Source organism: Chenopodium album, chromosome 8, assembly GCF_948465745.1.
Source record: "Chenopodium album chromosome 8, dcCheAlbu1.1, whole genome shotgun sequence".
Taxonomy (NCBI): Eukaryota; Viridiplantae; Streptophyta; class Magnoliopsida; order Caryophyllales; family Amaranthaceae; genus Chenopodium; species Chenopodium album.
Genome location: NC_137841.1, coordinates 5,053,489 through 5,197,667, shown reverse-complemented (window position 1 = coordinate 5,197,667; position 144,179 = coordinate 5,053,489). Strand labels below are relative to the sequence as shown.

Sequence of the window (144,179 nt, the reverse complement as noted above, 5' to 3'; positions counted from 1 at the left end):
AGAGAAGAGAAAAGAAATAAAACTATCCACAACACTAAACTTTCCACACTTTCGCTTCATTCGATTATGATTCGACGTGAAAGGTATCATCACCGGGTTTGGTTTTGGGGAGACACATGTGAGTGTCTACAATAATTGTTAATTTTTTAATACTATTTTTATTTTGTTTTGTAGGTAAAAAATTTTTGGATGATATCTAATTATCTATGAGGTTTGTTCTTTGCTAGAGTATATATATTGGAGTTTCATTCATAAGGATGGTAATAAGGTTGCACATGAGTTAACTCATTGCCTTCCATGCGACACCGGTAACCGTTTTTGGTTTAGTATTTTACTTGATTGTATTTAATTTTGGATTTTGATTCCCTATGAATAAAATTTGGGGCATTTAATTTCTTCCCAAAAAAAAAAAAAAAAAAAAAAATTAGAACCGTCATATATAGTACACAGTCTTATCCCTAATATCTCAACATGTGGCACTAAAAAAAACCAAGGTATTGTTTCACATTAAAACCAATTGGAGTATCACCCAAAACAGAAAAATACACTCTTCATTATTCGTACATCGTATGAAGTTGTATCAATAAAATAATGTAACAAATCGGATATAGAAACACACAAGTTTTATAACTTAAAAAAAAAACAAAAAATAACTAAAACCCATAGGCGGGTTGAATCACGTAATTAATAAAAAAATTATCTTTTCTAATAGTAATCAATAATTTTATTAAAATATTATGTGATTTAACTGATAAAATCATTCTTTAAATAACATAATAATTCGATCGATAAAGGCACATTATCACATAAATATTATGATAAAAATTATCTTTTTCATAGATAATAGTATATTAATTAAAATATCATAAAAGTGTTATTTTTTCATGAGATTTATTTATAGAAAAAACCGTGCATAGCACGGGCTTATATCTAGTACTAGTTTTGTGCCCGTGCGATGCCCGGGTTATTTATTGAATTTTAAGATAAATTTTTAATCTATATGTCAAATTTTAAATATATATCGTTTATACAAAATTAGTTAGGAATTGATGTGTTTTTGTGACAACTTAAACTATGTAGTAGACATGTAATGATTAATAATAATAATATTGGTGAAAAATATTTCTTGACCCGTAACCTGAAATTAAATAATGACCCTGTTTGAAATGACTTGTGACCAGATCCGATTGACAATGATGGGTCTACACACAGTAATAAAATTATATTAGATTGTGAAGTATATATTATTTAAATTGATTAGAATATATTATAAATAATGGATGTGGTGCATTTTGAACCAATTCCTTCTCTTTGAAAAATATTATGATACAAAAAAAAAAAAAAATTTATATGATAATTTATGCGAGTTATAATCTAATTATTTTTTGAATAAAATAATAATTCAATTTGTACATATGAAATATTGGTACTTTATTGAAAATAAAACTCTAAATTAATAATTTTATCCTAAAATTCTATCGAAATTTGATTGAAAATAGAATTATAAACTAATTTTTTTATCCAACAAATTGAATTCTATATAACTCTATCCTACGTGGCGCGACACTTGGCGAAAAGTTGAAACGCCAAGTGTCGCTGTCTCGTCGCCTGGCTAAAAGTTTAGCTTTATATATTAGTTATTATTATTATATGATGATTTTTTTATCCTACAAATTGAATTCTATATAACTCTATCCTACGTAGCACGACACTTGGCGAAAAGTTGAAATGCCAAGTGTCGATATCTCGTCGCCTGACTAAAAGTTTAGCTTTGTATATTAGTTATTATATGATACTTAAAGACACACCAACAATGACACGTGTAATTGTCTTTTTTTTTTTTTTTTTAAAAAAAAAAAAATTTGTATAAGAAACAAATCTTATACAAAATTATTTCCCTAACCTTATACAATCAATATAATTACTTAAAAAAATGGCATATCTTTAACACGAATTTTTTTATAACTATAAAAAAAAATTTCTAAACATAATTTTGTTCATTTTTTACATCATTTTATATCTAACTTATCTTTCGTAATTCTTTATTTAATAAAGAAATCGTCAGCTATATTTTTAGATTGTTTATATAAAAAAAATTCAGAGGTTTTTTAGTGCGGCACGGTTACTTGTATTTTAGGGTTACTTGTATTCTAGGGTTACTTGTATGGGTTACTTGTATCATGGGTTACTTGTATGTGTTACTTATATTCTGAGTAACTCCAGACCAAAATCCCATACCAAACCAGTAACACCCTACAAGTGACCCCTGATCAAAACCAATAACAGCCATACAAATAACCATAGAATACAAGTAACACCTGACAAAACTAGTAACACCCATACAAGTAACCCCGGCCAAAACCAGTAACACCCATACAAGTAACTCCAGAATACAAGTAACACCTGACAATACCAGTAACACCCTATAAGTAACCCCGACCAAAACCAGTAACACCCATACAAGTAACCCCTGAATACAAGTAACCCCTGAATACAAGTAACACCTATAAGTAACCCCTGACAAAACCAGTAACACCCTACAAGTAACCCTTGCCGCACCATGTGGCCAGCCACTTACAAAAATTTATAAAAAAAATTAATTATAATGGCACGAGAACTAATCTAGTTTGGTCCTAATCTAGTTTGGTCAAGTCGATCAAGTAGAGTGTTAATGACTACGGCCTAACAGCTGTTCTAACTACTAAGCATGTTTTAGGCAAATTCCATGTGCTACTACCTACTCCATATTCAATTACGAATAAAAAAAATAATATTCAATTACGAATCAAAAACTTTTGCTAATTCTTTTGCGGTCGAGCATTTCTGGCTGGGCCTAGCCGCGTAATTTTTCACCTAATTTAGCTCATTCACGCCAATTAAAATATTTAATCACTCAATTATCAATATTAATAGGGGCCAATCAAAATGAATTAAAACCGATTTTAAATCTCCAATTATGCAACATTCCTATCTCAATAATTATTCATTGTTTGTTTTTGTAAAAAATAATTATTCATTGTTTTTTTAAAAGTAACTACTCCCTCATTTTTTAAAAAATAACTACTCCCTCATTTTTTTGCATGAAACTCTTTGACTCATGCACAGTTTTATGTGATTGAGTTATATTTATTGTGGAGTAAAATATTATGTAATTAGGGTTTGTTGGAGAGTAAAAATGCATTTATAGAGTTCACCAATACTTTTTTTTCCACTGGGAACCAATACTTTTCATCATTCGGGGACTTACCTTTCTTTTTCCATCATTAAGGGACTTCCGATCATTTAATAATTAAAAATTTCGCCCACTTAATTACAAAACTACTTCAATTTCTAAATGTGTTTTAATACAACTGTCACCACAAGGAAGTGCTTACTAGCTTCCAAAAATTCTTAATATATAATTAATCAAAGAGTTATTGGCTCTAGTGCTCTACTACGTAGTTACTTTGCTTTCCAGAGACATATTTAATTCTTTTTCACAAACAAAATAATCAATCTTCTCCATTTCTCCAACTCGAACAGATTATTTCAATCATTTCAAATTAGAAAAAATTTAAAAATTCTTCTTAAGCCATATATATATATATATATATATATATATATATATATATATATATATATATATATATATATATATATATATATATATATATATATATATATATATATATATATATATATATATATATATATATATATATATATATTTGGTGAGTGAGTAACATGAAATTTTAAACACAATAGAGTAAGGCCCTGTTCTGTTCATCTTAAAAAAATAATATTAAGTAAAAATAATTTCACTTCAGTAAAAATAAGTTCAGTTCAGTAAAATTAATTTCAGTTCAGTAAAAATAATTTCAGTTCACTAAAAATCAGTTTTCTTAAAGAAGAATTATAATAGAAAATCAGTAAAAATAATTTCAGTTCAGTAAAATTAAGTTCAATTTAGTAAAAATAAGTTCAGTTCAGTAAAAATAAATTTAGTTCAGCAAAATTAAGGTGAATCAAACATAGACCAATTTAATAGTCTTTGATTTAAAAAAAATAATAAAAAAAGGGAGTATATTGTAATACATATTCAATTAGAGCATCTCTAATGGTAAGCTACAAAGACTTGTAGCTTACCTTGATACATCAAAATTTCAAGCTAATTCTTTTAAGCTACAAAATGTTCCAATGTTGAGCAATAGAATATTATAGCTTGGAAAAATAAATTAAAAAATAAATAAATTTCGATCTATCGTACACATGTCATAATATAAGAGGATGAACCTTTCTGTAGAAAATCAAGCAACGAGGATGAACCATTTATTGTCACTCCAATGGTAAGCTACATGCTTACAATTTAATTTAATTTGCATGCAGATCCTTTTTTAATACCATTGGAGATGCTCTTACATATAGTAGGAAAAAAGGAAGTAAAGAATATGAATTACACAAATAACCCTGTAGAATATTTTATCATAAAATTAGAAAGACGTGTTTTAAATTACATAATATACATATGTATATTTAATAGTAATAGAAAAATTTATATAGAATAAGAAGAGATCGAATAGGTGAATTGTATAAATGAGATCAAGATATATGAGGAAGTATATCCCATTACCTGGTATAGGACAGCTTTGCCCCATACCTTAATAAAAAATTAATTTCTTAGGGCTTGTTTGGCATCAGTTTTGGTTTTCAGTTTTCTGTTTTTTTTTTTAAAACCAAAAACCAAAAACAGAAAACAATAAAAAGGTGTTTCCACTTTTCTGTTGTCAGTTTTCAAAATTATCATAATTTTAATAAGTTTATATAATTTTTGATTAATTATGGGACTCATATCATATACTTTGAGAAAACAAAAAACCAAAAAACAGAAAACCACTGCAATGCCAAACGAACCCTTAAATAACACTTTAAAAACTTCAGCTCTTTAGCAAAGAATCCTATCTCCCGATAATAGCCTTCATAGAAAGATCTGTCCTTCCTCGTTTGTCGTTAGGATTCAGGCATTCAGCGAGGATATGACTTCAATCACGCTAGGGATTCGTTTGGGTAGCAGTCTATCACTCTTCAAGATATACCGTACTCCCTCCGTTTTTAAATAATTACTTCACTTTTTTTTTCGACCATTTTTAAATACTTGTTTCATTTTCTTATTTGGAAATCTTTATAATATTTAATTAATTTATGTGAATCCACCATTAATATATTTAATTAATTTCATGTTTTCTCTCAACTACTTTTTTCTTTTTACAATTTTTTTTATTCTTTCACCTATCCCAATAGCTCCATATTTTATTATATTCTTCAATTCTCCTAAAACTACGCGCATGGAGAAATGAAGCAAGTATTTAAAAACGAAGGGAATAAATTTTTTTAACAAACCCACCTCATCAATTATGCCAGTCTTTGTAAAAAAAAAAAAAAAAAAACTTACTTCACCAAAATTCGTCTTGTAATATCCACCGATAGTCCTCTTAGACCCCGGTCCGTTCACTTTACCTAATTTTTACTGAACAAAAATTATTTTTGCTAAACTGATCTTCTATTATATTTCTTCTTTAAATTTACTAATTTTTACTACATTGAAATTATTTTTATTAAATTGAACGAAATTATTTTTATTGAACCGAACTTATTTTTACTGAAATATAACTCTTTTTGCTGAATATAATTTTTTTGAGGTGAAGTGAACAAGACCTTAGGATGAAAAATGAAAGGTGAATCCTTGAATGATAAATGTATAAAAGGTGAGTCCCCAAAATGTATTTTACTTGTTTTTTGGAGAATAGAAATGATTAAAAGTGATAGTGAGGGAATAGTTTATGTAAAAGTAGAATATTAATAAATCATACCACCTTCTGTTATTTTTTAGTTAACATCTTTCATTTATCACGCTTGCAAATGCATAATTTTAACAATAATATATCTAATTATTAAACATTGTAAAATTATAAAAATTGAATATTTATAAATGTTTAAGAACTACTTGGCACTAAAGTATAGTCGTGTCGTATTGATTCATTTACTTAAACGTATAAGAACCACTTGTCATGTTATATGAAATAGTATCAACTTCTTCATTCAATATATTTATCAAAAGTACTATAAATTATTGTTTTTTTTTAGACAAGTTGAGTTGTGTTACTTTCGCATTATGAAAGATACCGACATTATTCAACCTATTTAATTAAACATATCATGTTCGATTAATATAATATTCTCGTATTGTATCGTCTTTTTTTTTATTATTTTTTTTTTTATTATTATTATTAATTTTTTAGAGTTTCTTCTAAAGTTGTTTAACTTATCTTGATTCTTGATACATGGAGCACCAAATTACCAATACCAAACATGTGTTCCCAATGCAATAGATTCGACGTACCATGTGCTAAATGTGATGACAAGTTGATAATCCTACTTTTTTTGAGTTATTTATTACTTGTACTCTAACAGGGCCGACAAACAAAAATTTGTCTTTGTTCTCTACATACTCTCTTATAAGTGAACTACTACCTCCGTTAACTATTATTTGCAATTTGGTTTCCAAAAAAAAAAAAAAACTATTATTTGCAACAAAGGAATATTTTATATCTCATAAATAATATCCCTTTGTTGCAAATAATAGTTAACGGGAGGTAATATAAAACATGTACTTCACATATAATTCTTAAACCATTTTAAACTCAACACAAAATATTACTACTTACTTATTATAAATGGATACTCTTAACTTCCCAAAGGAAGAAGAAGAACAACAAGAAGAAGAAGAGTTCCAAGGTATAACAAAGAGTTGCAAGGAACTACTTTTATCCCTTCCTAAAGTTAAAGGATGGAGAACTCCAAATCTCTACCTTTTTCAAAGTTTTTGGTGTCAACCCAAAGAAATCCAAGCCATAATCTCAGCTCAAACCCACTTTGAAGCTCAAGATAGTGATGTGATCGTTGCTACTATTCCAAAATCCGGCACTACTTGGTTAAAAGCTCTTGTTTTCACGATAGTAAATCGATGTCGATTTGATGTCAACTCCATAGACCACCCCTTGCAAAGGTCTAACCCACATGACCTTGTACCATTCTTAGAGTACAAGGTTTATGCAAATAACCAAGTTCCAAATTTATCAAATCTCGATTCTCCAAGGCTTTTTGCATCTCATGTACCTTACAATTCCTTGCCTAAAACCATTATTAATAACTCTAATTGCAAGGTTGTTTACATATGTAGGAACCCTTTTGACACTTTTGTATCAATTTGGCATTTTATAACTAATATTAGGCCTACTAATCTTGGGCCTTTCTCATTAGAAGAGGCCTTTGATATGTATTGTATGGGTCAAGTAGGATATGGTCCATACTGGGATCATATGTTGGGTTACTGGAAAAAAAGTCTGAATTCACCTCAAAAGGTTATGTTTTTGAAATATGAAGATCTGAAAGAGGATGTGAATCTTCAAGTTATGAGATTAGCCGAATTTTTAGGGTGCCCTTTTTCAGCACAAGAGAAGAGAGATCATGTTGTCGAGGAGATTACAAAGTTGTGTAGCTTTCAAAATATGAAGACTTTGGAAGTTAACAAGGATGGAAAATCTATACTAAACTTTGATAACAAGGGCTTATTTAGGAAAGGTGAGGTGGGGGATTGGGTTAACCTTCTAAGTGAGGAAATGGTTGAAAGATTGAGTCAAATCATGGATGAAAAGTTGGCTGGTACTGGCTTGGAGTTTCCAAACATATTGAAGTCTTAGAGTTTGATGGTTTATAATTTGTATGTGTATCTTTATGTTTTAAAAATTTGCTTAATATGTGTTTGTAATATCTGTAAACTACTTAGGTTGTCTTATCTTATGCCCTATTTCACCTTTATATGAACTAGTTTTGGGTTCAATAGATGTTATGTATTGTTGATTTGATTTGGAATTCATATTTTGACTAGAAGGTCAATCTGTTTTAGCTATGGTCATCATGATCTTAGTTACTTGTATGCATTTCTCTCTTCTTCAAAATGATGTACTTTACTAGTTTTACTAGAAGATAAATACATATGTAAGTCTAAACTAATATTTTTTTTTTTTTTTTTTTTTTTTGGTAACCATCAATGATCAGTCCAACATCATTGGTTTTACTTCTCAAAAAAAAAAAAAAAAAAAAAAAAAAAATGTTTGACAACTTTCTCTCTTCTTTTCTTCTCTCATCAAGTGAAAAGGATAAGATCGAACTTAGTACATATTTATCTTATGGTAGTCATTTTTCAAATGACCCACAACTTTAACTTTTGATGATGCTGAATTTAAAAAGTACGGAGTACATTGAAAAGTTTGAATAAACAAATCCATACAAAAAAAAAAAAAAAAAAAAAAAAAAAAAAGCATAAGTGTGTAATGAAATGTCATTGAAATAGTACGTGCTTCCCATAATGTCATTTGCGGTATTTTTTTAATCATTAATTTAAGGGATCTATTTAACAACTAACGATTAGAAGGCTTAACTTTAATTTATTCAATTTTTTTTCTTGTTTGTTTATGAGGGGATAAATATGCTTCCATGTTTCAATAGTTAATTTGACGTATTATTATTATTTCATCCACCAAATTTCAACGAGAATTGAAGAAAGAACAAGGAAATCGCAAAAATGGAAGCCAAGCTTCTATTATTCAGCACAATGTTGATCTTTGCCTGTGTCTCCTTTCCAGTCTATTCATGGGTAAGAATCAAAATTTTTAATTTGTTTTTTGTTAGATGATCATTCTCGTTTTTGTTCTTTTTTCTATTGATTTAGTTGATCACGAGTTTAGCAAATACTCCGGCGTATAGTATTGTTTAGTTGACCTTTAATCGATAACTCTCATAGTCCTGCAAAAAAAATAAAGCAACAAGGGTTACAACAGCATGAGTTAGAGATAGAAAATACATCATTTTGTTCAAGGTCGCTATTATTTATTATTATTTTTTTTAATAGCAAAAATATTTCATTAATTAAAAGTCATACAACATCTACAATAGAGATTCGATGTTAACAAATACGTACATAAGATATTGAATCAAATAAAATTTTCCTTCATAAAAACTACGATCGTCGAGTCGAGAGACAATCTAACGATCCTTTGTAGCCGTGAGGATGTTTTCCTTCTAATTCATCTGTTCGTATTCGAAAACTTGATAACTTTTTCACCAACGAAATAATTTCACGACAATTCATTAGATCGGCTACCATGAATTCAAAACTAAGAAATGTCTCCCACGAAAAGAGGAGATAAACCTTGTCTTTCGAAGGAGGTCGAAAAACCCTTGTCTTTCGAAAGAGATCGGAAACCCTTTCTTTCGAGAGAGAAAAGTTCCTCCCAAAAAGAGGAAGCATTATTATAAACCTAAAAAAGGATTGGGGCTTTCCACCTATTAAAATCAATGGAAGCCCCTTCAAAATTCAACAATGGAGGCTAGAGTTTTGGAGAGAGAAAGGAGGAGAGGCGGCCATAATTATTACTTACTTTATATCTTTCCCATACAAAATACACATATACCCAAAAAATCATTACTTACTTTTTCTCTTTTTCATATGATATTCTTTTTTTTATTTTATTTTATTTTATTTTATATATATATATATATCTTTCCAATAGAATATTCTTCTTCAACATCTCCTTAATTACCGTGTTTTCATAGGCATGAAATAATGAGACAGAGGGAGTATATATTAAGATAAAAGTCGGCATGTTTGTTTGAAAAGCTTGTAGGATCGGTCTTTGGCAAAATAGATTAAGTACAAAGATTGTCTAAACTTCCAATACAACAAGGCAATCAAACTATTTAAATTAAACCACTTATATTAATCAGCTATAATAGCTTAGGGCGATATTCATTTTTTTTTATTTATTAAATTTTATACTAGAAGGGACTTGTTAGGATAAATATTGATAGTTTAGTTACACGACTTACACCCCATAATCCAATCCAAATGTTAATGTTGATCTATGTTAGTGGACCATTTTAACTAAAACTTTAACTTGATAGTTGAGACCCATGAATATGTTTTTATACTTTATCACGCCTCTCACATTAAAAACTATTTGGCTTAAAGTGTGGATACATAATAGCTCTTTCTCATACTTTGCGCTTAATATTCCACTTTGAAAGGAGGAGTGGATACGCTAGTTCAGATACCATGTTAGTGAATCATCTTAACTAAAAGTTTATGCTGATGGTTGAATTACATAAATACGTTTTTATACTCTATCAATTTACACATTTATCTATCCTAAAATACATAATTTGTTCAATTCTTTCAGGATGATGATGAATGCACCTACGTAATCTACGTGCAAACCGGCAATGCACAAACCGCAACAACGTATGCTAAAGTGAACCTTGAATTACGTGACAAATATTTCAATCGCTTAAACATCACAAACCTTCAATCTTGGGGGATTATGAGCAAATATCATTACTACTTTAGAAGTGGAAATTTGGATACATTTGCTGTGAAAGGCAATTGCTTAAGAGGCCCCCTTTGTAGCATGACATTAAGTCATGATAACACCGGCGTATCTCCCGGTTGGTACGTGGACTATGTTGAAGTTACCTCTATTGCACCAAGTCGGGGTTGTCGGAAGATTAATTTCCCGGTTAATGCGTGGTTGGCCGTCGATGAGCCACCATTTGGTACCGCTAGTCGGGGTGTGTATTTGTGTGATGAGATTATTAGGGATGATGGTATATGCTCCTAGCTAGAAGATTTGATTCGGCCTCTAACTTGGTTATGCTACAATTAATTTAACTTGTAGTGCGTAATTGCTTAGTTATTGATTGAGTTTTGCACTTTGGCTTTTATTGGAATGTGAGTTGAAAATGAGAAATGTGTTGTATGTATTGGGATATCAATCGATCAATATATATATTAAAACTCAGATCAATGCCAAAGATTGTAATCCTACCATGTGTCACCAATCTCGCCACATGTGTTAAAGGACCATCTCAACCAAAAGCTTAAACTAATAGTTGAGGCCCAGGAATATGTTTTATACTCTATCACGCCCCCTCACACGAGAACCCGTTTGGGCTAGAAGTGTGGATGCAGCATGGGCCCTCCTCATACCCAGCGCTTAATATTTCACTTGAAAGTGGAGGTGGATGAGATTTGAACCCGTGACCTATATGTCACGCTGGCTCCGATACCATGTTAAAAGACCATCTCAACCAAAAGCTTAAACTAATAGTTGAGACCCAGGAATATGTTTTATACTCTATCAACATGTCATTATGGTTTGACAAATCATGTGGCACATCAATGACACATATATTATGATACTTGGTACGTAGTAATAATTTGCATTTAAATGAGTAATTCATGTTCATAAATTCTAAAATTTCAATTGTCAACTTATGTGTATATATTTTAACAACAATATGATTACAAAATTAATTCCATTTCTTTCCATTACTCATTTACAATTCATATAGGTTATATGTATTTAAAATACAATCATGTGGCACATAAATGACACATCTTATGATACTTGGTACGGAGTAATAAGTTGCATTTAAATGAGTTATTCATGTTCATAAATTCTAAAATTTTTAATTGTCAACTTATATGTGTATATTTTAACAACAATATGATTAAAAATTAAAAATGAATTTCATTTCTTTCAAATATTCATTTACAATTCATATAGGTTTAAAGTATGTAACTAAAAAATGCATAGTTTTTAAAGGTTTTTTCTTTTAACCATAAGATAGGTTTACTTTGTTCTTAATAAATATATATATATATATATATATATATATATATATATATAGTTTTTCACTTTTTTGATTATACTTTAATTGAAGGAATTTTTACGACAAATGAAAAATAATCTAATACTAAGCATAAAATTTTGGTTGCTACATATTGAGTATTATTATTCTTTTTTTTATTTACAAACAATGACCCGAGACATCGTCCGGTTCAAAAACTAGTTTTTCTTTTAAGTAATCAGATTAAGGGTTTGTTCTGATTGACTAAATTGAGCTGAACTGAACTGAATTGAATATTTTATGAGAGAAGGAAATTAAGAACTGAACTGAATTGAAAATAAGCTGAAGAGAACATGCCCTAATTAGGTCATGTGCTACGCACATTATTTTTCACTGTTTGTAACTCCTTATGTTCATTTTTATTTGTCCTATTAGAGATAAATTAACAATCTATAAGCTTTCATTTAAGACGATCTTGTTAGATTCAGCTTGTTGTGTAGTTTCAAAATATGTAATATGAACTTTTTTTTAATACTTTTTTCAATATATAATGCATTGTTGAGAAAAAAAAAAACCCCTATTATACTGACGAAGTAACCTCTGACACACAGTGTGATCAGTCATATACGTAAAAATATTCTATTACCTATGTTCTTCAAGGCATACGTAAAAATATTCTTTGGGTTTCAATAATACCAAGAATGTTCCTTTTAGTCTAATACGAAGTATGTTCTTATACTCTCATGTTCATGTTATATATATATATATATATATATATATATATATATATATATATATATATATATATATATATATATATATATATATATATATATATGTTTCTTTAGAAAAAGAAAGGATTATACGTAGACATGATTGTCTGGTATTATTATTATTATTATTATTATTATTATTATTATTATTATTATTATTATTATTATTATTATTATATAGGATAGCTCCCGCGCTGAACTATCGTCCAGCTCCCCAAGGTGCGCACTCATTGCCGAGAGAACAACTGTGAGGGGCTCACCAGCCCGATGGAGTCATTCCGCAGAGCTGACCAGGACAAACTCTCCACAAAGGAGATCGTACACCTATAAATAGAGAGCAAAGTACAACGGAAAAGAGGTTAGACACACAAGTTATTACACTCTCTACATCTCTCGAAGTACATTTTCTCTCTCTAAACACTCTCTAACTTAAGCATCGGAGGGGGGGTTCCTCGAACCACCCCTGAATGCAGTTTTCGTGTGTTGCCTTGTGTAGGTTGTCGGCGGGGCCCAGCTCACCCAACAGAACCCTTGGATCCCAGCAGAACCCTTGGATCCACACCCCGAACAATTATTATTATTATTATTATTATTATTATTATTATTATTATTATTATTATTAGGAAAAATTAGAAATAATAATCCCAACTTTCATCAATTTTGGTAGAATAATCCCAACTTTAGATTATATTAGAATAATCCGAACTTTGGGGGGTTTTCTTTTTCTTCAATCCCAAATACCGATTACCGATTGAATGAGTTAATTTTTTTTTTAATGTAAGTAACACGTGTCACAAATTAATTGGTTAAAAAATATTTTTTAAAAACAAAATTCAAATAATAATAAAAAAAACCACCAGTTATCACCCAACCTCCAACCCCTGATCACCGAAGCCCCCAACCCCTGCTCACCGGAGCAACTGTCCTCTCCCTCTTTCACCGGAAAACACAGGCTCAGACCCGGAACCTAACCCCGACCCTCCCCTACCCCAGAAAACAGACATCCCTCATCCCAAATCCCCTAACCCAGCCCCACCCGTTTTCGAATTAGCGGCGACCAGATTTGTGAATTAGCGGCGCGTAGGGAGGGGATTTAGCGGCGAAGGGGGAGGGCAATTAGCGCGCGCAGGGGGAGGGGGAAAAAACGACGTAGGGCACGCGGTGAGTTTTGGGGTGGAATTGGGAGGGTTTTGTTGGTGGTTGCGTGGAGGTTTCAGGGAAGGGGATAGTGGTTTAGATGGTAGCGGCTGCATCGGTGACCCTGGCGGTGGTTGCGTGGGGTCCGACGAGGCTAGCAGCCTGGGCTGGGTGGTTTTTCTAAAAACAAAATTGATTTTTTTTTTTTTTTAAATTTTTTTTTTTAAAAAATTTTTGGACCAATTAAAACTCGACACGTGTCAAGTGACCTGATATAATAGGTCATTAGGATTGAAGAAAAAGTAGACCCCCCAAAGTTCAGATTATTCTGATATAATCTAAAGTTGGGATTATTCTACCAAAATTGATGAAAGTTGGGATTATTATTTCTAATTTTTCCTTATTATTATTATTATTATTATTATTATTATTATTATTATTATTATTATTATTATTATTTTGTTATCCACATTTTTCTGATTTATATAACTTTTTTTTTCTTTTTTGTAATCAGGAATACCGAGGTTGATGAGAAGTTTTTGGGACAATGATGGATTTCCAAATTTAAAGAGCATCTATAATATTGAAAAAGAACATGATACTATCATGTAATGAAGAATACGTTAATTAACCACTATGATCAAAAGACAAATTTTAAATAATAATTAACAATAAGCGATGGAACATTATGGGATAGTAAAATCAAATTACGATTACAGTTGATGAACATTGTATACACCCAAATGTGTCTCCCCAAAACCAAACCCAGTGATGAGTACCTTTCACGTCAAATCATAATCGAATGAAGTGAAAGTGTGGAAAGTTTAGTGTTGCGGATAGTTTTAATTTCTTTTCTCTTCTCTCTGTTTTTGAAAACTTATTTTAAGAAAACAGCCAATCCAGTTTGGTTGGTCTATGATATGGGTCCAATGGTAGTGTAGTTGGATGGGGCTTGTAAAGACCTTTCCAACGATATATTATAAGCCCAATTCCGATGAATATTGAGGAAGTTATGGCCAATTTACCAAACTGGGCCCGGTTTGAGCCTTATATACGGCCCAATGATCTAGGGAAGGGCTTAAAATGATTTATCATTCCTAATGCAATTAGGAATGGTTTTAGTCTTCTAGATTCTTCTAGAAGGTTCTTTTCATTCCTAATTCAATTAGCATTGATAAATTGACTTTTGTTGACTTTTCAGAGTTTTAATTAAAATCAAATAGCATTTTCGAGGAAATTATATGATTTTATCCTCCAGTACGGCAAACTTATCTGATTTTCGAAAACGCGTTAAAAACAGGTCTGGCGCCTGACTCCAGACATTGGCGCCTGGAACCAGGCTTGGCGCCTGGCGCCAGCCATTGGCGCCTGGCGCCAATTAGCTGGTGCTGGCGCCAGCTCTGTTTTGCGTGCGCCAAGTGTTCTGTTTTGATATTTTATCTTTTTGGCTGATTTCTCTATAAATAACGTATTAAAAACTCCGTTTTCATTCACCAATTCAGCAATTCTCACGAATTCTCCTCAACAATCAGCTTTAATTCTTTAATTCTCCCTTAATCATTCATCTTTCTTTCTTTCTCTAAACCTTGCTTTTCACATACAAACTTCCGCATTCACAAGATCTAGAAACACCTAGCCATATTCGAAGTTGCCTTCGCCCTAGACGTGAAAGGTTTAATTTCTGAGGGTTTGGTCCCAAATCTTTATTTCAATTATTTAATTTAATTATTGATTTATTATTTTCCTTGAAGTTACTAACGTGTGTATTTTGTTATTAGAAAGAGGTACGAGGCATCAAAGTAAGTACTTTAATGGTTGTTATTGATGTTCGTTATGATGTAGACATCATGTTTATATTGTTATTATTATTCCTAGTATCATGTCTAGGGTAATTTTAATATTAAATATGATTGTTGCGATGCTTCCTATGTTCTTCCTAATATTTATGATTGTTAGTATCATGTTAGGGTTAAAGATTTGATTTTTATTGCTTAGTGACATGCTAGGGTTTGTTATTAATCTTGTTAGTATCATGCCTAGGATCTTGCTATTATTATGCTTTAATATTAACATGAACATGACTATGATTATAATTGTTATAATTTATGATGATTATGAATATTATTATTATTATTATTTCGATGATGATTATTTTATTTATTATGATTATTATTATGATTATAATTATTACTTTGATTATTGTTATGATGGTTATAATTTTATTCATGATATTGATTATTTATTATGTTGCTTGATATTTATTGTTATTGCTTGATCACACCTTTTATTGCATGTTTAAAGGGAATTTGTACTTCTAATCACGCTTAATAAGATATTTAATAATCTTGTTTAGGGTTAATTGTGATTATAATTCAAGTGATCGCCAATAATAGGTTTGTTTGTGCATTAATATTCAACCAACATAGATAAACAGGTTTAGGGTTAATCCTATTGATTGCATGTTAGTTAGAAAACGCACATGAATACGATCAGAATAAAGTAGAGGCCTATTATTAGGGCAGGTTCAATCTCTTTTAGGTTGAATTTGTACCTTCATCCCCGAACCCTTATTTGGTTCTAGACCTTATGGAGTTGACGATCTCTTGGATCGTTAAGGGGTGTAACCTTCACCCTGTGATTAGTTTACAAGTTCCTAAAACTTGTTGGCGACTCTTTTGCTCTATCTTCTTCCCTTTTGGACGCCACTGTACTTTAGTGTATGATCACAGTGGGGTTCAAGCTAGGGTATTAACGCTTGAATTTATTCCCTACAGTTTTTGGCGACTCCACTGGGGAGGATTTCTATTTTAATTCCTGAATTTGTTTCGGCAATGATTTAGAATGAGTGGATGAGACTCGAAACTTTCTAAGTATTTTATGTGCGTAATTTTGATTAACATTATTGTCATATGCATAAAAAAGATCTCATTGGAAAGACCATCCGTAATGAGTTAAAAACATAGGATTTTACACGTAGGAAATTTGAGGAATATCTTTCACAACTAGGACAAAAATAACACCGCGCGAAACTGGAAAATTTTATCGAGCACAGAAAGCTGCTGAGGCATGTGGGAAGTAGCGTCAGGGGCCAGAGCTTGGCGCCAGCATTTTAGTCGTAGCGCCAGACGCCAGTATTGGCGCCAGGCGCTACAGTTAAAAGCTGGCGCCAGTCTCTGATTGCTGGCACCAATTTCCCCCAATATCGAGCCAGAAATATGCGTTCTAATTTCGACCGGTTTTTCGTATTGTTTGCTCGATCCTACTTTCTGATTGAATTTTTTCTCACTTTTCTGAAACCCATATGTGTTCTACATATGGACATAACCCTCTGGTAATTCATGCTCCATCTACCCGATTGAATGCTCCGTGCAACAAAGGGTACATCCGAGATGTTGAATTCACCAAACCATGGAAGCGAGTTTTTTCTAAAATTCGCGGTGTCCCATCCACTCGCGCCAACCCTTCGCGGTTAGGCTTCCGCGCGGTGCATCCGGACAATTAACCATGGACCCTCTATTGACTAAACCATATCCCAAACTTTAGAGAACTAGAGCCATGGTTAGGTTGCAAACTCATTGCATCATATTTGCCTACTTGACTAATTGTACATTATTTGTTGTGCATACTCTATGTGATTTTTCCTAACCGTTTGTTTGACTTGTGTTAATACTAAATAAACTGATTAATGACTAAAGGACTTTGTTTAATTAATTAATTAATTAATTAATTTGAGCTAATAAATAAACATAAAATCGAGTCATAGTTCCTTTAAGTCAACCCGGATTTTTATTCCCGTATACTGCACAAACGTCAACTTGTTTTGGTCATATCTGGGGTTCTAGGAAGAACTACAAGTCGTATCCTCGAGTTTTATCTTTAATTTGGCGTTGGTTAAGTTTCATCTAAATCAAAGTCACAGATCAAAAGTTATGACTAAAATACCACAGTCTGTCCAGTTTAATGCATATACGTGAAGTCTTAACTTAGTCTTTAATCGAGTCTAGTCACATAGTCTAGCCACATGGTCATGACACGAGTCTTAACATATCACCTACACTCACTAGTCTTAGCACTAGTAGAAAAAAAGAATAAGGCACCCCCATAAAGGCACCGGTTCAGGCCAAACCGGTGCCCTAAACCGGCCCAAATTTGGGCGCACTTTTACAAAAATATATAAGGCACCGGTTCAAACCAAACCGGTGCCAAAAATAAAAAGGGCACCGGTTTGAACCGGTGCCATTTGAACCGGTGCCTTAATTTAAAAAAAAAAACCGCTTAAACTTTCTTTCTTCTTCCTTCTCTCTTTCGTGCTCATTCACTGTTTCATTCAAATTCCAGCCCTAAAGCGTAGCTCTCCATTTTCAGGCCACCACCATTCATTCGTTCTCTCTCTTCGCCCCTTCTCCTTCCTCGGTATTTTAGTCTCCAGGTCCGGCGACCGGCGACGCCGCGACGGCTAGTCAGTAGTCACCCTAACCCCTCTTCAATTCACCTCTTTGTTGAAGCTTGAAGTTCCTCTTTTTGCTCAGTTACGGTCTCACACCTCACCCATTCACGACCCCAATTTCTTCTCGGCGGCAAGTCAGCCTCCAAGGCAGCAAGGCTCCAACTCCTCCAACGCTTCACAGCCTCCAACCGTAGGTCCCCTTCTTTCCTTTCTCTTTTAATTTGTTTCAAACTTTCAATAAGGTTCTGTTTTTTGTTTAGAATTTGAGATTTAGAGTATGAAATTATGAATTAAATTATGAATTGAAATATTGAATAATTGAATTCAATATTAGTATATAGTCTCTTTCTCTAAAATTGGGACAAAATTGAATTGAATGCCATCAAAGGAATTAATTAATAAGTCAGTGGAAATTAAAAAAACAGATGAAAACAGAAAGTGAGTAGAACCTAGGAAAATTGAGGAGTGTATATTCTTGATACTCGATTGTTTGACATTATGTGGATTTCAATATTGCTTGCATTGCCTCTAAATGTTATTTGGTTCAACCAGAAATTCTTATGAAATATAGTGTAAATGATTAATGAACCCTTAACAAAGAAAAAAAAAGATGATCTAATTTGAAGTTTTGGGTGAATTTTTTGCTATATTTGATCACTAAGTTATCAAAATTAGTGGCTGCTTGCTAATTTTATTTTGAAAAATACTTTTTATGATGCGCATATGATTGGACTAAGTGAGTAAAGTGACTAACATCGAGTATTAACTTTTAGAGGTGAATTGATCTGAATAGTTCCAGGTTTCACCCATCTTAGTGTAGAATTTTAATTGTGAATGGTGGGGATGTTGTGATGATGGTTATAAGTGATTGAGATCGATGGAAGGTTGAATATAATGGTGGGGTTTTCCGCGGGAAAATTTTGTGGGTTGTGCAGGCCAATGGCACTGGGTGGTGTGGTTCACTGGTGGTTTGGCTGAGGCTAGTGGGGTGAATGGTCGTGGCAGTGATAATTGTTGGGAGTAAGGTGTTGGTAGAAGGGGAATAGGGTGATGCAGTTTTGGGGATTAACTTGCATTAATTCCTTATGACGATTCATGTTAGCGGAGCCCAAATCATTTTGAGACTAAGGCCTTGTTGTTATCTCAAAATTTTGATCTTAATCTTGCATTTTTACTCCTTGTGGAAAAAATGATACACTTGTTATATGTAGCTATTAGATATTAGTAACCTTGTTAGTTTAGCAATTGTTAGTTCAATGAATGATGTGTTTTAGCTTATAAATAAATTAGTGAGTTGACATGTTATGAGAAAGAAATAGTACATACCTTATATTTAACCTAATTTTTGTATATTGTTTTTTTTCTTTTTTTTAACAGATTTGTGAATTGAAGCACGAGTTTAATTAGCTTGAGGACTACATATTGAGCTCAAGTGGGTAGTTTCTATATTGGTATGACTTATAAACTTTACTTAGCTATATTTCTTTCTATTTATCCATTTAATAAAAGGTGATTCATGAAATTGCAACTTGTGTATTGTTTAATTGCAAATAAATACAACAATATATAGAATACTTGCATCATCATATGCCTAGATACCCGTTCAAGGCTTTCTCATTAGGAGAAAGTCTTGAATAGTCCCCGGTTGGGACTGTTCTTGAATGTGTACTCTCACTTAGGTGGTGAATGTATGTTTTCTTTTCGATTTTAAGGAACATCTTCGCTTACCATTTCCTCACTATGTTCTCTGGGTACATATGTGGGTAATTAATTATCTACATCGTGTACTTGGAGAACTAGGGGGAAATGCTGCCGGATTTTCCTTAAAATTGGAAAGTTGACATACATTCACTAGTGAGAGTAGACATTCAAGGATGGGTTAGGTTGGAGTGATAAGGACCCTTTGGAAACATGCATTTTTTCACTATATGAATGGTATATTCACGTTTTGTACTTGAATTTGATTTACATAAAATATGTAGCACTTACACATTATAAATTATATGTTGCTATATATGTTTATAGACAATTTACTAAATGGAGAAGGATCGTGGTTGGATGTATGGTAGACGCGATACATTGGAATTTTGGAATGGGGTTCAAGAGTTTTGCGAGAGGGCTTTAGCTTATCAACGCAAACTGGGAGGCAAAGGCCTTTATTGTCCTTGTGTTGATTGTAATTGTGTGAATGTGGTCGATAGTGTTGAAATCATTAGAGATCATGTATTATGTCGTGGGTTTAGGCAATTATACCATGTGTGGATTTGGCACGGAGAAAGTGGAGAGTACAGTGGGGATCTTGATCGGAATGATGTGCGTGTTAGAAGCACTGAGATTCATGTGGACGAGGAATACGAGAATGATGAGTATATTGTTGATAATGGTGAGGATGGAGCCGATGAAGATCAGGCGGATGAGGTCGAGGATGAACAAGTGGATGAGATGTTGCAAGGTGTTGAAGGTGAAGTGTTTGAATTATTATCGGAGGCTTCCAAAAAGCCTTTGTATCCCGGGTGCAAAAAATACTCCAAACTATCGGCCGTGCTAACACTTTTCAACATTAAGTCGAAGCATGGGTGGACGGACATCAGTTTTACTTCTTTGTTGACCGCATTAAGTGTTATGTTGCCTGATGGGAATGAAATTCCTAAGTCTTATTATTACGCAAAGAAGCTCATGTGTGCCTTTGGTTTGGAGTATAAGAAGATACATGCATGTCCTAATGACTGTATTTTGTATCGAAATGAGTATGAAAAATTGCAGGAGTGTCCACGATGCAAGCGGTCGCGGTACAAGCGCATGAGTTGCAATCCTGGCACGGAGGGACCTCCTGCTAAGGTGTTGTGGTATCTTCCCATTATTCCAAGGTTTAAGCGTCTGTTCTCAATACCAAAAGACGCTAAAAACTTGAGGTGGCATGCAGAGGGAAGAAAGAAAAACAGAATGCTGAAGCATCCAACTGACTCTCCACAGTGGAAGAACATTGATTTGAAGTTCGAGGAATTTGGTAATGAAGTCAGAAATTTAAGGCTTGGGTTGTGCACGGACGGGATGAATCCATTTGGCACTCTTAGTACCCAACACAGCACATGGCCGATACTTTTAGTGATTTATAATTTGCCTCCTTGGCTGTGCATGAAACGTAAGTATGTAATGCTTTCATTGCTAATAACTGGTCCTAAGAAACCTGGAAACGACATAGATGTTTACCTTGCGCCGCTTATTGACGACTTGAGAAAGATGTGGGACGAAGGGGTTTCCGTTTTCGATGCTCATCAGAACAAGATGTTCACATTGCGTGCAGCCCTTATGTGGACCATGAATGACTTCCCTGCATATGGCAACTTGTGTGGGTACAAGGTCAACGGGAAAAAAGCATGCCCCATATGTATTGATGACACATCAAGCGTATACCTGACTCATTCTCACAAAGATGTCTACCTACGGACTCGAAGGTTCCTTAGGCGTGATCACCCGTACCGTAGGCAGAAAAAGGCTTTCGATGGAACCGTGGAAGAGGATACTGCGCCTAGACCATTGACTGGTGCTGAGATTAGTGCTCGGGTGAAAGGGATACGAACGGTGTTTGGAAAATTAGAAAAAACTGTGGTCTCAGCTGCTCTGTTTAAGAAAGAATCAATCTTTTGGAAGCTGCCGTACTGGAGAGAACATGACGTTAGGCATTGTCTTGATGTGATGCATATAGAGAAGAATGTGTGTGATGCTCTTTTGGGGACGCTTATGAATATCCCAGGCAAAACAAAGGACGGAAAGGGTGCACGGTTAGATTTGAAAGAGATGGGGATTCGTCCAGAATTGTGGCCTCAAGAAAAGGTTAGAAAGGGGAAGGAGCCGATAATAGAAGATGAAAATGTTTCGAAAAAAGGGAAGGAGAAGAGCAAGGGAAAGGGAAAGGCCAAAGATGCGTCAAAGAAGAAAGTTAAGGGTAAAGGGAAGGATGAAAAGAATTATTTACCTCCGGCTTGCTATACATTGTCAAGGGTAGAGAAACGTATGTTTTGTGCATGTTTGTACGGCATTAAGGTTCCATCAGGGTACTCATCTAACATGAAAAGATTTGTAACCTTAAATGGAGAATTGAAGTTGACAGGTATGAAATCCCATGATTGTCACATTATGATGCAAGTATTCCTACCGATTGCAATCCGTGGTATTCTACCGAAAACGTGAGGGAAGCGATTACAAGCCTTTGTTCGTTTTTCAATACAATTTGTAGCAAAGTTCTTGATCCTTGTACACTAGATGCTTTGCAAGCAGATGTGGTTGTGACTTTGTGCAAATTTGAGATGTATTTCTGTAGGGAATAGTTTCAAGCTTTTAAAAAATCCCACTAGCTTGAACCCCACTGTGATCATACACTAAAGTACGGTGGCGTCCAAAAGGGAAGAAGATAGAGCAAAAGAGTCGCCAACAAGTTTTTAAGGAACTTGTAAACCGTTCACGAGGTGAAGGTTACACCCCTTAACGATCCAAGAGATCGTCAAATCCATAAGGTCATGAACCAAATAAGGGTTTGGGGATGAAGGTACAAATCCAACCTAAAAGAGACTGAACCTGCCCTAATAATAGGCCTCTACTTTATTCTGCTCGTATTCATGTGCGCCTTCTGATTAACATACAATCAATAGGATTAACCCTAAACCTGTTTAATCTGTGTTGGTTGAATTTTAATGCACAAATAAATCTATTATTGGCGATCACTTGAATTATAATCACAATTAACCTAACAAGATTATTAATTATCTTATTAAGCGTGGTTGCAAATACCAATTCCCTTTAACATACAATAAAAGGTGATCAAGCAATAAATAATATAAAATAATATGCATATCAAGCAACATAATAAATAATCATAATAATTAATAATAATCATTAGAAAGAACATAGGAAGCATCATACTTTATCATACTTAAAATTAAAGATACCCTAGACATGATACTAGGAATCATAAATAACAATCTAAGCATGATATCTACATCATAAATCAATTAAACCACTAAAGTACTTACTTGGATGCCTCGTACCTCTTTCTAATTACAAAATACACACGTTAGTAACTTCAAGGAAAATAATAATCAAAATAATTAAATTAAATAATTGAAAGAGAGATTTGGGACCAAACCCTCAGAAATTAAAACCTTTCATGTCTAGGGCGAAGGCAACTTCGAATATGGCTAGGTTTTTCTAGATCTTGTGAACGCGGAATTTTGTATGGAAAAGCAAAATTTAGAAAGAATGCTAAAAGATTAATGTTATCGAAAATTGATGAATGAATGATGAAGATGAAAGAAGAGAATTGATTAAAAATCCGGAAAATTGATGAATGAAAACGGAGTTTATTAAAACTTAAGAAAAGAAAGAATTGGTGAATGATAGATATCGATGATTATTGAAAACGGAGTTTTTGATACGATATTTATAGAGAAAAACACCCAAAAAAGATAATTTATCAAAACAGAGTCTGAAGATCGAAAAACTAACTTGGCGCCAGCCCTGGCTCATTGGCGCCAGGACCAGTGGCTAGCGCCAGGCGCCAATGACTGGCGTCTGGCGCCAATCCTGATTCCAAGCGCCAAGGACTGGGGTTGGACGCCAAACCGGATTTTAACGCGTTTTCGAAAATCTGATAATTTTAATGTACTGGAAGATAAAATAATATAATTTCGGTCGAAAATGCTATTTGATCTAATTAAAACTCTGAAGAATCCTAATTGAATTAAGAATGATAAAACCTTCTAGAATGTTCTAAAAGACCAAAACCATTCCTAATTACATTAGGAATGATAAATCATATTAGGCCCTCCCCTAGATCATTGGGCCGTACTTAAAGCTCAAACCGGGCCCAGTTTAGTAAATTGGCCATAACTTCCTCAATATTCATTGGAATTGGGCTTATAATATATCGTTGGAAAGGTCTTTGCAAACCCCATCCAACTACACCACTATTGGACCCATATTATGGACCAACCAAACTGGATTGGCTGTTTTCTTAAAAATAAAGTTTTCAAAAACAAGGAGAAAAGAAAAGAAAAGAAATAAAACTTTTTGCAACACTAGACCTTTCCACACTTTTGTTTCATTCGATTATGATTTGACGTGAAAGGCACTCATCACCGGGTTTGGTTTTGGGGAGACACAAATGGGTGTCTACAATTTCCCACCCTCATTTTTTGACATAATGGTTCATCTGGTTCTTCATTTGGTGCGTGAGGTTAAGTTGTGCGGTCCAGTGTTCATGAGGTGGTGCTACCCTTTTGAAAGACACATGGGTACATTACAAGATAAAGTACGGAACCAGCTTAACCTGAAGGAAGTATAATGCAAGGGACAGTGGGTGAGGAGATAGGTAACTTTGTGGCGGACTACATAGCCCTTGCTCAACCTATTGGTCTTCCTACTTCTCGACATGAAGGTAGACTTGATGGTCATGGCACAATTGGGTCGAAACGAATGTCACCAGACCGAGATCAGTTCTTACAAGCACACCTTTATGTGTTGCACCATGTTTCAGATGTGCACCCATATTTAGACGAGCACATGGCTTGTTTGCGTGCCGAATTTCCATCCAAAGGTGAAAGGGCACTTATGCAGTTGCATAATAAGAAATTTGTTGATTGGTTTCATGAACGAGTATTGAGTGGATTGAATGATACTAATGTGACCGATACAGTACGGTGGCTTGCGTACGGTCCTAGGGATGATGTCCGTTCATTTGAGGGATATGACATCAATGGGTACACTTTTTGGACCGAGGCTCGTGATTTGAAATCTTCCTCCACCTAAAACAGTGGTGTAACTCTTGTGGCATCGTCAAGGGAGTTTGCAAGTTCTAAGGATAAATCACCTGTCGATGCAGAGTTGTCATACTATGGTCGAATTCAAGAAATATGGGAGCTTGATTATTGTGACTTCACGGTTGCTCTTTTCAAGTGTAAGTGGGTTGATAATATCAGGCGTAACGTCAAACATGAGGACTTTACTCTTGTAGATCTTGGCCACTTGAATGATAGTGCGGAACCATTTATCCTTGCATCTCAAGCTAAGCAAGTGTTCTACGTAACTGACCCAATGGATTCAAAATGGTCTATAGTGCTAGCTGGCAAAAGAAGAATCCTAGGCATTGGAGATGTTGAGGATGAGGAAGAATAAGATGCGTTTGATGATTCAGCACCTTTCACTGTTCCTAGACCTGTTGTACTAAATGACATAGACAACGAAGCAGGTTATATGCGATCAGACCACAACGAAGGAATTTCAGAATGAGGTAGTTTGATTAAAAGTTAGTAATGGTTTCATTGCAAATATAGTTTAGTTATCATGTATATAGGAGCATAAGTAGGCGAAAATGATCTATTTGTAGTTTGAAATTGCCTAAGTGTACTCATTATCATGCATATACAAGGTTATAGGACCATAAGTAGGTGAAATTGGCTTAAATAGCTTCTACTTAACCCAATTCTTTTGTTTTGTGTATGAACTAACATTTATTCATTCTAACAACCTACATTCAATATATTTAACATGTTTGTAGTTTGAAATTGCCTAAGTGTACTCATTATCATGCATATACAAGGTTATAGGACCATAAGTAGGTGAAACTGGCATAAATAGCTTCTACTTAACCCAACTCCTTTGTTTTGTGTATGAACTAACATTTATTCATTCTAACAACCTATTTTCCATATGTAGATTGAAATTGGCATTTTGTACTCATTATCATGCATATACAAGGTTATAGGACCATAATAAGTAGGTGAAAATGGCTTAAATAGCTTCTACATAACCATAATAACTATCATGCATATACTTTACTATACACTAATATTGTTTTATGATTGCTTTGACAGGTGCTTATATCTCATGGCGGACGATCATGATCCTCCTTTGGTAGAGGACATTGACGATGATGAGTATGAGGACGAGTACGAGGATGACGACTCCGATGATAGTGATGTGCTTTATGATGTGAATAAGGAGGATGACTTGGGTGAGCCAGAGGATCAGGCTCAAGATGAGTTCGAGCGTAGGCTTGACGATTATGAAATTTCAGCTGAACGTGCACCGACCATTGTAAATACAGCAAGTGAGATTGTTGGTGAGAACCCGACTCCTGAAAGTCAAGGCCAAGGACAAGATGAAAACAACACAGGTGGTGGAGGAGGGGAAAAGGCACCGGCTAAAAGAAAAAGAAGGGGTCCGACGAGAAGCTTTAAGAAACCGGACGGTCCCATGGTCTTGGAGTATGACAACAAAGGCCAACCTGGGCCCAAATGGCGTCTACAATATGCTAATCAAGTTGGCATATGTTCGCGGAAAATCCCCATTACACTTGTAATGCGGCAAGTACCTCCGGGTTTGATTCAAGCATTTTGGGATGATACAAGGGTAAGTGTGTTTTTGGCACATTTAGACAATTTAAGATACCTTAACCTTATGGTTGTTACTAAATAGAAACTAATAATCGGTTTTAATTTGTGCTTGCAGAGGCAGTTTTCTATTCCTAATGATCCCGAGAAGAAAAGGGTGTTTGTCTCTTTATTAGCGGAAAAATTCAGAGGCTTTAAGACCAAGTTGACTAATCGGTGGATCCACAAGAAGAAGAAGGTGCAAACAAAGAAGAAGAATGCCAAAGAGGATGACCGTCTCCCGTGGCAAATATGGCCGACCGTGTCAAAAGATGATTGGGAAGAGTTCGTTAGAATGAAGAGTCAAAAGAAAGCCATTGTAAGTTTGTGTAAATCTGATCTCAATTGAATAATAGCTTGACACTTTTTGTATTAATGAGACTAACATTTTTTGTTTTGTAGGAACTTCGAGAGCAAAATCAAGCGAATGCAGAAAAGAAGGAATACATCCATCGTATGGGTCCTAAGACTTTTGGTGAAAAGAGACCTGAGTGGGCCGCTTCGGGTTTATACCCTAAAGCGCTTCTAGTGGCATCGAAGGAACCCTCTAGTTCCACGATCACTACATTGGTGAGTCGTGCCGGTGATTTCTTTTGTTCTCTCCATTCGTTTGATAAGAAAACCGGAAAATGGTTCATCAAGGGTCCGGAAGCCAAAAAACTGGCGGATAAGCTTGTAAGTTACCTATGAATTGTTGAAATTAAGTCACTTTTGCATCTAATCACTGTACAAACCATTAACTGTTTTACTGACCTCATTTTTCCTTATGCTATAGCTTGAGCACACTCAAGAGATGGTGGAGGGCAAATTTGAACCAAGTGTGGAGAATGACCCTTTCACCATGGCTTTGGGAAGGCCATACCATCCAGGACGAGTAGTAGGTTTGGGAGGGTCATTGCTTGGATGGAATAAGGTGATGGGTCCCGAATACACAAAATCGGGTAGATCTCGAGCCAGTGTTAACTCACCGGGGGAGTTGGATGCCAAGGTGGCATCAATTAAGGAACAAGTACGCAACGAGTTAGTTGGTGAATTGAATGCTTGGGCGAAGTTGATGAACTTACCAACTTTGCCGTTCCTCACTAGTACCCCGGTCGACTCATGTTCTGAACCAAAAGGACAAGGAGAAGGTGATAGACATGGAGGAGATGAGATACGTGGTGAAGATGTGCCACCTGAGGTAAAATCAATTGGGTTATTAAAAGTTTTAAAATACCGAGTTAATTGAGATTTGAGGTGAAATGATTGATGTACTGTTGCAGGTTCCTACTCCTACACATGCAGACTCGGGGGAGCTTGAAAATCCAACACCGCATGAATTTCCAGAGTTACAGGTGATTTGTAACCCTCTACCTTAATGAATTTTGTTATATCTATGCTATTGTAAAAATCCTATTTAACTATCTTCTTTTTATATATATACTTGTGTAGGAAGACACCCGGTGTGCACTTCTAGCCTCGAGGCATGCAAATAGTACCGCGTTGAGTTTGGTGGCGTATGGTAGTGCCCAACCGACGACGGGTGCTACGGCGGGGCCACATCATTACTCGGTTGGGATCGATTCAGTGGTTGCGGGGTTCGAAGACATCCAACTACCCGTACCGATAGAGGAGGTTGAGATAACAACGCTTTGGCAAGCTGTAGGTAGCTTCGTTGATTGGCCACGTGCATGGGTGAAGTTGATTAATAAGGAGGTAAATTATTTAGTTCTCAATTTTTTTGGCGCATTTCATCAAAATAAAGCCAATTCGAGCCGAAATGGCTACTTACTTGCCTATTTTCTTCATTTCTCAACTTATAAACTCCTTGCATCTCAAAACAACTCATAATCACATATTTATAAGTGTTTGTCATTTGAAATTACATTAAAATCGCTAAGTTCTAAGGTTTTGGGTCCAATTCATCAAAATAAAGCCACTTTGAGCCGAAATGGCTACTCACTTGCCTATTTTCTTCAGTTCTCAACTAATAAACTTATATATTCTCAAACCATATCATAATTACATATTTATAAGCGATTGTGACATGAAATTGCATAAAAGAAGCAAACTTCTAATGTTTTTGGCGCATTTCATCAAAATAAAGCCAATTCGAGCCGAAATGGCTACTTACTTGCCTATTTTCTTCATTTCTCAACTTATAAACTCTATGCATCTCAAAACAACTCATAATCACATATTTATAAGTGTTTGTCATTTGAAATTACACAAAAATCGCCAAGTTCTAAGTTTTTAGGTCCAATTCATCAAAATAAAGCCATTTTGAGCCGAAATGGCTACTCACTTGACTATTTTCTTCATTTCTCAACTTATAAACTCCTTGCATCTCAAAACAACTCATAATAACATATTTATAAGTGTTTGTCATTTGAAATTACACAAAAATCGCCAAGTTCAAAGTTTTTGGGTCCAATTCATCAAAATAAAGCCATTTTGAGCCGAAATGGCTACTCACTTGACTATTTTATTCATTTCTCAACTTATAAAATCCTTGCATCACAAAACAACTCATAAACACATATTTATAAGTTTTTGTCATTTGAAATTACATAAAAATCGCCAAGTTCTAAGTTTTTGGGTCCAATTCATCAAAGTAAAGCCATTTTGAGCCGAAATGGCTACTCACTTGACTATTTTCATCATTTCTCAACTTATAAACTCCTTGCATCTCAAAAAACTCATAATCACATATTTATAAGTGTTTGTCATTTGAAATTACATAAAAATCGCCAAGTTCTAAGTTTTTGGGTCCAAATCATCAAAATAAAACCATTTTGAGCCGAAATGGCTACTCAATTGCCTATTTTATTCATTTCTCAACTTATAAACTCCTTGCATCTCAAAAAAAAACTCATAATCACATATTTAAAAGTGTTTGTCATTTGAAATTACATAAAAATTGCCAAGTTCTAAGTTTTTGGGTCCAATTCATCAAAATAAAGCCATTTTGAGCCGAAATGGCTACTCACTTGACTATTTTCTTCATTTCTCAACTTATAAACTCCTTGCATCTCAAAAAAACTCATAATCACATATTTATAAGTGTTTTTCATTTGAAATTACATAAAAATTGCCAAGTTCTAAGTTTTTGGGTCCAATTCATCAAAATAAAACCATTTTGAGCCGAAATGGCTACTCACTTGCCTATTTTATTCATTTCTCAACTTATAAACTCCTTGCATCTCAAAAAAATCATAATCACATATTTATAAATGTTTGTCATTTGAAATTACACAAAAATCACCAAGTTCTAAGTTTTTGGGTCCAATTCATCAAAATAAAGCCATTTTGAGCCGAAATGGCTACTCACTTGACTATTTTCTTCATTTCTCAACTTATAAACTCCTTTCATCTCAAAACAACTCATAATCACATATTTATAAGTGTTTGTCATTTGAAATTACACAAAAATCGCCAAGTTCTAAGTTTTTGGGTCCAATTCATCAAAATAAAGCCATTTTGAGCCGAAATGGCTACTCACTTGACTATTTTCTCCATTTCTCAACTTATAAACTCCTTGCATCTCAAAACAACTCATAATCACATATTTATAAGTGTTTGTCATTTGAAATTACACAAAAATCGCCAAGTTCAAAGTTTTTGGGTCCAATTCATCAAAATAAAGCCATTTTGAGCCGAAATGGCTACTCACTTGACTATTTTCTTCATTTCTCAACTTATAAACTCCTTGCATCTCAAAACAACTCATAATCACATATTTATAAGTGTTTTTCATTTGAAATTACACAAAAATCGCCAAGTTCAAAGTTTTTGGGTCCAATTCATCAAAATAAAGCCATTTTGAGCCGAAATGGCTACTCACTTGACTATTTTATTCATTTCTCAACTTATAAAATCCTTGCATCACAAAACAACTCATAACCACATATTTATAAGTGTTTTTCATTTGAAATTACATAAAAATCGCCAAGTTCTAAGTTTTTGGGTCCAATTCATCAAAATAAAGCAATTTTGAGCCGGAATGGCTACTCACTTGACTATTTTCTTCATTTCTCAACTTATAAACTCCTTGCATCTCAAAAAAGCTCATAATCACATATTTATAAGTGTTTGTCATTTGAAATTACACAAAAATTGCCAAGTTCTAAGTTTTTGGGTCCAATTCATCAAAATAAAGCCATTTTGAGCCGAAATGGCTACTCATTTGACTATTTTATTCATTTCTCAACTTATAAAATCCTTGCATCTCAAATAAACTCATAACCACAAATTTATAAGTTTTTGTCATTTGAAATTACATAAAAATCGCCAAGTTCTAACTTTTTGGGTCCAATTCATCAAAGTAAAGCCATTTTGAACCGAAATGGCTACTCACTTGACTATTTTCATCATTTCTAAACTTATAAACTCCTTGCATCTCAAAAAAACTCATAATCACATATTTATAAGTGTTTGTCCTTTGAAATTACATAAAAATCGCCAAGTTCTAACTTTTTGGGTCCAATTTATCAAAGTAAAGCCATTTTGAGCCGAAATGGCTACTCACTTGACTATTTTCATCATTTCTCAACTTATAAACTCCTTGCATCTCAAAAAAACTCATAATCACATATTTATAAGTGTTTGTCATTTGAAATTACATAAAAATCGCCAATTTCTAAGTATTTGGGTCCAATTCTTCAAAAATAAAGCCATTTTGAGCCGAAATGGCTACTCACTTGCCTATTTTATTCATTTCTCAACTTATAAACTCCTTGCATCTCAAAATAACTTATAATAACATATTTATAAGTGTTTGTCATTTGAAATTACAGAAAAATCGCCAAATTCTAAGTTTTTTGGTCCAATTCATCAAAATAAAGCCATTTTTTAGCCGAAATGGCTACTCACTTGACTATTTTATTCATTTCTCAACTTATAAACTTCTTGCATCTCAAAAAAAGTCATAACCACATATTTATAAGTGCATTTGAAATTACATAAAAATCGCCAAGTTCTAAGTTTTTGGGTCCAATTCATCAAAATAAAGCCATTTTGAGCCGAAATGGCTACTTACTTGACTATTTTCTTTATTTCTGAACTTATAACCTCCTTGCATCTCAAAACAACTCAAAATCACATATTTATAAGTGTTTGTCATTTTAAATTACATAAAAATCGCCAAGTTGTAAGTTTTTGGGTCCAATTCATCAAAATAAAGCCATTTTAAGCCGAAATAGCTACTCACTTGCCTATTTTATTCATTTCTCAACTTATAAACTCCTTGCATCTCAAAAAAAACTCATAATCACATATTTATAAGTCTTTGACATTTGAAATTACATAAAAATCGCCAAGTTCTAAGTATTTTGGGTCCAATTCATCAAAATAAAGCCATTTTGAGCCGAAATGGCTACTCACTTGCCTATTTTATTCATTTCTCAACTTATAAACTCCTTTCATATCAAAACAACTCATAATAACATATTTATAAGTGTTTGTCATTTGAAATTACACAAAAATCGCCAAGTTATAAGTTTTTGGGTCCAATTCATCAAAATAAAGCCATTTTGAGCCGAAATGGCTACTCACTTGACTATTTTATCCATTTCTCAACTTATAAACTTCTTGCATCACAAAAAAAGTCATAACCACATATTTATAAGTGTTTGTCATTTGAAATTACAAAAAAATCGCCAAGTTCTAAGTTTTTGGGTCCAATTCATCAAAATAAAGCCATTTTGAGCCGAAATGGCTACTCACTTGACTATTTTCTTTATTTCTGAACTTATAAACTCCTTGCATCTCAAAACAACTCATAATCACATATTTATAAGTGTTTATCATTTGAAATTACATAAAAATCGCCAAGTTCTAAGTTTTTGGGTCCAATTCATCAAAATAAAGCCATTTTAAGCCGAAATGGCTACTCACTTGCCTATTTTATTCATTTCTCAACTTATAAACTCCTTTCATCTCAAAAAAAACTCATAACAACATATTTATAAGTGTTTTTCATTTGAAATTACATAAAAATCGCCAAGTTCTAAGTTTTTGGGTCCAATTCATCAAAATAAAGCCATTTTGAGCCGAAATGGCTACTCACTTGACTATTTTCTTTATTTCTCAACTTATAAACTCCTTGCATCTCAAAACAACTCATAATCACATATTTATAAGTGTTTGTCATTTTAAATTACATAAAAATTGCCACGTTCTAAGTTTTTGGGTCCAATTCATCAAAATAAAGCCATTTTGAGCCGAAATGGCTACTCACTTGCCTATTTTATTCATTTCTCAACTTATAAACTCCTTGCATATCAAAACAAATCATAATCACATATTTATAAGTGTTTTTCATTTGAAAATTACACAAAAATCGCCAAGTTCTAAGTTTTTGGGTCCAATTCATCAAAATAAAGCCATTTTGAGCCGAAATGGCTACTCACTTGACTATTTTCTTCATTTCTCAACTTATAAACTCCTTTCATCTCAAAAAAACTCATAATCACATATTTATAAGCGTTTGTCATTTGAAATTACATAAAAATCGCCAATTTTTAAGTTTTTGGGTCCAATTCATCAAAATAAAGCCATTTTGAGCCGAAATGGCTACTCACTTGACTATTTTCTTCATTTCTCAACTTATAAACTCCTTGAATCTCAAAACAACTCATAATCACATATTTATAAGTATTTGTCATTTGAAATTACATAAAAATCGCCAAGTTCTAAGTTTTTGGGTCCAATTCATCAAAATAAAGCCATTTTGAGTCGAAATGGCTACTCACTTGCCTATTTTATTCATTTCTCAACTTATAAACTCTTTGCATCTCAAAACAACTCATAATTACATATTTATAAGTGTTTGTCATTTGAAATTACATAAAAATCGCCAAGTTCTAAGTTTTTGGTTCCAATTTATCAAAATAAAGCCATTTTGAGCCGAAATGGCTACTCACTTGACTATTTTCTTCATTTCTCAACTTATAAAGTCCTTGCATCTCAAAACAACTCATAATCACATATTTTTAAGTGTTTGTCATTTGAAATTACATAAAAATCGCCAAGTTCTAAGTTTTTGGGTCCAATTCATCAAAATAAAGCCATTTTGAGCCGAAATGGCTACTCACTTGACTATTTTCTTTATTTCTGAACTTATAAACTCCTTGCATCTCAAAACAACTCATAATCACATATTTATAAGTGTTTGTCATTTGAAACAACTCATAATCACATATTTATAACTTATAAACTCATAATCACTTGACTATTTTATTCATTTCTCAACTACTAAACTTATACATTCTCAAACAATATCATAATTACATATGTTTAAGTGATTGTGAGTTGAAACTTATTATTTCTCTAACTATTTCAGATTTCCAATGGAAGCAAAACTTCAAAGAGAAAGAGGGTGGAGAAGCCTAACAGAATTGATCAACCTAAGAAGAAGCTAAGTGAACAACGGTCCAAGAGTGAACAAGCGTCGAAGTTGCACTCTTCGAAAGGTTCACCCATGCCACCTACTCCACTTGTTGAAGACATTGTTCTTCAATCGCTCTCTACTGACATGACCTTTCTTCACAACCGTGCTTGTCATTTGGTCGATCCCATGGAAGTTGCACTTCCTAAGGCAATGTTCCACTATGATGAGGATGCAATTGCATGGATCAGCAAAGAAGATGTGAAGTAATTTCTACGTGGTGCAAAGCTTAACATTTCCCTCATTCAAACATTCATGAGGTACTTCAATGCCCACATAATCTATACTTTTTTCAAGTTATTCAAATTGATGGTGATTATCCTACATATGATAAATTATTCAATGTTCATGCACGCAGAGCACTACAGGAGCACTTAACTGACACTGATTCTCCTTGTAAAGTTGGGTGGTTATGCCCCGAGCAGTTATCCACTACTAAAATCATAGGCAACCCCCATGACGTGTTGTACTATGTTGAACAGAGTATAAGGGAATCAGCGCGTGCGGGAGACAAGTTCATATTCGCCCCATGTTATAGAGAGTAAGTCTAACCTGTCAAATTCAATCGATTTGGCCTCATTATATGTTGACTCCTAAATATTAATTACCTTGTCTATTGTGAACTTATGTAGGGAGCATTGGAGCCTCATGGTGATTTGTAATTCCACTAACACAATTTATCACCTTGATTCAGCTCGATCATCGGAGAAGTGGCTCGTGAAGTCTATATTGCAAAAGTAAATATATATAGCAACCTAGTGATGATTATTGCTAATAATAACTAATTTAGTAATCATACGACTAATCAAATTTGAATGTACTTTTTTATACTACAGTGTTATGAAGAAGCTACATTGTCGTGCTCCAAAGGGTCCAACATGGAAGACACCGTTGGTAATTTACATGATATTGTGATTATCTTGAAAATCTATGGTAGTAAATATTTGCTCATTTCCTTTGCATGTTTCACTGATGTGATTTGTTTGTCATATGCTAGTGCGCACAACAAGAGAATGGACTTGATTGTGCTTTGTATGTGATGAGATTCATGCTTGACATTGTGACTCATTGTACGGACACTCAACAACTTGATGAGGTAAGTCCTAAAACTTATTGAAATGCTATATTGATGTGATTTCACGCCTTAGACACCTAATATTACCCAACAATGGCATGTTATGAGAAACAAAAAAGCTATTTCACAAGAAAGGTAGAAAATGGGCTGAATAGAAGTCATATGGGCCATATTAGGGCCATTTTGTGTTAATATTCTCTTTTGATGTGATTTCTTTCCTTATACACATATAACTAGATAATATTGACATGTTATGAGATAAATAAAGTTCATTTAATAAGAAATGTAGGAAATGGGCAAAGTAAGGTCATATATGCCATATTCGGGCCATTTTGAGTAAAAAGCGTCATAAACCTTAATAAAATGCTCTCCTATACAATTTTAGGGCTTACACACATACAACTACCCAACACTGGCATGTTATGAGAAAGAAATAGTTCATTTGATAAGTAATGTAGAAAATGGGCTACATAAAAGTCATATAAGCCATGTTGAGTAAAATGCGTTGTTAAACTTCTTGAAATGCTATATTGATGTGATTTCTAGCCTTAGACACCTAATATTATCCAACAACATTAATGACATGTTATGAGAAACAAAAAGGCTATTTCACAAGAAAGGTAGAAAATGGGCTGAATAGAAGTCATATGGGCCATATTGGGACTATTTTGTGTTAATATGCTCTTTTGATGTGATTTCTTTCCTTATACACCTATAACTAGATAATATTGACATGTTATGAGATAAATAAAGTTCATTTAATAAGAAATGTAGGAAATGGGCAAAGTAAGGTCATATAGGCCATATTCGGGCCATTTTGAGTAAAAAGCGTCATAAACCTTAATAAAATGCTCTCCTATACAATTTTAGGGCTTACACACATACAACTATCCAATATTGACATGTTATGAGAAAGAAATAGTTCATTTGATAAGTAATGTAGGAAATGGGCTATATAGAAGTCATATAGGTAATATTTGATAAAATACATATTGTTTGCCTAATTAATTATTTTTAAAATAATGTTTTTGTATTTCAAGTTTTGCAAGGTCCAAAAGGATGGTCCGTTGACAATCAAGGAGCTTAATGAAGTTCGTGACATGTTGGCGTCTTTTATCACCTTCAACATGTAAATGGCATTGTAATTGTAAACTATATATGTTAACTTTTGAATTATATAACTTATTATTCATTATATATGTACTTACTATTATTTGTATATGTAAGCAATTTTTTTTTGTATTGCGTTTGGGAATATTTATATCTATATATATAATTGAATTCTTGTCTTTAATATTATTTTTGTATCTTATTGTAATAATTAATAATATTATTATTATTAGTTATTATAAATAATAATATTATTAATTATTATATTTAATATAATTGCTGGAATTATAGGTTATTATTATTGCTGGAAACAGGTTTTTTTAAAAAAAAATATTATTGCACGATGGAAAAAAAAATGCAAAAAAAAAAATTGGTGAATAGGCACCGGTTAGGCAGCAACCGGTGCCTAAAATATCTACCACAAAAAAAAATGGCGGGAGAGCAGTTTTAGGCACCGGTTAACCGGTGCCTATTTCACCCTATGGCACCGGTTTTGAACCGGTGCCAAAAACCAAGTTTTTGGCACCCCTCACATAGGCAGCAGTTCAAACCGGTGCCTTAGACCGGGTTTGAACCGCTGCCAAATGCCTTTTTTCACCTAGTGTAGCACACACTTTGAGTACATCGCCATGACCATGTCTTAGGTCCATGCATGAGTCGGTCTTTCCGTCATTTGAGTTGGGGGGGGGTAAATTCTATTCCTAATTCTTCATATCCCTCCACCTAAATCGATCTTCTTCACATTCTTCCATCTTTCTTCACTTCTTACATCCATGTGTGTTGAATCGAGTTTGAGTCATATGATTGACAAATAAAAAATGAGGGTAATGATGAAACAAATGCACAAGGCAAGTTTCTCACCAAGATTTCATGCTTTTTTTTTTTTTTTTCAAACCCTTTCCCCAATAAGTCTAGCATAGGCACCTTTTTATTCTCCTTAGATTTATTTTGTAGGATCATTATTTATTTTCCTTTAATAAAATGAGCAGTTATTTCCTTATATATGATTGTTTCATTATATTGCAAAAAAAAAAAAAAAAAAAAAAAAAAAATCCATGTCGAATTAAGCACAAGGTATACCAATGATTTGAGGCACCCCTTGTAGCCACATCATATCTCCTTTCACCATTCAAATATACAATCCTTTCTTCATAAGCCACTTTGAGCCTCGTCTAACGATATACCTTTCTTTTTTTCAACCTACATCTACCTAACCTTGGGATGGGATGGTGTGTAACTTATTCAATTCTAAAAAGCTTGAGTGATTTCAAAAGAAATAGCAAAAATAAGCATAAGCAAAAAATGAAAACAAGTGTACAAAAGGGCAAGTGTTCCAATGTCTTTGATATGAAAATATCTTCGATAAGAATACGTCTCAGATTGCGTCTCTTATCGAGTGCTCGGTACCGTGCCTGAGAAACATGAATGCCAAGTGAGTGATAGACCGCATGATCGGGATTTCCCACACTTATAAAGATAAAATAGATGCTAAAGCAAAAGATAAAAAAGAGTAGGAACTCAAGCATAGAAATACAAAGATTCAAAAGCAAGGTTGCACACCTTGGGGGCTTATCTAGGGTCTTGAGCCTTTATCCCCTTCTTCTTCAAACCTTTAGCCTAACCACGTTACAACCCTTAAAAGACCTTTTTTGAGGTATACACACACTTGTGCGAGGTTCGGCTAGAGCTACGTTCGGCCTGATTCCTAACGGATACGTAGGCAACCTCACATCGAGGTGCGGCCGTAATAAACATGCATTCATATTTACATTCATAATTGATCATATCAAGGAATCTCCTATGCTCATCCCTATTCACTTAGAGCTAGACTTGGGGGCTTGATCCCTACATCATTAGCTTACCTAGCCTAAGAGTCACCACCATTTGACTCTTTTACCAAATAATATCTTTCCACACACTTAGCTCTTGTGGCTTAGCTTTAGTGTCACTTTCACACACCGTACAGATACATGACCAAATATATTTCCCTTAGGAACCCTTTGTCATGAAATCTTAATGCTGAAGCATGCCCTTGTCACATCACTCATCAATCATAATTGTCATTGCATCACGAAGTACGAAGTGCTTAGCCTCCGTGCCTAAGTTACCCAAATATTTTCATCATGGAGTCAACCATTGAGATAGCCTAGGATGGATTAATCCTTGCACCTTGAGAGATAATATCAAACAACATTTGACTAAGCTCATTCAACATGCATCTTCAAACTTCGATTCTTTTTTTTTTCGTGTCTTTCTTTTTCGGGAGAAAGTCGGTACCCTCCACAAAAATGACGGCAAAAATGACGGAATATTTTTTTTTTTGCATTTTCGAGTCGCACAATCATAATACAATGCACACACGGATCACGAGTCACACGTGTCGTTTTACTTCGAGTCGAGTTAACCTCGAGTCAGTCAATCATATCAAGTCAAGTTTATACCTTGAGTCGTGTCAAGTCGATGAGTCAAGCGACATTAAACCTTAGGTCAACCCTAAGATATTTTTAAGCCTTAGGTCAACCCTAAGATAATTAAAAAGAAATTGGCAAAGTTCTATAGTAAAAAATAAATACAGGTGCAGCAGAATAGGGAAGACCTTATCACAGCGTTCGGCGACAGAGTCAATTCTTGGCGCCAGAGATATTTCGGCAACGACAGAGCTCGAAGCCTCTCAGAAAGGTGATTTCGACCTCATGCAGCAATTTCGGGTTCCTTGGTACGCCAGTTAGCCCCTATAAGCAATTTGACATGATTAAGTAGTCGGTTTGATTACAATTGCAATAAGTGATCGACATGACAAAAAAATCGTCTCACTTAGCTTAAGCGCCTAAAACACTGTCTCATTACAATCGGTTCAAAAGCAAGCACTTAAACGACAATATTTCCAAATATGGATTGTCGCGCATTCTTATTAAACGACAATATTTCCAAAAATGGATTGTCGTGCATCTTCTTCAACGATAATTTTTCCAAGATTGGATTGTCATCTCTGGCAAAGTTTCCAAGCGTGGGTTGTCGTGCTCCTTCTTTGTTTGACAAGTTTTTCCAAGTTCGGATTGTCATACATTCATAGATCGCTGGCAAGTTTTCCGAGATTGGATTGTCATACACCCAGTTCCCTATGGCAAAATTTCCCAAAGGATTGTTGTAGGACTCTATTCATCATAAATTTCGGCAAAAGTTCCTCAACGTGGATTGTCTTCAGCAAGTGGCAAATTTTCCCGAAGTGGATTGTCGGTCGACTCTTTTTTGCAAATGTTCCAAGACGCGGATTATCAATCGTGGCAATATTTTCCTAAAAGGATTGTCGCATAGCGTTGGCAAATTTCTAAGGTGGATTGCTTTCAAGAGTTATATTCCAAGATGTGGATTGTCGATCGTAGCAAAGTTCTTATGAAAGATTGTTACGAAGCGTTGGCAACTTTTCCCAAAAAAAAAAAAAAAAAAAAAAAAAAAAAAAGTGGATTTTGGCAAATTTTTCCGAGATACGGATTGTCACTTCATCGTGGCAACATTTCCAAGGATGGATTGTTACGTGGCATTGACAACTTTCCCAAAATCGGATTGTCATACATTACACAAGAGTTGTGTTGGCAACTATTTCCAAATAAAAGAGGATTGTCGACATACTGGTTCACAAGCAGCAAAGCGCCGACATACTGGCATAGCAACATTAAGGATAAAAGCAGTGATCTTTTCGAAGACTATCACAGCGGAAATTGGAGTCATATAAAAAAGAAGCTCTTTGTTCAGAGACGCGTGAACATATCAAAAAGAAGCTATTTGTTCAGAGACGAGTGAACATCGAAACAGCAAGGTGGCGTTCCCTAGATTGTGGAGAGTTGTCACAAATAACTGAGGATTGTTTCAAGAGAAGCAATCTTCGATAGTATTTCCTTGGATGTGGAATATTATCATAGCGGAGGAGGATCGTTTCAGGCGAAGCAATCTTCTATATTAGAAGCAGTTACAGGAGTAGCAGTTTTCAAGCGGGATGGCATTCTCTAGCTTGCAGGAGGTCATCAAAACAACAGAGCAGCAGCAAATCGGTTACTTTCAGAGACGTGTGCTCGACGGTGCAAGATACGCGTTTCTTAACTCTTTTATCTGTTTAACTAATGCTAGTTTGCAGGTATCGGCGTTACAAGAGTGATTTAGGATCGCAGAACGTTCTGAATCATTCTCCGTCCCTATCGCTACTTTGACTTTTGTTTTCGAAACTCGCGTTTCTCCAAACTCAGTCAAAGTGGGGGCTTCTGTAGACACCCAAATGTGTCTCCCCAAAACCAAACCCAGTGATGAGTACCTTTCACCTCGAATCATAATCGAATGAAGTGAAAGTGTGGAAAGTTTAGTGTTGCGGATAGTTTTAATTTCTTTTCTCTTCTCTCTTTTTTTGAAAACTTATTTTAAGAAAACAGCCAATCCAGTTTGGTAGGTCCATGATATGGGTCCAATGGTAGTGTAGTTGGATGGGGCTTGCAAAGACCTTTCCAACGATATATTATAAGCCCAATTCCGATGAATATTGAGGAAGTTATGGCCAATTTACCAAACTGGGTCCGGTTTGAGCCTTATATACGGCCCAATGATCTAGGAGAGGGCTTAAAATGATTTATCATTCCTAATGCAATTAGGAATGGTTTTAGTCTTCTAGATTCTTCTAGAAGGTTCTTTTCATTCCTAATTCAATTAGCATTGATAAAATTGACTTTTGTTGACTTTTCAGAGTTTTAATTAAAATCAAATAGCATTTTCGAGGAAATTATATGATTTTATCCTCCAGTACGACAAACTTATCTGATTTTCGAAAACGCGTTAAAAACAGGCCTGGCGCCTGGCGCCAGCACCTGGTGCTAGTCATTGGCGCCTGGCGCCAATTAGCTGGTGCTGGCGCCAGCTCTGTTTTGCGTGCGCCAAGTGCTCTGTTTTGATATTTTATCTTTTTGGCTGATTTCTCTATAAATAACGTATTAAAAACTCCGTTTTCATTCACCAATTCAGCAATTCTCACGAATTCTCCTCAACAATCAGCTTTAATTCTTTAATTCTCCCTTAATCATTCATCTTTCTTTCTTTCTCTAAACCTTGCTTTTCACATACAAAATTCCGCATTCACAAGATCTAGAAACACCTAGCCATATTCGAACTTGCCTTCGCCCTAGACGTGAAAGGTTTAATTTCTGAGGGTTTGGTCCCAAATCTCTATTTCAATTATTTAATTTAATTATTGATTTATTATTTTCCTTGAAGTTACTAACGTGTGTATTTTGTTATTAGAAAGAGGTACGAGGCATCAAAGTAAGTATTTTAATGGTTGTTATTGATGTTATGATGTAGACATCATGTTTATATTGTTATTATTATTCCTAGTATCATGTCTAAGGTAATTTTAATATTAAATATGATTGTTGCGATGCTTCCTATGTTCTTCCTAATATTTATGATTGTTAGTATCATGTTAGGGTTAAAGATTTGATTTTTATTGCTTAGTGACATGCTAGGGTTTGTTATTAATCTTGTTAGTATCATGCCTAGGATCTTGCTATATATTATTATGCTTTAATATTAACATGAACATGACTATGATTATAATTGTTATAATTTATGATGATTATGAATATTATTATTATTATTTCGATGATGATTATTTTATTTATTATTATTATTATTATTATTATTATTATTATGATTATAATTATTATTTTGATTATTGTTATGATGGTTATAATTTTATTCATGTTATTGATTATTTATTATGTTGCTTGATATTTATTGTTATTACTTGATCACACCTTTTATTGCATGTTTAAAGGGAATTGGTACTTGTAATGACGCTTAATAAGATAATTAATAATCTTGTTTAGGGTTAATATGATTATAATTCAAGTGATCGCCAATAATAGTTTATTTGTACATTAATATTCAACCAACATAGATAAACAGGTTTAAGGTTAATCCTATTGATTGCATGTTAGTTAGAAAGCGCACATGAATACGATCAGAATAAAGTAGAGGCCTATTATTAGGGCAGGTTCAATCTCTTTTAGGTTGGATTTGTACCTTCATCCCTGAACCCTTATTTTGTTCTAGACCTTATGGAGTTGACGATCTCTTAGATCGTTAAGGGGTGTAACCTTCACCCTGTGAACGGTTTACAAGTTCCTAAAACTTGTTGGCGACTCTTTTGCTCTATCTTCTTCTCTTTTGGACGCCACTGTACTTTAGTGTATGATCACAGTGGGGTTCAAGCTAGGGGTTTAATGCTTGAATTTATTCCCTACAAACATGCATATTTAAAATAATTTACCAAAAGATTGAATTAAAGAACATACAATATATGATATTATAACGAACATGCAAAAATAATACTCTATATTATTATTAACTAATTATACATTACAATAAAATATAAAGTACATCATGTTTTCTGATAAAGAATATTATTAAATCATCTAATGAATATTACAAGAGATGCACATGATCATAATTTAGACGACCATTGCAAGATCTAATAAATTAATTAAGTATAAAGAAAGGATTTTTAAGTGAAATATATGAATTTTTTGTTTTTTTTTACATATAGGGATTTAATTTTTTTTAGTGAAAAGAAACCCCTTTTCCGGTACAAATTTGAACATTATGTTTTGGAAAAGATTAAATTTTTTTGGGGTAAAAATAATATAAAAAGAGAGAAAATGAATATGGAAAAGTCAAATATTTTGAAAATATATGACAACTAATATGTGGGTAATTAAAGATCAATTGATAATTATCTTTTCCTAAATTAAAGAAAACTGAATATTCATATTTAATGTTCCGTACTTTGTATCTATACCTGATGTTCTTTCCACCTTTCTGTGCTCTAATAAGCACACGTTTTATTCATTTGGGCCTATCGTTTTGACCCAGGTGTACCATACGCATGGTACACTTGGGTGTAGGAACCATGCATTGAACTTTAAGAGGTTCTTCTCAAAACAATCCCTAACATATTTTTTTACTAATTTGATCAGTTAATATTGACACGTGTCTTGTTTTCGTTAGCTGTAAAAAAAAAAAAAAAAAAAAAAAACGGGTTACAAAAAATTCAACACGTGACAATTTCAACTGGTACAGTTTACTCTTGTCATTATAAGCCAAGGACTGTTTTAAGATGGACACCCCCAAAGTTGGGCTTGCCATTTGAAGAAGAAGGTTCATAGTTGGGACTATTAACGTTAATTATTTCTATTTTTCTTTTATGGTATATTGTTGACTGTTGTACTCCCTCTATCTCAAGAGTTGTAGAATTTTCAAGATGCTTCCAAATTTAAGTGGAAATTTCAGGAGCAAGTATAGGTATAGAAGTTTCCACACACTTCTTCTATCTCTATATCCATCTATACATATAAATGTTGGACATTCTTAGGAGTATATATACACCCACATCCTCCAATGCTCCAATCCTATTTACAAGTGTCCCTAGCTTCTTTATATATTTATAATCTCTCTAATCCACTGTTCCTATTTCTGTACCACTCCTTCGTGAGTTCCTATATATAGTAAGAGTTTGCACGTACTATAATTTGATGTTATTTCCTATTATTTAAGTAATTTCCAAAACTCTAATTATAGCAATTTTTATATTTTCGGTAAATATGTTTTTGGATTTTTTGACTTTTATCACCATAAAGTGTTTTTTTTTCCACCAAAACTTCTAAAATTTTATTTTACCACCAATAAAAATTCTAAATATTGTTTTTCACCACCTGTCATCAAAAGAGCAGTTAAATCTAATAGTTAAAATAAAAATTCGATTTCCATTCTAAAAACATGATCTATAGAGGTTTTAGGTGTCAGTTTGTCCCTTTGGATCTGATTTGAGGTTAGTATTGACAAAATTTATCGCAAATGCCTCGTTTTACATGTATAACACAAATCGAAGTTTCTTTTAGTATGCAAAACAAAGCATTTGCAATAATTTATTTTGACAAAATAATTCAAAAAAAAAAAAAGAAACTACAATATAATACTAGTTGCTTTACTTTGGGTTGATGTTGCTAAAAAATTTTAGGTTAGTCACTGGTTAAACACAGTTCAATTTTCAATATCTATCTCAAAGTGTATCCATTTCAATGTGTCGGACATCTGTCAGTGAGTTCGATCTTGAACAGACAATTGTATCCTTATTTAGTACTTTAAGGCGAATAGTGATTGAAGTGCTTTATTGTCATAGTAAAATTAAATAGGGACATATATTATAGAATATAAAACTTATGCCCTCTTTGTTTTCGAACCAGACCATAAATGGAAAGGTTGCATTGGTTTTCAACCAATTCAAATTAATAAAGTTGGAAGTATTGACAACTTTTTTTTTTCTTGCACTCAATCAAAATGATAATAATAATAATAAGCATATTTAATATTATAATACTGTATTATTTTTATGTGTATTGTAAACAAATTTGATAATTTTCTTTCTATCTCCTAATATCCTCTACTCTTGAGTTATCTCCATTCATACACACTTTCACTACTTTCCCTCATTTATGCGGTTCCAGTGGCAGATCTATTTTGTTTTGTGGCAGATAATTTTTAACGTAATTGGATGACTATTTTCGTAAGATATGAATTTGTCATATATCCGTGCCATGCACGGTAATTTCACTATTTTTTATTAGAAAAGTAATAATATCTTTTTAACAAAAATATCATGAAAAAATACAATTATAATATATTTATTAACACAACTCAACCTGTCTAAGAAAATAAAACCTAATAAATTATGAAAATTTTGATAAATTTATTGAATGAGGAAAATATTTTTTTCATATAGCACGACAACATGACATGAAACAGGCACGAAAAAAGCGGGTTTGTGCCAAGGGTTTCTGACTTGTTAATTAAACGGGTCAACCTGACACAACATGTTCATTAAAGGAAAAATACACTTTAATAATCCCAACTATGGACGATTTACCTACAACAATCCCAACTAAAGTTTATTTTTTAACAATCCTAACTATTAGATCAGTTTTCCTCCAGCAGTCTTAAAAACTGGTTACCTGTTAAAAGGGTTTTGTTTTTGTTTTTTAAATGCCACATGTCAACACATGATTGGCTTAATTTAAAAAAAAAATAAAAAAACAAAGAAAAAAAATTAAATTCAACCAACCCAGCCAACCGCCGCCGTTCCCAGCCACCCACAGCCAATCGGAACTGGCCGACCACCTCCCTAGCCTCCCGAAAATGGCCGGTCGGCCCTCCCTACCCTCAAAATATACACCCCCGATCGACTCCAGGCCAAGCCCCTAAACCACTCTCCTCCCTTCCAACTCCCTCGCCGGAAAATCGATTTAAACAAAACCACCAGCAGGCCCTCCCAATCCCAACACCACCAGCCACGGTCCACCCCACACCAACCCCAAACGCAGGGCTGTAGCAAGGGTAGGGCAGCTGGGGCGGCTGCCCTGGGCCCTTTGTTAAAAAGCCCAACTTCAATACAATATAAGGTCCCAAAAAATATACTTTATACTGTATAATACTAAGTATATATACATATAAATTAAAAAAAAAAAAAAAAAAAAAAAAAAACAAGAAGTGTGTATTGTACAATACTATAATAGTATTGTAGAATTCCATAATATCAAATAACATTTTTGGTCAACATCCTTCTTCCCTAATTTTTTGCCCAAATCATTCACCTGCCCAAAAAATAAAATGTCATTAATTTTAATTGTATCTCTTTTTTTGGTTATTTTTCAAAATGTATCTCATTACAATTTTCAGTCAGTTAAATTCCTTCTCTTTTACGATTCAATTGAAAAGGAAAACTATAATAAAAGGTCCTTTTAATCTTCAATTTTCAATGGAAATTTATCTAATTATATATGACTTTATTCATCAAGATCTTTTTTTTTTTGAAAGAATTCATCAAGATCTTTTCTTTGTATTAAATTTCTGTATAACTACTTTCATTCAAAAATTACAAAATTTGGGGAAAAAAAATCTAATTGATTGGTTTGATACTTGGTTTGAATGGTTCGGCTGGTGTAATTACTTCAACGAGAGTTATGGGAATGTGATTTCAATGTGTTATGAAATTTGATGTTTTTAAAGGTTATGAATCATAATAAAATATGTATTCCCATTTTGCATACCCAATTTTTAAAAAATTTTATATTAGTAAATGTGAATTAGGGCCCCAATTTATGTTTTTGCCCCAGGCCACTGAAATATCAGAAACGGGCCTGCCCAAACGACTCGCGTAGCCGCCTGGTCGCCGCAACAACAACAGCAGCAATCGTAGCAACAACAACAGCAGTAGTCGCATCAAACCCAAAACCACGATCCTCGAAAAATCACTTCGACCTCCACTAACCACATTTTACATCAATTTCGACCCACCAATCGCAGCAGCAACATGAAACCAACCCCTCCCCCCGCGGCGCAACCTCCACCACCCGATAATTAACAGGAACGCCGCAACTCCACCACCCAATAATCAACACGAACGCCGCAACCAACTCTAGCGCCGGTTTCTAGGGTTAGAGCAGGCCGGCGGGCCGTTTTCTGGGGTCAGGGGAGGCGGCCAGCTGTTTCCGATGGGCTATGGTTTGGCCCTTGGGTTTCACGGTGGTGGTTGTTAAGGGTTTTTGGGTTTTTTTTTTAATTTTTTTTTATTATTTTAGACCAATCACGTGTTGACACGTGTATTGGTTACCTGCTACAACAAGTCGTTGACTTGGTGTTGACCGGTTGGGTCTGTTGGAGGCAAACTCAGGTCATAGTTAGAATTGTTAAAAAATAAACTGTAGTTGGGATTGTTGTAGGTAAATCGCCCATAGTTGGGATTATTAAAGTATATTTTTCCTTCATTAAATGGGTTGGGTTAGTGTTAAAGCTTCCCAACCCGTTAATTTCAAACCGGAACATAACACGACACATTTGTCAGCTCTAATTTAAAAATTAAAATATACAAAGTAAAAGATACGGAGAATAATGTAATGTAAATATGGAAAATACATGAATCAAAATTATTATAGTTATATGATATGGTGAATATTTAGTGCAAATTTATAAGTAGTAAGTAGTTGATAGTATATATTGACAAAAAAATGAAAAAAATAAAATAAAAAGGGGAAGAGGATTTTTGGAGGGAAAAAATAGCACCAGGAAATGAGGAATAGACATGTATCATTTCTGGTGTCTGTTTTAGTAATATATATATACTAGATTAGTGCCCGTGCGATGCACGATAGTAATAGTCTTTTATTCTATAATAAATTTGTTATATAATATAAAAATGAGGTAACTCATGTGAAATAAATAAATGAAATGCATATAAGAAAGATGAAATAATAAGACAAAAATTATTAGAATTACCATTGAGAAAAAAAAAGGTAGCATTATTTTTGATTAGTTGTGGTAAAAATATTTAAACATAGTATACATTATATTGCATTAATGATGCACGTTATTCAATGTAGATATCATATGAAGTTTTATTAATAAATTAATTTAGTTTGAAAAAAAAACTATACAATGTACTTCAAAAAATAAGCTTAGTAAAATATTTTTTTTTAAAAAAAAAAACTTAAAGCTGACATCATATATTGTATTGGCGAGAAATTTTTAAATAATAGCTTGACATATGTCCAAAATGATCAATGTAAGCATGACTTGTTTTAGTAATAGGAAAAAAAACCCTTAGTTGGTAAAATTATTACAAAAATATTTATCAGAAAACTAACTCAATTGTTATTATTATTATTATTATTATTATTATTATTATTATTATTATTATTATTATTATTATTATTATTATTATTATTATTTCATAAAATTTTAAAACAACACCATGAATAATAGGTTTTTTTTTTCCATTAAACCCCACTATTGTACAACTATGTAATGGTAATTTAATGTTAATATTGTATTTTTGGCTTTCTGCTTGTGGGTTTCGAACCCAAGATCATTGCCTAGAAATGTTATGCCTCAACCACTACACCAATGAGCATATACAAGTAATAGGTGCAACGTTTAATATCTATATCCTTTTATTTTCCTAGGTCAGGTGACCCATCATGTACAAGGGTGGGTCCGCCACTGCCAGGAAGTGACATGTGTCATTTTTAGTGTCTGTTTTAATATTGTGTTATTGATTGATGATTGATTGATAGATAAGAATTGAATCTACCCTTAGATTGAAAGATTCCATGCTTCCTCTAATTTCTTGCACTAAGCCAAATTTTTTTTAGTCTTTACACTTTATATTTTGCTGCTAATATTTGCTAGTGTCACTAATCAAAGTTGTTGGTAGTTAGCAGCTAAACTCATCCTGATTCTTGATTCAGCGTGCCATGTGCTAAATGTGACACTTTTTGTAGCTAGTTTTTACTTATTTAATACTATTACTATGATTTGTACATTTGTACCTACATACAAAATATTGTGTTTATTCTACATTTACTCGCTATATAAATGGACTATATATATAAAACAAAAAATACATATATTCCTCAAAATCATTCCAACTTGTATCTCAAAATATTACTACATACTTATCTTAAATGGATACTCTTTACTTCCCAAAAGAAGAAAAAGTAAAAGAGTTCCAAGGCATAACAAAAGATTGCAAGGAGCTAATTTTATCCCTTCTTAAAGTTAAAGGATGGAGAACACCAAATCTCTACCTTTTCCAACGTTTTTGGTGTTAACCCAAAGAAATTCAAGCCATAATCTCAGCTTAAACCCACTTCGAAGCTCATGATAGTGATGTGATCATTGCTACTATTCCAAAATCCGGCACTACTTGGTTAAAAGCTCTTGTTTTCGCCATCGTGAATCGACGTCGTTTTGATGTCAACTCCATACACCACCCCTTGTTAACATGTTAAGGTCTAACCCTCATGACCTTGTACCTTTCTTGGAGTACAAGGTTTATGCAAATAGTCAAGTTCCAAATTTGTCAAATCTTGATCCTCCAAGGCTTTTTGCATCTCATGTACCTTACAATTCCTCGCCTAAAACCATGATTAAGAACACCTCTAATTGAAAGGTTGTTTACATATGTAGGAACCCTTTTGACACTTTTGTATCAATTTGGCATTTTATGAGTACAAAAAGGCCTACAAATCTGGGGCCTTTCTCATTAGAAGAGGCCTTTGATATGTATTGTATGGGTCAAGTAGGATATGGCCCATATTAAGATCATATGTTAGGTTATTGGGAAGAAAGTTTGAAATCACCTCAAAAGATTATGTTTTTAAAGTAGGAAGATTTGAAAGGGGATATTAATCTTCAAATTATGAGATTAGCCGAATTTTTAGGTTTCCCATTTTCAGCACAAGAGGAGAAAGATCATGTTGTCGAGGAGATTACAAAGTTGTGTAGTTTTCAAAATATGAAGAATTTGGAAGTTAACAAAGATGGAAAATCTATACTAAACTTTGATAACAAGGGCTTATTTAGGAAAGGTGAGGTGGGGGATTGGGTTAACCTTCTAAGTGAGGAAATGGTAGAAAGATTGAGTCAAATCATGGATGAAAAGTTGGCTGGTACGAGCTTGGAGTTTTCAAACATATTGAAGTCTTAGAGTTTTTTTTTTTTTTTTTTTTTTTTTTTTTTTTTTTTTGACAAAGAGATCTATTAATTAAAAAACAAGATTACAACCTAAGCTAAGTAAAAGAAAATAAAACACCACACACACACTAAACTCTAACTCATACAAACTAAACTGAAACAAAATAAACACTGGTAAAATGTGGCTTTTGCACTTGATGGAGGCCTGATTGTTGGGCGAAATCCATGAACGACAGTGGTAAAACCTGTCAAAACAAACGACGCCTGTGGTATGCCTTGACATCAACCCATAATACCTGCTGCTGCACTGAAGAAGAAGATAGTGTAGAGGTTGGGGTAGAAACCTTGAAATGGAACCAAAGGACACCAATAGAGCTTGACAAAACATGGGAAAAGCAAAGAGAACGAGAATCCATGACCTGATTGACAGAAACTTATGAGCAAGACTTGATGCTCACAATATGAGCAATCCCAATGACCTATAGTCAAGTGGGATTCTTGGCTCATTACTACAACTTGAGTCACATTTCCTTGTGACTCGGTACCCATTTGAAAGGGTACAGTTGGTCTATCCTTCATGAATGGGATAAGACACAACTTCATTAGAGCGCTATGAACCCCCAAACATTGTGTAAGGGGAGCCTCTTTCAGATAGAAATTTTTAAAAGCAATGACTTCAAAGATCATTGTAAATTGACAAAGGGAATAACCTTTCATTGTTAATTCCCTTACGACCCTCATACACTCAATCAAAGACCATAAAACATAAAGTTGCGTTCTTCCACAAATCACTACTATAACACAACCCATAAACACCCTGCAATCTAGACCCTGCAAATCTGCAAAGTGAAATAGGCTAAAAACCCTTTCCCAAAAATCTAACCCTATAGAGGAAAAAACATAAACATCCCAACCCCAAAACCACAAATAGAAATAACTCATGTGAAGTAAACCATAGGACAAGCACCTGCCAAGTCCGAACACCAAAACCCTGAACTACCTCCCTTTGCCCCTGTACCCACCAAGGAGTAAACCAAGAAGCAAAAACATACAGCCCAAACCATGGACAGCCAACTACAACTTCAAACAGAAGAACTCCAACTATAAGAAGCCTAATTACCAGACTTATTAAGGAAAATAAACTAAACAAACACAACATAAAACTAAGAGAACACGAACAAAGCAAAACAAAGAACTAACCAAGAGAATTAAGGTTAAACTAACTAGAACAAGGAAAAGTAAAACCGAGGGGAGTAACCAATTAAGCCACAAAACTACCTCACCGGCGGAATGGAAACTGTAGGGAATAGTTTCAAGCCTTAAAAATCCCACTAGCTTGAACCCCACTGTGATCATACACTAAAGTACGGTGGCGTCCAAAAGGGAAGAAGATAGAGCAAAGAGTCGCCAACAAGTTTTTAAGGAACTTGTAAACCGTTCACGAGGTGAAGGTTACACCCCTTAACGATCCAAGAGATCGTCAACTCCATAAGGTCATGAACCAAATAAGGGTTCGGGGATGATGGTACAAATCCAACCTAAAAGAGATTGAACCTGCCCTAATAATAGGCCTCTACTTTATTCTGCTTGTATTCATGTGCGCTTTCTGACTAACATACAATCAATAGATTAACCCTAAACCTGTTTAATCTATGTTGGTTGAATATTAATGCACAAACAAACTATTATTGGCAATCACTTGAATTATAATCACAGTTAACCCTAAACAAGATTATTAATTATCTTATTAAGCGTGGTTGCAAGTACCAATTTCCTTTAACATGCAATAAAAGGTGATCAAGCAATAGCAATATAAAATATGATACATATCAAGCAACATATTAAATAATCAACATCATTAATAATAATAATATCAATCATAATCATAATCATGTTAAAACATAGCAAGATCCTAGGCATGATACTAACAATATTAATAACAAACCCTAGCATGTCACTAAACAATAAAAATCAAAGCTTTATCCCTAACATGATACTAACAAACATAAATATTAGGAAGAATATAGGAAGCATCGTAGCAATCATACTTAATATTAAAATTACCCTAGACATGATACTAGGAATCAAAATAACAATCTAAACATGATATCTACATCATAATATTAATAAAATCAATAAAATCCCTTAAAGTACTTACTTGGATGCCTCGTACCTCTTTCTAATAACAAAATACACACGTTAGTAACTTCAAGAAAAATAATAATCAAAGCAATTAAATTAAATAATTAAAATAGAGATTTGGGACCAAACCCTCAGAAATTAAAACCTTTCACGTCTAGGGAGAAGGCAACTTCGAATATGGCTAGGTGTATCAAGATCTTGTGAATGCGGAATTTTGTATTAAAGAGCAAAGTTTAGAAAGAAAAGAATTAATGAAAGCTTGAGAATGAAAAGAATTGGTGAATGAATATTGATAATCCGTCCATCAAAACGGAGTTTTTGATACGATATTTATAGAGAAAAACATCCAAAAAAGATAATTTATCAAAACAGAGTCTGAAGATCGCAAAACCAACTTGGCGCCAGCCCTGGCTCATTGGCGCCAGGACCAGTGGCTAGCGCCAGGCGCCAATGGCTGGCGTCTGGCGCCAATCCTGGTTCCAGGCGCCAAGGCCTGGGGTTGGACGCCAAACCGGATTTTAACGCGTTTTCGAAAATATGATAATTTTATTGTACTGGAAGATAAAATAATATAATTTCAGTCGAAAATGCTATTTGATCTAATTAAAACTCTGAAGAATCCTAATTGAATTAAGAATGATAAAACCTTCTAGAATGTTCTAGAAGACCAAAACCATTCCTAATTACATTAGGAATGATAAATCATATTAGGCCCTCCCCTAGATCATTGGGCCGTACTTAAAACTCAAACCGGGCCCAGTTTAGTAAATTGGCCATAAATTCCTCAATATTCATCGGAATTGGGCTTATAATATATCATTGGAAAGGTCTTTGCAAACCCCATCCAACTACACCACTATTGGACCCATATCATGGACCAACCAAACTGGATTGGCTGTTTTCTTAAAATAAAGTTTTCAAAAACAGGGATAAGAGAAAAGAAAAGAAATAAAACTTTCCGCAACACTAGACATTTCCACACTTTCGTTTCATTCGATTATGATTCGACATGAAAGGTACTCATCACTGGGTTTGGTTTTAGGGAGACACATTTGGGTGTCTACAGAAGCCCCCACTTTGACTGAGTTTGGAGAAACGCAAGTTTCGAAAACGAAAGTCAAAGTATCGATAGGGACGGAGAATGATTCAGAACGTTCTGCGATCCTAAATCAATCTTGTAACGCCGATACCTGCAAAACAATGTTAGTTAAACAGATAACAGAGTTAAGAAACGCGTATCTTGCACCGTCGAGCACACGTCTCTGAAAGTAACCGATTGTTTTGATGACCTCCTGCAAGCTAGAGAATGCCATCCTGCTTGAAAACTGCTACGCCCGTAACTGCTTCCAATATAGAAGATTGCTTCGCCCGAAACTATCCTCCTCCGTATTGATAATATCCCACGTCCAAGGGAATACCATCAAAGATTATTTCTCTTGAAACAATCCTTAGTTTTTTGTGACAACCCTCCACAATCTAGGGAACGCCATCTTGCTGTTTGTTTTGACGATCTTCCGCAATCTAGGGAACGCCGTCGATCAATGTTGCTACATCTTGAGCCTTTTCTTGAATCATAGTGACAACCTTTCCAATCATAGCAAAAGTCGTCGAAGACTGCCCATCTCGTGCTATCTTCTCAAATCTTGGGTGACAACCTCCACAATCTTAGCGAATGCCGTCGAAGACTGCCCATCTCGTGCTATCTTCTCAAATCTTGGGTGACAACCTTCACAATCTCAGCGAATGCTGTCGAAGACCGCCCATCTCGTGCTATCTTCTCAAATCTTTGGTGACAACTTCCACAATCTTAGCGAATGTTGTCGAAGATGACTTTACTTGAAGTCGTCCTCAGTTGTTGCGATAATATTCCAAAGAAAATTACCGAAGACCAACATTTGTCGATCTTTAAAGCTCGCTCGAACTTTGCTTCCGCTATGCCTGTACGTCGGCGCTTTCGTTGCTTTGAACCTATACGTCGGTACCTTTTTGCGAATGAACCAGTATGTCGGTGCTTTTTGTTAATGAGCCAATTCTTAGGCGCCTTAAGCTAAGTGAGACGATCTTTCATCAGGTCGATCACTTATTTGCTGTTGTAATCAAATCGACTACTCAATCATGTCGATATTACTTATAGGGGCTAACTGGCGTACCAAGGAACCCAAAAATATATTGCAGAAGGCTAGCACAACCCCAACAGGTGGCTGGCTGCTTTGGCGTTGCTGAAAATCAATTAGCGCCAAACATACGGCATTAGCGCCAGGCACTGGAATTGGCGTCTGGCGCCAAGCACAGAATGTGACGCCAATTCCTAGGGACTGGCGCCAGCACGGATTCTTCTTTATATTCAGTTTTCCGTTTTATTTCTTGCTCTGTTCGTCACGAACGCTGCGATAGGGTCTTCCCTGTTCTGCTGCACCTGTATTTATTTTGACTATAGAACTTTGCCAATCTTTTTAATCATCTTAGGGTTGACCTAAGGTTTAGCATTGCTTGACTCATTGACTAGACACGACTCAAGGCATAAACTTGACTCGATATGTTGACTGACTCGAGGTTGACTCGACTCGAAGTGAAATGACATGTGTTAGACTCAAATCAAAGTTATATGACACGACATGACTCAATGTGTACATGACTCGTGTGTGCATTGTAATGTGATCGTGCGACTCGAAAATGCAAAAAAGCAAAAAATTTCCGTCAATTGTGGAGGGTACCGACTTTCTCCCGAAAAAGAAAGACGTGAAAAAGAAAATCAAGAGTTTGAAGATGCATGTTGAATGAGCTTAGTCAAATGTTGTTTGATACTATCTCTCAAGGTTCAAGGATTAATCCATCCTAGGCTATCTCAATGGATGACTCAATGATGAAAGTATTTGGGTAACTTAGGCACGGAGGCTAAGCACTTCATACTTCGTGATGCAATGATGATTACGATTGATGAGCGATTTTGATATGACAAGGCATGCTTCAGCGTTGTATTAAGATTTCATGACAAAGGGTTCCTAAGGGAAGTATATTTGGTCATGTATATGTGCAGTGTGTGATAGTGACACTAAAGTTAGGCCGCAAGAGCTAAATGTGTGAAAAAATATATATTATTGAAAAGAGTCAAATGGTGGTGACTCTTAGGCTAGGTAAGCTAATAATGTAGGGATCAAGCCCCCAAGTCTAGCTCTAAATGAAAAGGGATGAGCATTGGAGATCCCTTGATATGATCATGGTGTAAGTGTATGAATGTGAATATGAATGCATGTTTATTACGGCTGCACCTCGATGTGAGGTTGCCTACGTATCCGTTAGGAATCAGGCCGAACGTAGCTCTAGCCAAACCTAGCACAAGTGTGTATACCTCAAAAAGGTCTTTTTAAGGATTGTAACGTGGTTAGGCTAAAGGCTGAAGAAGAAGGGGATAAAGGCTCAAGACCCTAGATAAGCCCCCAAGGTGTGCAACCTTGCTTTTGAATCTTTATAATTTTATGCTTGAGTTTCTACTCTTTTTTTTTAGCTCTTTTGTTTTGCTTTAGCATTTATTTTATTTTAATAAGTGTGAGCAATCCCGATCATGAGGTCTATCACTCACTTGGCATTCATGTTTCTCAAGCACGGTACCGAGTACTCGATAAGAGACGCAATCTGAGACGTGTTCTTATCGTAGATACTTTCATATCAAAGACATTGGAACACTTGCCCTTTTGTACACTTTTATTATTTTTTTGCTTGCTTATTTTTGCTATTTATTTTGATCTTTTGAATTTGCTCAAGCTTTCTTTAGAATTGCATAAGCTGCACACCATCCTATCCCAAGGTTAGGTAGATGTAGGTTGAAAAAAGAAGGGTCTATCGTTAGACGAGGCTCAAAGTGGTTTATGAAGAAAGGATTGTATAATTGAAGGGCGAAAGGAGATATGATGTGGCTACAAGGGTGCCTCAAATCATTGATATACCTTGTGCTTAATTCGACATGTTTTTTTTTTTTTTTTATTTTTTTTTTTTTTTTTTGCAATGTAATGAAATGATCATGTGCAAGAACATAGATGCTCATTTATTAAAGGAAAATAAAGAATCTACAAAGTTAATCTAAGGGAAAAGAAAGGATGCCTATGCTAGACTTATTGGGGAAAGAGTAAAAATGAAAAAGAAATAGAAAAAGAGGTCATGAAATCTTTTCGTTGGAGCTCGCCTCTTGTCTTGTGTTGTTTCCTTTATCATCACTCGCTCTTCTTGTTAACTGGAGGCATGGGAAGCTTGTTATTATCAATCAAATGTTGGATAGCCTCCTTTAGCTTCCAACAGCTCTCAGTAGTATGACCCCTACCTTGATGATACTTGCAGTGTTCATCTGGATTCCAACTAGGCAATCTCTTTTCAGGTGCGGGATCTTGAATAGGTCCAATGGGAGTAATGAGTCCTTTGGCATGGAGTCGATCGAAGGCAGTATCGTAGCTCATCCTAATGGGGGTGAAGTCTTTCCTTAGTTGCTTCTTAGATCGTTGGTTATCTATGGCTAAAACTTCACTGAGATCAAAGGTACTAACATTGTTACTAGAGTGGGCGTTTTCGGAAGAAGAAGGATTGTCATTCTTCTTTCCTTTCCAGCCACCGTGGTTGCTATTATTAGTAGCTTTTTTCTTTGCGAGGTCATCTTCGATTTCAATTCCGATGTCATAAACGGCCTTGAAAGTATTCAAATTGTGTTGATATTTTAGGTGCTTCGAATACTTTTCTTGGAGATTCTTGATAAACATCCTCACAGATTCCTTTTCGGTGGGGACTTCAATCATCTTAGCGGAAGTTTTCTTCCATTTATTAAAGAAAGAAGTAAAGCCTTCATTCTCATTTTGTCTTAGCATCTCAAGTTGTCTATGATCGGTTTCAACTTGAATATTGCACTTGTACCTATCAACGAAAGCGTTTACTATCGATTCCCAGGTAGAGGTTTTCTCCTTGTCAAGGGAGAAGAACCATTGTTGGCAAACGGTTTCAAGAGATAGTGGGAACAGTGAGGGGAACACCTTCTTATCAATACCCTTAATGGTCATTATAGTTTCGAAAGCTTTTAGATGGAAGTAAGGATTATCTGTTGCCTTGAATTTTGGGATGTCGTTGGCATTGAACTTATGCGGAAGAAGTTCTTTATCCAGCGAGACCCCTTGCGAGCTCATGCCCTGAAATTTATAGTCACTAGATAACTTGCTCAGACTCTCTTGCATGAGGTCCATCCGTTGTTGCTTCACGGGATCATCGACCTTAAGTGTGAGGAGTTTCAGTGTCTCAGTCATGGTAACCAATTGATTCCTAAGCTCATTGACTTCTTCTTGAGTTTCCATTATCTTCTTAGCCTTTCTCTTTTGACGAATCGGTTTATCAAAAAGTAAGACTTGAACAAAGGTGTTGTCCTTGATTAATCGCCCTTCTCTCCTCGACCAAGTACTGTGGGAAAGGAAATTGGGGATACTTATTGTTAATTATTTGAATCAAACTTTATTCAACATGCAATGGATGGAGGAAGTGAAGAAAGATTGGAATAGAATATGAAGAAGAAAGATGGAGGTGGAGGGATATGAAGATTTAGGAATAGAATGTACCCCAACTCAAATGACGGAAAGACCGACTCATGCATGAACCTAAGACATGGCCATGGTGATGTATACTCAAAGTGTGTGCTAAGACTAGTGAGTGTAAATGGTGCGTTAAGATTCGTGTCATGACCATGTGGCTAGACTATGTGACCAAGACTCGATTAATGACTCGACAAGGTGTTATTGACAGCGAAAATTAACCGAATTAATTAGCAAACTGGTTAATTAGACCCTAGGCGATGACTCGACAAATAATCCGAACTGTCGGCTAAGTGACAGGACTGGCGTCACAATATGGTGATTGGCGCCAGACTTTTTAGTAAATGTCTGGCGCTACACACCATAAAGTGGCGCTACAGCCCAGATTTTGGCACCAATACTAGAGCCTCGGTCTGGGACTGTTTTCGATACTATTAGCCAACTGGGGTATGCCTAAAGTCGTACTAGGTCAATTCCGATTAAAGAAAATAGACTTTATTGACTCAAATAATTAATTAATTAATTAAATAGGAAAAGTTCCTTAAGTCACTAATTTTAGTCTCAACACAAATCAACAAACGGTTAAGAGGAACATAGAATACATATGCACAACAAATAATGCACAATTAGTCAAGTAGGCACAATATGATGCAATGAGTTCGCAACCTAACCATGGCTCTAGTTCTCTAAAGTTCGGGATATGGTTTAGTCAAATAGGGTCCATGGTTAATTGTCCAGATGCACCGCGTAGAAGCCTAACCGTAAACGGTTAACGCGCGTGGATAGAACACCGCGAGTTTTTTAGAAAAACTCACTTCCATGGTTTGGTGAATTCAACCTCTCAGATGTACCCTTTGTTGCCAGGAGCGTTCAATCGGGTAGATAGAGCATGAATTCGTAGAGGGTTATGTCCATATGTAGAACACATATGGGTTTCAGAAAAGTGAGAAAAAATTCAATCAGGAAGCAGGATCGAGCAAACAATACGAAAAACCGGTCGAAATTAGAACGCATATTTCTGGCTCGGTATTGGGGGAAATTGGCGCCAGCAAACAGAGACTGGCGCCAACTTTTAACTGTAGCGCCTGGCGCCAATTCTGGCGTCTGGCGCTACGGCAAAAAGTGTGGCGCCAAGCTCTGGCCCCTGACGCTACTTCCCACATGCCTCAGCAGCTTTCTGTGCTCAATAAAATCATCCAGTTTCGCGCGGTGTTATTTCAGTCCTAGTTGTGAAAGACGTTTCTCAAAATTCCTACGTCTAAAATCCTATGTTTTTTTGACTCATTACGGATGGTATTTCCAATGAGAACCTTTTTATGCATATGCCACAATGTTAATCAAAATTACGCACATGAAATACTTAGAACTTTTCGAGTCTCATCCACTCATTCTAAATCATTGCCGAAACAAATTCAGGAATTAAAATAGAAATCCTCCCCAGTGGAGTCGCCAAAAACTGTAGGGAATAGTTTCAAGCCTTAAAAATCCCACTAGCTTGAACCCCACTGTGATCATACATTAAAGTACGGTGGCGTCCAAAAGGGAAGAAGATAGAGCAAAGAGTCGCCAACAAGTTTTTAAGGAACTTGTAAACCGTTCACAAGGTGAAGGTTACACCCCTTAACGATCCAAGAGATCGTCAACTCCATAAGGTCATGAACCAAATAAGGGTTCGGGGATGATGGTACAAATCCAACCTAAAAGAGATTGAACCTGCCCTAATAATAGGCCTCTACTTTATTCTGCTCGTATTCATGTGCGCTTTCTAACTAACATACAATCAATAGATTAACCCTAAACCTGTTTAATCTATGTTGGTTGAATATTAATGCACAAACAAACTATTATTGACAATCACTTGAATTATAATCACATTTAACCCTAAACAAGATTATTAATTATCTTATTAAGCGTGGTTGCAAGTACCAATTCCCTTTAACATGCAATAAAAGGTGATCAAGCAATAACAATATAAAATATGATACATATCAAGCAACATAATAAATAATCAACATCATTAATAATAATAATATCAATCATAATCATAATCATGTTAAAACGTAGCAAGATCCTAGGCATGATACTAACAATATTAATAACAAACCCTAGCATGTCACTAAACAATAAAAATCAAAGCTTTATCCCTAACATGATACTAACAATCATAAATATTAGAAAGAATATAGGAAGCATCGTAGCAATCATACTTAATATTAAAATTACCCTAGACATGATACTAGGAATCAAAATAACAATCTAAACATGATATCTACATCATAATATCAATAAAATCAATAAAATCCCTTAAAGTACTTACTTGGATGCCTCGTACCTCTTTCTAATAACAAAATACACACGTTAGTAACTTCAAGGAAAATAATAATCAAAGCAATTAAATTAAATAATTAAAATAGAGATTTGGGACCAAACCCTCAGAAATTAAAACCTTTCACGTCTAGGGAGAAGGCAACTTCGAATATGGCTAGGTGTATCAAGATCTTGTGAATGCGGAATTTTGTATTAAAGAGCAAAGTTTAGAAAGAAAAGAATTAATGAAAGCTTGAGAATGAAAAGAATTGGTGAATGAATATTGATAATCCGTCCATCAAAACGGAGTTTTTGATACGATATTTATAGAGAAAACATCCAAAAAAGATAATTTATCAAAACAGAGTCTGAAGATCGCAAAATCAACTTGGCGGCAGCCCTGGCTCATTGGCGCCAGGACCAGTGGCTAGCGCCAGGCGCCAATGGCTGGCGTCTGGCGCCAATCCTGGTTCCAGGCGCCAAGGCCTGGGGTTGGACGCCAAACCGGATTTTAACGCGTTTTCGAAAATATGATAATTTTATTGTACTGGAAGATAAAATAATATAATTTCAGTCGAAAATGCTATTTGATCTAATTAAAACTCTGAAGAATCCTAATTGAATTAAGAATGATAAAACCTTCTAGAATGTTCTAGAAGACCAAAACCATTCCTAATTACATTAGGAATGATAAATCATATTAGGCCCTCCCCTAGATCATTGGGCCGTACTTAAAACTCAAACCGGGCTCAATTTAGTAAATTGGCCATAAATTCCTCAATATTCATCGGAATTGGGCTTATAATATATCATTGGAAAGGTCTTTGCAAACCCCATCCAACTACACCACTATTGGACCTATATCATGGACCAACCAAACTGGATTGGCTGTTTTCTTAAAATAAAGTTTTCAAAAACAGGGATAAGAGAAAAGAAAAGAAATAAAACTTTCCGCAACACTAGACATTTCCACACTTTCGTTTCATTCGATTATGATTCGACATGAAAGGTACTTATCACTGGGTTTGGTTTTAGGGAGACACATTTGGGTGTCTACAGAAACACACCCGAAAAACTTCGATCAACCGTCAAAGCCAACGCAAGGAAGCCGTCTCACCTGAATCAGACTTCAATTAGGCGAGAAAACCCTAACCTTAACTTCACCTTTACTGTCGGGAAACAATTAACGCAATTCCTTTCAACGGCGGCGTTAAGACTAGCCTTGACTCCTTGTTTCGTTGAAGAATAAGCTAAACCACTTGACGACACCAAAAAACGAGAACCACCGATGAACTAGACGAACAAATTTGCTGTGGAAACTCCTTGTTTCCAATTCCCAAACAAACACCTAAAAAATAAAGCAAACTAAAGCTAGAAAAGGAGACCAAGACTCGCCGGCGATAGCTAGGATAAGGGTGCCGATCGCCGGCGAGCAGAGGATGAGAACAGGGGAAGCGGTGGGGAGATAAGGTTGGGGTTTTCTAGAGAGAGAAGCTGGAGTTTTACGCTTTTTTTAGTCTTAGAGTTTAATGCTTTATAATTTGTGAGTGTATGTTTTCTAAATTTCCATAATATGTGTGTTTGTAATGTATATATAAAGTACTTAAGGTGTCTTCTTATGCCCTATTTCACCTTCTTATGAACTACTTACGGTTCAAAAGATGTCATGTATTGTTGATTTGATTTTGGAATTCAGATGTTATGTATTGTTAATTTGATTTTGGAATAAATATTTATACTCGAATGCCAATCTATTTAATTTATCGCTATCATGATCTTGGTTACTTTATGCATTCCTCTCCTTCAAAATGATGTACTTTACTAGTTTCAGTAGAAAATATACTAACAAATATTTATGCCTTTAACTATGTTTTTTTGTAACCATCAATGATCAATCCAACACCATTGGTATTACCCCCAAAAAGAAAAAGAAAAAAAAAATGTTTGATGACTTTCTCTTCTTTTCTCCTCTCGCCAAGTGATAATGATAAGATCGAACTTAGTATACCATGTTATCTTATGGTAGTCATTTTTCGGATGACCAACAACTTTAACTTTTGATAACAATTCCTATCAAATATAATTCCTTACGTACGTAAATATAGAAGAAACTGTATTTGTACATGAATCAATAAAAATCAAATAAACGGTAAATTCACTTTTGAATCTGAAAAGCTAGAATCTGTGTTGAAAATTCAACTTAATGGAACTATTCAACAAACAAACAAAATACAAAAAGGCCACAATTTGTACCAAAAAAAAAAAAAACTCACATAGTAGAACCAATATGTTTTGTCACCGGAAATATTTGCCAAGCCCCTTTTTGAATGAATGTCTGAACTTGGAGAGGCTTTCTGCCAAAGGGTGTAGAACCAATATGTTTGTCACCTGATATAAGAAGCTATGTGCAATGTTATTAGGTCAATAACTAAAGTGCTAGATCACCAACCCAATCAATCATTTTATCTACAACATATGGGAAAACATGATATAATTTAGTGAACATAAATACTCACAGAAGTTTACTGTAAGCAGATGAGAAAGCATTTACTCATAATTAATTGTCCAAAAAAAAAATCAACTCCATTTCCCTTCATTCCCTACCAGATAACACGATACAATAGTTCAATGCCACTGAATTTTCATCCTTCATGTATAGCTTCTACCGCAGTCATTAGCAACAGTTAACAGCATAAGAAAATCAAGATCGTTAATGTGTTTTATCATATGCATGAAACCAAATTCTACCTCCGTTAGTTTTTAGATGCAACAAAGGAATTTTTTTATCTCTCACCAAATATACCCCTTTGTTACATCTAAAAAGTAACAGAGGTAGTACTAATAGTTAGGTAGCAACTATGTGAATAACAAGCATCATATAGGGACGTACTACTAAGTTGGGTACATGAATGAAAACTAAATTTTCAATGGGCGTTCAGCATTATTCACAAGATTGCTAAAGGTAGGAAACAAAAGCAGCAGGAAGTTTTATCAACAGAGCAAAAAAGGAGAGTAATATTAATAAGCTGTGAGTGACTACAAGATTAACATCAGAATATACTAGTTTGGAATTATCAACCAATTAAGACAATAAATAAGCAAAGAGATTTTTTTAAATCAGAGATACCTCTGGAATAACACAAGTCTAAAGAAGAAAACCAGGTTGTTATTGAACTACCAAAACTTGAGAACAGATAAATGGCACATTCGTCACATTGAAAAACAAATCAATTTTTTTGAGTCTACGTTGAAGCTGAACTCTGCCCAACCAAGCTATAGTTAGAACCTAAAAGCTATGACACATTTTCAAGGTCCTGTGGATTTTCTATGTCAGGCAAGCTAACTTAACTCGGGAAAACCCACCAAAAGCTCGTTGATTGCGCAACATTTCATAAGTTCATCATCTATACTGATAAACCCAAATTGAAGGAGGTTGGTTCAATTGGATTAAGAGTAAGAGACATTATAACAGCTAGTCTTGGTCTTCCAATCATGATAGAAACAATTACAAAATAAACTGATTATGATTATATAACACGGTAAATTAGACACTCTACCCTTATAGAGCTAATTTGTGTTAATGGTTAGCATCAATAGAATGGCTTTGTGTTTAATTCAGTAAAAAATGGTTTGATAATATGGCATATTTAGATTAATTTCCTAGGGAAATTAATGCTTGATGTTGTAATTACCAAATATAAAAGAAGCTTCATGCTAGCTGCTATTTGGAGGATAGTATTTTCTAAAGGAACATTAAAGAGGAGTAAAGTTAGAGCATTTTAGTTGGTAACAATGATCAAACATGCAACATGGAAGTCTAAAGTCTTTATAGCATCAGATGGTCATACATTGATGGATTTCATCCAAAAAAAAAAATTATAATCAAAGGAGGTACAGAATTGAAAGAACAATTGAATAATTTCAGCAATAGAACTTAGACTTGAATAGTTACAAGACAGCCAAATATCTAGATCGTAAACACATGCCATGACTTAAAGTACAAATCAAGTAACAGAATTCTTCAGATCACCATCAGCAGCACTCGAACATACACCTTAAATTGAAAATGAAAACAAGGCAAGCTTTTCCAATATATTACCTTAAAATGGTAGCTGTTATTACTACTGTTAGGCTTCTTAGCACCATAGCATGAGCAAACAGTTGCATTTGAAGATCAAGTACCTGATTTTACAATATATCAGAACATTGCTCATATATTCTATAACTTTTCCGACAAAATAATAATATTATTATTTATAGCTCATATTAGAAACATCTAAAAAGGTAAATTTGAAACTATAAAGTTACATAGAAAAGGTATGTATGAGTATGACTACAATGTTCATTAATTTCTACAATGACACAAATTTAAATCCGAACTGAAGTTAAACTGCAGTGTGTTGGAATTCATACTAACCAGTTTATGATCTGTTACTTGAATAAAGTTCCATTGACTGTTAGGATTGTTGTATCAACAAGCTGTCAGAAGTGAGATATATTAAAATGTAAGTTGATGTAAACATAAAAAAATGTACGCAAGACCATTATTTAAGCAAACTTACTTGAATTGGCAGAGCTTGGTTTACGGAGGCAGGGAGAATCTTCCATTCTCTGTTTTAATACGGCCATAGGTATCACTTGTCAATTGTTGTTCTATCATATCACACTCTTTAATGTAAACATAACTGCGTGGAGGAAGGCCATTGTCACCAAAGGATTCCAATTTCGGGCAATTTTTGATATCCATACAGTGCAGGTTGGGAAGAGTGGAACAACATATTGTTTTCAAATTTTGGAAACCCTCTATGTCTAATATACCCAAAGAAGAGGGAAAGTCGGGATAACTAATGAACTCTAGTGTATCAACACAGCTGTTTTGGGGTTTTTTGTACGTACCCGAATGGAGGGTGTGTACGTCCCTCGGGAGACAGATTTGCAATGCAACACTCGAACGGCCCGATCACCTGCAAAACAACGGACCCCGGGGGGCCGGAGGTCTGCCTCCAACGATCAAGTCAGTGACCGAAATAATGTATTTTAGAGAGAGAAAGTAGAGAGAAGGGAGAGTAAATGTGGGGGGCATTGCCCTTGGAGAGAGAAATTGGATCCCCTTAAACTGATGTAATGATCAGTATTTATAGAGCATTGGGATATGTGCCTCTTAGGTTATTTAACCTAAGTAGATTGGCTTCCCACCGTTTTACGGTTTCTAGGGTTGTGGGCTTAGAGCCCATTTTCACCCTTCTATCATTGAGTGACACGTGTCATGCTCTAATTGGCTCATTGAGCGCTGAGCTTGCAGACACGTGTCGAGGTGGAATTGGTCCACCTATATAGGGGGTATTTTTACCCCCAAACATTAGCCCCTCGGAAGGGGTAATTTCTCTTTCAAGAGGAATTACTCCTTTCGAAATCAAGGCTTTATTTTCCGCTTGTTCAAAAGCTCTATGGGCGGCATATGTCTAGTTCAATAAAAGAGGGATTTGATTAACTTGGAAAATCTGATACCTTAAATGGTATGATATTTTCTAAGTTAATCAATCATAATAATGATTGCCGCCTGAACTAGACAGATGACGACTTTTATTTCTTTTAGCCCCACTATGGTGGTCATATGACCTTTGGGAGACTTAGAATATTTTTGAGACGTTTGACATCCCATAAGGCAGGAGGCGAATGGCTGCCTGGGGGGGCAGGAGGCAAATGGCCGCCTGACTCTTCACATGGCAAGAGGCAAATGGCCGCCTGACTCTTCACAGGGCAGGAGGCAAATGGTCGCCTGACTATTCACAGGGCAGGAGGCAAATGGCCGCCTGACTTTTCATAGGGCAGGAGGCAAATGGCCGCCTGACTCTTCATAGGGCAGGAGGCAAATGGCCGCCTGACTCTTCACAGGGCAGGAGGCAATTGGCCGCCTGGGGGCAGGAGGCAAATGGCCGCCTGACTCTTCATAGGGCATGAGGCAAATGGCCGCCTGACTCTTCACAGGGCAGGAGGCAAATGGCCGCCTGGGGTGTTTGTAATCCAATTATACTCTCAATGTCCTTCTACCCCATTGGGAGGACTTGTATAATTTTGGAAGGTAATCTAGGTTAGAACTTTGTTCGATCACCGGCTGATGTCTTTTGGACATCCGGTTCCCGAAGACTTGGTCGTTCTTTAGACTGTTCTGGTCAGACGGCTATGAGTTGACTAATTTGGTCGTTCAATCTTTGTCGTCTGCATAGGTACGTAGAGCAAGCAAGTAGGCTGCTCTCTGCGACGATTGCACCCGGAGGGGTGTCGCCGGACGCCTTTGTCCATGTTGGGACAGGCGATTTTATGAAAAAAGCAACCATCCGGCCATTGGCCTCTGGTCTAGGTTGAGACCGGCTGTATAGCCACTAAGCGGTTTTGTGCCTAGTTTAGTTATCTGGCCATTGGCCGCATGTCACTCAGACGTTGAAATCGCTTCTAAGTTTCAAACTTAGTTTATTATCCGGCCATTGGCCTCACGTCACTTAGACGTTAGTTTAGCTACTAAGTTTCAAACTTAGTTTATTATCCGGCCATTGGCCTCACGTCACTTGGACGTTAATTTAGTAGCTACTAAGTTTTTGACTTAGTTTATTTTAATGCATCAACATTATTTAGAGGAGAGTAAGTCAATGGTTACCTCAAATATTCAATGCTTGATGCTTAACCCATGTAATTGGGTAGCTTAGCCCTTGAAGAACCTTGGAAGGCCGGCTGCCGAGCTTAACCAAATGCGAAGGGTGCTCGACACTTATGCTGCCTGACCATTATACTCCCAAAGAGTCGATCTCCAATATATGCATGCAGCTTCTCATACTTATATTGGTGAGAGTAAGATACTCTTGAGGTGATGTTCCTCCACTTATATGAGAGAGCAGCTTCACATATGCAATCACAACCAGATTTGGAATTGCCCTCGAGCATATGAAGTCACAACCGGATGTGCCTAACCTTATCATTTTATATTAATGCCGCTTGGATACAAGAGGTTAAGGTTTCCCTCACATGAAGGGGATCTTGCTCATTTCACTCGGCTTTCATGCCGTTTGTACAAAGGTGCAGCCTCTGATGTCGCTTTCTCCCTTATGGCTCAGACAACCCTCCAAATAACGTACACTCTTGAATGTTGGTCGGCTTTAACGACCGTCCATCTTCTTACCTTTCAAGGAGCCTTGTAGGTTTTTATTTATTGCTTATTGGCTGCCATGATAGCCCTGGTAACTTCACGCAAATGAATTGCTTCAAGGGTGGTACAACCGTAACATAAGACCGACTTTGAGCGAGAATGCGACCACAGACAGCCCCTACATGTAGATGGCCGGTAGATCGTGGGCGGCTGCTCTCACAAGGTGAGCTTCTTTGCTATGTAAGAGGTCAAGCGGCTCCATGATTACCGAGTGAGTGAGCTCAACCAATGAGATATGGAATTGAAGGTCGCTGCTAGAACAATCTTGAATGTCGAGCTCTCGAACTCAAGTAAATAATTAGAGATTGCTTGCTCACTACTTAGACGACATATATAGCCGAGCATGATTTATTAGGCAAGCTCAATGAGCCAATGCCATAGACGGGCTAGATTGGTTACAATCCAATGCTAAAACCGGGCTGACGTAGGGATGAAACTTGAACCGTCTGACCCTTGCTTAGCTTGGTTGCCGCTTGACCAAGCTTACAATCGAGCTCTCTTGTAGCCCCTGTCATCGAGCTCAATGAGCCAATGACACATCCGGACTTAATGAAGAACAAAGCAGCCCATAGCCGGGAGGGGGGATAGATGAGCAAAGCAGCCCCTTCAGCCGGGGTAAATTGGGGAAGGAAGTTGCTCATACAACCGGGATAAATTGATTAGCCGGATGCCCATACAGCCGCTTAATTGAGGCACTGCTCATAGCTTTGACCAGCTGCCGTATGGCTAGTAATCTAATAACTTGGTACACATGTATAATGTATACTTAAGTGTTGCATGCTTTTATTTTTCCACCAAAATGACCATGCAGTTAGGCGGCTTTCCCACTTTCTTTTTCTTTTGCATTTTTTTTTTTAACAATACAGTAGTAATCATAATAATGATTTCTAATTTTGCATGGTAGTTCAACTAACTTCACGCAAATGAGCTGTGGTGAAATGGTATTAGATACCACAATAAGCAACTCTCATTAGTGAGGTTCTTCAATGATGATACAATCGGTATTGAGGACCGGCTCACTACCTTGCTCACCCTCAAATTTTCGAGTAAAAGTATGAACATAGATAGCCCCTACATCCGGCTTTATTGACGAGGAAAGCTGCCCTGCAGCCGGCTTAAATTGGTGAACAAAATAACCCTTCAGCCGGGTTTATTTGACGAGCATTTGAAATGAACAAAGCATCCCTCAACCGGGCATATTTGACAAGCAATTGAGCCTTTGCAACTGGGATAAATTGGCAAGGAGAGCTGCACCTACAGTCGGCTTTTGTGACGAGCAAAGCTGTCACTACAGCCGGGGTATATTGGTGGGACAAGCTGCTCACACAGCCGGATTTAATTGATAGGGAAAGCTGCTCGAGAAATGGGTTTGCTCTGATTACACATGCGGGTTTCTATACCGTCTGACCCTTGCTTAGGTTGGCTGCCGCTTGAACAAGTTTACAATGCTCTTGCTAGCTCACTTCACAGCCGGCTTTGAGGATGAGCAAAGCAACTCCTACAGCCGGGGTTGAGGTTTGAACAAAGCAACCATGCCGCCTGACTAGTTAGACATTCCAACTTTTTGACGGATAATCGGCAATGATGAGTACCTGACTTATTAATGCAAGAATAAGTAGTGCCGCTTGAGTGCTCTTATGTAAAATATGATGGCAGCCGGCTGGACATACTCAAGCTCATCATCATACTCTTGAGCGTTGCTGCCTATATAAATTTCTTGTTTAAGAATTCCCGCAAGCTTTTTGCCGAATGTATATCAGTGTCACTTATGAGAGTAACAAAAGACAAACTCACTATAATAATAGTGGAGTACATACGGCTGCTATGTAAGTTGCTTGGTATTTTTTTTTTTTTTTTGAAATCATAATAATGATTTGCAATTTATCTGCCATTGCAAGCTCAAATGACAGCCGTTTTTGAGGTTGTTCAAAGCAACCCCCACAGCCGTGTTTAATTGGCTACAACCCAGGCGGTATGGAGTGTGCTGCACCCGGGTTAATAACTTGATGATTGTAACCGGCTGACCCTATTGATACTCACAGTAGTTTGGGGCCAAGCACACACCAAACGCTTCTTTCCGCTTGTACAAGGTTTAAATCGAACACAGGCGGGCTGACATTTTTAATAACGCTGACCGACTATGTTTGATGATGCTGACCGGCTCCATCCTTGCTAACCACCTCTGCTGGTTAGCTATAATTGCCGAGTCTGACTTGTTAAGGCAAGAAGAAGAAATGGAGCAGCTATATAATAACGATGAATAAATATAGCAGCCATTGCAACCGGCTTTGAGGTTGAACAAAGCAACCACGGCAACCGGGCATAAATGAGGCAATCAAGCAGCAGACCCTACGGCTGGGTCTGATTGAAGCATAGAGCAGCCCTCACGGCTGGGCTTGGGAATGAACAAAGCACCCCTGCAGGCGGGCTAAATTAGCGAGTAAGGCTGCCCTTACAGCCGGGAAAAATTGAAGCGCAATGCAGCCATGGCAGCCGTTTATTTGAGGCACCCATCATGGCTCTGACCGGCTGCCACCATTGCTAGCAATCACTGGCTGACACCATTGGAGCAAAGCTGCCCCATGCCGCCTGCATATGGTTGCCGCTTGTATATGCTACCACAAGAAAAAGCCTGGCCGCTTGTGTGTGCTAACACAAGAAAGAAGCTTGGCCGCTTGGTGGTTCTCTTGCTTTGGTTTCATTGAGATTCGGCCACCTCGCGCTTGCTAATACACACGAGTTCATACATACAAGCTTATCAAAAAGCATATTGATACTATCAATTATTCTCATGAGCGCCTATATTATTCTCTTGAGTCCACTCAAGAGTAGAATGTGGAGTTTAATAAATTAAACTTTGATAGTTGTCAAAAACTTGAAGTATGGAAATGTATCTCACTTGCCGCATGTAAATGCCGCATGATACTGTCAATTATGCAAAGCATTTAATTGTAGGCTCATGTTATTTCATTAGCAACAAGCAATTAATTTATTAAATAATTTAATAGACCGCTTGCCGCCTAGCTTCTTATTTATACAATCATAATAATGATTTGATAATAAGGATATATAGCTTGCAAGCTTGGCCGTATCTCTTCTATTACAGCAATGCAAACTCATGTAACCAATTGATGGCTGTAAAAAAAAAATTTGGAAGTGTGGAAATGCATGAGTACACTTGCCGCATGCATATACCCCACTAATTACAAGAGTTTACTCTTGAAAATCAATTGTATAATATTATGTATATAATAATACAATTGATTTGATGTTGATAGTATCAAACTATCAATCAAAGATAGCATTAAGGCCAACTGTATGATCCGGCTAGGTGGCCTGAGCATGCGGCCGACTCATTAAATGAGTCGGATTAAAGTATTGGAGTTGGCTAATTTAGCCGTCTCTCCCCTAATAAAATTAAGATTAAACGGCATTGCCCTTTAACCTTCAAATATGCATGACTTAGTCTGACAGGCCTTTTTGGCCGCCTGACTCTCGACATTCAGCCTCATGACGCCTGCTGTACTTGACATCCGGCCTCATGACGCCTGCTGCCTCCCAAAGCAGGCTCCTCTCTTGAGTCGGTGATCCACAACCGTTGTGCCATTACAGTTGTGTCTCCCCACAGACGGCGCCAAATGTTTTGGGGTTTTTTATACGTACCCAAATGGAGGGTGTGTACGTCCCTCGGGAGACAGATCTGCAATGCAACACTCGAACGGCCCGATCACCTGCAAAACAACGGACCCCGGGGGGGGGGGGGCGGAGGTCCGCCTCCAACGATCAAGTCAGTGACCGAAATAATGTATTTTAGAGAGAGAAAGTAGAGAGAAGGGAGAGTAAATGTGGGGGGCATTGCCCTTGGAGAGAGAAATTGGATCCCCTTAAACTGATGTAATGATCAGTATTTATAGAGCATTGGGATATGTGCCTCTTAGGTTATTTAACCTAAGTAGATTGGCTTCCCACCGTTTTACGGTTTCTAGGGTTGTGGGCTTAGATCCCATTTTCACCCTTCTATCATTGAGTGACACGTGTCATGCTCTAATTGGCTCATTGAGCGCTGAGCTTGCAGACACGTGTCGAGGTGGCATTGGTCCACATATATAGGGGGTATTTTTACCCCCAAACAACAGCTGCCTACATTTATAAGTATAAGACATTGAAGGGAAGTAAGAAGGTGGAATCCCCACTCTTTTATTGGTTTGTCTATCTTGGTTCCTCTTATTGATAGAGTAATAAGATTGGTGGGTAAACCTCCTTCTAAAAAGTTGTGTAATTCTGGGCAATTGCCAATTGATAAATGAGTGAGGTTGGAAAGGGTGCTGCAATTTGATATGGTTTTCAAATTTTGGAAACCCTTGATCTGTAATTTAGACAAAGAAGAGGGGAGAGAAAAATGTGGGCACGAAAAATGGACGGAGCTGCTGACATTTTGTAGCCTGAGAATTTGAAGTGAATGAAGGAGGTGCAATTCCCACTCTATTACCGCCTGCTGTATGTTGGCTTCTCTTATTTCAAGGGATCTCAGGTTTCTAGGTAAACCACCCTCTGGTAAGCTGAGGGAGGTGAAATTGAGCAATTGACCAGTAAGCCTTTCCATATTTTTCAATTCTTCGATTTTCAGCATTGTAAGAGATGGCAAAAGAGGAGGTAGATTTCCTTGCAATGATGGACAATCATACATATCAAGGGTTTCAAGGATGGAAAATGCATTGTAGTTAACTGATGGGTGCACCCACTTCTCCCAGGATTTCATACAAGACAAACGAAGTCTCTTTAAAGATGGAAAAGGAGTTGAGAAATTCCCATAAAATTCAAGACCTACCTCAATAATACCATCCATATCTTCTACCAGCAAACTCTTTAATGAGCTTAGTTGCCCCAATGGAGGCAAGCATACACATTTATGACACTTTTTCAACTCTAAGTCCACCATGTTAGTGAAAGAGGAATCTCCCAACCAACTTGGGAATCTCGAGCCCATGTACCCATCCAACTCACACCTTTTGATGGAAGTGTGAGGCCGCAACTTCTCAACAACATCTATCCTAGTCTTGTCATCAACCTGATCAGGACAAGTTCCCCATTTCAAATTCAACCCATCTAGATTCTCTTTTTTACACAATTGGGCTTCCGCTGCGTCATCAACCTCTGTCACATTTTCTAGCCCGGAAACGATAAACAATCTTCCATGGAGCTGATTTAACTTTCCCAACTCCCTTACCCCACCTCCAATTGCCACAACAAATTTGTGCAAAGTCTGCAAATTTGTTAACTTCCCGATTCCAGGCGACATTTCTTTTAAAGATGTGTCATCAATGTTCAGATGACGAAGTCTAACAAGTAATCCAATATATGGAATCTTCTCAAGTTTGTGACAACCTATCAAGCACAATGTTTGGGGATTCCAAAGATTCCCGATAGATTGTGGCAACACTTTTATGCTTTTGAATTCGAGACTGAGGTAGCACAAGTGTTTTAAATCACCAATACATTCTGGCAAAGCTTCAATTACATGCGAATATAAACTTAGAGTGCGTATGTAATGAAAGTTTTTAAAGAGATCTAAATGTTCAAATTTCAAATCATAGTTGCATAGAAAAGTTCGCAATCGAGGAACCATGATTTCATTTCCCAATGTTTGAAAATTCTTAGAGATAAATAAATGGCGAATTCTTGTAACATTTCTCAGTGCATCGGCGTCAGCCACATAACAAACTTCACCTACAACCAATTGATCCATATCATGGATGAGGTCATGCATGATGAACTCGCCTCCACCATACGTAATTTTTTCAAATAATGACCTTGATACCAAGTCATTGAGGTATATGTGGCCCATATCTTCCATACTTTCAGTTTGGATTTCTGGCAGGAAGCCTTGAGCCATCCATAGTAAGACAACTTCCACCTCTTTGAACACATAATCTTTTGGAAACACAGAACAATAAGCAAAGACACGCTTCAAATGATATGGCATATGATGGTAACTCAGCCTTAGAACTGGCAAAACACTACTCTTCTCACCCCAAACTTTGCTCTCTAATATCTTCCGGTGTTGGTTTTTGTCTGCAATGCTTTTATGGAGACCTCCTAGAGCTTTTGCGGCCAAAGGCAATCCATCGATCTTTTCCATAATAACATCCCGCAAGTCGGTGAGGTCAGAATCTACTTTTGCATGCTGCTGAAATATTAGCCAACAATCATCTTTTGACAAACTTTCTAACTTGATGATATTGCGTTGAGTAGGATTGTTAACCATCATCATTGCAATACTTTCAATTCTGGTTGTCATTATCACTTTGCTTCCTTCTGCACCGTATTGGAAAGGTTCCTGTAGCTTGTACCAATCATCATATTCGTCTCTCCAAATATCATCCAGAACAATTAAAAATTTCTTGTTGTTTAGCACTTCCTGCAACTTCACTTGTGCCTGATCCAAGTTGCTACAGTCGAAACTGCTCTTGGTGACCGAGTTAATTATATCTATCGTGATACGTTTGACATCGAACACATCTGAGACACACACCCATGCCTTAAGATCAAAGTAACCGTTCAGTTGCTCATCGTTGTATACATACTGAGCAAGGGTCGTCTTCCCAATGCCACCCATTCCAATAATAGGAATCACAACATAATACTCAGCACTCTGATCATCATTCAATAGCAGTGTAATTATCTTGTTTTTCTTGTCATCCCTTCCAAAAACCTTGCCTACCAAAGAAGCAGATTCTCTCTGGCGTCGAATACTTTCTGTTTGGAGGGTCTTCTGCTGCAACATGTGTGCTGCAGTGAGGCTCAAACTCTGGGTCTGGTCCTGTATATCTTGCAAGCGCTCTGAAATGTCATCAATCTTGTCTTGAATGTCTTGATCAACAGGATTGAACAAGGTGGAGAGACTACCCGCGGCTCTTGAGCCACTTGCATAAATGGTTTGCACCTGATAATTGAATTCAAGAGTTATTATTGAAACTTTCTTTTTCCCCTCATATAAATATAAATTAAAACAACATAAACTTCATGGTTATTTTTTTTTAATAATTTTTTGTACAAGACTCCCCCTTATATTAATCAATACAGCAATAAGCTTATATTAATTAACATAGTCATATGGATTAGCTTATCATGTCCACTGTTAAGTAAATGTTATAAGATCTCATCTTAATTAGTCTCAAAGTTGAACTTGTTTCATCAGTTGCAAGTCGCAGACTTGCAAGTAATACATATACATATATATAACTGTCACGGTCCGGGATATTGGACCCCGAAACGTGCGGCGCGCTTTAGCCTTTTGACGGCAAGAACAATAGCCTTGAGCCTTGAGAGACTTGTGAGCACAAAGCAACACAAGCGAGCAATTAAATCAAAGGAGCACTCACGTCTATTTGGGCGACGGAGTGCGGGTGGTCGGGACTTGTGACGGCCGATACTTCAAGGCGGGCAGTCCGAACCACGAGTTCTTAGTGCATCAAGTTGGTTTGGAGGGGAGCTATTATGCAAGTAAGAAACAATATCTATAAAGGTCTAACAACAAACAAGCATAAAAGTAAGACAACACTTGGCAGAATGCTTAAGATTTCATATATACTCTCTCCGTTTTAAATACTTGCTCCACTTTCCTTTTGCGGCCGTTTTTATATACTTGCTCCATCTCCTTATTTGGAAAGCTTTTATAATATTTAATTCATTTTTCTCAACTAGTGGTACCCAATTTTATTACTTTTATACTCTCTCTCATCTAATTTACCTTCCACTAACCCCACTTCCTCTATATTTTATTACTTGAACTAAGTATTTAAATGAACTAAGTATTTAAAAACGGAGGGAGTATATAAGACGAAGTAGTATCTAGGGTAAGGCTTAAGATTTCATACATATATATATATATACTATATATTTTTTTTGAGGGAAATATATATAAGACGAAGTAGTATCTAACTAACATTATAGCAGTTAAGGTCTTAGGGAGAAAAGTAAATTAAAAAGGTAGCAGCACAAACCATATTGTCAAGAATCCCATGGTGAGAATGATCATCTAGTGCATTAACTTGATCTTCCTGTGCCTTAACTTGACATGTTTACTGTGAAATTGCTGCAGCTCAGCATCCTCTAGCAGAGCTTCCAACATAGTAAGATCTCTCTTCCATCTATTGATTGTTTTTGGCAGATCAACTCCGCCAATCAGCTTCAAGAACTTCCTCCCTCCAGTTGACAGCATTCGATCAAACAACACCTACAGAAATGCAGATAGAAACGCCTCACCAATAATAAATACCTTATTCGCGGCCATTTTTTAAACCACCGGTTTTCAAAAACCGGTGGCCTTTAAGCGGTGGCAATTTCAATTTTTCTACTAGTGCAATGGCCATCCTTGATCAGATCAGCTACTATTTTGATTAATTTTGTTTTTGGTTAATCTTTGTTTGGGGTTTATGGAAAATGAATTATTGATGTCAAAAAATGACATTATAGCAGGACTAGATAGTTGTAAAGTGACTTTAATTTGTTTAAATGTTGGTACTCAAATATTATTGTACTTACCCTACTATGTGTCTATATGCTTTTGTTTGAATTGGCTTCTCCTTCAGCTTCATTTTTAGACCATTCTCACTTTTTTTTTTTTTTACAAATAAAAATTAGGAAATTTTAACTTTAACCACATCCAAAAAACGACTTATTGGTTTTTGCCACTTACATTAAAAAAAAAGTTTTATTTTGCCACCAACAAAATTTACAAAAATTGGATTTCACCCCCAACTAATGGATTTCGTTCATGAAACGGAATCCGTTAGTAGGGCCCTCCTTTTTAACGTTTCCTCCTCATCTTCCTCGATCTTCCATGTCAACCAGCCAATAGCTGAAATTATTCACCTCGGTTGGTCGGAATTTTGAGAGGGGCTAGGGACGGTCGGAATTTAGTGTTGGATAAGGAGGGGGTCGGAATTAGGTGGTGTTAGGGTTTTAAGAGTGGTCAAAATTTGGTAGGAGGGGTTGGAATTAGGGGGTTGAATTTATTTGAGACTTGACTAAATACATATGTCAACTAAAAAGAAACGGAGGAAATAAATGTTATTACGGATAGTGTGTTATTACGGGTAGTCCCTAGCACTCTCATTTTCGAAAAAAAACTACCATGTTTCAATATATATATATATATATATATATATATATATATATATATATATATATATATATATATATATATATATATATAATATATATATCACGTTTCTTCCATAAACCCTATACAATTTTTTGTCAAAAGTTTGATGATGCACATTATACAACCCTACAATTTATTCGGAGGTAAAAAGAGCTACTATCACATCTATTCAAAATTGTTTACAAGTCAATCTAGGTTGAATTTGCAAACGAGAGTGGGGATAATTCGAAAGAATAGGGAGGTTCTACCCTTAGACCACTCTCATCCTCTTTCCCACTTTTCTTCATGGGCATTTTGTTTTTATAACTTCTCACACACCCATGGGCTAAAATAAAACCCCACACCACTCTCTCTCTCCTACCTTATCTCTCTCCTACCCATTTCAAGTTTTGTTTTTCTTCTTTTTTTTTTTTTAATAAAACATGGAGGGCCCATCTTTACTGTAGCATTTTCCATTAGCTATAGCTGTGGGCATTTGTCAAATTCCTCACGATCATATTTTTTACGGCCCTTGATTGTGGAGCTAAAATACTCAATTTTTTTCACATAATTCTCCTCATGGGCAAAAATATGCCCATGAGTGAGAGTGCTCTTAAGATTGAACCCTAGAATGGAAGATTCCCATGATTCCTGCAATTCTTTGCACTAGTTATGCCAAAACTTTATCGGTTTTTACAATTTAGATCTAGAGAAATTCCAAGTTTCTCTATTGATAAATAAACCAAAATATGTTTCTCAAATGACAAATTTGTAAATAAATGCATATTTTTACCCATAAACGTACATACAAAGATTTTATAATAATACTAAATTTGAATCCTTTAATAATGAATTAATATTATATTATGTTTATCAACAAGAGGAATTGAGGCTCTCTTTTAAACTTGGCTGCTACTATTTGCTATAGTCACTTATCAAAGTTGCTGATAGTGAGCAGCTATAAGCCTGTAATACTACAAAACATGTGTTTTCCATGCACATCATGTTAAAAGAAAACATTGTACGTACAACCGTACAAGAAACACACAATAAGACATAAGTTTAAGATCGCAAATTAAACCGAATAATCAAGTCAGCAATACTGTTAAGGTTTTCTGCCTGAATAACAAGGATATGGAATCACGGATCTACGACAACAGGTTGTCCTATAACGAAAACTGAATGATCTGCATTAGGATTATCTACTGATACAGTTACTTGTGCAGGTGCCTCGGGTGGAGAACGACCAAATACTGCGTCCAAAATCTGACCAACAAAAAGTTTTCTATGAATATCGTGTTTTGCAGGTTCGTTGGCCACCAAAGGACGGGTGCCTGAGACAGCCATGAAAAGCATTGCCATGGCTAGGAACATCGCCACACACTTTGTGACTTGACTCATTTTGTTGTGGTATATGATTATTAGTATAGATCGAGTTGAATCGAATCGAAACAGCCCATATATATAGGGGTAACAACATTGCTGTAACTATTAATGGACCATCTCAACCAAAAGCTTAGCTTTTGGTTGAGATGGTCCATTAACATGGTATCGGAGCCAGCGTGACATATAGGTCACGGGTTCGAATCTCATCCACCCCCACTTTCAAGTAGAATATTAAGCACTGGGTATGAGGAGGGCCCATGTTGCATCCACACTTCTAGCTAAACATGGGCACGGGCCGTGCCCGTGCCGCCGCGGGCCGTGCCTGGCCGTGCCGGGGTGGGGGCCGTGCCGTGCCGTGCCGGCTCCGTGGCGGGCCGTGCCGTGTCGTGCCTGAAATTGGCACACCCCAGCCCACGGCACGGCACGGCCCACGTGCCTTGCGGGCCGTGCCGTGCCGGGCCGCGGGCCAAACCGTGCCACATTTTTTTTTAATAAATGAGAAAAAAAACGAATTAAACGATATATATTTTTTTTAGTACAACTTAATATATGTGATTAATTTATGTTTATGTTAATGTTAATATATTTTGTTTTCATTTTTTGAACAACTTTATTTTAATTTAGGTTATGTAAATTATTTATCTAATTAATAATTATGTTTAAGTTTATTTAAACAAATAAAAACAATTTTATTAATTTAGCAAAAAACAACAATGCATAAAAATAAAAAAAAATACGAGTGCGATAATCCGAAAACACAAAAAATTGAAGAATAACTTATTTTATTATATGACGGTAGCCGGTACGAATGTACGATAATTCAATAATACAAAATAAGTAATGATAATTAAAAATCGTACAATAGTGTATGAATATTGAATAACTTCATTTATTATACGGAATACGAAATTCTATAATACAAAAAGAATACAATAGTGTATAATGTAAATATGTAATCATGTAATTATTATTGGTCGTCTTCGTCTTCATCTTCGTCTTCGTCTTCGTCTCCTAGAGGTTCAAGTTCATCCGCCAATTGAGTTGATTGAGAAGTATGAGAACTAAAAGAAGTCGACGTTCTTTCATCGTCGTCGTTTTGAACATAAGTACGATCTTGAGAACGAGTTTCGGCATCCAACTAATCCTTGAAGCAAACACACATTTCAAGTGTTTCGGGTTTTAGTCTTGTTCTTCTATCGTTTAAAACTCGTCCCGACGCACTAAAAGCTCATTCGGAGGCAACGAAGGAGACTTGGATAGCAAAAATATCACGAGCCATTGCCGACAAAATTGGATGTTTCACGGTTTGTGATTTCCACCAATCGAGGATGTCGAGGCCAAACTTCTCTTCATCGTCCATGCCTTTCATGAAGTCGTAACTTAAGTATATTTGCAAATCCGAAACATCGCTTTGTGTTCTCTTACTTGATGATGATTCCGTACCTGAAAACTTGGACATCATGTTAGCAGCTTGTGCAAATAAACCTTTGGCCCGTTTACTTACATTTTTGGATGTTTGAGAAGGGGCAAATCGAGACACGGTTCCATATTTACTTTCATAAACTCTATATAAAGAAAAAAAATCATTAGTCACCTTATTTTTAAAAGTTTCAACATCATCTTCAAAATTCATGTTACTATAATAAATATCAATTAATAAAAAGGTGCCATCATATTTTTGCCTAGGATCTAAAATAGAAGCAAAAATATAAATCATAGGAATATCGGTGTAATATTTACGCCATTTTTCCTCCATGGATGGAAGATATCCACGATAAACATGTTGAGATCGGTGTTCCGCAAAAAGTTGTGCAAGTAAACATGCATTGCTAAGAAAAGAATGAGAACAAGGATTATATACAGAAGAAAAACAATGTGTCATACCATATAGTAATTGTAAAAACTGCATATATTTTTCACAATTAACCCAATCATCTTCTAGTAAAGCACATTGTGGAAATTTCATATTATAAAAAAGTGTTAAATGAACCTTGTACTCGATTGCCCGACTCAACATTTCATAGGTGGAGTTCCACCTAGTTGGACAATCCGATGCTATTTTTATGGTTTTTATCCGTTGTTGCCTGCAAAAACCTTTCCATTCTTATTATCTCATGTTAGAGCTATTAATAGACATAATAGCATTCCTTATTTTGTGATAAAATGGACCAATTGCTTGTGTTCCATCCTTCACACACAAGTTAAGAACATGACAAATGCATCTAACATGAAGTGCATCTTCATCTAATATAACATCGGTCAATTGGGATTTGACCAAATTCGCACTATATGTCATAGAAGTTGCATTATCGAAAGTCATAGACATGATTTTATCCCTAAGACTATATGCATCAATGGCTTCCATTAAATGATGTGAAATGTTAAGACCGGTATGAGGGTATTCAAGCATTTTGAAATGAATGATGCGTTTTTGTAACAACCACTCATTATCTAACCAATGACAAGTAACACATAAATAGTGGAGTCCGTAACCACCATCCCATGCATCGGCGGTTAAAGAAACTCTACTAGGAAGATTAGCTAATTCATTTACTAATTTCAATTTGTACTCTAGATAACTCTTCATGGCAGCAGATCGAACGGTTTTTCGGGAGATTTTTTTGTGTTTTGGTTGTAGTGCTCGGTTAATATAGTTGTTGAAGGCATCATTTTCGGCGAAAAGAAAAAGTTGTTCCGCATGTACAATCATTCTCCCAAGTTCATCCCTATCTCTCTCGTAATTGTAAATGAAGCCTTGTGGATGGAATTGAGAAATTTTGGGTTGGGTTGGATCACTAGATGGTCCACCACATTTTTTTGTATGTCTACTAAGGTGTCCCGCCCCTCCCTTGGTATCGGCCGAGAAAATTTTACCACAAGTCCGACACTTGGCTTTTTGTCCATTTTTACTTAATTGATAATGTGACCAAACTTCACTCTTTCTTTTGGTTTGAGCAAAATCCTCTTCGGTACACCACTCTAATATGTTAGGATTTTGGGTGTTGGGCATTTGGGTGGATGGTTCACTCGACCCGGAGGCTTGTGTTTGGCTACCTTGGGAAGGAGGAGGAAAAGGAAATTCATGTTGTTGAAATTGGCTTTGTTGAAATTGGGTCCAAGGAGCCATATCATCCATTTGTTTTTGCCCTCCCGTGTTTTGGGGATGAAAGAAAGGGGTGAAAGTGTTTGGAAATGGCATGTTAGGGGAGGGAAAGGGCATGTTAGGGGGGCATAGGCATTGAAGTGTTTGGATTTGGTGATTCCCTACGTTTTGACTTGACTTTTCTAGAGGAGGAGGAAGCGTTCGGGTTTGATGCCATGATTAATTAATAATAATAACAATAAAAGTAACAATAACAATAATAATAATAATACAAATAACAATAACAATAACAATAACAAAGTAACAATAACAATAATAATAACAATTCACAACAATAATAATAACAATAACAATAAGAATTAGTAAGTAGTTTTTATATAAATTAAATTTTTAAAAATAATTATAATAATAGTAGATTACTTGGATCAATGAGATCCCAGGTAGGAGAGGTTAGGAGCGACGTTGTCCAGAGCCCAAGTCCCGCCTTAGACAGATTTCAACAATCCAAATAACCCACAATTAAAATAGAAAGTAGTTTTTATATAATTAAGTAGTTCCAACTTCCAAGAATACAATGATAATAATAATAATAATAATAATAATAATAATAATAATAATAATAATAATAATAATAATAATAATAATAATAACAATAATAATAATAATAATAATAATAACAATAATAACAATAATAACAATAATAACAATAATAATAATAATAATAGTAGTAATAATAATAATAATAATAATAATAATAATAATAATAATAATAATAATAATAATAATAATAATAACAAGATTAACAACTAACAATAACAAATTAAAATAAATTTGAGTTAGATCTTACAATGACGCTTCAATGCTTTCCCAAATTTATAATTTCCCGAACTTATAATTTCCCGAATTTATAATTTCCCGAATGTAAATATAACAATTTTTTTTTTTTGGTAGTAGACTAATAAAAGTAATAATAGTAAAAATGTAAAATTTATAACAGAGTAGGAATTTTTTTTTTTTTTTCACAAAAGAGAGCAAGATTGTAGGATTTGTAGGAATTTGAGAATTGAGAATTTGGGAGTAAGAAAATTAGAGAATAAGAGAGAAGAGATGAGTTAATGAATTGTGAAAATTTTGGAGGAAAATATGAGGTATTTATAGGGAATTTGGGTGGGAAATGGGGTGGAAAACTAGCCGTTTATAGCTGTTGGAAAACGGCCAAAAACGGCTAGTTTTCCAACGGTAATTTGGCACGGGCCGTGCCGTGCCGAGCCGTGCCTTGCGGGCTCGTGTCGTGCCGTGCCGTGCCGACGGGTCGTGCCAGCGTGCCGGCCCACGTGCCGGCCACCGTGCCGCCCGGCGTGCCCGTGCCAAATTCCAGAAATTTGTTCACGACACGGCCCACGGCCCACAGGTGGGCCGCCGTGTCGTGCCGTGCCGGCGACCGTGTCGTGCCGGAGTCGTGCCGGGCCCGTGCCGGCACGGCCCGTGCCCATGTTTACTTCTAGCCCAAACGGGCTCTCGTGTGAGGGGGCGTGATAGAGTATAAAACATATTCCTGGGCCTTAACTATCAGCTTAAGCTTTTAGTTGAGATGGTCCACTAACAGTAACCACTAACCAGTTGCTAGAGTTGAAGCTACATAATGCATATAAAGATAATACAAGTATGTATTTCGTAAATTAGTTTAATTAGACGTGGTTTCAACACTTCCACTTTCATTATTTGGTACTTAAATGTATTTTAAAGCAATATGGCTCAAGTCAATCCTTTACAACTAAATTACAGATGGATTTCTCACAAAAAAAAAATTACAGATGGATCCTCATTGAATATTTATTTGATTTACATGTATAATTTTTCACGGTATGCTCGTCGATTTTTTTAATTTAGGCCTTTAAGGGCATGTTTGTGTTGAAGATTTTAGAATTATAAAAAACCACAAGGGATCAGAAAGGGGAAATAATATTAAATTTGTATGAAATTGGTATTCAATAATCTTTAAAAAAAAAAAAAAAAATAAGTAACAACATAGTATCGAAGCTATCGTGACACAAAAGTCAAGCATTAGTCCTTTAACACAGTAACACTTTCAATTATGAAAAATGACAGGAATTTTATCCAAACTCGTTTCCCTCTTCTTTTGTCACATTTGTTCTCTCTCCAAACTCCTTTGCTTATCTAGCTGTGAGCTTGTGGCTATTGTCCCTCTCTGTCATATCTCTCCATCTCTTTTCTTCCATAAGCAACTAGGGAGGTATGTAATTTTATCCTCCTCTTCCTTGTTTGTTTATCAATTTGATTTGTAAGAACAAATACATCTACATTTTCTAGCTATTTTCCGAACTTGTGTAAAGGATTTAATATGAAGGCTTGTCTAAATTGGTTTAACAAGGGTTGAATTTTGCTTTCTTTGTTTCTCCTTAAATGGTAAATCTTGGTGCCACAATTAATGTAATGATTGGAGATTAATCATAGATTTATCTACATTTATCTACAAACTTGCAAATACTACTAGTATTGATCTTTTTTTTCCATAACATAGTAGGGAAAAATGGAGCTCAAAGACTTACTTCCAAAAGAATCATATGGTTATGAAATGTGTCTATACCAAAACTTTTGGTGCCCAGAATTTAGCTTGGAGCCGGTGATCGCCCTCCAGAATCATTTCGAAGCACACGAATCCGACATCTTTGTCATCAACATGCCAAAAACCGGCACAACTTGGTTCAAGTCTCTTTTATACTCTCTCTTAAAGAGGTCAGACAACCGCCTTTCAAACACCCCATTGCGAACCCATAACCCGCATGAGCTCATCTTAAGCCTCGAGATCACGATCTATGCCGAAGATAAAAAAACCCGATTTGACCAATATAACACAGCCAAGGCTATTCTCAACCCACATACCATATGCTTCTCTTCCGGAATCAGTGAAAAATTCGAAGTGTAAGATCATCTATGTTACTCGCAATCCCTTTGACATGTTTGTGTCATCTTGGCATTATTACACGAAGTTGAAGAATGTCAACAACAATGCAGCTCAGCCTTCGGACATAGACGAGTATTTTGACAAGCTAAGTTCTGTGAGGGGAAGAGCCTTTACGGGCCTTTCTTTGATCATGTCATGAGCTATTGGAGTGTTAGTTTAGATGAGCTACTACGAGAGGGGGGTGAATGGTAGTAGGTTCCAATCGCGGAACTTATGCGGAAATAAACAATAAAAACATACAGAAACTTAAAGCACACAGCAAGTTTTACGAGGAAACCATTCAGTGCCTAACTGGAAGTAAAACCTCGGCCCTATTGGGACTTATAAACAAATTCCACTATAATAGGCAACACTCCTAGTACAACCTATTACACAGACCTTTGCTTCGCAAGTTCCTCCTAAGACACTTGCTAATTGATAAGAACCTATCCTATCAGACCTAAGACAAACTCAGGCACCTTTTCCGACCCAAGACACACTCAGGTTCCTTTCTCGACCTAAAACACACTCAGGTTCCTTTTTCCACTGTGCAACCCAAGACACACTCGGGGTGACCGACTACCACTCGAATTTTAGAGAATTCAAACTCATACACTCAAACGTGAATTTAAGAGAATTCACAATCTCACCCAAAACCAATTACAACACAAAGACACACTCTAACACATAAATGGGAAGCTACACATGAAACCCGAAATCAAAATGATACAGCTTAAACCTTTGGCAAACTTACTCTTAAGCACTAAGTGGTTTTCACGCTTAAAACTCTCATTTTGCTAAGCTGAATTACTTCTATATTTATAGGAGTTTCTCAGCTCATAAACTAGGTTTTTCGCAAACAAGATAAGTTAAATAGAAATATAAACTTATCTTTTTAAAACCGAAACTAAACAGATTTAATTTCGTTTTTTATGAAAACCAAATTTTATCAAATTCGTTTTTGTTAAAAGATAGAATTTTATGAAAAAGATAAAACCGAGTTAAACCAGATTTTAAAGGATAAAATCAAATAAATACTTTTTCATAAAACTTATAATTATCTTTTACGAATTAGTTTGTTTGCCAAGCTTTATCTGATTTCTAATAAGTTCCATGCGCAACAACCATTAATGAGTTTACATCAACCTATAAAACAAACTTATCTTTTATACAACTATAAGTTATGAAGTCCATCTTTTTCAGTTGATATCTCGATCTTAATTTGCACTGATCCTTGGTTATTGAGGCTTGCCCCAGCATTACACCGGAACCAGGTCGTTACAACCCGTTTTGAAGTTCCTTTTGAGAAACTTCGAGAAGTTCCATTGCTGGAACTCTTCTTCTGTCTTTTACTTGTCCTCATGGATCTTCTAAAGTTCCTTTATCCCAGTTCCTACTTCAGCCCTCAATGCCTACTGAACCTGCAAACATCACAACACTAGAAAATCCTTATTAAAAGGATGTTTGCTCAATTCTTAACATCATCATCAAAACCTCATAAGGGTCAACATGGAGTGAGAGCTTGGAGAGGCCGGAGAAAGTATTGTTTTTAAAGTACGAGGATTTGAAGGAAGATGGTGCATTGCAGCTTAAGAGGGTGGCTGAATTTGTAGGGTACCCATTTTCGAAAGAGGAAGAAAAGCAAGGTATGGTAGAAGATATAATAAACCTTTGCAGTATAGAGAGCTTGAAAGAAATGCAGGTTAATAAGAATGGAAAATGTGATCCTGATTTTGACAACAAAAGTTTCTTTAGGAAAGGGGTGGTCGGAGATTGGGTTAATTATCTTACACCGGCTATGGTTGAGCGCCTGTGTAAGATCAAAGATGAAAAACTGAATGGTTCTGGGATAAGTTTTTGTACTGCTACCGAACATACCGAACTATGAATCATATAGGTGGCAAATGTGTCGTTTGGATAAATTTTAGTTCGACTCAAGTCGAGTAGATTCATCTTCAAGTGGTAAGTTGTTCGGTTTGGGGTCTGTTGCCTGTTAGTTATTTTATTTTTCAGTTATTTGATTTTTTCTGTTCCATCAATAAAAACAAGAGTAATGAAAATCTATTTAATGTATTGTTGGTTTTTTATTTTTTATTTAATTGGTTTTTTCTGTTCCACCAGTTTCTCTGCATCCTCCACTGAATACAGCTACTGCTATTAGATCCCTGTATTGTTGCAGCAATTTTCACATGATCCATATTTGTCAATCTTTAGATGAGGATAAACAAACGATATTTCTCTTGACATCAATTTTCACAGTATCGTTTCACATTATTTGGGCAGATCCAGATAAATCAAGGTTTTATAGTTTTGTGGGATTACGCATTGTGTTCTTCAGGCGAAACTAATCCTGAAGTTGTCATCAGTATCTCTCACACTACCATAGTACTGGTGTTTAAACGACAAAGTTTTATTACACAACATAGGTTATCTGGCCGCCTGCATTGCTTATAATGACTAGTTTTATTACACAAAAGAAGTTTTCTGGCTGCCTGCGTTGCTTATAAGGACTGTACACTAATTTATGAGAGAAACAGTTGCATCTTCAACTGACCACCTTATAAAAAAATTACTTGGTTAATTAGAAACATATGAGTTGCTCTTTCAACTGTCTCACACTCTCACATCATGTATAGCACTCTCAAGTAGGTCGGATTCACTTTGCTTGGCCAATCACAAGCTTTTCAAATTGGATCCATGCTTCAATATATTTTCCAAGCATCATCATGCTTTCCATAATATCATCTCATCATTTATGCTTCTGTACTCACTACCCACGATGCAGGCACTACTACTACTACTGATGATGATAGAGTTTCTCTGTCGTTTGTTACTTCTTGATGGGCTTTTATACAATCTATCATGGTTCGCTGTTAAAATGATAGCTCATGTGAGCACAGACACACAGTCAAGTCTTTTAGTGCAGTGGGAAAAGTACGAGACGTCCACAAGAACTACAATTACGAGCACCACTAGTCAAGATAGAAACAGACTTGGAGAAGAGATTTTCAAGAATGACTGTTTTTATCAGTACATCACTTTGATGATACATGGAAGGTATGAAGGCTTTAGGCACCTAAAAACCCTACAGGAAATAGAGAAGCTTATAGGGCTTCTAATGATGGAGTAGATAACTAGAATCACTACTAGTTACGGAATAAGAATGCTGCTTCTTATTGTGCTTCTTATTGAATGCAATTCCTCAAATGCAAGTCAAGCAATAGAATGCAAGTCCTCAAATGCAATGGTGACCTCCTTAAACCATGGCTTCTTTTATCACCCATTGCTAGGGATGGCAATTTAATCCGAGTTCGATTCGAATCCGATCCGATCCGAAGGAAAAAATCCGATTCGAATCCGTTTAATATTAGTCCGAATCCGAATCCGAATAGGAGGTGGATCGGACTTGGACCCTACACAAAGTCCGACGGAGTCCGATCCGAGTCCGAATCCAAAAGTATAAGCATATGCTCTATAACTTAGGATAATTATTTGCTTGTTTTGTAGCAAAATTTTGTTATGTAACTTAGTTTATAATTTAAATATGTTATGTTTATATTTTAATTGGTATGACAATACAAGCAATTATAGGTATATGACATTACAAAAAATAAAAAAAAATAAAAATATTCGGATCATTTCGGAGGTCCGAATAAACGGACCGGATTTGGATCAGAAAATTACGAGTCGGATCGGATTCGGACTCGGATTTTTCGGATTCGGACTCGGATTCGGATCCGAGTCCAGGGTCCGTTTACTAAACGGATCGGATTCGGATTTAGCCACATCCGACCCGAATCCGATCCGTTGCCATTCCTACCCATTGCCCTATTCTAAAGTAATTGGCTGTGCAGTACGGTATCATTCTAGTGATATCATGTATTTTCATTAATGCTATACACCTAAAATACAGGTTCATTTGTGTACCATATAAAGACCAATTAGTGACCAAAACTTAAACATTTTGATTTTCATAAATTTTGCTTAGAAATTTTAGTGAAGCAACCAGGTATAGCTAATTACAAGATAGAGGTATTTACCAAGGTAAAACTACAATTGATTCAGTAATGGTACATAAAAGAAGAACCAAAGCCCTAACCTCCGGCCCTATCAAAAACCATCTCTCTTATCTTGTTCTTCAGCTTCCTTGTTGGCAACTTGAACGGATTTGAACCAAAGAAAAGCCTGCACATGATGCTAGAATTAGTTCATCTGACAATGAAACCATTTAGACTTCTTAAATGTCCCCTATTTCTGTTGAAATTTGCGTTGTTGAAAATCAATGCAATATAAACTCGGGGAATAATTTGCATGTGATTAATTTTGACTATACCAAGTCAAATTTCTCTTGGTTTTCACAATAGTTTTCTATCATCCTATAAGATTTGTTTGCTGCTAAAGATTATATGAGTCAAACAGAATTTTGTTCCTAGTTTTATATCATAATTCACTCATTGAGTCAGTCATTTGCCTATTAATAGGGGTGTAACTTTACAGAGAATATTGTCAATGTAGTCCATTCAGTATACATATCTTGGATCCTTATTTCCTTGCATTCTGTATTTCGGTTATTTCCTCTGCCATAGTTGACTGAACTTCAAACAGTATTGAACCTCATCTTTAACAGCGAAAGAAATAAAAAAACTGAATAACCAAAAACTAGGAGAACATACCGAAGTTGGAATTCCAGTAATTGCGAAAAATCCAAGCACAGGAGCATAGAAAACGCTATCCGAGCTCAAAAGTCCAAAAACAGGCTTTTGATTGACATACTCAAATATTGAACCAATCTGCACAATCAAATCAATGTCAAATTGATTAAGACATGTATAGGGATATTAGAAGATCCTGCATTGTATTCAATTTTCACATATAAGGGAAAAGATGAGATAAAAAGGACTTAAAGGATCGACCTCTTCTTTTCCCTAAGATTATGTTTAGTTAAGAGGGAAGATTAGATTTCCATTTCCCTCGGTTTGGTTTGTAAAGGGGTGAAAAGAATTTCTGTAGTTAACAAAAAGGTTTTCTAAAGGGTGCAAAAGATGTCCCTTGTTAACAAAATCACATTTTCCCCCCTTATTCTCATCTCCCTCCTCTCTACTCCCCCACCTCTCCCCCACCATTGCCCTTTTCGTCTTAACCATTGAAACATACCATTTAATTGAAAATTAAATTCGATTTAAATGTTTTCCAATGAACAAAACACAACCTTAGATTGATGCCACATCATGTTCAACTAAGTGCATACAATCCTAGGGTCCAAATTATAATCTATAGTGAAGGAACTTACAGCAGCTATAGCAGTTATAGCCGAGGCAAGCAAATAAACAAAGAAAGGGACCTCAAAACCCTCCTTCAGTTCATTTGACTTGCCTTCATCACGAGCCCAAGGGGGTGGCTCATCTGAGTCAAGCTTAGCCCAAGAAGGGACTGATTCCTCGGACTTCTTACTCGCTTTTGCAAACAAAGAACCCTTCTTCCTGCCAGCATTAATCTGGTTAACTTTGAATCCTTTGATACTTCTTCCTAGGCAGGGCAAATTCAGCATTGTAAAAGTAGCATCTTGACAACATCTTGTGTGAAGTAATTGTTGACCCTTCCCTCCAAAAATCAAATTTATTGAACAAATGGAAGATGAACTTGCTGCAACCATAGCTTAGAGGATTTTCTACTCTTAAATTTCCAGCTATATTGAACTGAAATGACATAATCACAAAACAAAACTATCAATTAAAGATGAGTGAAAATCATGAGCAAAATAACCAAATTTCAGTATAAAAATAATAGTTATTGTGACCCTAATCAATACAATAGATTACCAACACAATTTTCATCAAAGTTTTTATTTTTAACAAAATATCAGAACAGAAAAGTATCCATTAGATATGGGTGAAGCTCCACGAAAGAAAATCGGCAATGAAAATTCAGTATAAATGCTGATATTTGTGACCCTAAACTTAAAATTGAATTATCAACACAATTTTCATCAATTTTTTTTTTTTTTGTATAAATTTTAATTTTCCTGAAAAACAAAAACTCCCTGATTAAAGTAATAAAAATGAGTATCAATCAAATAAGTCAATTCAAGCAAAACATATGCAAAGTTGAGTCAAAATAGAAAAGAAAATATGAGCAAATTATGAAGCAAATAAACAAATAAATTGATCAAAGTGAAAGTTATTAAGGAAATTACAATTATAAATTTATAATGTTGATAATACTGATTGTATAAATTTGGAAAAAGGTGGGTGGAAGACATTACCTTGTAAAATCGGTTGAGAAGAAAGAATTTTGGTGGGGTTTTGAGAGTGAGGAGGGAAGGAGTGTTGAAAAACTCAGATATTTTTTGGGGGAAATTGGAGGGAGAGAGGTTATGCTTCCTAAGCCAGACAACTAGGGGGCTTGTAGGTGGATAACATTCTTAAATTTTCGTACATATTTATTCAAATCACCCAAAATGGTAAAATTAATAAAGAATATTTTAATTTTTTTTTTTTTTTTTTGTATTAAGAATAGTTTAAATTTAGTCACAGTAAGTTGAGTAAAAATAATATTATACGGTTTATAAGTAAATTTCAAATTAATACTACATTATACATAAGCTAGCCACTAGCCACTTTATTTAAGTGAATAAAATATGCTTTGAACAAAATTTGAACTCATAACCTCTAATACATATACGTATTACACTTACCATCTCAACCAACTATTATTAATGTTTCAAGTTTCACATAATATTATATATTACAATATTATATATTACTTTCATTTATTAAGTAGATTATAGGTAATATAATTCATTTTTTTATTCATAAAATTAAATATAACTATATATGATGTAAAAAAAAGGTGACATATGAGGCAACGCTCGAACCACTGCACACACTAACTATACAAATGAACAAAATTGTTAAATTAAAGCAAGAATTACACAAACTAGCAATCTGGGGGCATCGCCCGGAGTATACACTAGTTAATGATTTCATTTGTGCATTGACAAACGTGACTAAAGAAACGTGTCAACTAGTTAATGATTACCTCGAGGGCTCATTTGAGGGGGGGATAAGGAAACTTGATTTCTAGATCTTTTGAGGTGATGGAGTGCTATCACCTTGTATAAGGATACAAGGTGAAAGCGATGTCACTACTCCATCACCTCAACCTCATACGGTGTACTTCATATGATACTACCGAAAACACATTGTCACAATAACAAACTTGCAACACATACTTAAAAAATAAAAAACTAGAGACGTAGTATTCGTGTACAACTCTTATAAGATCTCAAGTAAGTATATTTTGCTAATCTATTAATCAATTTTGTGTTTTTGTCTTTAAGAAAAATAGTCCAAAGGAACACGAGCATTAATTCTAATTCGTGTGAGAGAAAAAGTTTATAGTTTGGGCGAAACCTCCTCTAAAACCTCAGTCGTGTATGCTGTTGAAGCCACTAAACCCTTGAAACCCAAGAGAGAAGCAGAAATGAACAGAGTTGCGTCATTGTTGTTAAAGAAGAACAAAGCTTTGAATTCCATTTTATACAATAATGTCAAGGGATTCCTGAATAATTCCAGCAGTTGCAGACCTTCTTCTTCTAATGAAGGATTCAGAATTTTCTCCTCTGCAATTGGTTCTGCTGCTTCAATTACTGCTCGAAATGCTGCCATTTCTAGCTTCCGATCTTTTCCCAAGGTTTTTTCTTGCTTAATTTTTCTGGGTTCTTTCTCATTTTACCTGAATTTGTCAATTTTCCTGGGATCATGGAAATTTTTTCATAATTGTTCTAGCTCAAAATTTGCTGTTATATTTGTGATTTCTTTGTGCTATTGTTTATTTGGATGCTAAAATGATTGGAGTATGAAGTGGTATTCTTGTAGATTTTTGCTGTCTAATTCACATATCTTCAATCTGATGATATTGTTGTTTCTTTTTTATGTTGATTTTGGCATTAATTAAAAAATAAAAAAGCCCCTTTAGATTGGGAGGATCATTCAGTTTTAATAATTTTGAGAAATTCGTCAATTTGGTAAGGTTAAGAATGCAATAAGTTAAATCAACAAACAAGAACACCAATTTTACATTGCTCACAAACAATGCTTTTATTGCAACCATAGACAAGAAGTTGAAGTTATATTAATCTTGAGAAATACAGATTACAAATTAAGCTAGGTAAAGAATTAATGAGTTTATAAATCACTCCTCGAAATATGAATTAATTAGGGCCAATAGAATAGCCTGAACTGATTATCGTGCAGGGTCACTTGGAGCGACAAACTGATTCAAAGCATATTTTAACAATATTGTTACTAACCTAAAGGAAGATTGTTATTTCCTTTCGAGTTTTTCAGAGCTGAGGATGAATAACTTTTGGCGGTATGGCATTGGATGATTAAATTTCCAAGGTTCTTGTACTAATTCTGTTTCTACTGCTGTCCTCATGAATAATGTGTAAGCCTTTGCTCCTAAATACTGATAGTATTGTTTTTTAGTCACAGGTTGTCCATAGATACTCGATAAGGGGTATGTGCACAGCTTCCTCAGTTCCGGCTGAAAAGACAGGATTAAAGCTATTAGTGACTGCTGGGCCACGTGCTCAGATGATGGTTGGAATTTGGCTATTTGGTTCTGCGGCATGGGTGTTCAGCATGGTTATTCTTGGTGGAATTACCCGACTTACTCGCTCTGGTCTTTCGATGACTGATTGGAAATTTACTGGGGACCTTCCTCCTATGTCGGAGGAAGAATGGGCACGTGAATTTGAGAAATACAAGCAATCCCCCGAGTACAAGCGGTTAGTGCTATTTCTATTGAAAATAATATGGCACTACTATAAAGCAATGATTGTCTTCATACATGCAACAATTGTTTTATAATGGTGACATTCATAATTATAGTTGCATACTTGCATGCAGCTTGAAGTGTAAAAGTTAGTTTCTTGTACAACTTGTTTGATATTCATTGTTTAATATGAGTTTCATCCAGTATTAACAAGGGGATGAGTCTTGAAGATTTCATGTTCATTTATTGGATGGAATATGCACATCGCATGTGGGGAAGGGCACTCGGTGTCATGTTTGCTTTGCCATTTTCATATTTCCTGCGTAAAGGGTTTATTACTGTACGTCTTGGTCTGAGGCTTTCAACTCTATTTGCTCTTGGGGCTGGGCAGGGGCTCATTGGCTGGTGGATGGTTAAAAGTGGTCTTGAGGTAATTTTGCTCAAACTTAATCAAGGACTCCAGCAGTTAGATGTTTCCATAATGATAAGTGACATCAATTTACTATCTTTTTTTCTTTCCTCAGGAACCTGAATCAGAATATGCCGAGCCAAGGGTAAGCCCGTACCGGCTAGCAGCTCACCTTACTTCGGCTTTTGCTATATATTGTGGTCTTCTTTGGACTGCTCTTTCTGTAGTGATGCCTGAACCACCAGCTGAGTCATTAGCATGGGTTAATGGTGCAGCAAAACTTAAGAGACTTGCCATCCCCGTGAGTCTTCTTGTTGGTGTCACTGCAGTCTCGGGAGCATTTGTTGCTGGAAATGATGCTGTATGATTGTTCTATTCTCCTCTCTTAGCTGCATTTAACTGATTTATCTGCTATAATTTATGACAAAGATTAACAAGGTGTCTTTCAACAGGGTCGTGCATATAATACCTTTCCTAAGATGGGTGACACATGGATTCCAGATGATGTTTTGAGTATGAAGCCAATTATAAGAAATTTTTTTGAAAATACATCTACAGTACAGGTAAAAATCGTGCTTTCATTTTGTACAATAGTCAACTCTGTTATATTGATAAAAAGGTAGCGTCAGTCCGTCACTTATGATTTTCCTAGAGCGTAACCTTAGGATTTTCTTTGCGCTGAAGTGTAGACAAGTAGTTAACAAGTATATCCTTCTTTGGTACTGCTTGTTATTGATTTATCAGGTACAGGGGAAAAGTAGCACTGAATAGGTCATTATGTTTGTAGTTGATCTTCTATTTTAGGTTACATCTCATATAGTCATATTAACTTTTGTTATTCCTGGTCAAATGTGTGCTCTTTTAAAGTTTCTTGAAACTTCTGATATAACTCTTGCGCCCGAAGAAGAGGAAAAATTTATAAACCGTTGTATTTCATCATAGACAACAGCAAGTTAAAACACAACCCTTTCCCATAAATTGGTGGAGACCTATAGTGCATCTCATATCTACTTCCTGTTCTTGCATTAGATAAGCAGCATTACTGGGCCCTTGTGAATTGTATGCAGCTTATGCCATACTGCATAATTCAACAAGTAAATGACTCTATAATTAGGATTACTGCAAACCTTGCAGCTATAGTTATATAAGTGATAGCCATGTTCAAACCCAATGACTGCAGTGAATAAGATCTCTCAGCACATATGTTTCACAAGGACCCTTAAATTAAATTTTACCAGTAAGGTACTGCAACCTTAGCAGGATAATTCATTTGGGTATTAACTAGAATCAAAAGTCTTGTATATCCTTTTATTAGAGCTAGTGTGTAAATGACGTTTTTGTAGTCCCTTCAGATCTAGCTTACCACAATCTACTCTTAAAGTTGGATACCATATATCATGACTAGAAAATGAGATTTGATACCATATATCATGACTAGAGAATGCGAATTTTTCTTGTTATAAAAAAACAAATTATATTCAGTTTGTGAAGGACATTATTATGACCCTTAAGTATCTTTAGATCAGTTAGAAATTTTTATAATTTGCATTACTATGTCTTGCAGTTGGATCATCGTATCTTAGCCGCTGCAACCCTGGCATCAATATGCGGTTTGTGGTGGGCAGCAAGGAAGCTGGATATCCATCCTGCTGTGAGATCTTTGGTTGGCAGTACTCTTGGAATTGCTGGTCTGCAGGTGAATAAAAACTTTCAAGTTCTTGCATATGTTCAGCTATGCTGAATACTTTCTCAGTTTCTCTTTTAGTTCTGCAAATTGCATGATTCTACTTGCAGGTTACTCGTGCTTTTTTTGTATGTAGTACATGAATGACCCTGATACTTTTTATTCATCAAATGTGTGATTCTATTTGCAGGTTACTCTGGGAATTTCAACTTTGTTGTCCTACGTTCCAGTTTCACTTGGCACAGCTCATCAGGCTGGAGCATTAACTCTTTTAACAATGATGATCCTGCTTAATCATACTGTTCGCAAGCCATCACTCTCTCTCCTAAGAACTCTGCCTTCGGTTGCAAAATCAACATAATCATTCGAAAATTCTTTTGTTTTACAATTTGTGAGTATTAGATAGACTTTCTTTAACATTCATTATTGAAAACGTACACATAGTGTGGACTATTGGACTTGGTAGAGTTTGGAACAATCAACACGAAGTCCTCGATAATGTTTATCATAAATTGGAAATTTTATACGAAGTACCATTTCGTACACAAGGAAATTTTTTGTTAAATTATAGTGTTTATCATGAATTTGAATTTTATGTACAAGAAAATTTATACCAGGTGATTAGTTTTTCTCACTTCATTGAAATTTTGCTTGCTAGGTTTACTCTTTTAGCAATAGAAGCATATGCAACGCATCCTCCTTGTGACCAAAACATCAAACATTCTCGGTGTCAATAAAAAAGCTTCAATTGAACATACGGAGAGTAAAATTATTGCGGATATCTGTTGATTCTTTATAACAATTTTCTCACATTTTGTCTTGATTAAACTAATTATCATTCTCCCATTTCCTTGCTTGGAAGTTGATTTTCTATACGAACGAATCAAATACAGTCTTACACTACCTTAATCAATAAACAAACCTTTGTTATGAGAGAAAATGTCTTTATTTTATCACTTGGTTTTGTCAATAAAACAATACAACTCAGACTCAGATCAGAGTACATATAATGAGTTAAGCATATTGAGCGCCACATTTTCGTATTTCACCACCATATTGAAAAATACAGATACCCTGTATCCGTGCAAAATCTAACTATAGCAAGTTCTGAATTTCACTCCATCAAGGGTGTGGGGTTGGAACAAAATTTAGATCTAAAATGCAAAGAGCACAATTAATTGATTGCATCACTTCTCTCGCCAGGATCTTCACTGCGGCCACTGCAACAGTAAAAATGTGGGAGCTTCACACGACCACAACCCCTACACAGCCAACAGGCAATAGCAAAGGTTAAAAGATGAACACAACCGCAATTACGATTTAAAATAAGCGAGATATCGCATAAATAATACACAAACAGGCTTGAAAACACTCCCTTCTTATCACACATCTTCTCTTACTCTATCTACTTTGTTACGGAGTATATCTTGAAAACAATCCCTTCTTTAAAAAAAATATAGATTTCACACTCCAATTTAGGCGGCCAAAATGATATTCATACTTCCCTTTCACAGTTTTCAGACTTTTCTGTTTTCTCCCTCCATCTCATCAAATATTTTCCTGTTCTTAACCAAAACTTATGCTGAAAATTGATTTTCCTCTCTACACACTAATGTTTGTTAATAGCATTAATAAATATTCCATGCCAATACCAAATGTGAAGTTTAACCTGATGCAGAAGGATCAGCAAGTAAACAAAAGCCCATTGCTGAAAAAAAAATCAGACCTTGCTGGTTGCTACAGAAATGCCAAGATGTGATGCAACCTAATTTTGCCACTGAATTCACCGTCCACTCTGGTGCATATTCACATTAAAAATGATATCCAATTAAGAGAATAAGTTCACAATGTAACACGCCCCCTCTATATTGAACTGTAATGTGGACATGGTTATCTTACGAGAGTTGTAATAAAAATTTCCCAATCAAAATTCCTATCTACTTGTAACTCCACAGAAGAACCAATAGAAAGCACACATATCTTATATGCAGTTCATAAACACAGTTTTTGTCAAGAATGTCCACTCAAAGATCAAAGTTTCAGATAGACATCAGATGAAATGCCTTACTTGCATCGGACTATAACTGGAGTAGGTTTCAAAGCCTTCGGCCCATTTCTAATGCCTCTCTTGTATTTTGAAACCTGATCAAGCAAATAAGATTCACATTAATAAATCATGCAACAGGCAAAACTGTGTAGCTTAACAGGTCCTAACATCTCTTGTACATACACCTGTCAAAATTATCTTCTACAAACAGCATAAAATTTTTGTTAAACAATGATATCTCACAACTTTGTAACTAGCAGCATTAGCAACAAAACCAACCTATTTCCAAAAAACAGCAAATTTGTATCGTAGTGACGACATGAGATGAACATTAACATATACTTCGTACTAAGCAACCTGGCATCTCAGTGAATCACACTTTTAACCAATGCACAGAATTGATATTATTCCATTATGAATTTACACTAGCAATAGCACTTCATAAATTCATTTTTAAATTTAACTATCATGATGTGATTTCTATACTCTATACAAACAGGATAAGAAACAAGCAAATTCGAATAGTATCATCCACACCAACCATGACAAATTGACAATAACTACACTCAAACTAGCTGCTTCAATTGAAATCCCTTATTCTACACTCAAACTAGCTGCTTCAATTGACAAATTGACAAGCAACAAACTGCTTCAAACTTTTTTGCTAACAACACCACCCAAAAATAAGAAAATGCAACAATCACAATATTATTTCACACTCCTTGGCGCCAAGAATCACACTCTTAACCATCACTTTAGTATTCGTAGCTCATACTGAGTTTCCCTTATTTGAAAATTCAACAATTTTTGAAAATGTAGGCAATAACCAACAAGAAGAAATTCACAAAAGTTACAATCAAAATGAAGCATTGACTAGTCATCTACATTACTAAGCACGAAAAGATTGTAAACACATTGCAAAAATTCATTGACCATTCACTCGAAATTTCAACAAATACAGATTAATTGAAGCAAAATCATCACAAATTACCATCAATGTAGCACACCAGCTAAAACCCTAAACCCACAAAACTATCAAAAACTTAATTCCTTAAACCCTAATAGCCCAGCAACCAAAAATCGCAAAGAACAACAAATTTGAAATAAAAATCAATCAAACAACATAATATGATTCGAAACCCTAAATTATAAACCAAACAAAGATCAAGAAAAATTAAAAATTTGATCTTTGACCTTCTTTTTGGGAACAGCCATTAGGTCCATGAATCCGCCGCCATGAACAGAATCAGTGTCATCTTCAGGAAGAATTAAAGGGGGCGATGAAATGGGGTCAATTGAATTGCCGAAAGAGGGTGGAAGTGCATAAGCATGAGTAAATCTTCTGACAGTATGAAGGCATCCATCAACTTTTCCCTGCAAATTTCGTTGTAATCCCAATCTGAATGCCATTAATTCACTATCTTTCCACTTGTGAAGAAATCCCAACTAGGAATTTGGTATTTGGAGAGTGTGGGTTTAAGAGGAGAGGAGAGTACCCTTTTTCTGTGCAACTGCAAAGTTAAGGTTTTGTAAAGGGAGTCTTGATTTTAATCAATTTCCTATGGAATGATCTCTAGCTCATTCAATTTGGGTGTTTGAGTTGGGTTTTTCTTTATCCATATGGGTCAAGCCGGGTTAAGATTGGATTGGGTTCGTTAATTCATTTTTAGTTATATTTTAGTTGACTTGGATTATTTCTATAGGTGATCAGCATTAGTCCGGTCTAAAAATAGGGCGAGTTTGGGCAAAAGCCTAAATATACATTTTTTTTTAATTATAAACCTGAACTCGCCTGGAAAATCCCACTTTGGCTCGACAATCATGTCACTTTTTAATCACCTTGAGTTATTTCGATTATTCTGGTTGACCGGTTCATCTATCAATTCGAGTTTTATTTAGCCAAGCTGGGTTGAATTTCAAACATTTTGCCATTTTGGGTTAAGAATAAAAAGAATCATAACATTGATTATATTGCATTATTTGTGAAATGGATTTGAATTTCAAATTAGTTTAGATTATATTGAATTTAGTTGGATTATATTTTTGGTTTAAATTTGATATTTGAAGAGGGAATGAAAATAGTTCGTAGAAAGAATAAAAACATGTATTTAAGGGTCTGTTCTCATTGACTGAACTCAGCTGAACTGAACTGAACTGAAATGAATATTTTATAAGAGAAGGAAATTAGGAGATGAGATGAACTGAACTGAACTGAGCTGAATTTCAACGTAAGTGAACAGACTCTAAATTTGATTTTTGAAGAGGGCAGTGATGTAAAAGAAATTCAATCTCTAGTCTTGAATATATCTCCTCTCATAATATAATCTATGTCGTGATATAAGCACATTTTTATGTATACTAACAATCAATTTTTTGTGATTACCAATTTGCGTAGTTTTTTTTTTTTTTTTTTTTTTTTTAGTATACATAAAAATTGATTGTTAGTATACATAAAAATGTACTTATATCGTGACATAGTTTATATTATGAGAGGAGATATATTCACATATTTATCTTTAGAAAAACTTTGATTTTGTCGTTAAATAATAATAATAATAATAATAATAATACGTAATAATAATAATAATAACCTTTGTAAAAAAATAAATAAATAAATAAATAAATAAATAAAATAAAATAAAAAAGGTGTTTGAAGCTCAAATCATCTTAGTAGTGAGTGGGCAAGTGACCAGGTGGCTTGTCTACCATCACAAATAAAAGCCACTCAAAATCCATATACAACAACTAGAAAAGTTGTTCATTACTCAAGGGAAGCTCACAACTTCAGAAATTCTCCCAAAAAAAAGCAAAATCATCTCTTTCAGAAAATCATTTTTCAAAAACAATTCTTAAATTCAAGCTGAGTATTTGTGGTGTCAGAAAATTACCCCTCTTTCTCTTTTTCTCTCTCTTCCGGCAAGAGGGGTAAGCAATGGCGTGTGTTTCGCGGTCAGTAATATCAGTTGCAACAAATTCAAGTTCATTCTCATTCAAGAACAATCAATTAAGCAAGAAAATTGGGCGAATTGATGTTTCCAAATTCAAAATTCGAGCTTCTTCTAATGAGTCTGATGATTGCAATGCCGAAGAATGCGCCCCTGAAAAAGAGGTTTCTCTTTCTCTTTTTAATACCCTTTGTTGAATCCTTGATTTTTCTTTGATGGGTATTTCTTAATTTTGCCTTTTATCTTAGTTATAAATGCTCTGGGATCATTAACTTTGTTGTATGAAATGGGTGTAAAAAAAAAATGATAATATGGTGGTGTTTATAGATAAAAAATGAGTGGTTTAGTTCATTCCAATTTCAAATTATGTGTTTAGTATTCAACAGATTTGTTTCATAAAACTCCACTTTGTAGGATGTATTCATCTCATGGGAAGCATCAAAAACCGTTAAAACAATTATAAGTTGTTTTAACTATTTCCAGTTTCCACTTAAAGTACGTAGTAATAAAAATGGTATCTTTGGTTAAATTTGCATTGATGTTGTAGAATGATACGGAGTATTAAATATGAAGTTTGGTATTGTGCATATAACTTGACTTGTAGTGTGTTGACACTAACAAATATCATTTAACATTGCTTTCATATTGTAAAATGTCCTATACTTTGGATTAGAGGGAGTTTTTTTTTTTTTTTTTTAAAACTTTCTGAATGCCTGGAATCCAGAGTGAACTTCCAAAATACATAGCAGTGCTAATAGTTACTTATCATCTGTGTTTAGTAGCAAACATAGTTGAGGACTTGAGGAAAACAATAGCTAATAGTTCATAGTTTGTCTTGGATATGTGATGACTATATTGTGCCAAGATGAGATTAATGTCTATATATGCAAATGTTTTGAGTCTATATATACAAATGTTTTAAGATAGATGAGGACCACTATTAAGAAACCAAAGGTTAGATTTGAATAGTAATCAAATTACCAACATGAAACAAAGATTTCCTGATATTAAACAACCCCCAGTGTTCACCACTTGGCAAATCGAATTCCTTTTTTTCCAAGGAGAAATTTAATGACCATCCCAAGCTTAAGGTTCAATCTGATCCGTTCAAGTATGCTTTGGTCGTTCGTTACTGAAGGACGCAAAAGTCATTTGAATCTTAGGAAGGGCTTGCCAGTGGCAAATTACGTAGGAAAGTGAAGTGACAATAAACATAATAACAGGACATAGTCCCATAAAAAACAAACCTGAACACATGCTAAGGCAATGTCCAACTAGCTTATTATTGTAAAGACACAAATTAGTGACTAGGATAAACATAATAATTATTTTAAAAAAAATAAGTCCCTTGTTTTGCTCACTCGTGGAGCCATGTCATGGGATGTGACGAAGTTTTATACTGGCTGTCACTGGCCTACCGTAACCATGGAATTGGCAGCAATGAAGTGGGAAATCAAGGTTCCCAGATGAGTAGGGCTTGCCCAATGTTGGTGCAAAACCAACATAGAGCTTGGAATAAACTGGGGATTTCATGCTTATGACCTCCATTTGAATTCTTTGCAATGCAGTTGAATTTCTGCATCAACCTGCTTCACAGGACAATTGTGTAATGTTTTAGTGTTTTAACTGTGTTGATCAATTCAAACTATATGTAATTTCTCTGCTGATTTAGGGGTTGTTTGGTTACACAAAGAAAATGGAGGAAGTCAAAAATCATGGGAATTTGAAAATGGGTGAGTTGTTTGGTTGACACTAAAAAGTGAAAATGAGGGAATTGCAAATTCATGGGAATTGTGACTTCCCACAAAACATGGGAAGTTGATTACCCAACCCCCCCTAGGTAAGTCAAAATTCCCATGATTTGCAACTTCCTTCATGTCAACCAAACAATTTTAAGTAATTCCCATAAATTTGATGTAGTAATTTAATTCCCATGAAATACAAATTCCTATGGGAAGTAAATTCCCATAGCAACCAAATGACACCTTAGTAGGTTTTGTTCAGGATCATTGTCAATTTAGCTATTTGCCTTATCTACTTTTACGTTTTTGTCTCTTTCCCATGCCCAGTGAGCACCAATTTATTCTTGCTTAGTGATAGACCTGATTCTATACATTGGTGATGTTTTGCTTTCTTTCTCCTTATTCTTGAGCTGAAGCTTTGTAAATAAACTGTCTGATAAATCATTTTCTTGGCTGCTTTATGAACAGGTAGGAAAGGTTAGCATGGAATGGTTGGCTGAAGAGAAGACCCAGGTGGTGGGAACATTTCCACCTCGGAAAAAGGGTTGGACAGGATATATAGAGAAAGATACAGCTGGCCAAACAAATATATATTCAGTTGAGGTCGGTGGTTTTGAACTACATTCTGCTTAGAACTTGTAATTGGTAATTAAATCATTATACATGTTCACATCCCCAAAAACTGAATATATTTGGTAGAAATAGATTCACCTCTCAATCAGGCTGCCCTTTGACTAGTATGCATCTATTTTTAAGTGATAATATTCCTGCCAATTCATCCTGATTGTTCTGACAGAATTAAGTCATGGACAGTATGTAGTTTGGCTGTCTTCCCTCATCAATGCAAAATTTCATTAACATATTCTGGATCATGTACCAGTTTTCCGTTTTCAGAATACACCTTTTTTCCTGAAAGTTGCTTTGCTTCTCTTGAACACTAGTATTTCCTCTATCTCAAAGCTAAAATTGACAAAAAGTAATTTGGAATCTGTTAACATCTTCCTTTGTATACTTTTTTCATTTTTTTTTACCCTCCTGTACTCCCCACTCTATGATTTGTTAAGAAGATACAAGCCTAAATGGCTAACTTTCATAGTATTAGTTGTAGTGTCGAGTCGTTTGGACTTTGGAGTATAGCGTCCTTTTCCACTTTGTCAAAAAAAAAAAAAAAAAAAAAAAAAAAAAGGCTCTTGTACAGAACGGTTAAAACTTGTCTGATCATAAGTAATGGAGGATTTTTAAGGTTTTACACGAATGCATAAGCCGCTTCTAAATTTTGTTCATAGAATATGGCAGCCTTTTTTGCTTAAAGCTCTTTGGACTCCACTTGTATATCTGCTTCCATGAACATTCAGCAACTCATGGTCCAGATCTTGCTTACTGTTTTTGCTAAATATCTAACATTGATAATAATTCTGCAGCCCGTGGTATATGTGGCAGAAAGCGCTATCAGCTCAGGAACTGCAGGTTCTTCTTCTGATGGTGCAGAGAACACATCAGCTATTGCAGCTTTTCTTGGCCTATTCATTGTTGCAGGTGCCTCATCAATCCTGCTTCAGGTTGGTAAAAATGCGCCCCAGATACAAACAACTGTCTATTCTGGACCATCACTAAGCTACTATGTAAACAAGTTTAAGCCCACGGAAACCATTGAAGTTTCTGCACCTAGCCCAAGCGAAAGTTCCTCAACCACTGAGTCTAGCCAAAGTGATACCTCCTCCGCAACCGAGTCTCAAACCTCCACCACCGAAGTTCCATCAGTGCCCGTTGAATCTAAAGCTGAGCTAGAGCCTTCTGTTTCAAATGCAGAGAATGTCTCTTAGATAATTTATATTGCTACTCGATACTGTATAATTCTGCAATTTTTTTAGTCCTGTAAAGCAACCTCTACTACAGATGATACTCGTATAATTCATAATATAGAGATCTTCACTTAACAAACACTAATGAGATTTAGGAGACTATTGGCATTCTTGAAGTGCAATTTAGAGGCATTTTTGTGCTTGGCATGACCGTGCTCCACTACTCTTCCCCGTCCGCTATGTATGTTACAAATACTGCGATAACTAAAATAGAAAATTTAATTCTACATAAACCAATCTTTATAATCAATGTTTATACAAGAACATAGAAGTAAAGAGACTATATTTGTATACTCAAAATGTTTTACACTTATAATCGGCTGTTTTATTTTACCAACATGTGAAAACAAAAATTACATGTATGATCCCTATCTTGTACAAACAGATATACTTTCTCCAACCCAACATCTATATTATTATTACATATACATACTACTCCTGAGAGAAATCTACAACAGTATATTCAAATTAATTTACACAATTCCATGAAATGTGGATGTCCATGCCCTCCACCGTTTGGGTCAGGAAAGAGTCCTATAATTACTGTAAATCCCAAAGCTGTCATTATTTCCAAGAGCATCAATACCATTGTTGACGTTGCCCTTCGAATCATGAGCATTGTGAAATATTGAACTTGAGCTTTCCAGCATATCCTCTACCCTGTCTTAAGATCCCCAAGATTTTACCCATGCTAATACGGGTGTGTTTTCTAGTGAAGTTTTAAAAATCAATAGTTCAGATTCTCCAAAATCTTCCTCGTACATTTCCTCTACCATTGGGTTCCAAGACATACACGTACAATAATAAACCAATTTGCAACCAGCTTTCATTGTAAGATTAAGAGTACCAAAATGTTAGTTTAAGTTATACATCAATAAGAATATATCATCATAATAAAGTTTATCTAGACTCCTTCGTTGAAATGAAATCTATGTAACTCATAAAAATTAAACTAATATGCACTGTTGCAAAAGGAAAAGACAGAAAGATACTTGTTTGCCGTTGAACTAAGTGAATCACACCTGAATTAAGAGGTTCTTCAAAAAAAATTGTCCGCATTCTGCTTTCAGCGTGCAGCAGACAACTACGAAGATCAATTCTGCTTTAGCATTTTAAGTAAGCCTTAGCCTACTTGTTCTCCCATTTCACTCCTTTTTTCCTCTCAATTAATTTGACTTCCTACTTCCCTTAGTACTCTCTAATTCTAATATTCAAGAGTTGCTATTTACCCCTCCCTACCCCCATATTTACTATCTTCTTTTTTTCACATCCATGTAATACTCGACACTCCAATCTTCCAATGTGAGGTATGGAGACTATGGACCGGTGAAAGTTCATATATTTACCTCAATTACACTCTATTAAGGTCTTTGCTCCCTCCTCTCTGCATGGCATATCTTCTCACTTTTTCACCCTGACATTCTTTCTCCCCTCCTTGTTGAAGTCATTCCCTCTCTCTTCCCCCCTACTTATCCGCATTCCTCTTTCTCTAGAACACTTTTTTTATGGCTTTGATATTATAAGCCTCAGTTTACTTGTTTACCCATTTCACCCCTTTTTTCCTCTCAAATCTCTCAGATGTATTTTATAATTATGCAAATTTGAGTCTCTTACTAATTCCTTCTCTCTCTAATTCTAAAATTCAAGTAATGCTTTTCACCCCTCCGTATCCCAAGCTAGCAAAAAATCTTAAGCAAAACCAAAAATCTCAGCTTGAGCCAAATTTAAGTTTGTTTAAACCTGTAACAAACTTACTGAGCAGCAGGAGCCCATTCTCAATACACAACACTCCTCTCTTCTCGATTGAAACCATATTTCAAGTATCCTATAAAATAAGCATAAACAATATGAATATGTAAGTAATATTCCCACATGCCTAACCACATGGTGCAAATGGTGGCAGCATAAACAAGCTATAGGCAAGAACTGTGCGTTCTTGACTTAATACATCACACTAGCACAGAGACATCATTTACAGTTGAGGCACTAACTGAATACTTCAAACTTATAACAGCATATACTATGTATAATAAAAAGTTTTGTGTTTTTAACATGACAAGCAGTAATACTATACATCAGAACTGGGTCAAAGGGGATATGAAAACAAGGAAAGCAAAAGGCATCATATATAACAGGGTGCAGGTGCCAAACTAGTCTCAAACAGTCATACACCTTCAAATGAAATAAATGAAAAATAATCAAGCATGCCTTTATAACAACTCTATCCAAGAATTTACAGTGATCATAACCACTGATAGAACTCATAAGAAGAAAACTAAATGCAGAGTGTCTACTATCACAAGAGAGCAATTCCTTGAGACAAACATACAAATAGTAACTTGTGAAACCAAAAATGGGAATCACAGCTTAGACATACTACACCAGAAACACAATCGTGACAGATTACAGTAAAATCCGAGAGCAAATGGCTCACACTATAAGTTCTGACAAAAGAAACATATACCAAAAAACTTTCTATAACCAAATTCCACCTTTGAAGAACAATTACTGAGAATATAAATTGCAGAAAGGAATTGTTTCATATATGCTGCAAAGAAAAATACAATTGCTACTGTGATAACATCAAGAATAAGATAAAATCAACCAGCAAATTCAACAATACATTACAAAGATGAGATGGCTGGCACAATCTGTCCTTCACTAAGCAAGTTTGCAGATGTCTTCATAATCCACAGCTTGAAGAACTCTTCCATCATATAGACCTTTCTCTATCTGGACCTTGGCACAATATTTCTCAGTATTAATAGAGAGCAACCGAGCATTCATTCCTCGATAAGCCCCGTTAACAATCTTCACCAACCCACCAATCTGTGGAATAACAGTCTCAAGCTCTGCTTGATCCACTCTGAGCACATGTTTGGTGTCAATCATCTCAATTTCACCTACATACTTCTCAATAACCTTCTTGACAACCCCCTTCTTCTTATAATACCCTTTTTCAGCCAATTTCTTACTCATAACCTTTACAACAATCCCCTCACACAACCAATAATCCTTCCTATTATGACGCTCCTTAACCTTCTCATCCTCCTTGATCATATCCTCCAAAGCCGACTTAACACCTGCATTACCATCACCATATTTAGTCCTCTTCTTCGCTTTCTCCCCCTCCGCGACATCCTCAAACACAACCCTCGGCCCCTCCCCTGACCCTCCTACCCCAACAGGTTTCGACAACCCGGCTCCAAGCGCAAATGCTACTTTCCCACCTGGGAATTCCTTCTCGTCCACCCTCTCCTCACCTTCACCCTCAACCTCACCTTCTGCGATAGGCATCAACTGCTCAGCCCGCTCAATCTGCTTCATAATCTCCCTCTCCTTCTTCTCATCCTCCGCCAAATCCGCCTTAATCCGCTTATTCTTCATCCTATCCTTAAAAAGGGTCTCGGAATCTCTATCAATATAAGTAATGAACCAACCTTTAGGAGTCTCATCAACTTTACACTTCCCAGTTCTACCCAAATGCTTAACAAACTCAGTCAAACTCAACCACTTAGTAGAATTCATATGAACATGATGTCTATCAGCTATATACTCATTGTATGCAACAGTTGCAGCAATTCTACTAAACCTATGACTCCTTTTCATATGATCAAGAAACGTACTTTCGAATTCCTCTGAATACCCATCTACGATTCGATCTGGGTTTTGCCCAAAAATCTGCATTTGTCTCTGATGAGACTCGCTCATACAATGACACTTGAACCCGTTTTCGTCTCGGCATTGCTTTTGACACATTTGACAATACCATCGAAGTTTCTGGAGACCTTTTGCTTTGATTCGATTTGCGATTGCTTTTGGGGTTAGAAATTCGTTCTTCCCCATTGAATTTTATACCCAATTGAATAAACCCTAGGGAAGATAAAGAAATTAATTCGAAAGAGTTTAGGAAAATTCGATTGTACCTGAAGAGCGAATTTGAGAAACCCTAAATTGAAAGAAAGGGATTTTCTGGTGTGTGATTGCGTTTGATTAAGGTGGCTCTAATGGCGGACGAGATTGTCGGAGGGGATATTGAGGATTGGAAAATAAATAAACCGGTTTGGCTGATTCCCTAATTTATTTATTTATTTATTTAATTTTGGGGAAAGGCTGGTTCTTTTTTTGGCCGATTATGGGAGCGTTGTTTAGCAGTTCAATTTGAGTCGGTTTACAATATTTGAGTCGGTTTTAAGTTGGTACCAAAAATTTGGTCAATAACCAATTTTTTTATTTTTTTTTAAAACCATATTTGTTCTCACCCTAGTTTTTGCGAAGCTGTTGACCTATTGTTATGACTTTAGTATCTACAATTGACAATTAACGATAATGAAAACGAGTTTAATAAAATCAAACAAGAATTAATTATCCATGTGGACCAATCAGAGAGGACCACGTGTCAAGCTTGAGCAGGTCCACCTGGGCCAGTTACTAGCTAACACGTGTCAGCCTTAGATACCTTCTAATAGAATTGCAGCCTTCAATGCCCAATTCCCTAGAACGCCGCAAAACGGCGCAGCCCACCAAATCTAGGTCAAATGACCTAAGAGAGGACTCATTTCCCAACGACCCTATAAATAGGGAGATATCCCCCATTTTTGAACACATTTAATCATTTATTACACCTACCCTAAATTCTCTCACATGAGAGAAAACACCTGATCTCGGAATCCGAGAAGATCCCACATTACTTTCCGCACCTTTTTCATATTCTCCTCCGTGTTCTAACTTGATCATCGAAGGCGGAGCTCCAACCACCCGGAGTCTCCGTTGTTTTGCGGGTACAGGCGCAGTCAGGACTAGTCTTCGAGCTATAATTCTCCCGAGGGACACAAACACCCAAAACACACGGTAACCGGTTTTGGGTTTCGATCATTGCAATTGCCGGAAAAAAACCACCACCTTCCTGCCAACGGGAAGGTGGTGGGTTGTCATTGAGGGGGATGTGGTGGGTCGCTGATAAGGGTAGTGGTGGTTGTCGCCGGTTAGATCGGGTTGTGGGTCGCCGGAGAGGATAAGGGGTGGTGAAGTAGTAAGGGTATGGTTGTCCATTCACACCAAATGTTGGCAGTGGTGATCATTTTTTATGGCGGTGTTTAGCAATCCACAAGTATAAATATAATAATTCTCATCCTTGCCTATCACCCATAACATATACAAAATCTTATACAATAATCTTTATCCCATTGTCCATCATTCAGCAAGGTATCCACACCTATTTAATACTTGATGATAGCCTGATAGGAAATAGAGGGACGGTTAGTCCCTCCATCTCCAAGTGGTTAGGGGTTTGATCCTTATCCCTTCAATTCATGTGATAGGGTGGAGACCCCCGTATCTTACATAAACAAAAAAAAATACTTTGACCTTGCCATCACCTAATTTAAACATATAATCTTTGTCTTATCAATCAACATGCTTATGGAACCCTAGTTGTTGAATTTTGGAAAACCCACCATGCAGGTATAGAATTACAATTGTGAACAATTAGAAAATACTTCCATAAGCAGCAGGTACTATTTTCTAATTGTGAACAATTAGAAAATAGGGAGATAAAATTACAATTGTGAACAATTAGAAAATACATAAACAACTAGGGTTCCATAAGCAGCAGGTACTATGATGTCGAAACTCTTACGGTCACTATCGACCATATGAAGTTATATGTCACAAACTCTTTCAAGTTACAGTCACAATTGACCATATAAAGTTATGTCACAACAATGGGTATTAATGTCTCAACTTTCTTAATCATCATAAAGATGTTGAATGGAAGTGGAATGAAGCAAAGGATAATGGATGGTAGTCTGTAGCTCAAGGATCGGTTGTTCAGCTGTGAATGCGAGGTTGGTTGCCGTTGTAGGTCTCGAATCAAACGAACAGGTTAATAATGCAAAAAACAGGTGAATAATGCAATGTAAAGCAGGTACCAATTACTGTTATTCCATTTAATCAAATGTTGTTTAACAAGTACAAATACGGTATAAGTCTGTTTTTTTATATAAAAAAATTAATATAAAAAGCTAGTAATAAAGCCACATTTCCTCTGTACTTTAAACTTGTATCACCTAGATAACACCTAGATAACGATCCATTAGCATGATTTGGAAGGAAAGTATTCACCAATTTATGATTGTACTAACAAGTACAGAGTAATAAGCAAGACTAGGTTAAAATGTTCACTGATAAAAGGATTCTCAAATGCCGAACTGTATGTGCAACTGCTTAAGACAAAAGAGAAAGGTTAAACCTATCACACTAGAAAACATATTTACAATACAGGAGAGAGCGAAAAGAACGTATGTCAGCCAACTTAGCCCTTACGCATTTAATATGCACTATTCAAAAATGCCGAAGAGAAGCCACTAAATGGCTAGGAACTAGAGATTAGTCAGGGTCTCAGGGATGCAGACATAGAATTTACATCACATTTTGATTTATGCTCCTCCAAGGCAAGCTATGAAGAGTATGAACAAAGAACACCTATAAAAGTTTATGTTTCTTGCTAATTACAAGCACCAAGCAAAGTAGTCATCAACACCTCCATCAGCCAAAAAAGCACTCTGCTCGCTTTTAAATCTCTATACCACTCGCATCTGCCTGCAACACAGTAGAATACACTTAGAATTACTTGTAACAACTAGTAATGAACAAATGTTTGGAATAAAATGGGGATAAAGAAATGGATAGGGATAGAGAATTTATAATAGGGAATCCATAAATCTTGTCCCTTGTCTAGTATGAGTTGAGAAAACAACGAGGATGATAAGCCAATTAATTACAACAGTTAAAGTCTTTTCACCCACATTTCTAAGTACTGACCCCCAAACCACCCCCTCCCTAAGTAAAGAAATGGAGATATAAAGGCGGTTTCACCCCCATCCTTATCCTTCATCTTATCCCTTAAGCCTTAAACTACATAACAAACATAATATCATTCTACCAAACAACTACTAGTGTTAACTCTTTACTTCTAGAGAGCTTGAGCCTCAAAAACACACTCACTTTCTTCTCTCCAGCTTCACTCATTAATCTCCATGCAAAAAGGTTAAAGATGTAACTTTATTTTAAGGGGCAATATCTGTTAAAGAAGCAAAACACTTCCCTTGAAACTCATACAGTCATACCATTAATAATCCCAAATAGAAACAACATTGATATCGACACCCTATGCAATAATCACATGACATATTTTTTCGGCAACCAAATGGAATATTATTGGAGCACCTTGCTAATGATCTGAGAAATACTATATATAAACTCAAGAAAATTCTTTCAAAAATTGATAATTGGGATCTCTAAAGTTGCTGCCCTATGCAGGGAGGGTTCAACTGATATAACATTGTTTATGGGGTACAAGCTTATGGGAGTCAAGTGTTCCCTTTACCACATAATGTATCGAGCTTATTCAAACAACTTGCAAAACCCCTTTCGTAAATTCTTGTGGGCTGGCACCTCAGGGGTTTCCGAAAGGGCTTTAGTGGCTTAGGAAACATTGTGTCTCCCTGAATCAGCAGGTGGTCTTAATCCTACATGTTTACCAACTTGGAACAAGGCAACCATTAACAAAATTCTATATAAACTTTCCTAAAGAAAAACATAGCATGGATCAGGTGGGTTCATAAAAACAGTTTGAGATACAGCTAAACCTTAGAGTCTCACAAATGTCTGCTCCTGTTGGGACATCAAGTGATCAAGGGTTGTAACTAATCTATCTGATATGATTGTTCTGCAGCAGGATAAATTCTCTATTAGGAAAGTGTATCAAGACATGAGAGGGATTGTGGCAGCAGTGACTAGGAAAAAATTGGCTTGTGATAACCCAGCCCCTCAAAATTGTGTGCTTACTACATAATTGATTACTAAGGGATGTTCAGTAACATGTGACAATTGCTAAGGATTTCAGAATACTCAGCATAAACTAGAAGAAGAAATTAGCTGGATAATGCCTTAGCTAAGGTATGCTTGTGAGCCTGTTGGCATGAAGTTACTTGGTCTGGTTGTGTACAATGTATCTTTAATGCATCAAAAAAAAAAAAAAAAAAAGAGAGAGAATTTCACGTACCAGCATTGCGCAGGTCAAGAACAACCTAACAGCTCCGACTTCCTCTGCCAAAACCGTTGGAACCTTTGCCTTCCATACTCCAAGTAATCAAATTCAATTTCGTTCACATAATGCTGATGAATAGAAAAGTAACGATTCACATAGAATCAGTATATACAGATATGATAATGTAAAGACACAAATAACTATTATCAGCCACACACTGATGATTTGAGTCATATTGTTGTTCTACCACTGAGAATATGAGGCAATTAGAAGCTATAGCTATATTTCAATAATATAATTGAAAAAAAAAATTAAAATAGTTCAAAAAAAAAAAAAACTTTATTACCAATCCAAAGTATATCTTTGTAAGCATGATATAGGACAGCATGTTGTGCAGATGGACTTTATGGCAAAAGAAAATAAACCTATAAGTTGTAGTTGTTTAGCAGTTTTGTTTTTCCTTATTTTGGTAATAAATTACTTTCATTTGCCCAAAAAAGGGAAGAGAGGAGGGGGAGGGGGGGGGGGGGGGGGGGGGGGGGGGGTTTCCAAAAAGTGCAAGCTAAGTTTATATACTCTGGATGGAGTTAATGTCAGAATAAAATAAAATCCCTGTAGTCTTTTCTCCCCAACTCAATTAAGTTTGAAATAAGATTATAGTGGCAACATTACAAAACATACTCCATAGCTAAAAAAGGCACAATTCTCATGCAGTCTTATTGCACCCTTGAGAATTCTCCCCACTTATTGCTTCAGTAACAATACTACAAAAGTGTGTTCCCCTCTTGAGGTTAAGTGGTGATTTCACATGAATTGTATGACTACGGTAATGTTTCTGCTAGGTAACTAAGCTTTTGGAGCGTGTGACTTAAAAGTATTAATGAGCTAATAAAAATAGACATGGAGCAAAGGAGGTTAAAGCAATGTTTGATGAACTAATTCATGAAAGGGATACATAATGCTCTAGTAGATAGACTTCCTTGCAGTACTCTAATGACAAAAGAGGGAAATGGTAGAGTAGAAAGTACCGATATTATGCCCCATAGTCCCCACCACAAATGGCTTGCAAGAGTATACTTCTCAACATCTTCAAGCAGCTGTCCAGCTTCACAATCATTGGACTGGCTTCCTGCATAACCATCCATGCACCCATAATCATATGATGTTTGAACTAAAATGACAGACAAAGCTAATTCCAGTTGACATTACATTAAAGTTCCAAGTTCTCTTCAGCTACAGCTGCAATTTCACGTAACCCATTCATATATAGTTGGCATTAAAAATGAACATGTGCTAACTGGATTTAGGCCATTCAATATTTCCATCTAGTGAAGGTACATTAACCATCATCCCTGAAAAAGTACATGGAAAAGAAAATACAGAGGTAGAAATGCCCAAAGAGATGCCAAAGATACAATTACATATTTACATCTATGATTTATAACCCAACCAGAAAGAGGTCAGGCATGATGAACAGATATCTAGCAAGGAAGTTAATGATTCAGGAATATAAGATAAGTACCTGAGGAGCTCAGATATATGTGTATAAACCTTTGACGCTCCTCTAAACCTGAAGTCATTATAAAGTCAACACAAAAGTAGATTACAGATTTGCAGAGAAAGATTGAAAATCTTCCATGAAAAAAAAAGAAAAAGAAATGTGAGAAATACAAGTAAGTAACCAAGTAATAGTGGCAGATATCCAACAGATATAACATCAAAGATAGAAAACCACAGGTAGTCCTCACCAGGGTATTTGTTATAGTCCAGAAGATGAGGAATTTCTGAATGGTAGTCAGCAGCCATCTCACAGAAGTGATTGGCTATATCAAATGCAATAGGATTGTAGCTAGAATATTCGTAATCCTAAACAAAAACAGAATTAAGAAAATTAGAGGATTCAACATGGGAGGTGATGAGTGTAGAAAAATATGAAAGATGAGATACAAGAAGACATTATCCTTGAAAATAAAGAAAAATAGAAAACCTTCTCATTTTAATCTAAAATCATGACAGATGCTTATTCAACTCCTAAACTACTAAAAAACATTTTTTTTTTTTTAGATAATAAATCGAATAAAATAATCATTGAGAAAGCTAATTCCCTTTCATTTTGGACATTGCAGTGGCTGTCAGTGTGCAAGATTTACAGCAAAATGCTATAACAATAAGCCACCATAAAGGGGTGGGCCACTTAAATTTGGTGAGTCAAATTCAGCACCTAACAGTGCTTGGAAAAACCACTTCAGACAAGATAAACTTACTATTATAGTTATTGACTTTGTTTGTTCATCCATCATTATGTTACCATACTGCAGGTCATTGTGGCAAAATCCTATGCAGTGATTGCTAGTAAGCTTCCTTTCCAATTCAGAGATTTCTTCCTCAAGAGCATTCAAGCGAAATGCCTCAGCTTCTTCTTGGGAACATAATAGTTTGGCTGTATTCAACCAATTACTGAAAGTTGCAAAGAACAAACAACAGGAGTTACATATTGTTACAATACAAGTATACAACTTATAATCCAAGCAATTGGAAAATGATAGAAAACTACCGTAATCGATCCCAGAGTTTAATAACTTTGGATCCAGGCATGTCAAGATCATGGAATTCTCTGAGTTTAGCAGCTATAAGTGGAGATATATCTGGATCACGCATATCAGCTGCTGATAATGTCTGAAGTTCAAAAATTAAGGAGCTATTAGCTTCTTTCCCAACAACATTTCCATATAATGCAAAATATCCCAAAACCTTCTCAGTACATATTACAAAAGGCGTGCAAAATAGTCATATGCAGACCAATTCCTCTAAAATAACAAAAGGCTCATAGAGACATATCAGTGGAACATTAAGCAATATTAGTCAGCATTAAGAAAATACTATTCGACTAATCTATTACCTATCACAAGCACATCCCTTGTATAAAATAAACAGGGACTAATGACTTGCTATTCCCCCCCCCCCCCCCCCTAAAATCTATAAGAAAACAAAATATATATTATAAGAAAATCAGAGGAGAAGATCCTCTAGTAAGCTCAACAAATTGAAAAAAGGCTGACTGAAAGCATACTATATGAGATAAACTAGCAAGTGCTAGCAGCAGGTATAGTTATCCAACAAGGTATGTAAACTAGTAATACCACATTATTCCAAGACAAAGCTTTATCAATAACATTCAAAAAGTTTAAAAATCTCCCATGTTAAGCTGCCTAAAAATCTAAAATACAGTAACCTTACAAACATGTTAGAGAAATTTGTGTGAAAGATCATTCAAAAGGAAATATATAAATGGCTTGAAAAACACTAACCCTTGCGCGAATAAACTCCTCAATCCTCCCAGTTGAAAAACGCCCCAATAAACGAGGCCCCTGGCCATGCTTTGACATACACTCAAAAGTCTTAATCTCATCCTCCCTATTAAAAAAGACGTCCACACCCTCACCATATATTCTGACTAAGACCTTCCGAGACATTTCCCCAGCTTTGGTTGGCCACTTGATTTGATATACTTCATTGGTCATTGCCCCCTTGAGTCGAATCACTTGTAAAGCATTTGGATCAGCTACATCACTCCATTTTGAAGCTATTGACTGAAGGATCTTCGTTGCCTCTGATGGCAATGGATTTTCTTTATTGGTTTTGGGACTATCAACAGCACCCATGACTAAATTCTGATGACTTTTCTGAAGACGATTCCCAGTATCAGGCCAACAATTTAAATCAAACAGGACTAAATTAGTTTGCACTCAGAGACAATATGGTTCAAGATACAATGAAACTGAAGGAAAACTAAATACGTCAAATGATTTTACATCTTACAACAATATATACATGCTATTTACTAGAGGACAAAAGTTGACAAAAAAATTCAACCACTACTTTGCAGGAACTACAAAAAATCACACAACCAACAACGGATTAGTCCTTAAAATACAATGATAGCTACTGAGGACACGTTTAGTGTAAGGTAAGATAGAGACATACAAAGCTTAACCATATGCCTCCACAAGCAGATATATTATTCACATTACAGCCCATTTTTGTTTAAAAACATTGTCATCTATTGATTATCTACAGCTAGTACCAACTTCGATGATATCTTCTCTAACTGCTCGTGAATGACGTATGTATGACCAAAAACTCGGGTACATATACTTCCTTCCTTCAGTCTTTTATTATCACAACAATTGAGATTGTACCCTATTCACATACTATCCTTTGACTATTTGTCGTGACTTTTATATCAGTATAGATAGAAGGTGAAGGTCAGGTCAGTGGGTCGTGTGTGTGCGTGTTTGAAAAAAGGGAAAGGCGGATGAAAATATGACACAAGCACATTGATTCTGATCATATACTGCTTGAAGAAGACACCCCCAAAGTTGGGACGATTCCAAGTTAACCAATATTTAGAACAATTTAAAGAATGGCTTTCCTAGTTAGGACTATAGTTTCCCTAGTTAGGACTGTTTTTTGTCAATTAATTAATTGGTTTCAATTCCAATGTCTATGAAACTTCTTAACACAACTAGATGGCCAAAATAAGATTTCTTATCAAAAAAAAATAATAGTAGAAAAAGGACCTTTTAATATAAGAACCTACTAATAGAAACCCAACAAATCTTTTTTATGTAATAGTCCATTAACATTTTTTATACGTGTAACAAAAGAGTGTAACAAAAGGACAATAATATCTATGATAGGTATAGTTGTGGTAGTCCCAAAAGCATCTTTTTGTAAGAATAATATGCAAGTGCAGTAGCTTTGGTTGGATATGCTGTAGAAATAGAATAATACTTCCTCAAACGTGATTTGATGTTTAAGGTTAAATAGAATAATTCCATGTTATCTTAAACATCGTGTACAAACTATCTTCTTCCCCACTTTTTAGGACCCACATTTGGATTATAACATCTCCAAGCAAATAATTTCTACGTCCTCAAATACAAGTCTCATTAACCTTTTTGCACGACTCCAATTTTAAAGACCAAATACAAGTCCCGTTTACCTTTTTGCACAATTTTAAAGAAAAACGGATCAAAAATTATAATGGGATTTGATAGACTAAAGGTGATTAAACAAGATATTGGGATTTAGTTGTTTAAAAGTGAATAACTAAAATTTAGTGGGGTTTGATTGTAAAAGTGAACATTAAACTAGGGAAGAAATGAGAGTATAATACTTTTACTTAGAGACAAAGTTTTATTGAAATGCGACTTTTTTATTTAAGGACATAGGGAGTAAATGATACACTTGCGTACCCAAAACTTCAATAGTTGATAATATCACGTTAGATTCGTTTCAACGTGTACTTTTAAAATCCGAGTAGTGTCACTTGAAAAAATGATTATCATGCATGGAAAACCCGTGGCACATGACAAAAGGGGGCTAACCATGTTCTTTTTATTCAGAAATCTCCAATCATATTATATGTATGTATTAAACAATTTCTCAATAATTGACTCAAATCTCAAAAAAAAATTAAACAAAAGAATCCAATATCAAAATCAAGTACAAATCAAATATTAAAATAATAATAATAATAATAACAATAATAATAATATTAAATAAAAGATTAAAGAAAAGTCTCGAATCATCAAGAAGAAAGCTGATCAAACGACGACGACATACAATTTCAAATTACGATCAACACTAAAATATCTCCAAATGTTCATCAAATAAACAAATCAATGGCTAAAACCTACAATATTAAATTCAAAATCTAGCATAATTGCATGCAAATATGACAAAATCAATTCAAGAAAACCCAGAAAAAGTTGAATAGAAATCAAAACGAACCTGAAAATTGAAAAAATGAAAAGAGTGCAAGTTTCGATGAAATGGCGGAAGTAACGGCGGAAGAAAGCGAAGGAGAGTAGAGACGGAAGATTACCGGCGGAGGAGAGAGAAAATGAGAAGCACACGATGTTGGATTTTAGCGAAGAGAGAGAAAATGAAAACGATGGGAGATTTTGGTCAATTTATATGTTTAATGGAAGAAAAGAAATGTGAGTATCAAAGATTCAAAGTGAGCATGGGATGTTGTTATTACGTGGATCTGATGTGGTATTTATCGACTTATCGGAATATCAGATCCGTCTTAAAAATATAAGCAAGGAGAAGGTGTTTTATCGGATTAGAATTTCTTACATCGGTTGTGAGGATTGGAGTAAGGACTAAGGAGTAACCCTTACCCATGGATTGAGTAGTACTTATTTGGTTTCTCATCATCATGTTTTTAATTTTTAATTAATCTTAACTTCTTAAGCTAAAGTATGGGATATTTTAATAATTTTAGAGAATAATAACATACTACCTTCGTTTTAAATTATTTACAACGATTTAGCATAAAATGTGAGTAAAAAATATTTAATCATTGCAAATAATTTGAAACGGAGATAATATTAAATCTTACTCCGTATATATTCTTCTGAAATACTATTATTTGACAACTAGCTAATGATCATATTAGAATAAAGACCATCACATTATTAATAGGAAAATTTATTACAAAGGACTTTTTATGATAGAGAACCTTTAAAAAAAAGTGGCAAAAAGGGACCAAAAATGGGTTTTTATTTGTGAGGAGGGACCTTTGCACGAAAAGTGAGTGTTGACTAAAGAAATATGGCGTTGACCACCACGAAATGGCACCCACCACCTCGCTCTTCTACGAAACCCCCTCCCCCACCCCTTTCATGGCAGCCACCCCCTTGCCCCACCCGTGCTGCGGTGGTAGACGAGAAGGGGGTAGGGGGTGGGGTTCAAATCGAAGGTTAGGGGAAGCGGTTGTTGGGCGGTGGGGTTCGAATTTAGGGTTAGAGGAAGGGGTTGTCGAGTTCGAAATGAGGACGGAGCTGCCACGAATGGGCGAGGAAGAGGGACTGCCATGAAAGGGGTGGGGAAGGGGGTTTGCGGGAGGGGGGAAGGGGGAAGGGGCGGCTGCCGTGAAAGGGGTGGGTAAGGGGATTCGTGGAAGACCAAGGTGGTGGCTGCCATATCGTGGCGTCAACACTCATTTTTCGGGCAAAGGTCCCTATAAAAACCCATTTTTGGTCTCTTTTTGCCACTTTTTTTAAATGTCCTTTCTCATAAAATAATAGATATTAAAAGGTCCTTTGTGACAAATTTTTCCTTCTTTCTTTTTCATGTACTTTCACATTATTTTATTATTTGTTATATATTTACAAATACATATCAATACTGTATTTTATGCTTTCTCAAGAAACTATAGTTTAATTCAGAACTTCAGGTGGAGTGTCAATTGGTAAATCTGAAGTTCTGAGTATTACACACAACACCAAAAATAATGATTACTACACAGTTATTGAAGAATAGAAAGAGTACATGTTCAGTTGTTCTATTGTACCTCTACAAGACTACGGAGTATAAGTTAATAAAACATGGACATTGGACAGAGACAACGAAAAAATAACTTTATATCCCCCTGTTCTAAAAGGTCGTCCTGCTTAATCTTTTCACAATCTTCAGTCTACATATTTCAGCAATGCCATCAGAAATGAACGAGGAAAGGAGGTAAGACCGTAAGAATTATCAAACCTGTTCTGTAAACTTGCAACCATAGACGACCGGTCCAATAACCAGAGAACTATAATTACACAGCAAGAGGAACCAACTTTGAATAAACTGTGATCGTAATACAGTCTTAACTCCTCAATGCTTATGCTTGAATCTCATCCCAACATTAACATAAATTGCGAAACACTCAACCACTTCAGCTCAAGGTTTAAGGCCCACACAGAAGATCATATATATAATATATGGGCAGAGGCTATGGAGATATACTCTGCAAGGACCTGCTGTAGATGACGGTCTTAAACCTCAGTGGTGATTGGGGGTTGCACCTTTTTTTTTTTTTTTTTTTTTTTTTTTTTTTTTACAGGTATAGTCATATTGAGTTTGAAAATTCTTCAGAGGGATACACACAGTATATTCAGCAGTAAAAAGGAACTCAGGTTACGTTAAGGATTCAGCATTAACCAACTTCAGCTATGCAGCTTCAAGCTGATGACTTGTATGGTTCCTTGAGGTTCCTGAACTGTCAATAGGGTCTTCAGTCTGTCTTTCAAGCTTAAGATCTGCAATGGCAGCACACAATGAATCTGGGGTAACTGAAACCCCTGAATTTCTTATTGCATCATCCTCAGATTTAGATGTAGAAACCTCAAGGTTTTCATCTCTAATTTGTGACTCAAGCTTCTTTAGCTCCTCCTCGATATCTTCATCCTCCACAGCTGTATATGATGTTGATTCTGAAACAAGAGACATCAGATCTAGAATCAGCACAATTGACATTATGTCCAAGTAACTACTCACAATCTTGCTATCAGTCACTCATAAAGATCATTATTAGAATAATATTCAATTTTAGGAGTTCAGTGATCCAGTCACCTAGGATATTGTGGATGTTTTCTTGAGAATCTTTGAAGTCATCAAGTTCTTGCAGACACAATTGAACTTTTTCGACTTCCACTCTGTTCTCCTTGAGAGCCCAAGAACCAAGCTGGATAGCTTCAGACACCTGAAAAGGACAATATCATAATCACTAATATACTTCGTATATACTTCGTATATACTTCGTATGATTGAAGTGAGTTCCAAACTTAAGTCACCTAAAAATTGACAAAGTAAATAAAAAGGACCTTCTTTGCAGATTCTGCATCTGTAATAGCTCGGAGTACTTCCTCCACTCTGTTGATGAATGGTGTGAGTTTTTCTCTACTCTCAGAAGAAAGCTTCAATTGCCTTGCAATCCTCAGAGCTAATTTCTTGTCTCCAGTTCCCAATGCAGCTAAAGCAGATTTTCTGGATCTGTATGTGAAAATCACTGAAGAATTATAAAAAATTGTGGTCTGAACAAGAATGCATTTGAAAAATTTATGAACAAAATTTTAGATCCAAGGCAAAGATAAAATGGCTACTCTTCAGACATAAAGATCAAGCCACATCCATTTTGGCTTCAATGTTATTGAGTACTCTAGTTTAAACAAAAAGTTTCTAGTGCAATTCATTCAAAATATTAAGGGTTGTTTGGACAAGGATAGTTGAAGATCTAAAGCCCTGTCTCCTTTCTGCGAGTTTTCCTTTACAATTTTTTTTTTTTTCATTCCTTTTCTCCACTCTGCCTAATATATTCGGGGAAAATAATCCTGATCACTGCTCCACTTCCAGTGCCTACCCAATAACCACATTATAACTACATCTGGAGCAACCGTTGCTCCACCAATGTCATCGCATGCAAATCTCTCCACAAAAGCAACATAACCATTAACCACCAGTATTCAAGCACATGTCTACAGCCCCATCATTACCACCAAAATCAATCTTAATATAAAGGGGTTTCCTCTGTTTAAAATTTAAGACTAAGAAAATAAAGAGGACTACGATTTCAATCTCCCTTAGAACTATTCATAGAATAATTAAAATATATCCCATAATTGTTTCCACTCTTTAGCCTAAAATTCTATTCCTTCACTTAAAGTAACCAAAAAGCTCTTTTCATTCCTTGTCTATATCCACAAACAGGGGAAACCATTGATTATTATTCCAAGAGCCCTAAATCTCCAAACCCATTATTTCCAGCTTTTAGGATGAATTTCTTGAAGCTGGGGGACTAAGCGTGAATAGCTAAAAAACTGGATATTTTAAAGTTGCAGATGCTTTTATCTTATGACAACCAGTCAACAACAATCACAATATAGAATAACAAAAGGAAAAAAAAAATTAGAGAAAAACTGCAGGGAAATTAATAAAACAATCTTTTATCACATCTAGAAAAGCAGATTAAGAAGCAATGCAAAGATAGAAGATAACGTCCAAAAACTTTAACCAGGACCTAAAAAACTAAAAAGCTTTGAAGATTTATGACATGCACAAGTTATACAGAATAGCCAGGAATATCAAAAGCAATCATAGGCACTAAACATCAATCACTAGTTACGGAATAATCCCTTAAACATAATAGGAAGTAGATATTGGTATATATCCCAACAAAGTAAGGTGACAACTATGCAATGATAGCCAATTAAACCACACCCACAAAAGGCTAGCACAAGAAGCTGAAATTCATCAAGCTCACACAGATAGAGTGTATCAGAGTAATACCTTTCATACTGTTCATCAATGACAACAAGTTGTTTCTGGAGCTCTTCCAGGGTCCAAACCAATTTCAAAATAGCTGAATCTTTACTTGGAATACTAGATGCAGTGGCAGAAGAGAGAGACACTTTTACACCCTGTAACAGGAATAAGCACATCAATTCAATTTCTTCAATATAAAGCAACTTGCACCAAAGCAAACAAGAAAAAAGATATTTACCATTGCCAAATAAATGATCTGGAATAACAGTTGGAACCAAAGTACTATTACAAGAACACTTCTAACAATGAACCTTAGCCCTTAGGTGATCTATCCTGAACATTTTATTAATGACAAAGTAGTTTGCCTAGTTGTAAAAGATGCCAATATTTTTACAAAACTAGCTAGTTTGCCTAGTTTTCCCCAATACAAAACCCCAAAGAAGTAAAAAGAAGGAAAAATATAAAATCAAAGCTACCAATACATATCTCCCTTCTCATAACTTCCCCAAAGCAATGACCCAATACTTGCTAGTAACCAAACAAAGCAAAGACTAGCTTGTGACCCACCAACAGCCAAAAATTGTTTACTGGCTAATCTCTCTAATTAAATGCTTATCATCAAAGCTTTGCAACCATGGCCAAATAAAAACACCTCCTACTTCCAATCATATTTCAATAAACCCTCTCCCATCTCCTACATCTTGTAATATCTCTTTGTCACAAGCTCACAACCAACATTCGCATTGTATTGGATGTGGAGGAAGTGATTAGATTTACAATGGATTGAATAATGAATTGGAAATTTTACTAGAACAATCCCAATACTTTCACTATTCCCATAATAATCAAAACTCTAAATAAACTATATAGTACGCCATAGAGACCACGTGGCACTTAATGATTAGCAACCAGAATTTATCTAAACTTAATTCCTTTAAATGAGCTACCCAAAGACCTGTCTCTCATTCTCCTCCCCCTATCCTCCCAACCAAACTAATCCCTGAGTTCCATATTTATAGGTCAAGCCATTTAACAAAGTCACTGATCAACTCCAATAATAAACTAAGTCACTGATCAACTCCAATAATAAACTTCTATACATGCTAAGATTCTAATATCTCCTACTTTTCAATCAAAAAAATCATACAAATACCTCCACTCACTCTCATCACATCTACTATGCTGTTTAAATAGCAACAAAATAACCCAACAATGACTTATCTCCTAAAACTCTATGCAATAATATGTGTTCAAACTGATGTTGGACAAGAGGCATAGTAGAGAGGAAGGTGGTAAGGCCGTGGGGGTGGGAGGCAAAGGTGGCTAGGATGGAGCTCAGTTGGGCACTAACTTGGTACAAATTTTATAATCGGTTTATCAAGTTACCACTTGGAATTATTTGGAGAAGGCACCCCCCCTCCATATAAGTTTTTTTTTTTTAAAAAAAAAAACACAATTATTCTAGATATTTCTAGATTGATCAAAGTTGGGATTATTATGACAAGACTAGCAATAGTAGGAAAAATACATGCAAATATTTCCTTAACTATTTTGGAAATCAGAATTTAAATTAAAATCAGAGGGATTTGCACCCATGTAATCTTTGATCTAATTCACTTTTTTGGAATCTTCCTTAATAGACTCTACTCTGAATCCTCACCAGAAACAATAAAAAAAATGTTTTCCTGTCCTGACCCCTGAATTCCTTCCTCTAAATCCTCACCAGTAACAATAAAAATATTTTCCTGTCCAGACCCCTGAATTCCTTATCTATGATCAATTGCAAAGAACAATTTTAGCATGAGCAATGCCTATTGTGTAACACAACACACAATCTGAACCTTGTTGTGTTACCATACCTGAATTACTGAAAATGTTTTTATCCCTTAAAAGTTTCATAGCTATCATTTCTTATAAGATTATCAGTACTAATGACATCTACTGCAAGGGCACTAGTTCTATCCAGTTTCAATGTATGATTATAATGGGAAAACAAAAATTTTCAAGTGTACATTAAAAGTTTGAGCTGCAAGTGAGAAACTTTGAGAGCATACCTCTATCAACTCTCCATTTCTTTTGACTGAAAGATATCTTGCTTTTCCAAGTCCAGACATGTAGCTCAACAGTGCATATGCTTCACTGTGCTCCCTAAATAGACTTTCAAACTTCCTCATTGTTATGATGCATGAAGATGTCCAGTGAGTTTCTGATAATGCTTTTATAACCTCAGCAGCTTTATCCTAACACCCAAAACAGTTCCAGAAAAGGATTGGTTCCACACTCCATATAAACACTAGTATTAGAAATATTATTCGTATAAATTGGTCGTAACTCATAAGTCATAACATAAGGTTCATGGTAACTGAAAAACAATTAATCTATGATATAGTAGAATGCACACAAACCTCCAGCATCACTCGAAGAATGAGACGATCATTGAGAATATCACTTGAATTTAATGTTCTAAAGGCAATGGGGAAATAAATAAATTTTTTCAGCAGCTGAGATAGTAGTCCGCTAGTTGGATCTCCAAGGTCAGTAGTTCGCAAAACATCACCGGCTCTGTACATTTCAAGCTGAAAATTCAAACAAAAATGATGTAAGGCTAAATATATTAAAAAATACAAAGATATTACCAAAATTAAACTGATTTAAGAAATTTGACAAATTGTTTGAACATCACAAAATAGTACGAAAAATTATAATTTTCAAACCAAAGGGAATAGAAATGTTGGAAAACACCTAGAACAGTGAGGAGCCAATCTAACAAAGTAGGGAGAAGTAGTCTAGGGGTCTACTCTTATGATGGAGTCAGTAAGATTTGAGCCAGCATAAAATTAATAACAAGCTTAACATTGAGCAATGCACAAAGTTGTATACAATATTTTTATAAAAATCCCAAATTATGTTATAATAACTAATAAATGTTGCAACAAGGGGAAATCTGTTCAAAACATTATACCACAGACAAACCGTCATGATTAGAAGTTGATAATGGAGAGACTTGCACATACAGCCCTGGCTGAAATTAATCAATCTCTAAATTACTTCCACAATCTGAAAATGAATCGACTCCCCCCACCCCCCCACCCCCCCAAAAGCCCCACACACACCCATGACCCATCCTCCCAGGAAATAAAACCGCTTATGAACAATGTAATCAGGGGCAAGTAAATGAAACTTACCAGAACATCATCTAGGCATAAAGGCGACAACCCTCCCCTATTGAACCAGCTATTCTTCATCTTGATACCATGAATTCAGAGGAAGGAGAAGATATTAGTACTAAGGAAGTAATTATGTTGGCAATGAAGAAGTTACTAAAATAAATCCCCAAGTGACGAAAAGGGATACCTGAGAAGGGGAGAGAAACAAAAGGTTGAATTGACGAGCAATCTTTATAATCAAGTCTCTCCAAAAATGAAATTGAGGCTCCCAGTCAGACCTTTGGCCATTAAAAGCCTTATACCGAGCAGTAGCCTTGACATCATCATCCCAATCTGGGATTTGCACCCTTATGAATTCAACTACATCTAGTTCCTTCGTCATTTACAATTCAACTACAACAAGAACGACAGCACTCGCACTTAAGTTGCACGACTGTGTTTCAGCATATCAGTAACAGGACCTTAACACACAATGACACATTACTGGCAAAATGAGTCGATCACTTGCTTCCTTAGCCATTTCCAAAAACACTACTCCAATTAAAAAGGCCGGGCAAAGAACAGACTTTTTGTCGTACAAACAGTCGGTAACTCGGTATGCTGACGCAAAAGCAATGCAAATTTTAGGAAACACTAAGATATAAACACAAAGTGAAATTCCTCCCTAAATTATCATCAATACAAATCATAATAACATTATTTTCCATCAAATTATCCAATAATACGTACAAATTCACTATAATTATGTTTAAAAAACTGAGATTTCTAAAATCAACCAATGCACCATAATCATTGTTGTCAAGGGAAAACAGGGGATGAGAATTGCTCACAAATATAAATTAAACTATACATAACATCAAAAACAACAGCATTTAGAAAGCATTATAGCTAACAATTAAGAATATATGTAAGAAAAAGATAAACATGAAGTAGAGAATATACAAGAACCCTAGAATTTGCACATAATCAACAAAACATAATTACAATTCAAAAGATGTGACATCAAAATCCGAAATACGAAAGCAATTAAAATTGATGATCATGGAGTAGAAAGCAATTGAATTAATAGATAAATGCAAAGAAAGAGAGAATCATACTTTGATTGAACCAAAATGATTGAGAATTCGTAATGGAGAGGAATTTTTTTCTGAAGGAAACCCTAGAATTTGAAGCAAAGGTTAAGTGAATTGTATGATTGAGAAGTCCAAAGCCCATGAAGTGGTGGAAGGTGTGGCCGAACAGCAAGTTGTGGTGCCGGCCGGCGACCGAGGATACCTGGTGAAATAAAATTAATTTGTTCAATTCTTCAAACATAAATAAATAAATAAATAAATAAGGGTTTGTTTGGCATCGCTGTGGTTTTTGTTTTTTGGTTTTTTGTTTTTTAAAAGTGTATTATATATGTCATATAATGAATCAAAATTTTGAAAACTGATAACAGAAAAGTGGAAACACCTTTTTCTTGTTTCATGTTTTTGGTTTTTGGTTTAAAAAAAAAAGAAAACTGAAAACCAAAAATGATGCCAAACAAGCCCTAAATAATACATAAAAAAAATAAATTAAAAATATAAAATTTGTTCAAATTTGTTAAATTGGTTTTTTTATACGTGGTATTTAAGTTTAAGGTAAAATTTTAATGAATTGATATCACAAATTAATTGGATTGGCTAAGGGCATGTTCTTATTAACTGAACTCAACTGAACTGAATTGAGTTGAGCTGAACTGAACTGAAATGAATATTTTATAAGAGAAGGAAATTAGAAGCTGAACTAAACTGAACTGATCTGAATTGAACTGAATTTCAACATATGAAAACAGGCCCTAAGTCATTCAAGACGAACGATACTGCAAAAGGAACTAGCCCCATAAAGTTGGTATGCCCTCATTGACGATGTTGTAAAAGGAGACTCTGCCTCCCTGGTCCAACAGGTGGGGTGGGGAGGCTATTATTCGTGCTTACCTAGGCTTTTTTTGCATTGTCTCGGCCTTTTCTGCAAGCTTCGGTAGGTATGAGATCATGGCTTTGGTTCATGGCATAAAGCTTACACGCAATTTACACATTGGCAAGCTACGAATCCAACTTGATAATATAGCATGCATGCGTGTAAGCTAGCTCTAGTATTAACTCACCGACATAAGGAATCAGTGAGTGTGCTCACACGATCAATCATTGCCACTCTTTAAAAAAAAAACTTGGACCAAGGTCATAGTAATTTGAAAAAAAAATAAACATCTTTATCATCTTCAACACAAATGATGATATATATATTTAGGAACTATATATTAATCATTTTCAAAATTATAAAATTATTTTTGTAAAATAAATAAATAAAACGAAGAAAAAAAAAACATGAAACAACATGAAAAAAAAAACATGAAACATGAAATTACTTTTGGTTGCTTTTTTTCTCTCTCTAGTTTTTAGAGAGAGATAGTTCCCTCTAGGGTTTTTCCTTGGGAGGGTTTTTCCTAGCCTATTTTGCTAGGGTTTTTTCTTTGTTTTTTCTTCAATCCTTCCCTACTTTTCTTTATCTCCTTCATTCTTGATTTTTATTTGTGAATTTTGTAGGGGCTTCCACTGGTTTTTATCGGTGGAAAGCCCCAAAATCTCTTTAATTGCTTTCAATAAAAAGATACCATCCTTAAGATGGTGTTCATGGTAGGAATCTTAATTATTTGTTTATTAAAGAATGAAGATCGAAGGTTTCGCAATTTCTATCGGAGTTTAGAAGACCAAGGAAGGATATTCATCCAAAAAATTATGCATCTGCAGATCTTATGCCGAATTAGAGCGAACTCACAGATTGTATTGCTTCGGATAAAATTTTTTGTTAAGGCTATTATCAATCGATTCTGCGATGTTATTTTTAGGGTTTTATATGTTTTTGTTGGAGTTTTAAATTTCTCAAAAATTGATTGTAAGTGTCGTTTGGCTATTTTATAAATGAAATCTTTAATCTTCCCGTCAAAAAAAAAAAAAAAAAAAAAAAAAAAAAAAAAAAAAAAAAAAAATTACTTTTGGTTGGGGAAAGTATACGCTACTAATGTATAGAGTCCACTAACTCTAATAACACGGCATTAGTAACAAATTATGTTTAAATGGTATTATTTAAATACCAAAATACTTATTCAGTAATACCGTACCAACTGATGCAAAAAGGTTTTGCTGGTATCATGTACTCTATACATTAGTGCCCTAAACAGTCTCCTTTTGGTTGTAGATGTTTACGACTTTACTTTCACACCAATTATATTTAATTTGTTCCTACTACTTTTCCAACTCGCTCACATATCAATCTTTCTAGAACTGACAATTATGCCTATCATATCATATTGTGTCGTGCTTGTGTTCGTATTGGAGATAGAAAGTTTAAGAACATCAACATTAAATTAATTTGGCCCGCTTCATTAAATGTGTCTTGTCATATCGTGCTCATGATAATATTCAAAGATAAATGTGTAAAAAAACATCCCATTAACCCTAATTTTGATCTCGATATATTTAAGAAGAAGAAATATATAAAATAGATAAGTAATAAAGAGTAAATTCTCTTTCGTAATAATGTGAAGTGAAGTTAATGGATCAATTCAATATAACTAGGTCTTTTTTTTTTCAATTAATAGGTGACGTAATCAATCGAAAATAGATACTCCAACGTGAGACTACACACAAGCTACAAATTAAATTATGTAACAAGTGGATTTCCAAATTCCCAATAAGATGGTGCCAATATTTTTTTTATTTTTGAATGAAGGGTGGTGCCAATAAACTAGTTAAAAAGGAAAAACTTTACACTTTTATGGCAAAAGAAAATGTCGGAGAGTCAAGAAAATGTTCGGCGCTTTGTAGTTTACCTCATGTCTTCTTTCTTGTGATTTACTGTATATCAAACAATGCAACAAAGTGAAAACCCACAACCTAAGCTAGCAATCCAATATATGTCCTAACCTAGCGTTCAAAAAATACCTGAATTTCAAATTATGTAGGGCCCATTATATAATATGGAGGTTAAAGTCTTATAAATAGTAAATCAAAGCAATAATTAACAGTAAGCAGCACTATTAAATAGTAATACTCCATGCAGATTTTAGACCGTAGGTCATATGCACAGATGCACTCCTAAAGGCACTAGCGAAGTAGCAAACTGTGAGCTCAGGTTAACCCATTGGCCATGTGCTCATTATTTTCAAATTTTATAGTGGTTTGATATAATTGATTCTTCATCTGGCAATTTTCATCTCAGCTCTCTATAACTTATGTTGTTCATTTACTCTCTCCGTTTCAGGTTATTTAGAGTGGGCTGAACACATGTTTTATTGAAATTTATAGGGAGGGAGAGTAAATTTTAAAATACTAAGTATAATTACTAAGGTAAGAGAGTAACACTAATGATAAATTTAAAAAACTTAGTGTAAGTGAGGTAATTAAAATGAGCAACGAAATACATTTTCTAACATTGTACAGAGTAATTCTTAATTTTTCCATTATAATGCATCCCTTAGCCCCTTATTATTGTCCTTGCACAAAGTTTCATATGTGGCTGGCCGCACCGTACGACAAGCCACAATATTTTTTTTTAATTCTTCTTCTATCTCTTCTCTATCTCCTCTTTCTCTCTCCTTTTTTAATTTCTTCTTCTCTAGTTAGCCATCCATATTATCCCCTTCACCAAGCTATCTCCTCTTTATCTCTCTCCTCCTTTCTACAAAAAAGGGCAATATATTTGCAAAAAAAAAAAAAAAAAAAAAAAAAAAACTGCAATTACAAAGGAAGAACGCATGTCTTCCACCAACCCATCGTCGTACTCCGTGAACTCCTCGTTCTCTGTCGTCGGAAAACAACTTAAATGTTTTTAAGGCCAAATTCGGCCATAAAAACTCTAGATCTACAGTTTTCACGGTCGAATTTGCTCTTTTTAGCCATACTTGAAGTGAAATTCGAAGCCATTATTAATTCTAAAGGTATTTGTTCGATTTAATTTTTTTAACGATTTGGTTGTGGGTCTGGTAGGATTTATATTTGTTTGTGGGTTTGATGTATGGTGGTGGTGGTGGTGGTGGTGGCATGGCGTATTGGCCTAGGGGTGAGGCTAGTGGCATTTTGGGGGTGGTGGTGGGTCAAGGGTTACTAGGTCGGGGGTTACTTAAGGGGTTGTTACATGGGTAGGTCGAGGGTTACTTAAGGGGTTATTACATGGGTAGGTCGAGGGTTACTTAAGGGGTTACTTGGGAGGTTATTTAAGTGAGGTTACTTGAGGGGTAATTGGAGGGGTTTCTTGAGGGGTTACTGGAAGGGTTATTTAAGTGGGGTTACTTAAGGGGTAGTCGGAGGGGTTACTTGGTCCGGTCAGGGGTTACTAGAAGGGCTACTAGATAGGTTACTTGAGCGGTTACTTGGTCCGGACGGGGGTTACTTGGTTGGTGGGGTTACTTTGTCATTTGCTGATTTGGCACCCTGCCGCATGGTGCGGCCACCAAAAACGCACTGGTGTCCTTGAATGTAAATCTGGTTTGAAATAGCTTCAAATGAGGAAAAAAAACATTTTGTTCATGGTTCAAACTTAAATCAATTGTACCATTACACTCTTGGCAAAGATATGACAGTAGGTCAATAGTCGATATGTTTCCTTGGTGGCAGCAAAGTATATGAAGCAGGTTTTTGGTTCTATGTTGTTTAACTGAAAACATGATCTTTTTTAGCAATAACACTAAAATTTCCTCTCTACTCTCCTATCTTTCTTCTTTTTGTGGGAGATGATATTAACCCACTTGAGCCTATAAAGTATAAACCATCTATACTACTCCCTGTTTACTTATTTACTAGCCAAATAATTCGTATTGCATTGGATGCCGGATACACTTAAAAAAAATTAAGTGAAATTACTGTAAAATGTACTCAGGACATGAAAAAACCTAAAGATGGAGTGAGAATATGAGATGATATCAGATGGACAAAATTGTTTCTATTACGAAGTATAGGGAAAGATGAATCCAGCTACATAGTTAAAGGTTAAATAGCACCATAAAAACAAGTCATTTAAGAATACACAAAGTACATTACTTGAGGGCACTAATATAAAAGAAAAAAGAAATTTAAGTGAAACTGAGAGATCCTAAGAAGACTGGCTGCATAACTTCACATTCTGCTATTCAACCTCTTACTTCTCTGATGAGTTGGGTCCTCTCTTTTTGCCGAATCCAACAACTGAAATCAAAAGTAGTATAATGAAAACCAGAACAAGATAATCAAGCATAGATCGAATCATCGAACTGTGAGAAGTGACATGGATTAGCAAAACTCCTCAAGTAAGAAACTTTTCTTTCCATGTAGTCAAAATGCCGAACAAGAGGTAACAAATAGATGTAATTCACAAGTATACAATAATTTGTCATGGCAAGAGAACAAGATTGCCACGGGGAATACAAAGCAAACAAAATCCCTCTCTATGCAACACAGAAACGGATTGAAAAAACATAGTTAACATAAACACCACTGATGGTTGCTCTCATAGTCTCATGCTGTCAGAATTTCACAGATACTTCAATTATGTTGTAAAATAGACAATCAACTCTCGAGTTTGCTTAAATCAGGTGTAAAACCAACTATACAATATGCAAAGCAAAAACGAACTATACTGAACATTTAGCAAAGAAACAGACAAAATGTAGTGATTTGTTCGAGGCCACAATCAACACAAGGAGAGTTCGAAAGGCACGGAGAATCACCCTATGTTTATATTGCCAACCTTCAATGCAAGATAGCACCATTCTAAAATTAATGACCTTGCTCTGCAAATTGGCATTTGTAAGTAATTACACAAATATCATCTCCCCATACCCCCCCAAAAAAATATCTCCAAATTGATCATAGAGGCATGTAGTGATTTGTTCGAGGCCATAATCAACACAAGAGAGTTCGAAATGCACGGAGAATCACCCCATGTCATTATTGCCAACCTTCAATGCAAGATTCCATCAACCTATATTTAATGACCTTGCTCTGCAAATTGGCTATCTCCAACAATGAACTCTAAAAATTTAACTCCTTATTAAACAACCTTTTTTGGGGAAAAAAATGACACAACCTATTCAAGACTGACAAGGTTAAATGAACAAATATAAACTGATATGCTATCAAGAACATTTTCTTTGCATACAACACAACCACTATATAAAACACTCGTTATGCATGGGCTAAAGGTTGTTTGTTTGAAATGTGAAAGGCACAATGTAGTGATTTGTTCGAGGCCACAATCGGCACAAGTAGAGTTCGAAAGGCACGGAGAATCACCCTAAGTTTTATATTGCCTACCTTCAATGCAAGATTGCATCATTTTAAAATTAATGACCTTGCTCTGCAAATAGGCAATTTCTAACCACAAGTAACGAACACATATATTACAAAAAAAATTACAAACTAAGCATATATAAACAGACAAAATGTAGTGACTTGTTCGAGGCCACAATCGACACAAGTTAAGTTCGAAGGGCACGGAGAATCACCCTAATATTTTTATTGCCAACCTTCAATGCAAGATTGCATCATTGTAACATTAATGACCTTGCTCTGCAAATTGGCTAAAATATGTACATAGTAAACACATCCATGCCATACAAAGATAGAACATGCAAATTAGCAACAAATATAAACTTCTGAAACATTCGACAAGAAATCTTTATAATTTAATGAACACTATAAAGGCACATTTGCAACCAAAGCCATTTTCCCTGTGTTTTGAAATGCTTCCCCATTCTATCAAACTCCTATAGTCCTATACATAAGATAATTAATTCTGTGAATGACTTTTCTATAAATATATTACAGAAAGGCAAAATGTAGTAATTTGTTCGAGGCCACAATCAACACAAAGAGAGTTCGAAGGGCACGGAGAATCACCCTATAATTTTTGTTGCCAACCTTCAATGCAAGATTGCATCATTTTACAATTAATGAACTTGCTCTGCAAATTGGCTTACTTTAAACATATACTAAACACATCACTTAATATAACACGACATACGGAGTACAAATCTAGCTACAAAGTATATACTTCAGCAACAGTTGCCGAGGAAACTTAATGATTTCTGATTGTTTTATATATGTGATCGAGGAAATGTTATTAGATTAGAAAAGGCAAAATGTAGTAATTTGTTCGAGGCCATAATCGACACGAGCAGAGTTCGAAAGGCACGGAGAATCACCCTATGGTTTATATTGCCAACCTTCAATGCAAGATAACATCATTACAAAATTCATGAACTTGCTCTGCAAATTGGCAACTAACATTCACAATTAATCAATCACATCCATCCCAACATAATAAACTAGCCCACAGATTTAGCTCAAGAACAAACTTAAGCAAACATTTATAAATCATTCACATAAAAACACCCATTAATCCAAAAAATCAACACATTCATAAATTCAAACATATTTCCCCTGTTAATTGATATTTCCAAATCATATATTATAAAATGGATTGTATGATAATACAAATAAAACTACAAATCAAATAAACCCTAATCACAAAATTAAGTTAAGAGGAGAGAGAAAAAGGTTACCGGCAGTAACGAAACGGCGATTGTACTGCAAACGCTTGTGAGCGCGGCCACGTGGCTTCTTCTTCTTATCTTGTGAAGCAACCTTTGGGGTTTGACCTCTCACCTTACCGGCACGCGCCAATGAACCGTGAACCTTTCCTGTAACAAAATAACCATAAAAATAATCAAATCATCCGCCATTAAAGGTCGAATTAAGCTTTTAGTTTACATAAAAAGATTGAAGCTTTTGAAGAATGGAAGAAGAAAGATTGGAAATTTACCCATGGTTGTGTTGTGTGTTGTTCTGGTGCTCCTACTTTCGGATTTTCTTTCTCCTTAAATGCGCCGGCTAGGATTTTTAGGGTTTCAGCTTCGAGAACAGACTTTAAAATCAATGGTATGAAATTGTAAGTTGGGCTTTAGGGTTTTGAAAGCAGTTAGTGGGTTATTTAGGTCCATTGATCGTTTTGGATTGAACAGGCTTATATTGGGCTTACTCTAATTTTGTAGGGGAGAGAATAGTTCGATACATTGTCCACAGCTTCACAAGATCCACAAAAATTAGGCACCTTCTTTTGATTAGGGATGTCAATATTAAGTGGATATCCACTAACCCGCTCCACCCGCAATAAATAAATGGATGAAAACCCGAATTAAATGGATGAAAAGCGGGTGACGGATGAAGCGGATGATGGATCGGATCGGATATGGATGATACTTTTTTCACCCGCTAATCATCCACCCACCCGTTTAACATATATTAATTTTTTAATCTAAGAATTTTAATAATAAAATCTGAAATGTGCAAGAAAATTATATGTATTTTTGTTGCAAATTAATTTTTCAAACAATATATTGTTATTGTTTCCTTTTTAATTAATAAAATTAATAAAACTATTGTACAAATAACCGAAAATTAAAGTTATGTGAGTTTTTTTCAACTTTAATACTCATCCATTAGTCATCCGCTCCACCCGTTTCATCCGCGGATGATGGACGGATGGATATGGATGATGGGTGAAGCGGATGATGGATGGATGTGGATGGAGCGATTAGAGTAATGGATGGATGCGGTGAAGCTCCACCCGATCCGAATCCGATCCATTGCCATCTCTACTTTTGATCGTCTTCAGTCTAAAATCTCGGTTTTACTATAGTTGACACAATTAAACTTGACATATTTGTTTATACTAGGGTTGCCTACGCGCGCGATGCGCGCAAAGGAGTTAGCTCTTGTAGAGAAGTTATATTGGCATGTATTTACCCCTTTGGTTTGAGTGGCAGACCTGCTAGTTTTAATACGTACTATTTGGTCTATGTGCCTATGTGGTGAGTTTGTAGAAGTATTAAAAAGCAACCACAATATGTTATGACAATTATTTTTTGAAACCCTCAAAAGTTTGACACTATTATTTCAAAATTATTATTAAATAATATTTAATTGATTTGCATGATTTAATAATACCTAGCGTGTTTTTCTTCAAATGATTTGTTTTGCCAGCTTTGGTCATATGGAGTAATATTATGTGAAATGTTTGTTTTAGCTAAAAACTTAACAATCAAAGTTTTTTTTTTTTTTTTAATTTTTTTTTATTTTAATTGTTCTACAACCATCTAATATCTATATCTAATATTAAATCAATAACCACTTAGGGTCTGTTCTCATACGTTGAAATTCAGTTCATTTCAGTTTAGTTCAGCTCTTAATTTCCTTCTCTTATAAAATATTCATTTTAGTTTAGCTCAGCTCAGCTCAGCTCAGTCAATGAGAACCAAAATTAATAGTATCTAAACTGAAAACCAAAATTAATAGTATCACAATGAAAATTCAGACAAAAAAAAAACAATTATAAATCCGAAAATTAAACCATAAATAATATAAAATGTATTAAAATCAAAATTTAATCATATGAACCCTAGATCTAAACCAGCGTTGTCTTTGCACACGGGTTTTTGAATTAATTGATGATATGTTTGATGAAAAAAAACATTAAATATATTAATGAGAGCAAACATATTAATGTGGGTAAAAAAGTAAATACAAATTTTTCTACACATTTTTTGTACAGATTTTTGAGGGTATAATTGGTAACACACTAATCCTAAGAGTTATTTTCTACTTTTTATAAGGTAGGGATGTTGTTTTGATTGATTAAGGGTCTGGGTCTGTTTATTTCAGCTTAATTTCAGTTCAGTTCGGCTCTAATTAGTTCCGTTCGGTTTAGTTCAGCTCCTAATTTCCTTCTCTCATTAAATATTCATTTCAGCTCTATTAAGTTCAGTTCAGCTCCAATCAATTCAGTTCAGTTTAGCTCAATTCAGTAAATATGAACAGAACCTAAAATCTTGATAATGAAGGTCCTTGGGCATTACATTTTAAAATATTTTGTATAGTAAAATTAATTTTAAAAAGCATGTCAAAATCACGCATCGATTGATGTAAGTAATATTCATCGTATCTTAATATTTCACTTATGGTTATCTTATCCAACCTTTGGGATGTTTGTTAACTTTTGTCAAAAAAAAATAGGCATCATAATACAAGACGAGTGTAGTATAAAACTAGTATATAAGATAGACTCGTCAATGCACTTATGCACATACATCCCCATAAGAATTGTACTAGTATAAGTATTTGCCTAGAAATCTATAATGAAGGGAGCTCACATATATATTCATATACATCCATAACATGACATAAGATGATTTGAAACAACCCACATTAAAAGCATAACACTTTTCTATTCAAGTTGCAAGTGTTGAACACCAACTCCAATGCCTCTTTTATTATATCCTCCCGTGGAGCCCGGCGGGCCTTAAGCAAGCAAGCACCACCTACTCCACCATTTCCTCTACTTAATTACTACTCCTCTTTCTTTTCACACTCTTTTTCTCTCATTTGTTTTTAAGTTTCAACCACCTTATTTAATATTTATAATTCCATATATTAAAAAAAATATATATAAAAAAACATAAACTTTAATAACCCTCCTAAAATTCACCACTTATTTCCTACACTTACTCCCACGTCTTACATAACAATATTTTCCTATTACATTTATTTTTTCATTCATCTCATGAGTTAGTTCATGTCAACACCAATCCCTTCCATCCCACACCAATCTCCTCCCACCTCTATCACAACCACTTCTAGCGTCGGCCTCGGCTATGGCATTGCGATCGCGGTTAGCATCCTCGTCCTCATCTCCACCATCATGCTCGCCTCCTACGCTTGCGTCCGTATCAAGTCATCCGTTAGCACCCGACACCGTCCCACCATCGAAAGTGACGACGACAATATAAACGATACCGGTACCAGGGACAGGCAGCCCAGGCCTATAGTAACCGGGCTGCCCGGCCCGGTTATGTTAAAAGTGGGCCGAGATATGCAGCCCAAAAAGGGAGTGTCATACCCGGAAGTGGTGTTGGGTGAGAGCAAGAGGCTCCCTAAGCCCAATAACGGCCCATGTTCCATTTGCTTGTCTGAGTATAAGCCCAAACAAACTGTAAGATGTATGCCTGATTGTAATCATTGTTTTCATGTTGGTTGTATTGATCAATGGCTTAAGATGAGCCCTACTTGTCCCCTTTGCCGGAACTCGCCCGCGCACTCGGTTGGTCCCACGCCTAGTAGGACCCCCTTGTCCGAGCTAGTTCCGCTAGCATTTCATCCTAGATAACAGATGATCAATATAATGATATAGGTATTCTTTTTGGGGATTGCACGGTAAGATTATGTGGTATAAATTTAGCGGCTACATATATACTGACTTGCTGAGTATACATAGTCCTATAATGGGATAAATGTTTCTTGTTGATTATTAAGAGGTAGGTGATCATTCAAATTTAATGCTTTTTATTACATGTTGCCTTCATTTAACTGTATTCAAATCATGTACTCGTGTTAGATGGTGACAAAAAACAATGCTCCGTAGTATTGGCTAAATGACTAACTGTTAGCGCGCTAGGTAAAACCATGTGAAATTACTTAACCATATACTTTGTATAGCCACGATGTAGGCTACTACTAAGGAAACTAGGTACTTGTAAATTTTTATGGTGTTATAATCAGTAATCAAATTACTTTTTTTATACTAATAGAAAAATGTTTAGTTCATTGGAACAAGACATCCGTACATTGTAGTTTTACTAGAGGTGATGTTGTGTTCAATTGTTCAGGCCAATCAAGTTAAATTGAAATTGAATTTTTAAAATCAAAATCCTTGCTAGTTGTTTGAGGTCGCAATAGGGCAATGGTTGATCAGCAAGTATGTCATCGCCCTGGCATGACCGTGGCATTGGAACAATATCACTCACTTATAATGTAATGATCCTCCATCCCAAAATTGTTGTAAATTGGGTTGTGACACAATTTGTTAGGCAAGCAAAAATGTAGAGAGGTAAAACATATGTAGTTGTATAGGTAACTAGGTAAGTGAGTTTTCCAATTCAGAGAAATATATAGAGAAAACGTTGTCGGTGGATTTGTGATCAAGTTAGATTTGGTTTGATGTCTATTCATAGGATGCTCGTTGGAGCCTTGACCAGCATTTATGTTTTGGTTATGGATCACCTAACAAATTTAATGGGTAAGATTTTGTTGCCCAAAACGTGGGTTCTTCATTTTATTAATGAACCGATCTAGATTTTCTTAGCAGAAATAAGATAAGACCATCAAGTCAGGTGGCTCCTCAAACGACTTCCCTACATTTTGCTACACCTTCTACCTAAACCTGATGTAAGCTTTGTAGTTTACCATCTCTAACACAGTTAGGCCATTTCGCGGTGGCTACTTGAAATTATGGGTCTGCTGGGAAATAAAACTATTGACACCAAAGCTAGGAATAGAAAATATAAGCCCAAATTATTGAAAATGGACATCAAACACAAAGTCCATTGCCTAGACCAGACCTTATTTTCTCTCTTTGCCAAAAATTTGACTCAAATGTGATTTCTAAAGGCTTGTTCTGATTGACTGAACTGAATTTATTGGAGATGAATTGAACTGAATATTTTACGAGAGAAGGAAATTAAGAACTAAACTGAACTTATTAGAGCTGAACTGAACTGAAAATAATCTAAAGAGACTAGACCCTAATTCACTTATAATATGTTAGAAAATTACCATAGGCAAACTCATAGGTAATTATAGTTACTTAATACTACATGTATAACACAAAGCAACAAACAAATACATCTTCATATCATTCATATTACACACAGCATAATTTATACAATTCAACAATAATCAATCATAATTTCAACCCATAAGACTCAAGTAATTAACCCAATCACCAACTTCTCCTTTCCTAAAAAACCACTTATTCTCAATAAAAGAATAAACTCTTCCACTTTTATTAGCCTCCACTTCTTTCAACTTCTCAATGCTACACAACTTCATAATCTCATCAATTTTACCACCTTGTTCTTCCTCACTCGTAAACGGGTACCCGACAAATTCCCCCAATTTCTTCAATTGACCCTTAGGATCATCCTTCAAATCTTCAAATTTTACAAACATAACCTTCCCTGAATTCTCCAAACTCTGTTTCCAATACCCCAATACATGATCCTCAAAAGGGCCAAATGGGAATTTTCCTTCACAAAACTTACCAAAATATTCATCAATCATATCACTTTTTACACTCTCATTCTCATCATAGTTCAAGTAAAATAACCAAGATGATACAAAAGTGTCAAAAGGGTTCCTGCAAATGTATATAATCTTGCAATTAGAGGTCTTAATTGAAGTGGGTAGTGATTGAATTGGAAGATGGGTCCCTAAACTTCTTGGGTAATCTAACTTTTTTTCTAGGGTTTTGAGATCTGGGTTTTGTGGATTAGCATAAATTATGGACTCTAATTGAGGAATTAATTCATGGGGGTTGTGTTTAAGTAAAGGGTTTTCAGAAATTGGGTAATTATTTCTGTTAAAAATGGAGAAAATTAAGGACTTGAGCCAAGTTGTGCCAGTTTTTGGGATGCTAGCAATGAAAATATCAGAATCTTGGGCTTGAAAATGATTTTGACAAGAAATGGTGGAATCAAGAATTATATTCCAACAATTTTGGTAGAAATACATGGGATAAGAATTGAACCATAGTTCTTTAGGAAGGGATGATTTTAGCTGTTGTAGCTCTTCTTCGGTTGTTGGTGCGGTGGTGATTGTGGGGTTCATTGGTAGGTGTTGGTGGGAGAGTGGAAAATTGGAAATGGAGGGAGAGTAAAGGGATAGGGGGTTTGACTTTTGTACGTAGTATTTTTAGCCGCTCTACTTAAAAACTTAAATACTACTCCGTATGTATCATGTTGTTTGAAGTTTGAGTAAAGGTAAAATATAGTGCCTAAACTTTTGTATTTGTGCACTTTTAGTCCCTGTCAACTTTTTTGTGCATTTTTGGTCCCTCCTCATGGCACTTTAGGTGTTTCTAGGCAAAAGTTTAGGGACTATGCTGACTAAGCATTAGTTTAGGGACTATGAGTCAGCAAAATAGTTTAGGGACTTTGAGTAATCAATATTTTAGGGATGTTGATTTTTATATTTTAATATTTTTTCAACCAATTTTCTTTAGCACGTTTCATTTTTTTGCTGAGTTTAGGGACCTTAATTTATTATTTGTCATTTTCCTTTTTTTTTTTGACACATTAATTTTCTCATTAACATTAATTTAAAAAACAAAAGTAATTAAAAAGCAATACTGATTTCTTACAAATAAAAAAACAAAAAAAGAAGATAATAATTTTTAGGCTTTTAGCTATGATTTTATAAATAAATTAATTTTTTTTTTTAAAAAAAAAAAAACCCACCCCAAAACCTAGCAACCACCGTACCCTCACAACCCCACCACAACCCAACCCCACTCCCCCACAGACGAAAACCACTGTAACCCATCCACGATCCCCCAGCCCCACCGAAACCACAATTACAAACCCCAAACACAAACCTAAATCCAAAATCCCCACAATTAATTGAATCTAACACAAAAATCAAACCAAGTAAATTAAACAGAAAAATTAGTCATAACAAAATAGGAGAGAGACATAAAGATACAAAATGGGAATTTTTTTACAAAAAAAAAAAAACCCTAACCTTCCTTATTGTTAAAAATTGAAGAGATAGAGAAGGAGTTGACTTGAATAGTGCAAGTCTACGGTGATGGAGGAGGTAGAGATACTGCCAGTTGGTGGTGGTTTTCGATCGTCGAAGGAGACGGCAGAGGCGGCGAATTGAACGAGGCAGCGTGGACGAAGATGGAGGAGGAACCGTGGGCGGCGAATTGCGTGGGAGAAGATGAAAGAGGCAATAAATGAATCACGAGCAGGAAGCTTGGGTTACTTTAACTTAAAAACAAATTTTAAGTTAATAATTACTTGAGTACCATTTTTTTTTTTAATAAATTAAGGTCCCTAAACTATTTTGCTGACTCTTAGTCCCTAACTAATGCTTAGTCAGCATAGTCCCTAAATTTTTGCCTAGAAAACACCTAAAGTAGTGGAGGAGGGACCAAAAGTGCACAAAAGAGTTGACAGGGACTAAAAGTGCACAAATACTAAAGTTTAGGGACTGTATTTTACCTTTACTCTTTGAAGTTTGTACGTAGTATTTTTAACCACTCTACTTAAAATCTTAAATACTACTCCGTATGTATCATGTTGTTTGAAGGGTCCTAATTTGACTGTAGTTGTTGTAGGTTGTAGGGTGGATCGTAATCTCTTATCCGACCCGACATCTCGAGGTCCTTGACCCAAAGCTATTGAGAGAATCCTGAACCCAACTCGGACCTAAACAAATTGAATTCGATCCGATTTGACCCAAATTTCATACTAGTTTAATTATACTTTTTTAAAAAAAAAAATTGGCAAGAAATGGTCTTTTAAGCGAATTTAGTTGTAAATTCAAAAGGTACTTTAAAGCTTTTCAATAAGCAAAATTTTGCCCAGGATTAGGGCCTGTCTCGTATTTCGTATTTCCATTTTCTTTTAAGGTAAGACCGTAAGGGGGGTTGGGGGAGGGCACTTATTAAGTTATTAGTCACCCAACAAGTTTGGCACCATGAAAAAAAACACTAAAAAAAAGTTACTACATATTTTGTAACTCGTAAGTAATGTATCGAGATATATTATACATCAGAGGTTTTTCAGTGCGGCAAGCCACATGGTGCGACGGAGATTACTTGTATTTTAGGTTTACTTTTATGAGTTACTTGTATTCTAGGGTTACTTATATGGGTTATTTGTATCGTGATGTTACTTGTAGGTGTTACTTGTATTCTGAGTAACTCTTATAAGTAACTCTAAACCAAAACTCCATACCAAATCAGTAACACCTTACAAATAGTCCCAGAATACAAGTAATACCTACAAGTAACCTCTGAGCCCTGACAAAATCAATAACACCCTACAAGTAACCCTTGACAAAATCAGTAACACCCTACAAGTAACCCTTGACAAAATTAGTAACACCTTACAAAGTTACAAGTAACCCCTGACCAAAACTAGTAACACCCATACACGTATCCCTAGAATACAAATAACACCTACAAGTCACCCTTGACAAAACCAGTTTCACCCTACAAGTAACCCCTGATCAGAACTGGTAACACCATAGAAGTAACCCACAATACAAGTAAGACCTATAAGTAATCGCTGACAAAACCAATAACACCCTACAAGTAAACCCTGCAACACTATGTGGCCAGCCGCATACAAAAATGTGTAATTATACTTTGCGGCAGATTTGACGAAATCCAATATAGCAACATTTTTTTCTAGACTATTAATTGATACGAAGTAAATATAATCAAAGTAGAGTATGTTGATGATGCAAAATAAAAGCTTTGCAAGTTATAAGATCCAAAGGAAATACATGTACTCGATTCATAATAAGTATTGCCATATAGCTTAACAACAAAACAGGTAATCAAGATCACTTACGTACTCAATAATCTAGTTTAATTTGGAGCTTCATTTTTCGAGTTCATTTGATAGTACTCAAAACAAAAACCAGCCATCTTTAGTTTTTCTAGCATTTGATCAAATTGTTCAACCATCGTAGGAGTCAAGTGATTAGTCCAATCTCCAACCTCACCTTTCCTAAAGAAAGCCTTGTTCTCGAACCTAGGCACAACCTTGCCACTCTTGTTAACCTCCATCTCTTTCAAACTTTTAATGCTACAAAGCTCTATTATCTCATCCATAACATCTCCTTTCTCCTCCTCCGAAGAAAACGGGCAACCCACAAACTCCGCCAACCTTTTCAAATGTTCTTTAGGTTCCTTCTTTAGCCCTTCATACTCCAAGAATAACACCTTTTGCGGGTTTTGCTTGCTCTCCTTCCAGTACCTCAACACATGATCTTCATAAGGTCCCCATGGGGAGACGCCCGAGCAAAACTTATCGACGTATTTCTCCATCATTTCCATATCGGGCTTAATGCCCTCACTTGCCTCAAATCGTAGATAAAAATGCCATATTGAAACGAAAGTGTCAAAAGGGTTTCGACAAACATACACAATTCGACATTTTGAAGTCTTGATTGAATGTGGCAATGATGAATACGGCATGTGGGTAGCAAAGAGTCGAGGTGAGGGAATTTCAGATAAGTTCAGATGATTTTCGAGTTTATTATTGTATACTTGCATCTCAAAGTTGAGGACTAGCTCATGAGGGTTTTTAGAGTGGAAAGGATGTTGAGAAAAATTGTTTGATGACAAACCTTTTCGATTAACAATGGTATAAAGGAGAGATTTTAGCCATGTTGTCCCGGTTTTGGGTAAGCTAGCTAAAATGATATCAGTATCATGAGCTTGAAAGTGGGTTCTAAATGCGATTACACCCTCAAGAATATAATTTAGGCACCATAAACCTTGATAGAGATACATTGGCCAAACAAACCATGTTTCTTTTGGGAGGGATTGTTGTAGCTCTTTGATTTCATCTTCCGTGTTATCTTGAGCTTTTGTGTTTTTGGGCTCTAAGGCTGCCATTTAATGTTGTGGTTATGTTCACAATGGGAAAAAAATGTTGCATATTTATAATTTTTTTTTTCTGTTTTAACTATTTATTATAGCCTTGTTTAATTCACCTTATTTCAAAAGCTTATTACTTATTTCAAATAAGATCAGAAAAAAAACAAGTAATTTAATTAAACAATGAACTAGTGTGTCACTCGGGCGTTGCCCCGAGATGTTACTTTAAGTATTTTTTTTAATAATAAAGTGTTTGAAATATTAATTATTTGTAATGTAAAGTTGAATATAAAGAATAGGAAATTTTGTGAAAAACTACCTATTATAATCCAAAATTTGCGAGAAACTACCTATTAAAAAAAATGTTGTAATTGACTACCTAATTTTTGAAAAATGTTGTAATTTACTACCTTTACGCCGGATTATGAAGGAGTTTGACCAAAATTCTCTGGCGTTGACTTGGTCACGTGACACTTGGTGAAAGAAAAGGGTCATTAAGTGTCACGTGATGGTCACGTGACCAAGGCAACACCGGAGAACTTTGGTCAAACTCCTTCATAATCCGGCGTAAGGTAGTAAATTACAACATTTTTCGAAAAGTAGGTAGTCAATTACAACATTTTTTTTAATAGGTAGTTTATCGCAAATTCTGGACTATAATAGGTAGTTTTTCACAAAATTTTCTAAAGAATAATATGTGTCTCTTTGTTTTTGAGTTTAGATGCAAATTTGTATTCTACATTTAATTACATTTATGTGGAAGAATTGAGCATAAATTATTGGTCGTTAAGATGGTAAAACATGGTGTAATTCCATGAGGTTAGGAGTTCAAACCTCTTTATATATGTTTTTAATTAACACTAGTGTGTGGGCTGGGCAATGCCCCGAGTTGCTAGTTTGTACTTGTTTAATTTGCTAATCAAATTCAACTATTTAGATAGTAAGACTTGTTGGTTTTGAGTTTAAGTCTTGCTATAAATATTCTCATCTTAGGTTTAGGATATATTTTGTATAAGATTATCTTTGGTATCTGTACATATCTTATGTTACCTAATATGATTAGGTTTCTCATTGTAACCCTATAAATATTGATCAATGGAAATCACTCTAATCGATGATTTTATATTATCTGACATGGTATCACAGCTTAGGTGAGATCTTGGGATCATATACAAAAATTCTCACCCTGCCGGTGGGTTAGAAAATTAAACCCACCGGCCGGATATAAACAATTTTTTTATGCCTCCGCAAACACACACACATACACTACCGCCTCCATCATTGGTGGCAATCGCATACACTACCGCCTTCCAGTACTGACAATAACCATATCTGCCAACCTACTCCATGTGCCGCACTCCATTTCCACCTCCTCATGACCAATAATGATTCTTAC

General features: G+C 35.4%; 8 protein-coding genes, 6 non-coding genes and 7 pseudogenes across 16 annotated transcripts; 7 read left to right on the top strand and 14 right to left on the bottom strand.

The window, feature by feature from the left end:
* Positions 1 to 6,666: 6,666 nt before the first annotated feature.
* LOC145555712 (cytosolic sulfotransferase 15 pseudogene) lies at positions 6,667 to 7,941 on the top strand (annotated as a pseudogene).
* A 518-nt stretch (positions 7,942 to 8,459) lies between these two features.
* Positions 8,460 to 10,877, top strand: LOC145555711 (PLAT domain-containing protein 3-like). Its single transcript, XM_081617440.1, has 2 exons — positions 8,460 to 8,692; positions 10,275 to 10,877. Exons 1-2 carry the CDS (start codon positions 8,621 to 8,623, stop codon positions 10,710 to 10,712), a joined length of 510 nt encoding a protein of 169 aa, XP_081473566.1. The 5' UTR covers positions 8,460 to 8,620; the 3' UTR covers positions 10,713 to 10,877.
* A 37,749-nt stretch (positions 10,878 to 48,626) lies between these two features.
* On the top strand, positions 48,627 to 50,976 carry LOC145555710 (cytosolic sulfotransferase 15 pseudogene; annotated as a pseudogene).
* A 10,984-nt stretch (positions 50,977 to 61,960) lies between these two features.
* Positions 61,961 to 75,185, bottom strand: LOC145642661 (putative disease resistance RPP13-like protein 1). Its single transcript, XM_081693841.1, has 7 exons — positions 75,171 to 75,185; positions 74,970 to 75,128; positions 71,382 to 73,835; positions 63,791 to 63,873; positions 62,486 to 62,507; positions 62,296 to 62,353; positions 61,961 to 62,079 (listed from the first exon to the last, which is right to left on the bottom strand). The coding sequence occupies exons 1-7, from the start codon at positions 75,183 to 75,185 to the stop codon at positions 61,961 to 61,963; spliced, it is 2,910 nt and encodes a 969-aa protein (XP_081549967.1).
* A 7,885-nt stretch (positions 75,186 to 83,070) lies between these two features.
* Positions 83,071 to 86,249, top strand: LOC145555709 (cytosolic sulfotransferase 15-like; annotated as a pseudogene).
* Positions 86,250 to 87,436: 1,187 nt separating this feature from the next.
* LOC145555708 (uncharacterized) lies at positions 87,437 to 89,891 on the bottom strand. The gene is made up of 4 exons (XM_081617438.1): positions 89,754 to 89,891; positions 88,782 to 89,187; positions 88,165 to 88,281; positions 87,437 to 87,676 (listed from the first exon to the last, which is right to left on the bottom strand). Exons 2-4 carry the CDS (start codon positions 89,142 to 89,144, stop codon positions 87,602 to 87,604), a joined length of 555 nt encoding a protein of 184 aa, XP_081473564.1. The 5' UTR covers positions 89,145 to 89,187; positions 89,754 to 89,891; the 3' UTR covers positions 87,437 to 87,601.
* A 948-nt stretch (positions 89,892 to 90,839) lies between these two features.
* LOC145555707 (heme A synthase COX15-like) lies at positions 90,840 to 94,760 on the top strand. The gene is made up of 7 exons (XM_081617437.1): positions 90,840 to 91,183; positions 91,987 to 92,282; positions 92,474 to 92,699; positions 92,794 to 93,039; positions 93,131 to 93,241; positions 94,243 to 94,374; positions 94,553 to 94,760. Exons 1-7 carry the CDS (start codon positions 90,974 to 90,976, stop codon positions 94,721 to 94,723), a joined length of 1,392 nt encoding a protein of 463 aa, XP_081473563.1. The 5' UTR covers positions 90,840 to 90,973; the 3' UTR covers positions 94,724 to 94,760.
* A 535-nt stretch (positions 94,761 to 95,295) lies between these two features.
* LOC145555705 (uncharacterized) lies at positions 95,296 to 97,965 on the bottom strand. The gene is made up of 3 exons (XM_081617436.1): positions 97,604 to 97,965; positions 96,431 to 96,504; positions 95,296 to 95,624 (listed from the first exon to the last, which is right to left on the bottom strand). Exons 1-3 carry the CDS (start codon positions 97,817 to 97,819, stop codon positions 95,537 to 95,539), a joined length of 378 nt encoding a protein of 125 aa, XP_081473562.1. The 5' UTR covers positions 97,820 to 97,965; the 3' UTR covers positions 95,296 to 95,536.
* Positions 97,966 to 99,168: 1,203 nt separating this feature from the next.
* LOC145641642 (protein MAINTENANCE OF PSII UNDER HIGH LIGHT 1-like) lies at positions 99,169 to 103,039 on the top strand. Its single transcript, XM_081692503.1, has 3 exons — positions 99,169 to 99,518; positions 101,565 to 101,699; positions 102,518 to 103,039. The coding sequence occupies exons 1-3, from the start codon at positions 99,342 to 99,344 to the stop codon at positions 102,917 to 102,919; spliced, it is 714 nt and encodes a 237-aa protein (XP_081548629.1). The 5' UTR covers positions 99,169 to 99,341; the 3' UTR covers positions 102,920 to 103,039.
* Positions 103,040 to 104,606: 1,567 nt separating this feature from the next.
* Positions 104,607 to 107,043, bottom strand: LOC145641640 (KIN17-like protein pseudogene; annotated as a pseudogene). The gene is made up of 2 exons (XR_014115486.1): positions 105,587 to 107,043; positions 104,607 to 104,783 (listed from the first exon to the last, which is right to left on the bottom strand). The product of XR_014115486.1 is annotated as a KIN17-like protein pseudogene (transcript).
* A 2,140-nt stretch (positions 107,044 to 109,183) lies between these two features.
* On the bottom strand, positions 109,184 to 116,941 carry LOC145641641 (putative choline kinase 2). Of its 2 annotated transcripts, none has more exons than XM_081692502.1 (9): positions 116,805 to 116,941; positions 114,317 to 114,691; positions 113,563 to 113,684; positions 113,273 to 113,465; positions 112,757 to 112,874; positions 112,531 to 112,578; positions 112,037 to 112,137; positions 111,024 to 111,136; positions 109,184 to 109,558 (listed from the first exon to the last, which is right to left on the bottom strand). In XM_081692502.1, exons 2-8 carry the CDS (start codon positions 114,668 to 114,670, stop codon positions 111,038 to 111,040), a joined length of 1,035 nt encoding a protein of 344 aa, XP_081548628.1. In that variant the 5' UTR covers positions 114,671 to 114,691; positions 116,805 to 116,941; the 3' UTR covers positions 109,184 to 109,558; positions 111,024 to 111,037. The 2 variants fall into 2 exon arrangements, with proteins under 2 accessions (XP_081548628.1, XP_081548627.1); XM_081692501.1 differs by lacking the exon at positions 116,805 to 116,941 and adding an exon at positions 114,993 to 115,111 and having other exon boundaries at positions 114,317 to 114,679.
* A 1,328-nt stretch (positions 116,942 to 118,269) lies between these two features.
* On the bottom strand, positions 118,270 to 125,561 carry LOC145555704 (uncharacterized). Its single transcript, XM_081617435.1, has 9 exons — positions 125,371 to 125,561; positions 124,461 to 124,873; positions 124,292 to 124,351; positions 123,512 to 123,682; positions 123,161 to 123,346; positions 121,131 to 121,261; positions 119,669 to 119,837; positions 119,418 to 119,547; positions 118,270 to 119,278 (listed from the first exon to the last, which is right to left on the bottom strand). The coding sequence occupies exons 2-9, from the start codon at positions 124,653 to 124,655 to the stop codon at positions 119,016 to 119,018; spliced, it is 1,305 nt and encodes a 434-aa protein (XP_081473561.1). The 5' UTR covers positions 124,656 to 124,873; positions 125,371 to 125,561; the 3' UTR covers positions 118,270 to 119,015.
* A 5,375-nt stretch (positions 125,562 to 130,936) lies between these two features.
* Positions 130,937 to 131,064, bottom strand: LOC145557203 (small nucleolar RNA snoR86). The gene has a single exon (XR_014092253.1). It is a non-coding gene; the product is annotated as a small nucleolar RNA snoR86 (small nucleolar RNA).
* Positions 131,065 to 131,148: 84 nt separating this feature from the next.
* Positions 131,149 to 131,275, bottom strand: LOC145557207 (small nucleolar RNA snoR86). Its single transcript, XR_014092257.1, has one exon. It is a non-coding gene; the product is annotated as a small nucleolar RNA snoR86 (small nucleolar RNA).
* A 226-nt stretch (positions 131,276 to 131,501) lies between these two features.
* LOC145557206 (small nucleolar RNA snoR86) lies at positions 131,502 to 131,630 on the bottom strand. The gene has a single exon (XR_014092256.1). It is a non-coding gene; the product is annotated as a small nucleolar RNA snoR86 (small nucleolar RNA).
* Positions 131,631 to 131,713: 83 nt separating this feature from the next.
* Positions 131,714 to 131,842, bottom strand: LOC145557202 (small nucleolar RNA snoR86). The gene has a single exon (XR_014092252.1). It is a non-coding gene; the product is annotated as a small nucleolar RNA snoR86 (small nucleolar RNA).
* A 265-nt stretch (positions 131,843 to 132,107) lies between these two features.
* On the bottom strand, positions 132,108 to 132,236 carry LOC145557204 (small nucleolar RNA snoR86). The gene has a single exon (XR_014092254.1). It is a non-coding gene; the product is annotated as a small nucleolar RNA snoR86 (small nucleolar RNA).
* Positions 132,237 to 132,412: 176 nt separating this feature from the next.
* On the bottom strand, positions 132,413 to 132,541 carry LOC145557208 (small nucleolar RNA snoR86). Its single transcript, XR_014092258.1, has one exon. It is a non-coding gene; the product is annotated as a small nucleolar RNA snoR86 (small nucleolar RNA).
* A 3,197-nt stretch (positions 132,542 to 135,738) lies between these two features.
* On the top strand, positions 135,739 to 136,913 carry LOC145555703 (putative RING-H2 finger protein ATL69 pseudogene; annotated as a pseudogene).
* Positions 136,914 to 137,951: 1,038 nt separating this feature from the next.
* On the bottom strand, positions 137,952 to 139,099 carry LOC145555702 (cytosolic sulfotransferase 5 pseudogene; annotated as a pseudogene).
* Positions 139,100 to 141,766: 2,667 nt separating this feature from the next.
* On the bottom strand, positions 141,767 to 142,801 carry LOC145642660 (cytosolic sulfotransferase 13 pseudogene; annotated as a pseudogene).
* Positions 142,802 to 144,179: the final 1,378 nt, after the last annotated feature.

Coding starts and splice junctions, on each gene's coding strand:
- LOC145555711 (XM_081617440.1), top strand. CDS start 8,621: ATGGAAGCCAAGCTTCTATTATTCAGCACAATGTTGATCTTTGCCTGT. Junction 8,693..10,274: donor CCTTTCCAGTCTATTCATGG/GTAAGAATCAAA, acceptor CAATTCTTTCAG/GATGATGATGAATGCACCTA.
- LOC145642661 (XM_081693841.1), bottom strand. Junction 63,874..71,381: donor AAGCCAACATACAGCAGGCG/GTAATAGAGTGG, acceptor TTGTAAAATCAG/GTACTTGATCTTCAAATGCA. Junction 62,508..63,790: donor ATAACAGCTACCATTTTAAG/GTAATATATTGG, acceptor GTTACTTTTTAG/ATGTAACAAAGGGGTATATT.
- LOC145555708 (XM_081617438.1), bottom strand. CDS start 89,144: ATGGTTGCAGCAAGTTCATCTTCCATTTGTTCAATAAATTTGATTTTT. Junction 88,282..88,781: donor CTATAACTGCTATAGCTGCT/GTAAGTTCCTTC, acceptor TTGATTGTGCAG/ATTGGTTCAATATTTGAGTA. Junction 87,677..88,164: donor TTACTGGAATTCCAACTTCG/GTATGTTCTCCT, acceptor CATCATGTGCAG/GCTTTTCTTTGGTTCAAATC.
- LOC145555707 (XM_081617437.1), top strand. CDS start 90,974: ATGAACAGAGTTGCGTCATTGTTGTTAAAGAAGAACAAAGCTTTGAAT. Junction 91,184..91,986: donor GCTTCCGATCTTTTCCCAAG/GTTTTTTCTTGC, acceptor TTTTAGTCACAG/GTTGTCCATAGATACTCGAT. Junction 93,242..94,242: donor AAAATACATCTACAGTACAG/GTAAAAATCGTG, acceptor TATGTCTTGCAG/TTGGATCATCGTATCTTAGC.
- LOC145555705 (XM_081617436.1), bottom strand. CDS start 97,819: ATGGCATTCAGATTGGGATTACAACGAAATTTGCAGGGAAAAGTTGAT. Junction 96,505..97,603: donor TGGCTGTTCCCAAAAAGAAG/GTCAAAGATCAA, acceptor TTGCTTGATCAG/GTTTCAAAATACAAGAGAGG. Junction 95,625..96,430: donor CCAGTTATAGTCCGATGCAA/GTAAGGCATTTC, acceptor TTGGCTGTGTAG/GGGTTGTGGTCGTGTGAAGC.
- LOC145641642 (XM_081692503.1), top strand. CDS start 99,342: ATGGCGTGTGTTTCGCGGTCAGTAATATCAGTTGCAACAAATTCAAGT. Junction 99,519..101,564: donor AATGCGCCCCTGAAAAAGAG/GTTTCTCTTTCT, acceptor CTTTATGAACAG/GTAGGAAAGGTTAGCATGGA. Junction 101,700..102,517: donor CAAATATATATTCAGTTGAG/GTCGGTGGTTTT, acceptor ATAATTCTGCAG/CCCGTGGTATATGTGGCAGA.
- LOC145641641 (XM_081692501.1), bottom strand. CDS start 115,046: ATGGGCTGTAATGTGAATAATATATCTGCTTGTGGAGGCATATGGTTA. Junction 114,680..114,992: donor GAGGCATATGGTTAAGCTTT/GTATGTCTCTAT, acceptor AAAAGTCATCAG/AATTTAGTCATGGGTGCTGT. Junction 113,466..113,562: donor AAACTCTGGGATCGATTACG/GTAGTTTTCTAT, acceptor TGCAACTTTCAG/TAATTGGTTGAATACAGCCA.
- LOC145555704 (XM_081617435.1), bottom strand. CDS start 124,655: ATGACGAAGGAACTAGATGTAGTTGAATTCATAAGGGTGCAAATCCCA. Junction 123,347..123,511: donor TTCTTCGAGTGATGCTGGAG/GTTTGTGTGCAT, acceptor TTTGGGTGTTAG/GATAAAGCTGCTGAGGTTAT. Junction 121,262..123,160: donor GAAATGGAGAGTTGATAGAG/GTATGCTCTCAA, acceptor TTCCTGTTACAG/GGTGTAAAAGTGTCTCTCTC.